This window comes from Pleurodeles waltl, chromosome 2_2 (assembly GCF_031143425.1).
Source record: "Pleurodeles waltl isolate 20211129_DDA chromosome 2_2, aPleWal1.hap1.20221129, whole genome shotgun sequence".
Lineage (NCBI taxonomy): Eukaryota > Metazoa > Chordata > Amphibia > Caudata > Salamandridae > Pleurodeles > Pleurodeles waltl.
The window spans coordinates 539251816-539395994 of record NC_090439.1 but is presented as its reverse complement, the minus strand read 5'-3'; the positions used below and the strand labels follow the sequence as shown (position 1 = coordinate 539395994).

The following is a 144179-nucleotide window of genomic DNA, read 5'->3' as shown; positions in this document are numbered from 1 at the left end:
GGTTCCCTATTCCCATTGGGTCTCCACTGGGTGCTAATAGCCTATAAACAGACTGGGGTGGCAACCCTGTTCTCGGTGCTGAAACTGGAGGAGTGGAGCTCCTATATTCGGGCACAGACGGCCCGATTTTGCCCATATAGTTTTGGCACCTAGTGCAGATGGTAGATCACACACTCCAGTCCTGGTGAGAATACTGGAAAATATGTGCAATCAGAATAGGGTTGTTACAGTCATTATATTGTTTTACTGTGTGCTAATGCTATGAGCCTTTGTGCTGTGTCATGCTATGTGCAGTCATGATAATGCTTTAGCAATGCTGATGCTATGTTTATGGTGACATATGCATTATTTTAGTAATGTTTACCTGACTACTGCTGATGTTGCAGGATAACCAGTAACCTATGTGTTCTAAATGACTCCTGCTGGCTTTGGCAGAGTAATAGAACTGTGTAATGTTCTGTCACCTTCTTGGGTAGCAGGGTATTACTGACATGTTCTGTTTGTCTAATGATGTTGTGTACAATACAGTTTATTTTGATCTAACTTGGTGTTGTGTTTCCTTTGTGGTGAGGATACTGCCTCACGTGTATTGTGTGTATTGTACAATTGCTTTACACATCACCTCTGGGATAGGCCTGACTGCTCGTGCCAAGCTACCAGGGGGGTGAGCAGGGGTTATCTTGGGTGGGTAACTCCCTTGCCCTGACTAGAGTGGGTGGGTTCTGCCTGGCTTAGGTGCATACCCTAGCCAACCAGAAACCCCATTTCTAACATTCAACAACTATCAGAAAAAGGAAGTTATCAACTTCATGGAAACCAAAATGGTGATGATGATACTTCTAAGAGGCCTACTCAACTCTGGACTGGTGAGAGGTACGTTGATTACTTGATTTGGGAAATACAATGCTGCTGTGTTTGTGTGCTGGCTAACTCAAATGTGAAATTATGTGGTTGCTTGGGGGGGCCTGTTGTTATAGGTAACTTGAGACAGACATGTGATGAAGCTAAATGTTATTATGATGATGATGATCATGACAGTTGCAAATTTTATCAGCCCGATACATGCAGCCATTCTGATTGATGGTTACTCTCACTTAATTGATCGCATATCAGTCATAAAATGAATGATTGCAAAGAACTATGGGGGTCATTCCGACCCTGGCTATCATGGACCGCCAGGGCCGGGGTTGGAGGATGCACCGCCAACAGGCTGGCGGTGCATCAAGGGCAATTCTGACCGCAGTCAGAAAAGGGAACCCGGCGGTTTCCCGACGGTTTTCCCCTGCCCCTGTGAATCCTCCACGGCGGCGCTGCAAGCAGCGCCGCCATGGGGATTCCGACCCCCTTCCCGCCAGCCTGGTTCTGGCGGTTTTCACCGCCAGAACCAGGCTGGCGGGAACGGGTGTCGTGGGGCCCCTGGGGGCTCCTGCAGTGCCCATGCCAATGGCATGGGCACTGCAGGGCCCCCCTAACAGGGCCCCACATTGATTTTCAGTGTCTGCTTAGCAGACACTGAAAATCGCGACGGGTGCAACTGCACCCGTCGCACACCAGCAACTCCGCCGGCTCCATTCGGAGCCGGCTTCCTCGTTGCTGGTGCTTTCCCGCTGGGCGGGCGGGCGCCCTTTTGGCTGTCGCCCGCCAGCCCAGCGGGAAAGTCAGAATGACCGCCGCGGTCTTTTGACCGCGGTACGGTCTTCTGGCGGTTCCCGCCAGGCGGACGGCTTCCGCCGCCGGCGGGGGTCAGAATGACCCCCTATGTTCTTGCTCTGCCTCCTCTGAGTCTTCTTGACGAACTACTCCTCATAAAGCTTACCTGCTGGTCTATTTTTCTTCTTGATTCTACAATATCATGACAATGATTTCTGTTTTATATTCTGTAGGCCTTCACTTCTCCTGCACAAAAGGCAAAAGCACCATGAGACACATGCTTACCTTAGCAGACCGCTTCAGCCAGGCAGGCACTTAAGATTAACAGGCACTTAAGAACAATGCAGATGCACCACCCAATATGTGGCAATACCGTATCATTTGTATTTTAATAATCTTTTTTTAGAACTGTGTGTGTTCGCTTCACTCTAAAATTATTTATATATACTATTTTACAAACCTAGGTGACAGAACATTTAGGGTCTCTCTGGGGCTGACGGACTGTTTGCAATGCATTTTGATTAACGGTGTCATACTCATTTCTTTGTTTCCTCCCACAACAGGCTACTGATCATTGAATAGATGGGTATTGTGTTTGTGTAGTGTTTGTCTATTCATCACACCATTCCCTAATTCCCCCTTCCTTTCCATTCATCAAATCCCTAACCCTCTTCCCCCAGGCTGTGGGATTTATTGAGGTGTGACTTAATAATGTACATCAATAATTGATCACACACTTAGTGGGGTGTGGTAAAAGTAACACCAACTCAGTGCAGGATCTTCAGCTCTATATAGCCCACACTTGCCCCATTTACCCAACTCATGCATCAATATTTTCTGAAGAACATCATTTGCAAGCATCATCATTCAGGCAATGTGTTGCTGTTGCATAAATGTTTACACTAGTCCACTTAAGAGTTTGAGTTCACTTCAGAAATCACGATTGAAGTATTTTGTGACTTTAGTTTTAATTAAAATACTAGCTAACCATTGTTCAGAATAAATTAGTTTAGCATTGCTTACTATATATTCTCTATAAGGTATTCTTTGTTGTATAGTAATCTAGTCTCAATTGTTAGTAGAACGTTGATAAATTACTATGTAACCCACTAACTTAGTTTTTATTTCAATTTAGTTGCCTGCATTCAATAGTGCTTCTGATAAATCCTACAGTTAGAGTTCACCTAGGTGGAAGTGGGACCTCGCTTCTGATGCCTTCACTAGGAAACATTGTGAAACCATGCAGCCCTTGCTTCATCTATTCAAGTAAGAGAGCTACAGAGCATTGTTATACTTTTATGTAATATAATAAGCAATGGCAAATCTCTCCTTAGGGGTCAATATTGTTGCGGACTGCAGTGAAGAGACTAGGAGAGTAGTAGGGCAAGGGTACCGCATAATTAAATGTTGTACAATATCAGCAGATATTAAAAACACGCTAAAAGGCAGCAGTGCGAATTAAAACACTCCAAAAACAGATTTGAGGCATGAATAACATAAATATAAATATTTATTAACCCTAACAATAATATAATAAAACCCACCCCGTACACCCACAACTGGCCCACCACTCTCCCTAAATAAATATCCCTGTCCCCAACCAATGTCTACAAAACGTAATGCGGTCCCAACTCCCCCATTCCCACCCTCTCCACCTACAGCAAGTCCCACACACCAAAACAAAGGATAAAAAAGGGGCAGAAAAGGGCACTAACAGCGGGCCAGGAGATTTTTCAGGTGCCCCTCCACATGTACCTGCCTGACTTGTATCCACACCAGACTTTGCAGGACACGGCATTGAAATGTGCAGTCTGGGGAGGGCAACAGTGATAGAAAGGTGGCACGCAGCTGCCAGCGGACTGCAGCACTGGTGTTCAAAGGCTGGAGGCACTGGAGGCTGGCAGGGCCCTGGTCTTTGGCAGCTGTCTCCTCCTCCTCCTCTAGGACCACCAGCTGCTGGTATTCAGCCCTAATAGCATCCTGCTTCTGCTGCCACAGGCAAGCTGCTATTTCCTGTCTGGATGGTAGACCAGCAGGAGTAGCTATATCAAGAAAGAAAAAAGTCAAAGTGTAAACAATGTTCTGTGCAAAACACTTGTTTAAAATTATGTAGTGGCACAGTAGCAGTACATTTGCTGGTTACCTCAGGCCATTCGATTTTGATGTGATTAGAGTCACAGTCAATATGCACTATGGACTACAAGTATTCTACTCTCTCCTGTTGTGCTAAATGAATGGAGGAATGCTACGTCAGCTGGCACCCTAGTCGTACTTGTTTGTTGAACTTTGCTACTATCTGCAGCTGTGGCAGCTGGAATAGAAAATTATCTTATCCCAATGGCCCTTCTTCAAAAAGCCTTTCAATTTTACCATGACTACAAGGCAGATTAATTCTATGAATGATACACATCATGTACTATAAAATCAATCATGCAGACATCCTGTCTGCCATAAGTCAACAGTGGGAAAAGTGATGCACTGCAGTACATGGAAAGGATTAAGGAATGGGATATAGATTCCATTTGGCACAGTCATCACAAACTATCCAATCTGCAAAAGTCAAGGCATTTACCTAGTCTCACTTTACTCCCTGGCCTCCGCCTCCTCCACCACACTTTTTAGTTATTTTTTTCCAACAAAATACATCTGCATGGCAGTGAGTAACTTACTCTACTGCAGGGTAAGTTAGAGGAATTAGGCCGGGTAGGTAGATATTTTACTGATCATCATCATGCGCCTAAGGTTTGGCTAATAGTGAGTCACTATGGTTGGCAAATGTTGAAAGGGAAAAATGTGGAAGTCATAATGAAATATATCACTTGGTCAGAAAAATGTGGCGCAAGCAAAGAATGGATTTTTCACATTTTTTTTAGGAAGGCTGGGACAGGACTTAGGAAAGATTAAAGGTGTGAAGTACAAGAAAGTGACTCAGTGGGCACTGGGAAAGAAGGGAAACACACCCTGTTTACACATTGCCGTGCATTTAAAGCTTTATAAATAAATGGCACATTAACTTTACTTAGGCAGATGCACATTGCACAGCCAACACTGCAGTGTTGAATGGGACCATGCAACAGATAGGTCATTATGTGTGGCACTGGCGAAATGCCATAGGTAGGGAGGGAGGTGATGATTGATGATGGGTGTGATACATAATAGCTGCATTACTTGAAAAATACTGTGAGTCAAAGGAGTAGTCAGAAATACCATTCCAACCCTTTGAATCAAAACTTTGATAAAGCCATTCCAAGCAAATAAAGTAGATGAGAAGAATCTCCCTATCCAGAAAAGCTCCTTTGTTTCTTCATTCCAAGCATTTAGCCATTCATCATTGCATTGTTCTTCTAGTATTCACATTATTCACCCTTGGCTTTGATATACACCAGTAAGCTTTTTTTGTCTTTTATCTAGTCTTATACTATTGAAAACTGTCCATCCATATATCAATCCAAATTCCAAACATGGCTCTCAACAAACCTTTCACCAACATCCATTTATCCACCCATTCATCCTTTCACCCATTCACCCATTCAAACCCTCTGAGGATTCCTTTCACCCACTCAGGCAGGCATTCTTTCACCCATAACCTTTTACACACCCATGCAGACACCCTTTCACCTGTATACCCTTTCATCCATCTTTCACCAACCCATGCATCCCTTCACCAACCTATATGCACCCTTTCGCCAACGCATCCTTTCATGGATATTATATTTTACCCATTCTTTCTCCTTTCAGCCTTCTTTCCCTTTTCCATCAACCCATCATAGTTAATTTTCTTTATGAACATTTGTCTGCTGAGTTGCAGATGGAAAAGGACATTAAATAATCTACTCCCACTGTATCTCCTAAAGCGGGGTGTTAACGAGGGAGTCAACACTAGTACACCCTTGCAGTGAGTATATTACTAGTTATCAATAAGCAAGCAATATGACTTACCACCGCCCACCATTGCTGCCGCTGAGACCCCCCTTCGACCACTGCCACATCTGCTGTGCTGGAGCTGGCACTGGTGGCTGGTGGGGCTAGAAAAAGCATTACAAATTTCCGATGCCTCCCCCTATTGTTTTTCTATAGCAAAATACAACCACAATACATTACTACAATTCATTTACAGTATCTTCTATCAAAATATCAGGTTGGGCATTTTGTTGTTTGGCAATTTTTGAAAAGTCAGGTAGTCAAGTCAAAAGAAAACTTTTTAAGTGGAGGGGCAGAGCTATTGATGAATCTGAGTTTTTGAAGAGAAATAAAAGGGTGCTAGAATTGCTCAATGATGGATAACTGGTCTTCGTTGGCAAATGCAATGGGGCCATCCTCCTCATATGTCCGGCCATGGTGCACAGTCATCAACTGCTGGTATACAATAATAATAATACATACACAACATTGGGAGGTCCAACATGACCATGGCCACTCTCTCGTTTTACTGATTGAGCAGGAGCAAGAAAAAGAAATCCTTCTCATCAAACATGCGTAGATAGAATATCTTATGTGGGCATGCAATCTTCAAAGTAGAGGAGCTGACTTAAAAATGGGTGCTTTGAGTCTTGCAGTGCCACCAGTCCACAAGCTATATAAGGTAAGAGGGAAAGCTTACTGACAAAGCAAAAGAAAGGAAGCTACAGGCAGAAAGTTTGAAGTGAAGTAGATAAACTTGAAATATAGAAAATAAGTAAATAGGATAATGCAGGGATAAGAAGAATTTATGAAACTGATAAATCAAAGAGGAGTTGGAAAACAACTAGGAGACAGGCACAGTAAAAAGCTAAAAAATTATTCTAAATGTGGAGAGGTAAAAGTTAGGGAAATAAATATTAAGATTAACAACAGGAGGTCTTACTGGGGCCAGCAGAGCCATCTGCTGTGTCACGTATGGAGGTGGCATCTCCAGCTCTCTCACCCGCTTGACCAGCTCTCTTCTTGCCCCGGGATGTTGATGTAAGAAATAAAGAAAATAAAATTGCAAAAGATTTGGTGGTACAGTTAATCTCTCCAAATATATTTTTTGGCATGGAAAGGCAAACGCAGTAACATTGAACTTTTCTAAATCAGATCCCCTGTATAATATTTGTATTGTGGACTGTTCTTTTCCAAATTTCCTAAACCTAACCCTAGTCCAAATCTCCTAAATTACATTTTAGAATTTCTATTAAATTGCAATGAATGATCTTTTCGTCTCTTCTCATCCTCAATCTCTCATCCCCCGTTGACGGGCCAACACAGTCTGCCTTTTTAAATGCACTGATGATGCATACATGCATACTACACAACACTGGGAAATTGCTTGGGACTGTACATGATAAATGATGGCACAGAGAAGTGAGAGAACATGCTAACTCACTAATACTAATATCTACCACTATCTTAGTGGCAGGACACAGGAGTCTCTGCATTACTTCTTAAATAATAAGCCTAACCAAGCACCAGCAAGTACAATTAGGTAGCACCAAGCACCTGTCTAAATGACAATCCCATAATATTTGTAACATAAATTTAACTTACCTGCATGTGTGCAGCATGCTTGCTATTTGGGAAAAAACTATTACCATAGAACACATCTAATAAATAATTATTAGTTACTCCCCAAGCCCGCAACCTCCATGCCTAGCAAATAGAGCAAGTCTGTCACTCTATCTAGGATGTCGGCCCACCAGTGTGTCAGCTGTTGTTAGGTACGATGAACACCAGAGCTCTGGCACACAGCCAAGCGCACCTTCTCCCAGCACTGTCGGTGCGCCCAGAGGCTGTACCCACTCCCAGGCCTGTGGACTGCTGCAAGGGTGGAGGGGAGATAGCGCTGCATGAAAGAACTAGTGCTACCACCTCCACCTTGGAAAAAATGGCCAGGGATGTACCCCTTCATGGCGCCATAACCCGCAAGGATGGCAGCTGGTGGTGATGGTTTGGGGGGCCTGGCACTGCCACACCCTTGCTCTGCCATGGTGCTGGGCACTGGGGGGAAGAGAGAAGAAAAGAAAAAGAAGAAAGGAAGAAAAAAAATAAGAAATTAAAAAACTAAAAACTAAAAAGTGCAAAAGTCACACAAAAGACACAAACCAATTAGAAAAAATGAAAAATACTGAAGCACCAAGACAAAAAGTAAGATGATAAATAACAAGCATTTGCAATGCAATGGGTTTCACATTTGCTCAAGTTAGAGCTATTAGCATTGTAAACTCCTAACCGGACTTTTCTTTCCACATATACTGAAAATGAAAAGTAAAACAGTTTCACATAATCAAGCCAAGGGTCACCACGACCATGAAGGAGACACACAAAAGGAAACAGAAGTTAGCTCACAGTCAAATGTATCAGCAAAAGTGCAATTATCCATCTAACAGGGAGGATGTCATGCAAAGCATTTGACAACTGCCCAGCGAGATCGCGCTGCGTTGGAAATAAACAGAAAAAGTAGTTCAGAAGCCATGCGGAAAACACAGAGCCTAGTATGTTTTCAGAAGTTTACCAGTGCTCTCGAGGAGGGCTAAACACCGGAAAAGGCATGATGTATACATGCCTTTCACTAATTAAATCAATAAAATTTTGAAAGGCAAGCCCACGAACCAATCAAACTGATGGGCATGACATGGGAGTGGTTAAAAGCCCTCAGAGAGATTACAACAGAGACCAGGACGCTTGCGCGCTCGGCCATAAAAATGAGGGGAAAATATGTTTTATAGGGGTAGGATTAAAGAGATTATTCAGGGATTCAAAGTAGGCCCGAACCCATGGAGAGCAAAAATGGCTGCCATCATGCGAACCACATTGTGCCATTCGTGCGAGGACGCACTTCATTTTGCCATTGACTTGAAATGACACACGAATGGGAGCAGAAAGAAATTCCACCTGCTCGTGGAAATCTGTGTAGTGAAGCGGAGTTATTTTGGTAATTTGCGGAGCTTCAAGTAGAGTCTAATTTGTTCTCTCTTACATCACAGTCAAACAAAAGCTAAAATAGTCCATTAGTCTGTGTCTATTAGAGTGTTTAGTTAATAAGATCGCACATGGTTGCATCCTGATTGCTTTAAATTGATCTATTGGTATCTTGCTTGCTCTAGAAATGGGACATCTAGTTGGCACTCGTTTGCATGCTGTCCAAGTAGGGACCCTCACTCTAGTGAGGGTAGGGGAGCCACACAGCTAAGATAACCCCTGGTCATTTTCTTGGTAGCTTGGCACATGCAGTCATGCTTATCTCAGAGGCAATGTGCGAAGTATTTGTACATACACACACACACATAATAACACAGTGAAATCACCACAACAGGACTCCACACCAGTTTACCATATATCCAAGATTTATCTGAGTAAAAAAATCCCAAAACAACAGCAATCCGACATATACAAGAAAAGTTATCACTTTTTAAAAGTTTAAATGAGTCTTAATCCATAGGAATCAATGGCTGTATCTTTTTTGCACAAAGTGCCTGGGGTGCGTTGATTCTTTTCTAGCAGGGGAGGCGATGCATTGGTTCCTTATTGGCAGGGGTGGTGATGTGTTGCTTCTTTCCTCAGGGGAAAGGCAATGCGTTGATTTCCATATACCCTGCCTTGGTGCCCTACTGTGGTGCAGAGTTGATAAAATGTTGACACCCAAGGACGATGCATGGAAAATCCAGATGCACCGAGTTAATGGTGCCATGGTGAAACAGGTGCAGTGTCAACTTTAGTCGCGAGACCAGCGCTGATTTGATTCTCCATCCACGGGACAGGCTATGCACCAATTTTTCAGCTGCTGCATCTCGGTGTACAGATTTCTTCATTCAGGTCACTAGCTTACACTTCCAAGGGCTCAGGGCTGGAGTTGGCATCACTTGGCAAGTCAGAACTCTCGACAGAAGAGCCCAGGCACTGGCAGATGAAGTCTTTGATGTCCCTGAGACTTCTTAACAGTTCAAGCGCTTTGAGAACATTAGAAAGCAGAATGTAGAAAGCAACATCCAATCCTTTCACTACAAGGACAGAAGTAGCAGGCCAGCACAACAAAGCAGCAGGCAGAGTGGCAGTCCCTCCTACAGCATCCAGCTCTTCTTCCTCGGAGAGCGTCCTCAGTCTAGAAGTGTTCTAAATATGGAAGGTCAGAGATCAGGTACTTGTACCCATTTCTGTCTTTGAAGTAGGCAAACTTCAGAGACAAGTCTTTGTAGTGCACAAGACCCTACCTTTCCCTGCCCAGTCCCCAGACACACTCCAGGGGGTTGGAAACTGCTTTGTGTGAGGATAGGCAGAGCCCTATTCAGGTACAAGTGTCAGCTCCTCCCAACACTCTAGGTCAGGAAGACCCATTAGCCTGGTGATGGGCCATAAGAATATGCAGGGCACACCTCAGCAACCTGTGTGTGACTATCTAGAGTGAATGCACAAACAGCCCAACTGTCATCCTGACCCAGACTTGTATTCAGTAGACAGGCAGATGCACAGAATGGGTAAGCAAGAAATTGCCCACTTTCTAAAAGTGACAGTTTCAAATTTACAATTTAAACAACAACTTCGCCAATAGATGTATTATTAAACAGTGAGTTCAGAGACCGCAAATCCCATATCTCTATCTGCTCCCATTGGGAAATTAAACTTAAAAGATATTTCAAGGCAATCCACATGTTAACCTATGGGAGAGATAGGTCTTGCATTAGTGAAAAACAAAATTTGCAGTATTCCACTATCTCAACATGTAAAACACAACAGTATATGTCCTACCTTATAAATACACTGCCCCCTGCACATATGGCTGCCTTGGGCCTACTTTAGGGGTAACTCTCATGTAGTAAAAGGGAAGACATGGGCTTGGCAAGTGGTTGTACTTGTCAGGTCAAAATGACCATTTACAACTACACACACAGACACTGAAATGACAAACCTGAGCCATGTTTGCAGGACTACTCATGTGGGAGGCACAATCCGTGCTGCAGGCCCATTAGTAGCATTTGATTTACAGGCCCTAGTCACACCTGGTGCACTAAACTAGGGACTTGGGAGTAAATCAAATATGCCAATCATGGAGAAACCAATCACCAATACATTTTAGACATACACACTTTAGCACTGGTTAGCAGTGGTAAAATACCCAGAGTCCTAAAACCAACAAAAAAGGTCAGAACAAATAGGAGGAAGAAGGCAAATGTTCTGGATAACTCTGCAAAGAGGGCTAGGCCGACACTGCTCATCTGAAACCTTCAAGTTGGAGTAAAAACTGTGAGCACAAGTGACAGAATGGGGAAACATAAAGCACCCGAGGCACCATCTGGCAAGGGGAAACCCCCTAGAATAATGAAAAATGCAGGATATATTTTTATGAGGACTGAGATAGATGATTTAATTGAAGAGGTTGATTCCATACTGGATGAAAATGAGAAATTGGATAGTGCACATACCCCCAAAATAAATTATTTTTACAAAAAGCAAGGAGATATGCATCAAACAAAAATCTCTAGCTGTAAAGGTACTCCAGGAAACCCTAGAGTGGATCAGGGAATACTACCCCCCCCATCAGAGGCCTGTCACTTAATTTCACCAGCCCTTATTCAAGCAACTGGACCTAGTCCGATAGAGAACTCAGGATTAACAGGGCTAAGGAAAAAGGGTGATGAGGAAACGGTTTTGGGGGGGGGTCACTTGTTCTAATAGATATTCACTCTGCGCCCCCAAATAGAGAAATCCTACCCAGGAAGGGAAGCGCCTGAACTTCCCAACATGTCACGTGCAATCATAACAATGCAGTCGTGAGAGAGTTAACTTTGAAAATCGATATCTTAACAAAAAAGGTCATAGAACTGAAAGGATTAGTGAAGTCCTCACTGGCCCAGTTTGTAGGCCATTTGTAGGCCATTGGGAATTTGAATAATAAGGGCAGGGAGGCAAGCCACATGCTAACTGAACATCTTAATTCACAGACGATTAATCCTTACCCATAGGGACTAGTTTAATCTAACTTATCCCACAAACGAATGACCAACCCCACAACGTAATGCTCCAATTATGTTGGATTGCCTAACAGACAAGGAAGGAGTAACATAGAAAGTGGTACTATAACACACAGAAACACCATACCACAAAGAGGATCTGCAGAGCTAGAGGCTAACAGTGCCCCAAGGATATGCCAACAATATCCCCCCCCAAGACTTCGAACACCTAACAATCATAGCAAAAGTCATGCAATAAATACCAACTGAGAAAACACCACTGAGCATAGGCATGTATTGAAGGAGCCTCCACCCCAACTAAATGCAACACTCTAGCAACCAAACAAACAAAGCTGGGGAGTATAGAGTACATATAACAAACATCCCAAAACTAAGACAAGATAGTTGGGAAGATGGGGACTCACTCCAAAACAAGGTCATCCACTGGATCAGGCACAACCAACAATGTTTATCGGTTGTGCGCTCAGACATAGCTAAAGCAGAACGTTTACCCAATGGAAATGTGATTAATGTTAATATTGCCCTTGTCTTTAGAGCCAAAACTATAGTAGGTGGCCTGATCTCCATGGACCTAAGATCTAGCTCATTGTGAAAGTCATCAATAAGGCTTCAATTGTACAGACCAACTATTAGTCCGGAGCAGACACTTGGAAACACAGTGACCTACATTAACTTGCCTTCCCATAGCCACAACACAGTAAACTGTGAGGCAGTAGATTGACTCACTAAATTCTAGCCACCTATCATTTCTATAGTAAAACCATCATACAACCTGTCTCAGTTATTGAATGGAAGCCCAGACATGAGGTTTAGAAGGGTTCAGTGCCAGATATCCCAGGTGGGAGATGATGGGCAGTATCACTCAAACACTGAAAGGGAGAAAGGCCCAGAGTCTGTACCCCACAGCTCGAGAGACCTAAGGTTGGAGACTATGCACCTTGTTTCTGGAATGCAGCAGGATTAAGGCAGAAGCTAATGAATCCAGATTGGCAGAGTATACCAATCAGTTCCATCTCTGCTTGTTCCAGGAAACCTGGCTTTTGTACCCACCATAAAAGCCAGGTTACAAAATCTTTTATATTAATGCAGTTGCCTTGCTGAGTAGCGGACAATCAGGTGGGTTGGCCTCATGGATAAACATTTCCCTAAATGTCATTGTTGATGAGCTTGCCATAGACTCACCAGTTATCTTAGCAGTCAGTTTAAGAACACACATGGGACCGTAGTATACCTATTTAATGTGTATGCAAGGTCAAGGAAGAGTAAGGTGGAGTCTCCATTGGTGGAAACACGTGACAGTGTTCTCAGCACCATAAAATCCAGAGGCACAATCATTGTAGTTGGCAATGTTAATTGTACGTATGAGCCAATAAGTGGATGAAACCGGACTTTAGAGGAAGAAGTTATAGCAAGAGGTATTCCCCTTTTAGAGACCGACCCTTTGATACCATGTAGTGGTCACGCAATTGGCACACCTTGCAATAGGACATGGGCTGAGAGCATGTTACAGTAGGATGGACTCTGACAGCTCCAGTTCATTTACATTAAAAAGATGCAACGCTTGATTGAAGATAGATTTCATACTAATTGAGGTAGAAATCTGGGATAGGTTGATATGTGTTAAAATAAACAGTAGGAAAGATAGTGATCACCTCCTGTTATACCTAGCGATGACAAGGTTTCTCTCTGAGACACAGACATTGGACAGGGGTTAGTTATTAACACAACTGACCTTTTGAAACAGCCACAGGTCAGTTTATTGGCCGTTAATAGTGAATAATCTGGAAACTATGGACAACATTTATAATTATTTTTTTGATGCAATGAGTCTATTTCTTGGCTACTCTTCTCTTGACATTCTTAATATAGAAATCCATTGCTCCTTGCTTGAGAGTTTAAAATTACACTTTCCCAAGTTGCCTCAGCAAAAGGAAAGGCAAAGAATGCTGAAACATTACTCATTCAATACCTGGTAACCAAAGGATTGCTGAGAGCCTACTTAATGTCCTAAAGACTAAAAGTTCAAGGACCAGTTATATGAAAGGACTACCTATAGCTAGAAGCAGGTGTAAAGAGGCTAATTGGAACAATTTCATCTATGCAGCAAAATATAAAGATACCACTACCTTTTAGAAAATAGTTGCACATGATAGTAAGGATGTATCGAGATGCATGAAGCATTACTTAGACCCTGGTATTTGGACCCACCATATTTCTGAGTATTCCCAAGAATCGCAATGACTACTGAATGGCCATTTTAGTAATGTCACAGAATATGTAACTAACTTTAGCCTAGAACAGACAAAAAGGGCTGTTGGCGCCATCAGGCTGGGAAAAACTCCAGGATCAGACAAAATCTCAGGGAATCTATTTAGGCGTGATAAATATGTATGGGCACCCTATGTCAAACTACATTGTAATACAGTGGCCTCTGGAGCACCAGTCCCCTCTACATACAGAGAGGCTGAAATAGTCCCAATTTATAAAAAAAAGTTTGTAGACAGGCACTAGGCAACAACAGACCAATAAGTGTCATGAATACGTTACATAAAATATATGCCAGACAGGTCCTCAGTAAACTGAATGACTGGATGGGTGAAAATAACATCTTGACAGTCTACCAAGCAGGGTTTAGGATGTGTGTCAGACCTATCCATCAGGTCTTCTGGTATCTATGTATTCTATGGAAATATATTAAGCTGAGGGGAGGGCACGTGTGTATTGCATTTGTTGATTTAAATGCATATTTTGACCTTGTCTCAAGTGACCTCTTATGGGCCATGCTAAGAAGCCAAGGTGTACCCAGCAAACGTTTAGTCCAGATAATTAGGCTACATCAGGATAACTATGCCAAAGTCCACTGGGGCTCGTATGGTGAACTCATAGAGCATATTCCTATAAAAAAGGAGTGAGGAAGGGATGCGTGACTGTACCTATCCTGTTCTCCCTCTATATCAATGATGTCGTAAAGCATCTATAGGAGTGTAAACATGACTCCGAAGCTTAGTGGGGCCCCGTTCCTACAGATCTCACTGATTATCTCGATAATGCAGAGGATACTGTTTTAGATCTGTACAAATTAACATTTATGGAACTTGAAGTACATTTTGGTGATAAGATGAATGTGGTGTTAGAGAGACATACTTTTTTAGCAGATCTCAACATGAAGGCGAGAGTGTGCCGAATTATATTGCTGCACTGAGAGGGTTATCAAAGTTGTGTGACTTTGGTCTATTAGCAGATTCCTTGATTAGAGACCAACTGGTCAGATATACCCACAATCCACGTAGTCAAGAAAAGTTGTTGCTACATAATCCTAATTTGAAAGAAGCAATTGAGCTAACTAAATCGGTGGAATATACTCTGCAGTGTATAAAGGAGATGAAAGTTTCTAATTAAACTGTATCATAGGTCAAGGCAGAGGAATTGGAGAGGTTGCATGTAAAGTGAAGGAATTAAAAATTACTAAGAATATACAGTCATTTGAAACATCTAAATTAATCATTTGGCGATCAATCCCTCTTGTCAGGCGAAAAGTATGGTGTGCAGGAAGTGTAAAAGTAGATACCATTTTGCTGGAGTATGTAAAGAAAACAATTAAAACAAGTAAAGTCTGTGACAGATTTTTCACAAGAAGAAAGGAAATTTGCTTTCAAGGTGATGTATAAGGAACCAAAAGAAAACAGTTGTCCTGAATGCAAAGTATAGTTAGATGGTAATGAAATTATGATGTATGCTGATTCATGCTCTCCATACATGTTAAACAACAAAGGAAGTTTGAATAGTTCAAGGATTGTGATAAAATCATGTTAGGCACTCCAGACATTGCCCGTAGAGGATACAATAAGCTAGCTTTACCTGTAGAAGGAATGAGGATAATGAGTATTTTATCTTAGCCATACATTAGTCAAGGAAGAATTTAAACTGAAAATGAGTTTGGTGGGAGCTGCCCAGGAAGCACCATACCTCACCAATAAGCATGGATAAAGGTCATACTTAGGTTTATTGGAGTACGTTCCAGTATATGAAGGGGTTTGAAAGCAAATGTGATGGGTTACTTGCTATTTCTAAAAAGGGGGTGAAATGAAAATGGAATAATTCCCTCAAGGAAATGTTTGACAATCTTAAGAATGAGGTAATCAATGCTCCATTATTAGGGTCATTTGATACAAAGAAGTAAACTGTACTCAAACAGACACAAGCATCAAAGGTTTAGGGGCAACTTTATCACAGAAAATTGATGGCAAGGAGTACATAGTGGCATTGTCCTCAGGATCGTGTCCACTGCAGAACACAACTATTCTATTATAAAAAGAGAGGCCTTAGCTTGTTTTGGGCAAACACTTTCCTTTTTTTCTGTAGGGCATTCCTTTTACCATAAGATCAGACAATAAAGCATTGAATTATGTGTTCCCCACGAAAGGAGCGAAACACAACACCCCTGCTGTTACCAAGTGGGTGCTACATTTAGAAGGATTTACATGTAGCCTGGAATATGTTCCATGAGACTAGAATCAAGCTGCAGACTATTTGTCAAGATCTCCTTTAACAAAGTGAGAATTTCCTATTTTGGAAATCGTAGCAGCTCCTACACAAGAAGAATGGAATGAAAGTACAGTTTTAGACCTCTGTTTAAAGAAGAAGCATATTGTAGGTAGGAGGGATGCCAGACAAATTTAGATGAGGACATTTGAGAATACTGAGAAGCAAGACATGAGCTAAATTTAGAAAGTGAAAATGTTTATCGTAGTGAGAAACACATTGCTCCTAATTTATAGACCAGCCTGACACCTTTTTACTGTACTCAAAGGAAGCAAAACTAAGTTGTGTCCAGGTTGGTTGGGTGATGGTAAGCGTGTGCAAGATGGTGAAAAATGAGTGGGGGGAAAAGTATCCGACAAGCAAATTAAGTACAAACAATGACAAGAAGTATGGTACGAAAAGTCAAGGTTGGAAAGAGTTGTGAATGGATACAAATGAAAAGACCAATAAAAGGTAAAGTACTAGAAGCAAATTCTTGAGGCATTTTAAGGATATTGAGGTAAAAACTATGTATTGAAACTCAATTATGGCAAAATATGCCATATGAATAGACTTGGCAAAACTCCTAACAGTGGATATAGGTAATTGTAAATATTCCAAAATGATGTAGGCAATTTGCCAGACTTGTTCCCAAGGGAGATCCTACCTACTTTTTTTACTGTAAATTATCCCACAATGCTTCTCTGTATCTAGATTCAACATGGCAGAAGCTTTATTTCCATTATCAGAGCTCCCTTTGCTCACCTAGAGATGTGGCAATAATAATAGACAAACCCACCATTGTAGTCAATCTAAACCAGTTCTACGGTAGCATTCCCACCCTGCTGCGTTTGGAGCAAGCTGACTAGGATGACAAAGGGAGACATGATTAGGTGTGAGCTACATCTGCAGGTGACAGGATAGGCACTCTTTGATGCTCAGGAAGGGGATGACACTATCCATTAGTGCATCATGCTATAAGAAGAAGCTCACCTTCTACATCAAACCTTTTGTTCACTCCCTGGGGGCAACGCACACTATAGGAGTGCCATTAGCAGTTAGGTGATTCTGGACACTAGCAGAAAGGTACATTTGACTTAGAGAAATTATACATTTCTTAAAGTGTAATTTCTAAAATAGTAATATAAAAATCAGTTTGTCCATTATGTTGAATTTCGTGTTAGTATTACATTGAGTACTTGAATCATGGTTGCTGCTGCTCTCAAACTATAGTTAAGCATTATAACTTGTTATAATGCAACCTATTTTTTTCTATGGGAGGGCTAGCCTTGCCGCAGTGAAAATGACTTTGAGGTTTTTCACTGCGGGATATGTAAAAGATTAAATATACATGTACTACTTTTTAAATACCATGCACAATGATATATTGGCAATTAAGGCCTACCTTAGGTGAGATTTATAAGTGTTAAAAAGAAAGGTTAAGGCCTGGTAAAGTTTGCCAGCTTAAAGTGGTGCTTTAAAACTGCACACAAAGGCTGAAGGGGCAGGCCTGGAGACAATTTTGAATGTGCTATTTATTAAGTGGCAGAATGAGAGCTGCACCCCACTAATAACATTTTATTTATTGGTCCTAGGTGCATGTAGTATTGTATCATAGAGACCTATAAGTAAATTAAATTTGCCAATTGAGGGGAGGAGCCTTGATGGCCACCTGAGCAAATGCAGTTTTGTGTCGCTCTGATCGATTGCAGCTCTTGGACCCTTCCTTGGTCCCAGATCTACTGCTTGGCTTGAAGGAGAGCTCAGGTTGGAAGAGACCCCCCCACCAGTGCCATTGTGGGGCTTGTGAAGCTGTCCCAAGTGATGAGCCGGGCCGCTGCTGAACAGCTCAGCAAGAGGCCACGGTTTGGAGGAGATCGAAGCTGGAGGCTGCACTTTTGGGCCCTACCATAGACTGGCATATGGTGAGTGGATGAGCTGAGGGACCGAATCCCCAGAGGGGCAGTTGGAGCTACACAGTGCTCACCATGAAGGTTGGGAAGGAGATACAGCTGGGCTGCAACCTGGGGAAATCGTACCAGTTGAGCTCTTGCGGCACTGGAGAGGACCCTGGGAGTGATGAGGTGAGATGCCAAGGCCTGATTGCATGTGCAGTGCACACCACTGTGGCGCAGTGGGAGCCATGTGGATGCTTGATTGAGTGCTGCAGTTGGCAACAGGATAGAGTGAGTAGCCTTAAAGGACCCCCCGTAGATTCACACAGAGAGTGAAGCAATCCAGGGCAACTGACAACAGCCTTATGAAGCCCCATCTCAGGAATTGAGCTGCAACCCCTTGATGGCAGAGAGACTAGGACGGACACCCCCACATGGCAAGACAAGCATTATTATAGGAACATGAGTGCTGAATCAAAGAACAGTTATTGTTTGGGGAGGCTTACCATTTGTACCTAGTGACAATACTGGCTGAGATGCAGATTGAGTGGGACTCTTAGCGAGGCCACAATTTGAGGGGACATTGCGAGTATACCATTGGCCAGCAGGAGCACTCACGCCACTCGGGGTGCCACCCAAACCAAAGAGCTGGTGGGCCAACCTCTAAACAATGTCACATGAATGAGGAAGGGCTTTCAAACATGGTGCAAGGCATAGCACTCATTGGTGCACCCCTTTGTGCAGAGAGACTTCCTCCACCCTGGAATTAAAACAGCTGACTCTAAAGGGTAACAGGGTGATAATGGAAAAGATTAACTGAGTAGTGATTACACTGGTGCTGCTGCCTGTAGAGATCAGATGAAGGAGCTGGGCACCAGGGTGGATGATTTGGAAGAAACTCCGGGGTGCACAATCCTGACAACTGGAAGGCCAGGAGCACTGTTGACAATTGCAGGAGTCCAAACTAGCAGACCTGGAAGACAGATCACAACATAATAACATTCACACACTGGGTCTACCTGAGGGGACAGGGCACACCAATGGAGCAATTCCGAGAGACCTGGCTGCCTACTGTTCTACCATACTTGGAGCAGCTAGAGGTGTGTGCAGGTTGGAGGGTCCACAGGACATCAGGCAAAAAGCCACTGCCAGGGGCACCACAAAGAATGATATTGGACAGAATGGTGAGGTACAAGGACAGAGTCCTAATGATGGCTCGTAATCAAGGAACAGTGGAGTATTATAGGAATAGGATTTCCCTCTATCCTGACTATGATGACACGACTCAAAAGAAAAGGGAAACATTTGTGAAGGTGCATAAAAACTGACAGACTATGGACTGGCTTATGCACTGTTGCCTCCGGCTTGTCTCAGGGTGGATCTGCTGGGAAAGCAACATTTCTCTGACCTTGCAGATGATGCCATGTAGATTGAGGAAAATCACTGAGTGGACTCTACAAAGAGGACATTCGAACATCTATGTAAACTCAAAGAATCTCTGAAGAGGGAGGTGTAAATGATGCATTATAAGAAATCCAAAGGAAGTTGATTACCAGAAGGATTGAGATCTTTTCAGGCATCAGACTTGGTACGAGAGGTGTTCATACACACTTTTGTTCTCTAATTCTCCTGTGTGTAAGTGTTAGCTGCAGAAGTCTCCATGGCACCACTTTTTGGGAGCCTTTTGAACTGCGCTCTATAAGGGACATTATTACAAATATGTTGTTGGGGGATGGATTGACATCTACTGTGTCAGTTGTGGAGGCCATGTTGTGGTTGTCTTGGAAGTTGTACAACCTCCACTAACATTCGTAAGGAGTTTCTTATTCCAGAACAGACCTCAAGGGGAGACAGACAGTGTTTCATTGCTAGTTTAGATGCCAGGCATTCAATATGGTGGACTGGACATTCAAGAGGTGCTTCAGCACTATGATTCAGGAGGAGTACCTGGAATGTCAATGTAAAGATTTTGGGGAAAATCTTAGCTCAATGCTTAGCAAAAGTGGATGAACTCCTTGTGCACTGGTACCAGTCTGGGCTTGTGGGAGGTTGTACAACCTCCACTAACATACGGAATGAGTTTCTTATTTCAGAACAGACCTCGAATGGAGACAAACAGTGTGCCATTGATAGTTTAGACGCCAGGTATTCAATATTGTAGTCTGGACATTCATGAGGTACTATAGCACTATGATTTGGGGGGCGTACCTGAATTGGGTGGGGCTATGGACATAGGCAGCAGAGCGAGTGAAAGTTGGCAATAGGTTATCGAATAGTTGGGCATTGGAAAGAGGAACATGACAGAGATACCCCCTGTCCCCATTGATCTTTGCTCTGATAATAGAGACTCTAGAATAGGTGGTACACACTAGACATGGGGAAGATGGTATACTAGTGGAACATAACAATGAGATTATTTCATTATATGCTGATGACATATTATTGACTCTTAGGAGCCCAGGTGCCATGTGCCCCAGCATTGAAAAGCACAATTAGTGAAGTGGGTTGCAACTCAGGCTTGCCACTGAAAGCTGACAAGTCAGTATTATACCCTACTGATGTCCATCATGGACTAGGAGAGGTCTTACCTAACATAATGGTCCAGACAACCCTGGTTAAATATTTAGGTATATACCCGACTCGGTTAGAACGTAGTGTGCAAAGATGGATGCGATTCCCGATGTCCTCGATGGGGCATACAGAAATCAGTTAAATGATAGTATTGCCCAGGGTGAGCCTATATTGCAGCATATGCCAATATTTCATACTGGAGGCGTGCTTTCACTGATTGGGTGAACTGCTTAGACTACTGCACTGTGGCTCCAGGAGAGCTAGAATTAGCCTGGATGTCTTGAAGCTCCAATGGGATGGGGGGATTGCAGGCACCCAATTTTAGTGTATTATTGGGCAGCCCAACTCCAGAATATAGTCCCGTGGTTTGAGGAGGGGAATACGGATCCAGTTAGTTCGGATTCTTATCTCATCCACTGAAATTTCTGGTGTTACTCCGGGTGCACCAGAAGAAAAAGACAGCCCTGACATTGCAAATACAGACCTTACTTTATGTCTGGGCAGACAGCCAGAGAAGAGGGGAATGATTATATATACTTACAGCAGCTGGGCCCCCGGAACACAAGGATTTGCCCTGCACTACCCACTTTCCTAAGATATAGAGATGAAGGTGATATCCCTCAATGTTTGTGAGAGCTATACGAAGATGGCAGAATGATCATGTTTGCAGCCTTTTCTGATAGGTGCGGTGTGGCCAGCAGCTGTTTTATAGTGTACGCTGGTTTGTAAGTGGCAATAGGGAATCCTTTACTGGATTGTACAACAAAACCACAATGGCTGAGCCACACATGGCTTAAGAACGTGTTTGGAACCACGATTGCATCTTAACCATGCATGCCTTTACCACTCATGCCTTTACAACAAATCTTGTTGCAACAGCATGCTGAGTAAAGGTATAAGTGGTAACACCATGTGTGGTTGTGTGATGCAACCCCCCATCCCCCTTGCCCTAAACCCTAAAACCTTCCCTGCCCTGTCCTAATAACTACCCAAACATCCCACTGCCACCCTAAACTATACATACCCTGTCCTAAAACTCACCCTGCCCTGTCGTAAAAACTACTCTGACCACCTGCCCTCACCCTAAACCCTACCTTGTCCTAAAAACTATCCCACCCTGTTATAAAAACTACCCTGACCCCCCACCCCACCCTAAACCCTGAAACCTACCATGCCCTGTCCTAATAAATAACCACCCCAAAACCTAAAACCTACCCTGTCCTAAAAATTACTCTAATCTGTCCTAGAAATTACCTCGACCCGAAACCCGAAAACCTACCCTGTCCTAAAAAGTACCCAACCCTATCCTAAAAGTTACCCTGACCCTCCACCCTAAACCCTAAAACCTACCTTGCCCTAAAAACTACCCCTCACCCCACCCTAAACCCTAAAACCTATTCTGTCCTGTCCTAAAAACCCGACCCTGACCCCAGTCCCAAACCCGAAAATCTACCCTGTCTTAAAAACGATTCCACCCTATCCTAAAAATGACCCTGACCCCCCATACCACCCTAAACCCTAAAACCTACCCTGTCCTAAAAACTACCCCAACTTCCGCTCCCATCCTGAACCCTAAAAACCACCCTACCATGTCCTAAAAACAACCTCCACCCCGACCCTAAACCCTAAAAAGCTACCATGCCCTGTCCTAAAACCTACCCTGTCCTGTCTTAAAAACAACCCTGACCCCACTCACCCTAAACCCTAAAACCTACCTTGTCCTAAAAACTACCTGACCCTGTCCTAAATAATACCTGACCCCCACCCCACCCTAAACCCTAAAAGCTACCCTGCCCTGTCCTAAAAACTAACTTGGCCCCTCAGCCCCACTCTAAATGCTATTAACAACCCAGCCCTGTCCTCAAACCTACGCCGCCCTGTCCTAAAAACTACCCCGACCCCCTGGCCCAGACCCACCCTAAACTCTAAACCATACTCCAACCATAGTCTATATACGACCCTGCCCTGTCCTAAAAACTACCCAACCCCGCCCCAAACCTTAAAACCTACCCTGTCCAAAAAATTACCCTAAACTGTCCTAAAAACTACCTGACCCCAAACCTAAACCCGAAAACCTACCCTGTCCTAAAAACGAATCCAGCCTTTCCTAAAAACTACCCGAGCCCCCACCGCCACCCTAAATTCTACTGTGCCCTAAAAACCTCTGTTGCCCCACACTAAACCCTAAGACCTACCTTGTCCTAAAAACGACCCCACCCTGTCCTAAAAACTACCCTGACCCTGACCCCCAGCCCCAAACCCTAAAACCTACCCTGTCGTAAAAACGAATCCACCCTGTCCTAAAAATGATCCTCATCCCACCCGCACCACCCTAAACCCTAAAACCTACCCTGTCCTAAAAACTACCCTGAACCCCACCCCCATTCTGAACCCTAAAACCCACCCTGCCATGTCCTAAAAACTACTAGACACCCGCCCTAAATCCTAAAAGCTACCATGCTCTGTCCTAAAACCTACCCTGCCCTGTCTTAAAAACTACCCTGACCCCAATCACCCTAAACCCTAAAACCTACCCTGTCCTAAAAACTACCTGACCCTGTCCTAAACACTACCTGACCCCCCACCCCACCCTAAACCCTGCCCTAAACCCTAAAAGCTACCCTACCCTGTCCTAAAACCTACCCCGCCGTGTCCTAAAATCATTGGCTCCCCAGCCCCACCCTAAACCCTAAAAGTTACTGTGCCCTGTCCTTAAACCTATGCCACCCTGTCCTAAAAACGACCCCAACCCCCTGCCCCAGTCCCACCCTCAACTCTAAAGCCTACCCTATTCCCTACCCCACCCCATCATGTCCTAAAAACTCCCCAACCCCCAGCCTCTGAAAACCTACACCGCCCTATATTCTAAAAGCTTCCCTGCCCTCTCCTAGAACCTATGCTACCCTGTCCAAAAATTAACCCAACTGCCACCCTGCCATTAACCCTAAAACCTACCCTGTCCTAAAAAATATCCCACCCTGTCCTAAAAATGACCTGGACTCCCTGCTCCTGTACTGAACCCTAAAACTTAACTCAGCCTGTCCTAATAACTACCCGACCCCCACCCACCCTAAACCCTAAAACCTACCCTAGCCGGTCCTAAAAATTCCCCTGACCTCCAGCCTTAAACACTAAACCCCACCCTGTTCCAAAACTCCCCTACCATGTCCTTAAAACTACTGAGACCCCTCCTCTCCCACCCTAAACCCTAATAACCTACACTGTACTAAACACTACCCCACACTGTCCTAAAAACTACCCTGACCCCTGCCCTAAACCTGACAACCTACCCTGCCCTAAAAAGTACCCCACCCTGTCTTAAAACCCCCCCCAACTCCCCACCCCATCCTAAACTCTATACTGCCCTGTCCTAAAAACTACCCCGGCCACCCTTAACCCTTAGATCTACCCTGTCCTAAAAACTACCCCAACCCCCGCCCCAAACCCTAAAACCTACTCTGTACTAGAAACTACCCACCCTGCCTTCAAAACTACCCCAACCCCCTGCCCCGCTCTAAACCCTAAACCCTACCCTGTCTTAAAAACAACACCAATCCCCCACCCCAAACCCTAAAACCTACCCTGTCCTAAAAAGTACCCCCACGCCATCCTAAAAACTGCTCTGATCCCCAGCCCCAAACCCTAACACCTACCCTGTCCTAAAAACTATCCCACCCTGTCCTAAAAACTACCCCAACCCACAGCCCCAAACCCTAAAACCTACCCTGTCCTAAAAACTACCCCACCTTGTCCTAAAAATGACCCCGGGCACCTGTCCAGCCCTAGAACATAAAACCTACCCTGTCCTAAAAACTACCCAACCCTGCCCTAAAAAAGACCCCGATCTTCCACCCTAAACCCTAAAACCTGCCCTGTCCTAAAAACTACCTCAGCCTGTCCTAAAAACTACCCCACCCCACCCCTCACCCCACCCTAAACCCTAAAACCTATTCTGCCCTGTCCCAAAAAATATCCTGACCCCCACCCGAAACCCTAAAACTTACCCCAGCCTGTCTTAAAAACTCTCCCACCCTGTCCTAAAAATGACCCTGTCCCTCGCCCCTCCCCCTCCCCTGAACTCTAAACCCTACCCCATCCTGTCCTTCAAAACAATGCCCCCACCCGCCCAGCCCATATCCCAGCCACCACGTTCCCCTTCTGGCTGTTCCTCCTGGGTGCCTGAAATATGCAAATGCATGGTGCCTGGACCATGCATTTGCATGGTTCAGGCACATGGGTGGTTCAGGGCAAGTATGGTAACGCTTGCGTGCTTACGGCCTATGTGGCTCCAGCCATATTGTAAAGACCGTTTCCCACTTTACTCAAGTTGCTGCAGGAACCAGAAACACATATATTGAATGGGATGCTACCAGGCATGTATGGAAGTTTCAAATTGATCTCTACGTCATATATGTTGTTGATCCACGTGCAGCTGACCGCATAGCAAATCTCAAACTGCAATGGGACAGGGATGTGGGAGAGGAAGTGGGGGAGCGCAAGTGAGGAAGTTTTCTTGGTAATAGAGGACAAGTCATATGTAATGCAAAACTGAACCTGTAGGTACAGAGATTATGTAACACCACGGTGGCTACAGAAACTAGATCGATCTAAGCCAGAGAATTGTCCTAAATGTAAAATGTCCTTGAGAACTACATATGTCCATATATATGTATATATATGTTCACTAAAAAACAAAAGTAACAGCATCGTTATAATTAGGAAATATTTTTAAAAAGAAAGGTTACAGTGATGTTATAGTTAGACTCACATTTTAAACGTACAAAACAATGCAAATTCACCTGTTAGAGTTATCTCAAGTAACTATATCTCGTGCCCTAAGGTAACTATAACTTGTGCCCCTATCATGCACAGTTTTTCCATTAAAGTTTTTACTGCAAATGTTACATTCATATTATCAGTGATTTTATAAAAGATGTCATGAGTGCTGTAATTTGTGGGGTAATTAGCAGTGAATGGTAAGGGTGCTAGTTTTTTTGTGAATTCCTCTGTTTTTTTAATGTATAGTAATTTTCACTACTATGCGTTAATTCAACCACCAGCCATGCACGGCTGAGGCTGGCTACAGGCTCTTGCCTGCAGCCAGCCCTGCAGCCAAACCCTATAACCACCTAACAACACATTAAACACGGCCTTCGGCTGTGTGCAGTGGGGGTTGGCTGCAGGGCCTGGCCTGCGACCAGTCCCTTCAACCAACCCTTATAATAACCCAACCTGCATGGCTCCCCCCTCAGGCCGATATTGGCCTCAGGGACCCAATCCCTTGGGACCAACTTAAACATTTAATATTTTTTGGGGGAGGGAGTGGGGTGGCACCCCCAGGCTGATCTCGGCCTCAGGGACCCCATCCACTGGAGCCCAGAATGAATTCTTTTGGGGGGGGCAGAGAGAGCCACGTGGTACCCCTCTCCAGGCCAATCTCGGCCCCATGGACCCCATCCCCTGAGGCCAGGATTCATTATTTTTATAGGATGGGGGCCCTGCTGCCCGCCTCCCTAGACCAATCTGGGCCCTGGGGACCCCATCCCCCAGGGCCTGGCCTAATTATTTATTTTTGGGAGGGAAGGGGGAATTGTGGCCCTCCTCCTCAGGCCAATCTCTGCAGCAGGGACCCTATCCCCGAGGCTTGGCCTAATTTGTTTTTTTGGGAGGGGGACCCATGGCCCCCTCTCTAGGCCGATCTGGGCCCCAGGGACACTGTCCCCCAAGCCCTAGCCTAATTATTTTGTTTTTGTGGGGGAGTGACCCGTGTGGCCTCCCTCCAAGGGCCGATCTCGGCCCTGGGGACCCCATCCCCCAGGCAAGACCATGTGACTTTTGTGCCCCCAAGGGCACCCAGTATCAATGTTGGGGATCGTGGGGGCAGCTTGAAGACCCCCATGGTCCGAGCTGGCTTCCCCCCTCCTGCCGGAGCCAGCATTGCTCTCACTTTGTGAGAGCAGTTTCCTCTGCTCTCGCAAGGCAGACAGAAGAAACTTCCGCTCCAATTAAGGGAGAGCTGTTTGACAGCTCTCACTTCATCCGAGCAGAGTGCTTGCTGTGACTTGGTGTCAGCTGTCAAAGCTGCCCTCAAGCCACAGCAAACAGCTATGTCCTGGGGTGAGCACCCTGGGACATAGCAGGAGCCAGCCGTTGGGGGTGGTGGTCCCCAGGCCATTAGTGGCCCCAGATAGGTGGTGGCTCCTGGGGCTGCAGGGGAGGCTGTGTGGACCCCCACATATAACTACATAAAAGTGCCGGGTAGGTGGTGACCCCCAGGGCTTCAGGGAGGTGCCGAGCTGCCCCCTGCATTCATTTTTAGCAAATCCCTGGGGACATGCCCCCCCCCCCATATATACATCAACGCATCTGGGACCTGGTCCACCTGAGGGCTCTATAGAAAACAAGCACTGCAGTCCGCATGTGGTTTTTATTTTTGAATTTTCACCGGATCTGCTGCACATCACGATGAAAAACCCCAGCACCAGAGCCAGTGGGTCAGGGTGACTTCAACTTGGCCCCTTGGTTTTCTTTTTTTACTTTATTAGTGGGACTCGGATAACGCTGAGTCCCAAGATGGCTGCCAACACTTCCTGATTTGAAGTGTTGGCAGCCAATCAGAGCTGTGCATTTCCCTGCACTGGCTGGACATTATTCGCCACTACATCGCAAAGGATGGGCATCCCTATATATACAAATTGATTTTCCCTTTGATATCTCAAAACCTTATGGAGGGATGTACAAAAAATAAGGAAAAGTGTAAACTGCGTACCAAAAGCTAGCTTCCTGCCAAATTTGGTGTAATTCCGTCCAGTGGTTCGGGCTGTAGTCATGTCTAAAGGTCCTATGGGAATTAAAATAAGAAAAACAACTTTTTTGTCCGACCCCTTTTTCTCAGCCCCTGGTTGATGGATCACCTCGAAACTTTCCGTGTGTAACAAAAACCACTGAGTCATTTGTTTTGGAAAATTTTGGGAACATTCGTCAAACGTACAAAACCACAGAAATTCAGCAGTCATAGTTAGAGTTATTTCAAGTAGATACAACTCACGCCTCTGCTATGCACAGTTTTCTCCCCAATTGTTTTATTGCAAGTATTACATTGATAGTATCAACTATGTTATCAAAGATAATATGTGGGGTAATTAGCAATGCATGGGGAGGGCACGAGTTATAGTGATCCTACAGCCTCACCCCTATAACCACCCAACCCCATGTCACACACAACGTTCGGCCATGCACGGTTGGGGCTAGTCACAGAGACTTTGGCCATCCCCCTGTAACCATCGACCCTGCGTTGGCTCTCAGCAGCAGTTGACAAGAAAGAACTCTCTTGTCACAGTCACTACATTAGCTATAGCAAAGCAAAGATGCAAACACCTCTATCAAGGTTTACAGATAACTTTTCAAGGTTAAAATGCAGATTTAAAAAACTTGCTCTGCCTTGATCATGTGCTAGACATTTGGTTTATTAGTACTTTACAGAAGTGGAGCTTCAACTGAAGCACTTGCTTTGTTTATATCTGTAAGTTCTTCCCGTTGAGGTTTAATTTCTGAAAAATTAGCATCATGCCAATATAAATCCCCTCATTTAGCCAAAAAGAGCCACCGTTTTGTGCACAATGTCTATGCAATTGAAATATTTTTTACTGGCTAATTAGTAACTGCTACCTTGTTGGGTAAATGTATAGTGCATCTCCTACACCACAGCTGTGTAAAGGATGCCAAGGAAATGTCTTCAGTGACATTGTGTGTCTGTAACTTTGCAAATGTGATAGTTCCTTGAGTGTCTTTATCAGATATTTATACAAGGTGGAACTGCAGAGAAAAATACTTGGTTGATTTGTACTTTCCACATGGGGACAGCAGGGGGAGCCTGAAGGACCCAGAGGTCCCACACAGCTCCCTTCTCCTGTGAGAGCCAGCATTGCTCCCACACGCAAGGAGCTGCTGCAAATAGAAGCTCCTGGGTGTGAGAGTAATCATTTCATCTCTTTCCCTGCCTACATGTGTAGTGGGTAGGGAAAGAGATGAAAACTCCACTTTCAGCAAGCGGGAGCATTTGTAAAGCTCCCATTTTCTGAAAGTGGAGTTATGTTTGCTTTTACTTGGCGGGAGCTGTCAGCTCAGGGGTGGCAGTCCCCAGGGCCATATATGGTTCTATGAGGGAGCCTGTGCGGCCCCTCTCCTTCTTTTCAATTCGACCCCAAGTAGGTGGTGGTTCCTGGGGCCAGTGGTCTTTGACGGACTCCTTCTAAAAATATATTTGTAGCCCTGGGGAAGTGGTGGCCCCTGGAACCTAGATGGGGTCCTCATGACCGACCTATTTATTTTTAGGTGTTGCCCCGGAGAAGTTGTGGTGTCTGGGGTGTTGGGGGGCTTTGTGTGCCCCCTGCAAATTTTATAAACAAAGTCCTGTGGACGTGGTGGTCCTGGGATGCGGGGGTCCACAGGGCCCCCCCATTAATTATATTGTATGTTTCCGCAAAGAGGTGGTAGTACCTGGGTTGCAGAGGGAAAGCGCAACTACCCCGCATACATTATATATTTAGCCCCTGGGAGGTGGCAGTCCTGGTGGCCCAAGGGGGTCCACAGGACTCTCCCTTATATTTATTTAGTGTGTTGCCCCAGAGAGGTGGTGGTCCCTGGGTGGCTGCACAGCCACCACATACTTTATTTTCTTAGCCCTGGGGAAGTGGCTGTCCCCAAAAATTTAGTAAGCCCTAGGAGGGGGGGTCCTGTGTTCCCCCTCCTTAATATTATGAAAAAAAAGTATGCCCTCGGGTCCTGGCATACCTGGGGGGAGACTGGGTTTGCTTTATTTTTTTAATTACAGCAAAAATTACAAATATTTATGGATTTTGCCTTGAATTTTTTCCACAAAATGCTTTTTTGCCCTGTTGGGGCACCAAAGGTAGGGATTCAGAGTATCCCTACCCTGGGCACTTTTCTTTTTTTTTTACTTCTTTTTTTTGGGGACTAAAGCTGAAACTGATGCCCAAAATGGCTGCCAACACATTCTTGTGGAAGTGATGATAGCCGATAAAATCTCTGCACAAGATCAGGTATATTCACAAAGTCATTTTAACCCTATGCATGCAAATTTGGATTTCTTTTACTTTTTCTTAAACTACTAAATTAATTTATACCAAATAAGAAAAAGAGTCATCTCTGGACCAAAATCTACCTTTATGACAAATGTGGTGTAATTCCGTCCAGTGGTTCGGGCTGCAGGCATGTCAAAAAAGTCTATGGGAATTAACATGGGAAACACACTTTCTTAGCCCCCCTTTTTCTCGGCTCCCACTTGTCTGATCACCCCAAACCTTTCCATGCACAAGACCCTAGAAGGCACTTTTTGAGGACAGTTTTGTGAAGTCTTGCCAAGCGTTACCAAAGATATAGTCAAATCAAAAAATGATTTTTTTATGCAAACAAGATCCTAACTATAACTACTTACTGGAGACTGTCAGTAGGTCATTTTTTATATATATATATATATATATATATATATATATATATATATATATATATATACATATATATACATATATATAATAAATCCAAATGCTCGAAATAGAACTTAATCAGCCCAAGAGGTGTGGTGCGAGACCCGGCACGAGCAAGCCGGTAATTCATAAATCAAAAATAAGAAGGTGATACTCGCATACTCGCACACTCAGGATTCAAGGGAAAGCAAAAATTATTTTAATACAAACACAACGCGTTTCGGCTGACACAGCAGCCTTGGTCACGTGAAAAATACCACCACTATACCTCCATTAAATACTGTCTCATCATAGACATAGAAATAAGACAACAAACAAGTGATTCAAATACAAACAAGTGATTCAAATACAAACCCACACAATGTACAACTTCCTTGCATATACAGATCTTCAGATCATAAATAAGCAACTCTAGTTTATATTACTACATTTTGGATTAACTCAATATATGTTGCCTTTAGAAAAGGAAGAAAACTAAATATATATGTATATATATATTTTGTATCTTTCTTACTATTAACAATTTTGTAAATATCATGAAGGTTTTGGTGGGTGTTTCAACTTGTTTACCTAGTAGAAAAGGAAAATAACAAATACTATGGTCTTTTTAAGTTTGGAGTGGGCCAGTCTTTCCTCCATGTTTATGAATCTGCCCGATATATTTTTTAAGGGAGATGGGGCATTGTAATATGACATTGGCTATGAGGAAGGCCGTAAGGATTGAAACGTGTTAACCAAGTCTAAATAAATGAAAGGCGACTACATCACCTGGAGTGACGGCTTTTTCCTTCTTGTTAGTAGTAAGAAAGCTATAATAAATATATTGAGTGGTTCCTGCACCCACTGCAGTGCACTGACTCCGGTTGTTGGAGGAAGTCAGATGAACTGCAGGATATATGTAGCATTTCTTCCTTGCCCGACTCCCACCGCCATTTTGAATCTGGAGTGTTGTTTGTTTTTTAAAATGCGGTTAGTGGATTTCACCATGCACCCTTGGATTACAAGTTTTAATAACGGCGATAACTGTGGCACTCCGGACTAGACTGTTGGGCAGGGGTTCTGTTGATACTGAAATTATGTTGGACGGCAGACGTTTGGCCATTTTTTGAAGGGATTTGATAAAAGTATTTGAGCAGAGAGACTTGTATGTACACTGCTGGATATTAGAAGAGATTGTGTCCAATTTCAAAGTGCTGAAGCCCAAATGAGTAGTGTTTTAAGGAAAATATAGTACAGGACATTACCAGCATATGATTACCACTCACTCAATTCCTGCCGTTCTTCGGACTTGGGAAATATGTTATTAAAGATGTGGGGACTGGGTTATAGACGGCGCATGTTTGAATTCTAGCTGCCGTGGCGTCTAAACAAAGACCATTATTTGAATTTTGACTATACCAAAACTCGCATTAATCTCTTTCATTTTATGAGGAAATTGAAATTGTGAACAATATTTACCCAACAAAAGGATAAGCCTAGCTTATACAAACATAACTTGGATGAAGAGGTGGATCCCATGCATTTGTTCAGTGAATTATGCATTGGGGACATTGATGGCTTGACAACTTTGAGAAAATTGGAAATAGGGGGAAGATTGTGTGAAACTGAGAGAGAGTTACTCTGTGATTTGGGACTGGAGGGGGACAGGACGAGTACAAGTGCTTTCAGACCAAAATCTAGATGTAATCCATCTACCCCTCATGACAAAATCGATTCTTTCCATGATGCTGTGATTTCTGATTTATTGAAATTCTGGAAGGGAAGTAAGAACACTTTTGCCAATAATCTTACACCAGGCCAACTTATAGCACTTAATACACTTAGGGAAGCCACATCTTTCATAATCAAGCCAGCAGATAAACGTGGTAATATGGTTCTATGGGATTTAAAGAAATATCAACACGAGGCAAGATGACTACTAGTATCAGCCAGTTATGAGAGGTCCACAGTAATGGCATATAAGCATTCTGTTGTTGGCTACCATCCCTTGCTTTCTGAATGGTGTCACCAGGGTCTTCTTACAGATGATGAATTGCAATATCTTAAAATAAAGAAACCGATGGCACCATGTTTTACATATTACCAAAAATTCATAAAGACAGCATTAATCCACCAGGCACGCCCAACATTTCAGCTATTGGTAGCCTCCTTGAGAATACTTCTATTTACCTTGACCATTTTTTATGTCAATATGTCTTGAGTCTTTCTTCCTATTGTAGGGACAGTACGGATTTTGTTACTAAGATACAAGATATTCCTTGGAAATCCAGCTATATTATGGTCACTATAGACGTTGTATCTTTATACACATGTAGAGAACATTATCTGGGCATAAAGGCATGTGAACACTTTTTAGAGACAAACCATTGTTTTTGTATTATCATTCTAAAATTCTATTGAAGATGTTAAGATTTTGCTTGGAAAATAACTATTTCTTGTATGAAGAACAATGATATAGACAACTCACATGGACAGCCGTGGGAAGTTGTTTTGCTCTTAGCTATGCCTGTCTGTTCTTGGGGTGGTCTGTGGAACATGAACATGAACATGTGTGGTCTGTGGAAAATGAAGGATGGATGAAATATGTAATTTCCTGGACAAGATACATTGATGATTTATTTATCATTTAGGATGGACCAGAGAAGATTCTGCATGATTCTGTGGGATGGTTATCAGATAATGATCTTAATCTGAGTTTTACATATAAAAGTGACAGATTCTCAATGGAGTTTTTGGATATTTTGGTTACAGTAGAAGGGGAGACTCTCCATACTGATTTCTTTAGAAAAAGTACTACGGGCAATAGTATCTTACTTGAAGATAGCCACCATCCACCAAAACTGAAGTGGAGTATTCCTCATGGTGAGTTACTTAGAGCCAAGAGGAACAGCAGTAAGGTCCAGACTTTTCAGAAAGAACAAACAAATATGGTGGGGAGATTCAAGTGAAAGCGAATGCCTGTGAAAAGGCTTCCAAGATGCAGGAGCTGGTTTGCGTCAAAAAATGTACTGCCGGCTAACGCCATTCCTACGCCATTCCTAAGTGCCAGGTGGGTGCCTTATTTAAGGATTGAGGTTAGCTGGCGCTGCGGGCTGGTCAGAGTAAAAAAAAATGACTCTAACCAGGCAGCGCCGACGTGGGGAAAAATAGGGGTTGTGCATCAAAAAATGGTGCAAGTCAGGTTAGAGTAAAAAATCATGGCTCTAATCGGACTTGCGCCATTTTTTGACACACAACCCACATTGAAATGACTCCTGTCTTAGCAAAGACAGGACTCATGGACCCTTGCCCAATGCCCATGCCCAGGGGACACCTGTCCCCTGGGCAGGACACCTGTCCCCTGGGCATGGCCATTGGGCACAGTGGCATGTAGGGGGGCCCAAGTTAGGCCCTCCTATGACACTCTAAAAAAATAAAAAATTATACTTACCTCAACATACCTGTACTTACCTGGGATGGGTCCCCCCATCCATGGGTGTCCTCCAGGGGTGGGTGAGGGTGGCAGGGGGTGTCCCTGGGGGCAGGGAAGGGCACCTCTGGACTGTTTCCATGGTCAGAGACCATGGAAGTGAGCCCACAGGCCCCTTAACACCTGCTCTCACCTAGGCATTAAAAAACAATGCACATCAGGCTGTGCGCCATTTTTTAAGGCCCGCTCCTCCTTTGCGTCAAAATGACGCTGGAGTATAAATAAGGCGCACAGACCTTAAAGTAATTTTTGGGGCGGGAACTCCTATCTTGCATGTCATTAACGCAAGGCGGTTTCCCGCATCCAGAAAATGACGCACACGGAGGAACTTTCACGTTCGCGGGGTCGGGCGTCATAGTATAAATATGGTGCACTGTTTGCGCGGAATGTGCGTCAAAATGTTTGACGCACATGCACATTCGGCGCAAACAGAGTATAAATATGCCCCTAGATGTTTTGGGCTGAAGTTTGAGAAATAAGAGTAGAATGAACTTATGTATATATATTTGTTTTTCTCTCTATTGTATTGTCCTCTTTTTGAACTCATTTTGCCACTGGGCAGTGGCACACATATATATAATAAAAATGACATCCATTAAATGTGATTTGAGAATAAATATATTAGTTAGTTTGCCAAGATGTATCTATATTTAGCAATTAATATTATTTCATGTTAATCCTTGCTTATTTACAATTTTGTAAATATCATTAAGGTTTTGGTGGGTGATTCAATTTGTTTACCTAGTAGAAAATGTATAGAAGAAATACTATTGACTGCTCAATATAATTTTTAATGGCGATGGGGCATTATAATATGTCATTGGCTATGAGGAAGGCTGTAAAGATTAAAATGAGTTAACCAAGTCTTAATAAATGAATTGGTGACTACATTGCTTGCTTTTTCTTTCTTGTTAGTATTAAAAAAAGATACAAAAAATATATTGTGGGAGTCCTGAACCCACTGTTGTGCACCGACCCCGTTTGGTGGAGGAAGTCGGATGAACTTTAGGAAATACATATCTATTTTGTTTTTTAATAACTTTAGCATTGTTTGACATATCTACACAAAATGTTCTAAAAGAACTAAAGTTCACCCACCTCGGCTACTTCCTGGTAAGTTTCTGTATGAGCAGTCAAGTGGGGCAGAGAAAAAGGGGGTCTCAAATACAATTTTACAAGGCAATCTCCATAGCAATATTTGAACAGCACTACAGCCAAAATGGCTGGACAAAATTACATCAAATTTGGCAGAAATCTAGATCTTTACCCAAAGCGTGCTTTCGTGATTTGGTGTAATCTGTTCAGTAGTTTTTTAGACACTATTCTGTTGAATGCAGATGACACTGTCCTGGTGGTATGTACAGGATCTAACCTTCAGTGTCTAATTGAATCTTTTTCTCTTTTTATGGGTACATTCAGCATGTCTGTGATCTGGGGGAAATCATTTACAATGTGTATCAGACTGGGAAAGAAGAAGGCAGGTACTCAGTTCTTGAAGGCTATTAAGATGGCAAATTCAAATAAGTTTTGTTATTTAGGCTTGCTATTTAGCGTTACTTGGAATATCTTAATGTAAAATAGAAGGTGATATTTTGAAAAGCTATTTCTGTAATGTTTAGATTTGATACAAGGCTGGGCACTAAGCAGTATAAGAAATGATTTCCACATATAAAAGCAAATGAGTGGCGGGGTAAGCTATGGAGGTGGCATCTGGAGTACTCCAATGTGGATACGATTTAGCAGGTAGAAAACAGGTAACTTAAAAAGTTGCTTTCAGTTCCCACTAGTTGTCCTATTTAACTTGGTGCACCTTACTGTGGAGAGCAGTATGGCTATTAGTTGGATAAAAGATGCCGCCTCTTTGAATAGGAAGAAATTAATTTTAATTTATGATGCATGAAGTTTTGTGGAGTTGTATGTTTGTTTACATTTACTGTAATATGTATGGTTCACTGCAGGTTGGCTGTACATAGCTTTGGTGAATCGGTAAATAGAAAATCTTTTATGTGATTGTATTGTAGATTTTAAACAGACACATTGGATGATGTCATCAGTGATGCTATGTGAGATGTCATCAGTGATATAATAAATGATGTCATAGAGCATGTAATGATGATGTAACACGTGAGATCATAAGAAGTGGTTGTGGGGAGCTCAAGTTATAGTTAGCTCTGCGGTTTTAGCTCTTTGTATTTTTTTAGCTCATAACATTAATGTTGTCACTGAGATTCACCTAAAGTCCCTTTAACTTTTGTTTTTTTCAGTGAATTTCTAAGGCTGTTTTCTTAAAACAAAAATAGATCAACTTATCACACCTAATTAAAGTGTTAGTGTAGGAATGTGGAGTATTATGTAGTGAGACTGGTTATGGTTCACTATGCAATACCTTCACTTTACCCCAATAGGTCCTTTGGATCCATAATATTAATCCCTAGCTCAGTCCTGGTAGTGTGGCACAGAGCAGTGAGGTTTACTAGAGGAACATGGTTAAGCATATCAGATGACCAACATGGATTATAAGTAATTGACACAACTCGAAAGAAACAGGACTTATGGATTTTCAAAGGAAAAACAAATCTGTGTGTTTCACTCTTGCAAATAGATAATGTTGTAGTCAATGTGAAATTACACTAGTGACACTTGGTCACTTACAGGTCGAGTTCAGTGGAAACTATTGGATATTAAGGTGAGACCATTCCTAGGAGCAAAATTCAACTGTCAGTTGAATTTTACTTGGCTCATACGGCCTGGGTGCAGAGTTGTCCTTACTGTTCCTGCTGTTGAACGAGGGAGAAGATGGTGCTGGTTTTGCCACGTAAAAAGTGCTGATGAGGAACGGGATGCAAAATCTCGACATTAGGGCCACTGGGGCATCAGTTTGAAGATGCTGCAGGATTTCCTTGAGTCAAAGCATTGGATAAAAGTAATGCTAGTCCGACTGGTTACCAATAAGCCTTTGCAACAGCAAGCCCAGCATCTGGTAACTTTGACCTCCTGGAGCCCAGGGGAAAACAGTAGCTGCTTGAAACTTGCTGGATGTCCGGACTACATTCCCCACAATGAACTAGACCATTTACTGTATGGCGATCCCTCAGTAGGCCCTCTGGACAGTGATTCTTTGGTTCCGGGAGTGTGTTTCTTGCCTGTTTCTGCAGGGGACAAGTACCTCTAGTCCAAGGGAGTTCTGAAGTTGCCTTTGGCTTGCAGAGGGGTTTCCCTTTGCTTTGGAATTGGTCTTTGGTCCAGGACAAGTTACAGTTATGTAATTGCAGGATGGTAGCAACAGGTGAGGTTTGGCGCCTTTTTCTTTGGGCAGGTTCTGAAGTTGGGACCTGGTTTTTTTTTGTAATTTGTTGCAAGTAAATCAGATCTGAGGTCCTGGTGCAGTGGAGCCCCTAAATCTTAGATTTAGGGCATTAGGGGTGCTAGTAGTCAATGGGGTATGAGCCCCCGTGACTAATCTGCCCCTGAGGTGACCACTTCTGGGTGAGTGTGGCACATTTCACACCCAAAAGCCTCTATTCTGCTGCTTTTAAAAATGGCAGAAGCCATCTTCAGCTGTACAGACCAGGTAGCCCACTCTAGGGGTCTGGCTCACCTTCTGGGGGTGTACGCCTCCTGACTACCTAATGTTTTCCACCTGCCCAGTTTGCAAATGTGCCTAGGGCAGAGGGGTGGTTTTGTCCTCCTCTGGCAGGCAGCCTACTTGCATATCAGAGGTGGTGTGGGCTTTGAAGCTCACTGCTGTAATATGCCACTACACTAGCCATCCAGTCAGGGAAGGAGGTGAGACCTCCCGCCAGCAGGCCTTCATTTCTGACTCACAGGAGTGGTCACACCTCCTAGCAGGGCATCAGATTATTGTCTTGGTGGCAGCAGGCTGCAGGCTTTCAGCCAGAGCACAAGAAACACTGGGGCAAACAGTTGGGCAAAAGGTTATCGTGATCATTGTTAATCTCTCCATGTTTTGAGGCAAGAGACTGGTCCTTTTCACTGTAACAACTGCACCAGCTGCACCGAACACACATTCAGCAGACACACTGGTACAGGACAAGCCAGATACTTTATTGCCAGCCTGCTGTGCTGTGGCCATTGGTGCATCTTCCCATACCAATACGCCAATGGGTTTAGATCCACAATCACCTCTTTTGGGTCATCCATTTGTTCCTGGACCATCCTTTGAATGGTCATTGGTCGGCCACTTGCTAGAACTCTTTTGACTTTGCCTCTCCACTGGACTTAAAACCTGCCACTTGAAACCAAGCCAATGTAGAGTTTGGGTCTAAATCCTCTGTTGCTGTTGTTGCTGGTTTTCTTGTTGCTGCTGTTGGCTGCCTTGAGACAAGACTGCCATCTCTGGAAGTTGAAGGTGGCGCCCCTGAACAGCAGAGTGGGACTTTACGTTCCAGCCATTCTTCTTCCAGTTTTCCACCTTGCTCAACACTCCACCTCTTGTATTTTGAAACAACTCAACCAGAAAAAGGAATGAAAGTGGGAAGAATTATTTTGTTGCATGGATCAAGTAGGGTGACGCAGATGAACTCTTTGGACAAGATAATATCATTTTGCAGCCTTGCATTACAAGTCAAGCAATAGCTTAGGCTCTCAACCGAGGCCTGGGATTCTGGCTTTTAGTTCACACCTCCAAATGTGATCCTTTCAGACACCTTCTACAGCTGGTACTGTAGCAGATGCAACAACAGGGTAGCTTGGCCTATTGTACTGTCCTCCTTGCTAACTTCCTGGATGAAAACCCCAAAAGGGAGGAGCATCTGTGTCAGGTATTTTACTAGGCCCCATTTATTCGTATCCATGGTCATAGCTTTCCCAATTGCATCCCTTCCTCTTTGAATGACATAGTCATTGATCTGTCTGTACTGCAGAAACAAACATTGTGAAATAAAATACGTTGAGTTCCAACTGTTGACACCTCCTGTATCAGGGCTTTAACTGCTACTGTATTAGCATGCTGAATAAACCACGACTGCTTCTGGACTTTAAAAGAATGGCTGAAATGAGTGCAGATTTGTCTGCCGTTTGTAAATATGTCACTGATTATGGGGGTCATTATGAACACGGCGGTAACAACCGCCGTGTTCATGCTGCCGGTCAAAATACTGACCGCCAACGACCCTGGAACCCCGCCGGCCAAATTATAAACATTTCTGTGGGGCTGCGGGCAGAAACATTGCTTCCGCCCGCCGGCTCACAGAGGGCCTGGCCGGGACATTGACGGCGGCTCCTCTGTGTGGCAGGTGCAGTTGCACTCATCGTGCAGATCACTGCCTGAAAATGCTCTGCAAACTGCATGAGCAGTGCGGGGGCCCCCAGGGGTGCCCCAGGGCACCCCCTCCGCCAGACTTTCCCTGGCAGGATATCTCACCAGGAAAAGGCTTGCAGAAATGGAAACATTATCCGCAGGGTAGCACAGCTACCCTGGTAGATAGTGTTTCAACTCACCACCAGGCTGCCTGACGGTGGGAGTCTGGCGGTGGGTGAGGGCTGCCAATGGCAGCCCTCACCATGTTCAGAATATGGCGGTTTGGCCCGCCATGCCGGCTGGTGGCTTCAGCCGCCAATGCCGGCATGGCGGGCCAAACCACCATTTTCGTAATGAGGGCCTATGGCTTCTTTCTTGAGAAACTCTTGAACAACTAGAGTGATGCAATGCGCCAAACACAGACCCTGAAATAGCCACGATCTGACATAGCCTTGACTATGTTACTGCCATTGTCCGTGGCAACAAATCCAGTTCAGATACCTCTGGGTCACAACTATTCAGACACCTTGCTATTAAATTCGTCCAAGATGTTTACAGCTGTATGTGTTTTCTCCATGGTGAACATGGCTACTGTTGCATGCTGCCAAACACTCTTTAACCGCTTCTGTGCCTTGGACGAGGTGACCTCGTCCAAGGCTACAGTTCCCGTGTGCCTTGGATGAGGTCACCTCGTCCAAGGCAGGGAACTTGGGGGAGCGCTAGCGTGCCCCCGCTGTGCACCCCTCTCCCCCACCAAGGCGGGGATGGAAGGGGAAGACCTTCCCCCCCGAACCCCTCCACACCCCCTGTGACGTCAGCACGCGAGTGCGCGCTGATTTGTCACAGGGGCCTCAGCTTCCAGCGCGATTGAAAGAGAAATGCTCAGCATTTCTCTTTCAATCACGTGGGGGAGGCCCGGAGGGCCTTCAAAGGGAAGGAAATGTATTTCCTTCCCTTTGAAGTCTCTCCCAGGGTTTCAAAAGCCAGATTAATTGCAATCCGGCTTTTGAAACCCCACTAGACACCAGGGATTTTTTTTTGTGTGTGTGCTGAAAGTGACAAAAGGGAGCGACCCCTTGGGCAAGGGTCGCTCCCATGGGGGGGCATTTTTTTGGGAAGGCCTTTTCTGCCACCTCTTTGTTTTTTAGAGATGGGGAGCGACCCATTAGGCAAGGGTCGCTCCCCTGGGGGGCAAATTGTATTTAGACCATTTCTGCCCCCCGTGGGGGCAGATTGGCCGATTTTAGGCAGAAACCACTAGGCACCGGGGATTTTTTTTTTGGCGCCAATGTCACGCAGGGGGAGCGACCCCGTAGGCAAGGGTCGCTCCGGGGGGGGTGGGGGTTGGGGGGGGGGAAATTTATTTTAGGCCATTTCTGTACCTCCTGGGGGCAGAAACCTCTGCGCCAGGGCATTTTTTTTGTGTGTTTTTTTTTTTGTTTGTTTGTTTTTTAAGAGATGGGGAGCGACCCATCAGGCAAGGGTCGCTGCCCTGGGGGGCAAATGGTATTTAGACCATTTCTGCCCTCGTCGGTGCAGATTGTCCGATTTTAGGTCAATCTGCCCCCAAGGGGGCAGAAACCACTAGGCACCGGGGATTTTTTTTTTGGCACCAATGTCACGCAGGGGGAGCGACCCCGTAGGCAAGGGTCGCTCCAGGGGGGTGGGGGTTGGGGGGGGCAAATTTATTTTAGGCCATTTCTGCCCCCCCTGGGGGCAGATCGGCCTATTATCAGGCCGATCTGCACCAGGGGGGTCAGAAACCTCTATGCGCCAGGGCAATTTTTTTTTGTGTTTTTTTCTTGTTTGTTTGTTTTTTAAGAGATGGGGAGCGACCCATCAGGCAAGGGTCGCTGCCCTGGGGGGCAAATTGTATTTAGACCATTTCTGCCCCCCCTTGGGGGCAGATTGGCCGATTTTAGGTCAATCTGCCCCCAAGGCGGCAGAAACCACTAGGCACCGGGTATTTGTTTTTTGGCGCCAATGTCACGCAGGGGCAGCGACCGCGTAGGCAAGGGTCACTCCCAGGGGGGGGGGTTGGGGGGGCAAATTTATTTTAGGCCATTTCTGCCCCCCCTGGGGGCAGATTGGCCGATTTTAGGTCAATCTGTCCCCAACGGGGGCAGAAACCACTAGACACCAGGGAGTTTTTTTTCATTACGTGAATTTCACGCAAGGGGAGCGACCCCTCAGGCAAGGGTCACTCCCTGAGGGGGAAGTTATTTTTGGCCATTTCTACCCCCCCTGGGGGCAGATCGGTCTATTATTAGAAACCTCTAGGCGCCAGGGCAACATTTTATTTTGTGTTTTTTTTTCTTCTTTTTTTTTTTCGAGATGGGGAACGACCCAGGTCAATCTGCCCCCAAGGGGGCAGAAACCACTAGGCACCGGGGATTTTTTTTTGGCGCCAATGTCAAGCAGGGAGAGCGACCCCGTAGGCAAGGGTCGCTCCCGGGCAGGGGGGGTTTGGGGGGGTGTGGGGGGTCAAATTTATTTTAGGGCATTTCTGCCCCCCCCGGGGCCGGCTGAGCTAGAGGCCAAAATCCACAGGTAGGCACTTTGCAAAAAACACCTCTGTTTTCTGTGAAAAAATATGTTGTGTCCACGTTGTGTTTTGGGCCATTTCCTTTCGTGGGTGCTAGGCCTACCCACAGAAGTGAGGTACCATTTTTATCGAGAGACTTAGGGGAACACTGGGTGGAAGGAAATTTGTGACTCCTCTCAGATTCCAGAACTTTCTGTCACCGAAATGAGAGGAAAAAGTGTTTTTTGGTCCAAATTTTGATGTTTGCAAAGGATTCTGGGTAACATAACCTGGTCAGAGCCCCGCAAGTCACCCCATCTTGGATTCCCCTGGGTTTCTAGTTTTCAAAAATGTGCTGGTTTGCTAGGTTTTCCAAGGTGCCGGCTGAGCTACAGGCCAAAATCCACAGGTAGGCACTGTTTTCTATGAAAAAATTTGATGTGTCCACGTTGTGTTTTGGGCCATTTCCTTTCGTGGGCGCTAGTCCTACCCACACAAGTGAGGTATCATTTTTATCGGGAGACTTGGGGGAACGCTGGGTGGAAGGAAATTTGTGGCTCCTCTCTGATTCCAGAACTTTCTGTCACCAAAATGTGAGGAAAATGTGTTTTTTTAGCCAGATTTTGAGGTTTGCAAAGGATTCTGGGTAACAAAACCTGGTCAGAGCCCCACAAGTCACCCCATCTTGGATTCCCCTAGGTCTCTAGTTTTCAAAAATGCATAGGTTTGGTAGGTTTCCCAAGGTGCCGGCTGAGCTACAGGCCAAAATCTACAGGTAGGCACTTTGCAAAAAACACCTCTGTTTTCTTTCAAAAAATGTGATGTGTGCACGTTGCGTTTTGGGGCATTTCCTGTCGCGGGCGCTAGGCCTACCCACACAAGTGAGGTATCATTTTTATCGGGAGACTTGGGGGAACATAGATTAGCAAAACAAGTGTTATTGCCCCTTGTGTAAAAAAACATCTATTTGAGAAATGCCCTGTAATTCACATGCTAGTATGGTCACCCCGGAATTCAGAGATGTGCAAATAACCACTGCTCCTCAACATCTTATCTTGTGCCCTTTTTGGAAATACAAAGGTTTTCTTGATAGCTATTTTTTACTCTTTATATTTCAGCAAATGAATTGCTGTATATCCGGTATAGAATGAAAACGCACTGCAGGGTGCAGCTCATTTATTGGCTCTGGGTACCTAGGGTTCTTGATGAACCTACAAGCCCTATATATCCCTGCAACCAGAGGAGTCTAGCAGACGTAACGGTATATTGCTTTTGAATATCTGACATTGCAGGAAAAAGTTACAGAGTAAAACGTAGAGAAAAATAGATGTTTTTTTCACCTCAATTTCAATATTTTTCTTTTTCAGTTGTTATTTTCGGTAGGAAACCCTTGTAGGATCTACACAAATGACCCCTTGCTGAATTCAGAATTTTGCCTACTTTTCAGAAATGTTTAGGTTTCTAGGATCCAGCATTGGTTTCATGCCCATTTCTGTCACTGACTGGAAGGAGGCTGAAAGCACAACAAATTGTAAAAATGGGTATGTCCCAGTAAAATGCCAAATTTGTGTTGAAAAATTGGGTTTTCTGATTCAAGTCTACCTGTTCCTGAAAGCTGGGAAGCTGGTGAGTTTAGCACCGCAAACCCTTTGTTGATGCCATTTTCAGGGGGAAAACCACAAGCCTTCTTCTGCAGCCACTTTTTCCCATTTTGTTTAAAAAAAACAATTTTTCACTGTATTTTGGCTAATTTCTTGGCCTCCTTCAGGAGAACCCACAAAGTCTGGGTACCTCTAGAATCCCTAGGATGTTGGAAAAAAAGGACGCAAATTTGGCTTGGCTAGCTTATGTGGACAAAAAGTTATGAGGGCCTAAGCGCGAACTGCCCCAAATAGGCAAAAAAAGGCCTGGCACAGGAGGGGGAAAATGCCCATAATAATGTTCTGCTTTCCCACTTAACTCCTATCGGAGCTTACAGAACTTCTCTGGAATGCACTTCTGAATTCAAAGAAGACATTTATTGTTATTAATTCCCCACCCACAAGTTCCTGAGAGAGACGAAATTAGTAGATTGGAAGCACACATTCAAAAAAGCTGCAGCAATTAAAGCAAAATATATCACAGTACTTCTCAGTTGCAATGTACACAGCAAATATATATCATAACTGCAAAGCAAAGCATAAAAGTCAAATTCATCACCGTATGGGCAAGGCGGTAGGGCCTAAAGCTTCATCTTTCTGGGGTCTGCAAGTTGATGACTCCGGTCAACTGCGAGAAAGAGATTTTCTACCCAAACGGGAGACTGGCAACTGACGTCTAGCTCGAGCCTGAAGTCAAGCAGATTCAAATCTAACTCACTGTAGCCCAGAGTCATCCTTAAAAGCAAACTCAGTGTGAGATCCGAACAACCTTGGAGAGTGGCCAGTTCTCCTGAGCAATTCCGCTCTCAGACTGGATTGTGAGGTAAACACAAAATCTACGTGCTCTTATCAGCTAAGGTCTGGTGTGAAGAAAACAGCTTGGTCCATCTTGGGGAAAAACACAGCTTGGAAAAACACAGACATCTGTAATGTCTCAACTGCAATGTCTAACCCTACGTTAAAGCCAATAGGCAGCTAACCTAAATATCAAATGTAATGTCTAATGTCATGTCAAAGCCAATAGGCAGCTAACCTAAATATCAAATGTAATGGCTAATGCCATGTCAAAGCCAATAGGCAGCTAACCTAAATATCAAATGTAATGTCTAATGTCATGTCAAAGCCAATAGGCGGCTAAACTGAATACAGAATATAATGGCTAACTCCATGTTAAAGCCAATAGGCAGCTAAACTGAATACAAAATGTAATGGCTAATGCCATGTCAAAGCCAATAGGCAGCTGAGCTGAATACAAGATGTAATGGCTAACTCCATGTTGAAGCCAATAGGCAGCTAAACTGAACAAAACATATAGGGGGTTATTCTAACTTTGGAGGAGTGTTAATCCGTCCCAAAAGTGACGGTAAAGTGACGGATATACCACCAGCCGTATTACGAGTTCCATAGGATATAATGGACTCGTAATACGGCTGGTGGTAAATCCGTCACTTTTCCGTCACTTTTGGGACGGATTAACACCTCCTCCAAAGTTAGAATAACCCCCATAATGTGCTACTGGTGAACATTGAGCAACTAATATGCGCAGTGGTGAAATGCAAAGTCATTGGTCAAACACAATTAATAGCATCACAAATAATAGCCGGAATTTTCTTCTTTTCTGGGGCCACTGACAGAGGTGACTTTCAAGAAGTAGGTGGTGGTAGACTTAATGTGCGTTGTGTGGCAGTCACTACATGCAGTGGTGTCTCCATCTGACTCTGAGTCTTCCTGTGCCATTGTCTTCTTCCTCACCTTCACTGTGATTTGACCAGTTGTAGCTGATGTTTCCAAGGTCTCCTCACCATCAACACCTCAACAACATTCAGCAATTTTTTAGGGTTCTCCTCCCACTGGATTGAGTGATTGTTTTTCCATCTGGGTTGTTTGGCATCCAGTACCATAATGTGAACCAGGAGTACCTTGACGAACACTTGCATGGCAAATGGAGCATATTGCAATATTTTCCTCCTGTTTGCTAATCATAAAAAATTCCCAAATTGGGGAGAAGTAATTTCTTACTTGGCTACTGCCAATGCCTGAAGAAGAACTGGAGGTTGGTGGGTGTGTCGATTGCCTCTCTGCAGTGCATACTTCTACTGAGGTAGGGGTTGGTGCAGGTCTCAGCTGGGCCTCACAAATAAGGGAGATGCAGTGCTTCCTTTGCCACATCCCTCTGAGCTAGTTAGATAGTAACACTGGATTCCTCTGCCAGCTTCCACCATGATTGGCTTTTTGTTGTCATCATCCTCATCACCCCCTTCCATAATTCTAAGCCTTTCTGGAACTTTTGTTTTCCCGTGCCTCTCCTGGCATCTCCTGGACTCTGCTGGGGTCTATTCCATGTCACTATCCTGGTCATCATAAGTGGTAATTGGGGAAGATGGTGGGGTAGTACCCTTCCTTTTTCTTGCTGGTAAACTGGCAGACATATATGCTAAAAGAGGAGGCCTTTGCTTGTAAGGAAACTTGACCTCCTGCTCTGCTCCAAATCCTACTATTGCTGGCTGCGGCTGCTGTCTACTTTGCTTTGTTTTCTGAAATTATTGGGTACTACTTTGAGAAAAGGACAAATCAAATTCAGTGTCACTGCTCTTTGGGGTCGCCATGATTGAAGTGGCTGCCTCAATGATAGGCATGGTCTTGGGCATAGGTGGGGGTGGTACTGTTGATGCGGGAATTCTGCTCTCAGGCTCCTGTACTAAGCTGCACAAGTGGAACAGATTGGAGGACTAAAAGCACTGTACAGGGCTTCTCTTTGGCAGTACTCCGGGTGATGTGACATCTCTTTTCTTGTGCACCTAAAAGCAACTGAGCAAGAAAAATATTTAGTGAAACATGGCTTTATTGCAAGTTGAATTAGTACAGACAAATGAAATATAAGTGCAGTTGGTTACTTATATCATAAATATTAATTTAGTCAAACATTGTAAAGTCAAACCACACCACCACACCATAAAAGTACATTTCAAATCAGGCAACACAACATGCAGGTATAGCTCTTCGCTTTATCTCCATCTGTTTTAAAGGAGACACCTGTGGTCGTCAGAGAGCGGTGCATGGGTAAATGGAATAATCCTTAAAAATCTTATGGTGGCAAGGTGGTCCAGGGGGAATGGAATAATCATTAAAAAAATAATTATGCTGCTGATGTGTCTGCAGTGCACCACAGCTAGGGTGTCCAGGAGGAAATGGAATTAATATACACCTAAAGAAAATGAATGCTGTAGCGCAGCTGTGCACCTATGGTGGCTAGCTGGATGGATCAAGACAAAATACAGAATTAAATACATTGAAAGAACAAAAAATAAATACATTTAAAAAATCTAAAACAAAAATTTGAAAATAACATTAAAATAAAAAACATTAAATTGAATTTAAAAAACTTAAAATTAAAAATGAAAACAACAAATAAAGATGAAATACTAAAAAAATGAAATACAAAATTAAAATAACATTTTAAAATAAAAACTTAAAATATACACTTAATTTAAACAAATGATCAATAATTGCCAATATTTGTATGGGAGGGCAAGGACAAAATACCAATGCTGAGGAGATGACAAAGGCAGCGCAAAATGAAAAATGCCAAAAAAGGGATGGAAATAATATAAGCAATGTTCCTCAGAATCATATTCTTTATTATACATATACTACAATGATCCCCAAGCATATCAAAATTAATATCACATCAATCCATGTAAGCCCCTGGCAAAGCCACAGTGGCTGGATGCACAAAATGGCAGCCAGCCACATGATCAAACAATCAAAACAAGGAGCAATGAGACATGGGGAACAAAGAACACATGAAAGCCGATGGCAAAAAGACACTGGCTGGATGCACAAAATGGCCACCGGCCACATAGTCAAACAACAACAAGGAGCAAAGAGGCATGGGGAACAATGTCCAAATGCAAACCCATGGCAAAGGCACACTGGCTGTATGCACAGAATGGCCGCCTGGCACATTGTCAAACAACGAGGAGCAAGGAGGCATGGGGAACAAAGAATACATGAAAGCACCAGCCAAATGGTCAAACAACAACAACAAGGAGGGAGGAGAATAAAAAAAAAATGCAAACCTATGTCAAAGGCACACTGACTTGATGCACAAAATACCGCCAGCTACATGGTCAAACAACAACAAGGAGCAAGGAAGCATGGCAAACAAAGAATATATGGAAGCCTATGACTAAGAGAAACTGACTGGATGCACAAAATGGCCACCAGCCACAGTGTCAAACAATAACAACATGGAGCAAGAAGGCTTGGGGGAACAAAGAACACATGCAAGCATATGGCTGAAAGATGCTGGCTAGATGCACAAAATGGACGCCAGCCACATGGTCAAACAACAACAAAGAGCAAAGGGGGATGGCAGATAAAGAACACATGCAAGCCTATGGCAAAGACTCACTGGCTGCATGCACAAAATGGCACTCAGCTACATTTTCAAACAATAACCACAAGGAGTAAGGAGAACAAGGAACACATGTAAGCCTATGGCAAAGACATACTGGCCGGATGCACAAAATGGCCATCAGCCACATGGTCAAACAACAACTGTGAAAAAGGAAGTAAGGAGAACAAAGAGCACAGACAAGACTACACAAAATTGTCCTTGGCCACATGACATGAAGAACACGAAAATTAACGGAGCTATACAAAGTTCACAACAACACACATCCTCCTGCTGTGCCATCAAATATTACCCCACAACATATAAACTTTTTGCACACAAAAAAAATGGAAACAATAGCCAACATTTTTATTTTAATCCAATGCCATCCCTGCCCTAGATGAAGTTTTAAAAACATATACCACTGAAACATTTATTTCCTGCACTGAAGACTTCTAGTACTGGGCCTACTGGCTAGTGGGCCTTTGGAAAACTAGATCGCATAATAAAATAATATTGCAAATGTTACAAACATGTAGAAAAGGAACTGAGCTCTGCAATAATTTTCCTTTACAAAAGATGAAAAATCAATAAAATGCAAAATAAATAATACATAGGCCCATACTTAAATTTAAGGCCAACTACCACTTTAAAATGTTTAAATCAAAGTTCAGAGAAAAACTGCATCGCCAAAAAAACAACACCCTTATATGATATTTTTTAACCTATTTGCATGATTTCACAAAAACAAGGTCCTTAAATCCAAAGGTATATCCAGGAATCGAAGAGAGTGATCCTTCCACTTTGAAATGCAAGAGGAAAGTGACCAGGAGATGAACAAAGGACTGTGAGGAGCCTGCTAGAGAGGAATAGGAAGTTGGAGTCTCTGGGGCACTTCCTTCCTGTTTGAAAAAAGGCTTCTCACACTAATAAACAACTTGAATGGTCCATTGGAGAAAAACAATCCACTCAAAAACCTCTTTTTTGAATAGATTTAGATGCATCTAAAATAGAAAATCTACTTCAGGATTGTGTGCACTCGTGGCACTGCTTTGGCCGCCGTCATGGTCGGAAGCAGTGTAAGTGAATGTGAAGTCTCAAACGCGAGACTGGTAGCAGCGCAAATGAATGCAAAGTCTTGTGCATGCGGCAGGAAGCAGCACAATAAATGCAAAGTTTTGTGCATGCTCGCTAGCAGAGTATCAGGCTGGTCACGAGCGAGCCTCTAAAAATGAATCTCACGTGTGCAAACAAACTCCGCTCAGCACCGGATGGGAGAATTCGGGAACTCCGCCCTACTCCGCATGCCTCAAAGAGCCCAAATTATGAAAACTCAGCCAGTAGAGCAGAGTTCTGTGCCTGAGCCTTATCTTTGGGTCTAGGGAAACCAGCCTAGATGTCACCATAGTGACACGTGAACCTATACCCCTCAGAGCCTCTACCTCCGTCCAATTGATCTTTGGACTATGTCTGTACTTGTCCATGGCTAGAGGTAAGCCTTCCAGGGCTACAATATCACCCCCATCCACTTCAGACCTCTCCAGAATACACTTCTATCCCCACTCCTATGCTAGCCAATCCATTGGACTATCCACCATTAGGGACTTTTGGGGCATGCTGTATCCCCCTTTTTATGCCCACACTGATGAGAGTCATGGCATATCCCAGCAGCCTTTGCAATGTCCCATTTCTTTCCCTAATATCCCTTACCCTTGAACTGGGATGTGTCTCATGACTTACCCTCCTAAGAAGAATTTTGGGGGCCTTTAGAGAACTCCTTCCTGTTATCTTTGTTGTTGCTCACATCTTTCCTCTGCTGTGAAGTTCGAGCACCCCTTTTCTGGTCACTCCTACCACAGGCCTCCCTGGATACCCTGGTTCTTCCCTATTTGTCAGTTACCTTCCTCAGCTCTCTGGGAGAAAACTATTTAGAATCCGCCAAATGCTGATGCAATTTCTTTGTGTTATAAATAGATAGAATGTGCTCTTTCACAAACAAATTATGAAGCCCATCATAAGTATCAGCCTTTTCTTCAGATATTAGTGCTTGGACTGAGGAGTTTACAAAGTCCACCCATATCTAGTTTTGACTTTATAGGTGCCCTTAAACCTCAAACTGTCTTCTTCTGTGGTGAGTTCAAATCCTTCTATGAACGTTTCATTCATGTGCTTGTAGGACTCAGCCCCATCCTCATTAAGGGTCACAAGTTGATCTCTGCCCTTGAGAACAACTCCCACAATAGAGAGCTCAAGTGCTAGTGATCTATCATTCTCCTTTTGTAGGCTGTCTCAAAGGCTGCAACCCATTTGTCAATATCACCACCATCACTAAACATTGGGGCAATCCCTTTGGGTATCGTAGGGTCAAAATGTTCCTCTTTTCCGTATTTATATAGCTGCACCCCTTATTGTTGCCCATCTTGATCCTTCTTCTGTCTGGGGCTAACCTCCTTTCCTCAAGTTGAATCTTCTTCTCCTTTAGTGAGAGGAGGTCAAACTTTTCCTCAAGGGTAACTACCTCCTTACCAGTAGGTGGGTTACTATAGTGACTTCTGTCACTTCCTGCTGGTGAAGGGGTTTTGGGAAAGGGTGGAGAGTTTTGGTCTTCACCTTCTTCCCCATCATCTTCTACTTGGGCAAAGGCAATATTGTCATCCTTTTCAGAATCCTATTCTGAGGAATGGCCTTCCCCCTCTAGCTGTTCCTTCTCATATGAGCTGAGGGCTTTCTCAAGCTCTTCCTTTTTGGCTGTGTTTGGAAAGCCAATGACCCTACTTTTGCACAGGGCTCTCAGCTAGCTGATCTTCAGAACAGGGATGATGGACAGGTTGAGGTGCTTGTCAGGCTCCATTGTGCAGTAGTAACCTTTTATCTGAAAGGTGGGTCCTTTTTTCTTGTATAAAGTCACTTATGGCCAAGTGGTACTGCGAAACACTATTTCAGAATCCTACAGCTGTAACACCAGTATAGGAAAGTGGGGTATTATGTAATGAGGCAGGATAGGCATAACTGTGCACTACCTTCACATTACCCCCAATAGGTCCTTTGGATCCACACTAATAAATGCCTAGCTCAGTCCTGGTAGTGTGGCACAGAGCAATAAGGCCTTACAAGAGGAACCTATGCTAAGCATTTCAGAGTACCAACACAAATGATACATAATTGACGTGACTCAAAAGAAAAAGGACACCGACTTATACAAATAAAGAAGATTTTAATATAAATTTAGACACCCTGGGCCCAAGTGAAGGAAGAGAAGGGGTGAGTGCCACAGCACTCCCCCGCATGACTGGCCCTCGCTGTGCCCATGTCTGGGGGTATAGGAGGCCAGATCCCCAGCACACATCTGCCGCGGGAAATCCAGAAAGTTGCTGCTGGTTCCCACAGCAGCACACAAGTATGCTGGCTGCTCTGGGAGCCGGTGGTGACAGCTGGGTATGGGCTCCCCGAGCTATCCCTGAACAAGGAAAGCGGCTCATGGGGTGCCTGGGTGTGACCGGGCAACATGAGAAACAGGAACGCGGTGCGAGGTCACTGGTTAAAAAAAATGAAAGAGAAAAAGTTGGAGAAATGCTCATTAAATATGCACAGTGCTGCAGAGGAGCGCTCCATAATGCCCTGTGTGGCGTGACCACATTTCTACAAGGAAATAACTTGTTTCTAGCGTGTGGTGGTCCCAGGAGAACAGGGTCACCACCAAATGGTCACAGAAGTGCAAGGAAAGCTGCAAGAACAGCACAGCGTCTCTCCAAAAGAATTACCATGGTCTCCACCCCATGTTGGATGGGACTCTGAAAGATACCCCTCAAGGGTTTCCAAGGATTTTTAAGCACTCCCCAGACTGGAGCATGTGTTCTGCAACTGTGAGTGCTGCACTCTTGAGGGATGAATTCTATGATTGCACTATCTGTGGCCTGAAGTTGGTCAACATAACTTTTCATGTTGCGTAAACACATTCTAATAATGAAATGTTGTAATTACACATGAGTTGTGATTATAAAATGTGATGCCCTTAGAGACTATGGGCCAAATTTAAGAAAAGTGGTGCTACATTACATGTAGAGCCACTTTCTCACAGCGTCTTGTGCCCTACTACCACCTACGTATTTAAAATGTGGCACACCATGGCACAGGGTAGGGGGCAATAGTGTTAGAATTTTTGACATTATTGATGTAATGTTCAGGGTTAGTGACAAAATGTTGGTGCTAACCCTTAACAATACATTGGGGCTTATTGAAAACAAGGGCATGCCCCCCTTTTATGCCTGCTCTGAGCAGGCATTAAAAAAATATTTTAGATTTCTTTGCACCAATTTTTTACCCCCCCTAAAAGGGAAACACCCTGTTTCATACGTTATGCGTGGCACAGGCACAATGTGGCACAAGGGGTTACAAAGTGGTGCAATGCATGCATTATGCCACTTTGTAAAAATGGCTTGGCGATTTCTGCATCATTGAGCCACATTAGCATCAGAAAACGATGCTAATGTGGCAAAAGAAGGTGCTAGGGGCTCTTAAATACGCCACTCTGTTTAAATAGCAGTATTTTATGCTAAAGGTCATTAAAAGTGTATGCTGCAAAACCTTCAAGGGGTGAACAGATATAATTGCACATGCTGTGATTATAAGTGGGATTGCCTTCAGGGGCTATGTTTAAAGTGTAACACCCTCTAGGTGTTAAATTCTAGAATTGCCTAGTGTTGTAATAATAAATGTAATGCATATCAGGGGCTATGTTTTACTTGCATCATTCTTGCTAAAAAGATATGCTGAGTACACAAATCACCCAGACATGCACCAACATTTTCTCTTGCAAATCCTTTAATGAAATAATGATGCTGACAACCACACATTTAAGAGTATACCTGTTTCATTGACACTATTAGGTGTCCTCATGCAGGTATATTCACTTATTGCATTTGACTACAAGGGAATGGCTGTGACACGTGATTTGTTGATCTAGATCTCCCTTTGGGAGGTGTAAAAGTGATAATGCAATGTGATCAAGAAGTATACCCATCTTATTATGTATATTAGTAAATTGCTGCATAGTGTTGAGTAGTGTTGTGTAATAAATGTACATTTTCTTTTTTCAACAGAAAAAGCACAGACTGGACAATCACTTATTAAGTGGTACTATTGTTTATCTGTGAACTGGGAGTAATAGCTCACACCACCTCCCTTGACTAGGCCTTGGACTGCTCCGCTTTGCTACCCTGAGAGTGTCAAGTGCTTCAATAGGAGTTTGGTTCTCAATGGAGCCTAAATGTGGACCGATTAATTGTGCAGGCCAAAAAATAATTATCCATTTTCATACAAATAGAAAAATGTTGAACAACTGCATGAGGAACTCATAGTGTTTTTTTATATCCAAAGAAATCCTTTTTATATTAGTGATAGACTGGGATAAATAGTACTGTTTGCCGATTGACTACCTTAACACCATCTCCTAAGGTTTGTAAAGAAAGTATTGACTGGCTCAAAAGGTAGAAGAACTAGTCTGCCAGAATTTTTCTGAACCTACACGAATGTGACTGCATTGAACCCGCACTGACAACATTTAAAAACACATAGATTCAGGTTAAGGTCCTCTGCAATGTCCATTATGCCTATTATAGGAAGGTCCAAACCATTATACTCTCTAGGTCTGCACTACTCACTAAACAGATATCGTTACTCAAAGACTGCATTTTTTCCTTACCCAGTAATCTTTTAAATGACTTGCACCTTGAGGGAGAACTTTGGGAGCAGGCAATGCTTTGTGGCAGTGGTTGCAGGTGGTGGACAACATTGCTCATTTTTGAAGAGTGACCCTTGTTCTTCATCAACAGAGGTTGTTGATTCGGCTCAAGAGGGAGAAAGACTGAAAAGGAGAAAGAAAGGAAAATAATGACAAAGATAGCAAACTTGGATGAAAACAACCTGAAAGAGTGAAATCAAAATACAGGAAGTGTGAAAGAAGGAGCTGGAATCAAGACTAGGCAGAACTTTGTATTCAACAGCCATGGCATTCAGCAACACTACCAACAGGTTCTTGCAAAAAAACCTATAGTGTAGGCCCCCTCAATAAGTGTTTTAAAGACATTTTAGCACTGCTCGAGCCCCAGACTATGAAACTAACACAAGAGTCGGATCAAAAACTATGTGTTGTTCGGAAATGAGCTGCATACTAAACATTTCAAATGTATCCACAAATGAATTTGCACACGACAAAGGGGTCGAAGTGAAGAACTTCATCAAGGTCCAACCTCAAGGACAAATGTGTTTTGACTGTCTAATACAAACAGAAATAAATTAACATTTGAATAATTAGCCTTTTTACTGGGTCTATCTCACTCAGCACTGCAGTTTGTGACCAGATACAGGTGAAATGAACAATAAAACAGCAATATGCTAATTTGTCATATGACCTTTTCGTCAACATTCACCATCGAAGTAATATCATGGTATTGTGTATTTTCATGGCTCTACTGCCTTTCGAAGGCTAACTCTGAACACGGAAGGGCAGTTTTAAAAGAGGAGATTTAGACTGGAATAGTAAAACACCACCATGTCACTGAGATTATTTTGTTCTGATTGTAGACATCACATACATTAAAAAGGCCAGAGGTTGCTCTTTTCTTGAATTATGTATTTATTATTCATGAGGATGTCTATTTGTCACAAACATATCTTTACATGACTTAGCATTATGGACTTGTTAGCTATCATAGTAATAGTGTGCCATATTTTGATTTTGCTTCCATTTACCTACAATTATGAGCACGGACAGGTTATTTCAACGACACCTTATCTACTTATTCATCTACCCACACAGGACCGGGCTCAAAGAATCTCAACCCCTACTCCCATCACCAGCCCCCTCATCACATCACATCACCCACTCCCACTTGTTCCCCCTCCACCAGCATTCAAAGGAGTAACATTCAGGGCTTCAAGTGGGCTGGCTCCCTTTGGGCCTCAGACCCGTCAGTTATTAAAAATGGACATTGAAATAGGTCCCTATTGTGCTCTATATTCATGTCCTTAACGTTAGTGCCCAAAAACTGATCGATTTCTTAAAAAAGACTGTAAATACTCTTACAGTGCCAGTGTTGGAGCAGATATGCTAAGATGAGAAATTTCTAATGATTTGCGTATAAATACTAATGAGGAAACTCGATAAAGAAACTAATATTTGAAATAACGTGTATGAGCAAAATGTGCCCACGGGGAGAGGTCACCATGTGTGTTAACAAGATGCTAAATAATGAAAATATGAATTTAAAAATATGTTAATATGTCATATTTGGATGTATAACCTATGTTTTATGTTAATTCATACTCTTAACCATAATGAAGGCCTATTTTTCGCTGGGCCTTGGAACTGGAGAAAAGGACCTTCAACTGTACAGAGTTCAGAAGGCTCTGCTAGAAAATTCTGCAAATGTACCAGTAGACAAGAGATGATGAGGACAAATTGATACAATTAAGTGTAGTGTAGGCTAAACGTACTTTCCCGGGACTTGAACAATGGAAGCACTGACTAAAAGACTGTGAGCAACAATTTTGTTACCTGATCAAACTAAATGAACTCAAATCCTGAATAGGCATGTACATGTGGTAAACAAAAACTATAGGTTAGAGTCATAAATTCTGATAAGGTTGACCAATTAGCAATTAGTGGGATGTACTGCGGGACCCTAACAAAAAGTCATAACAAGGGGAGAGATTTTTAGAGTGGCGAGGCAAAAGTTGATGACGTCAGGAGACGCTGTCCGAAGTGCTGATAATTTGGCTTACCCTCTGTGAGCCTGATACTTTGATGATGACTCATGATCTGGAGACGAAGACTGACTCGTTGCTGATCCATCTTTGATAGGTAGCTATAACAATGTGACTGACTAATGCAAGCTTTTTCTTTTAGGTACCAACTGTGCTGTTTTAATTATTTTTCTCTCATAGATAGATTTTTCCAAATTAATGTTTTTGTCTAAATTGTTTTCGCATGAAGACTCACATGCTGATGCTAATCTGGGTTAGGTAGGATGACAAGGGTGACTTTGAAGGTGACAATTGACTGACAAAATTGCATTGCTGAATTACTCCATTAATGTTGAAATCTTGCTGACTTATGTTGTACTTGATTGCTCGAGATTCTTTTGATGACCATTGCCTTGTGATGATTAATAAAGCTTGGTTAACAATAAAGTTGAATATAGATTTTGATTAGAATTGTAACTAATAGAGAATAAAAGCAATTAACAACAAGTTGAGAATAATGGTGTTTCTTACAGTGATGTTAATGGTTCATTGGTCTACCACTTAACTAGGATACTCCATGCGATCCAAAAGGTTCATTGACCTATACGCGTCCCCTTGTAAGTTTACTTACTAAGGACCAGGCGCGCTATCAGTTTTTGGTAGCAGTTTGATGGTTAGTTCCTTGGGGAACTAGTTAAGTGGTGACTAGTTGTTATGGTACTAGTTTAAGTTAGGTTCAGTTGTTTGTATTTCATGAGGTTTGAATTTTGTTTTTCTGAAATGGCAATGGTAGCAAAGATGATGTCCCCTTAAACCTAGAAATTACTTTTGCAGATCCTGGATCCCGTTGGTAATGTTGGGTATGTTCTTGGTGTATTTTTGAGATAGTATGAGAGTAGTAGGTTGCGCTTGCACAGGCTTAAGCAAATCGCAGGTGAATTGTGATGTATGTGAGGTAAAAGTAGGGAGTCTGCATACTCCAGTTCAGGGTTAGTAGGAGTGTGCGTACTCCACAGTGTGAGAGTAGGGAAGTCGTCGAACTTCATATGTGTGTGGCGCTTTGTGCTCAAAGATTATCCATGTGGTTGTTGGTGATGTACGGACCCTGCGTGGTCTAAGACTCCAGAGTATATTGACAAGTGTAGGAGACACTTGGTCATATGTTGTAATCTGTCTGGTTTAGTAGGTTGATTGGGCATGGTCAACAAGTCAGAGTGAGTGGTAGTTGAGTAAGAGAAACTTCGACTCAGATTTGGAGAGTCCTATGTGCACCAGGACAGACCCATTGATCAGTTGAGAGTGAAATTCGCAGGTCGAATTTTGCTTGTGAATGTGGGGGACTGAGAAAGAGGAATAGCTAAAGAGCCATAAAGATCTATTAGTGAAAATCGGTAAGGTCCCTGAAGCGATTGTGTCCCTCCCTGTAGTAAACCAGCAGGTTTGTTTTAGTTATTGTTTGGTAAAGGTGCTCGCAATAAAATAGCATTAGTTGAATGAATCGATTTGAGGAAGACAAGCCGCAAGACTTTGTCAGCCGCTGTGTGTCAGTGTGACGTTAGAGTGTGCCGCGCTGGGATAGGTTGGTTGGTAAGAAGAGTCGTAACCGGATTGGCAGCTGTCCATGAGAGGCAATTGGTCAAGTAAACGGGTGAAGGGAATCTCGGGAGTAAAAGTCATTTCATTTATTGAATTAATAGTACATAAAAACAGGCAAAATGAAGTTTTTCAAGGCATTTAAGAGTGCGATGAGGGGTTATTCTTACATGAAGGCATCAGTAGGAGAGCCGACCCCCCGGAGGATTCTCTGGTGTATCTTGTAATGGCAGACAAAGGTGTAGCTCCGTGTCTTTGGTTAAAGCAATGGAGTAAATTGACAAAGAATCAAGGGACTTTAGCTTTTCTGGAACAGAGAACGTTTAATTTGAGAATTTTGGATCAGTTGCGATTATCATTATATGATATGAAGCCATTACTGAGACCAGCACAGTTTGAGGCTTTAGCAGTCTGGGAGCTAGTGGCCAGACAGCAGCAAGAGCTGAAATTCAATAGAAGGATGAAGAAAGTAGAATAGTCACTAGCGGAAGCTAGATGGGATTGGGAGAAAAAGTGATGGAGGATGGCGACAATACAAGAGATTAAAATGTTCCCAGCAATTACAGAGAGGGATAAGTCTGAAAAGGGGGATAGTGCCAAGGAAGAAGAGAGTGAGGGAAAGAAGAAAAGGAAAAAGTCTAATGTACACAATGATGACTCTGGTGTTGAGGATCTCATTATGCAGTTGTTAAGAGACAGACCTCCACTTATGACAACCTATGCAGGGGGTCCGGGAACTAATGCTACCACCCCTCCTGCTACTCCTGGAACATCCCAGGGAGTTGTGGGAGCTGTACAAGCAGAAGGAGGACAGTTACCAGGGGTAGTACAGAGTACACCTGTTGCAGGAACTATTACTGTAGCTCAGGTGCAAATGCATCCACCTTCAGTACAGAGAATGTATCCAGATGTACCAGTTCTTGAGACTGTTTCAAACATTATGGTGCCAAGGGAGCAGGTGCTTCCGAAGCCAATGTTGATTCAGACAGACCTGACACCAATGTTGCTACCCCCAGCACAGGTGCAGGGTGTGTCGAAGTTTACCCCCTTGACAGGAACCTCGACTGATTTCACACTAGTTATGAATCTAGCAATGGGAGTACCACTCGCACAAGGTGCAGGTGCTAGGGCAGCTCCAGATGCAATATCGCTGCCAATTACTGTTGGTCCAGCAGTACCTTTATATGCACAGAAGAAAACGGAGACAGGAGAGCAGAATGACATGTCACAGAGTCTTGTGAGAAGGGGAGCGGGAGATTCAACACAATTGACATCGTCCATTGGAGAGGTTTTTAATGAACCTAGACCTTCTATGGGTTTTAGTCCTCTTGTGGCATTGCTAGATGAGGTAAATGTCTCCAATGCAAGTCAGAGCCTGAGACTTCTGACACTGCAAGGTTCGGGTAAAGTGGCATGGCAGCTGCCAGTCCCGAATGCAAGTAATATTTCATTGCAAGGGTTAACAGCTCAACAGTTGAATAATTGGCTGGATAGTCTAAATACTCCTCAGAGTGCATCAAAAGGGGAATTAAATATTGAGGCAAATGAGATAGTTGAGGGAACAATGGGACTGAATAGGTTAGAATCCTATACTGAAGAAGAGCTGAGGTATTTATGCCCAAGAATTACAAAAGAGGTGGGGAAAATACAACAGAGGTTAGCGGAATTGGCAGAAAAACATGACATTGATCTTAAAACGACAAAGCATTTAAGACAAAGTTACAGGTTAGATTTTGAGGCAAAGGATTTCAAACACATGAGATCAGCTGGAATGAAGGCACACTTAAAGGATTTACTGCAGAGTGCACAGATTTGGGGAGCGTTAGAGAAGTGGTTTGTTAAGCTCTCTAAATGTTTGTGTGAAGACCTGAACACACTACTGGAGATAGTTGTTCCAGCTGACTTATGGGTCGAGTGTAAGAGGGCAGTAGACTGGCCAACGAGTGAACCCGAGAGAGACAAGGTCACAGGTTCACCATCACCCAAGTTAATGAAGAATTATTATAAGGTAATTGAGTTCCTGAAGACTAGGATTTCTCCTAACAACATTGATTGGCAGTGGATTGATAGAATGGTCCAGGAGTCTAAAGTGTCAATACATACTTACTATGAGAGGTTACTGAAGGCTTTTAAGGAGTACAGTGGTAAAGAAGCAGTTGAACCAAAATATATGTTGCATTTTGTGTTCAGGTTTGTTGAAGGGTTGAGACCAGAAGTAGGGCAGATGATTAAGAATCATTTGATTTGCTGGCAGGCAAAACCGATTGATGAGGTGTTGCAGTATGCTAAGTATTGTAGTGATGAGATTGAATTTAAACAAAAGAAATTGAAAGAAAAAGCAATGGTGATGCAGATTAAGGCAGCCCAATCAGGAGTACAAGGAGCTTTAGTGCCACCGATGCCGCCGCAACAGAGGGCTGTCATGTTTCAACCTCAAGTGAGGGGTGGAGAGCGCGGAAAGGATATGATGCGTGGTCCGGATTTAGGCACTGTGGGTGTTCAGAATGACATGCAGGGAATGAAAAAGATGTTGCCATGCCATCTGTGCGGAAACGTGGGACACTGGAAGCGGGAGTGCCCATTGATGGTGCAGGAAGGAGTGGTTCATTAAGGTGATGTCAGTGCAGTTCAAACTGAAAGGATCCTGAAAATGAGGGGCACAGTTCCGAATGCTCAGAATCGAGGACAGAATTTCTTGCCTGTACAACAGTTGCAGGTGCCTCAAGCACAATTTACTCCTTTATCACCAGTACAGCAGCAGGTTTCTATGGTACCTAGACAGCAAATGCACATACCCCAAGCACCGATGGAACAGCAACAGGTTATGCTTACTCAACAGGTCACAGGGCAAAGACAGGACAATAGTAACAATACAGTACAGCAATTCCCATTTCACAGTGAGGATGAAATAAACGATGGATGGATGAGTGACAGTTCAGATGAGGGAGCCTGTATTCTTGCTGCATCCCTAGAGGTAGATCAGAGAGGGCCTTTTGTGAAAGGAAAAGTAATGGGTCACAAGGTCTCATTCTTAGTTGATACTGGAGCTACGCACTCCACAGTGAGGAGTGTGGAAGTACCAAATTTACCTCTTTGCGGCAGGACAGTTCATGTTGTAGGAGTGGAAAATAGACAATTTACGAACCCCATCACAGAACCAGTGCAAGTTGATATTGGAAATTATTTGGGACCGCATAGATTTGTGGTGTGTGATTCAAGTCCCTTGTCCTTGCTAGGTAGAGATTTATTGTGCACGACCAAATGTTCTATAAATTGTACGGATGCAGGGATAGAAGTCCAAACAAATAGTGATGATGAGGAGGCACAGGTGTCAGCTATGGTATTCAATTATGCTTATGAAGAATACCCATTGATTGAATTTCTCCCGATGTTCACTAGTGTAGTTGCAGTATTGTCTGAAATCTGTTAAATATTTGGGACATCAGATTGAAAAAGGATTGAGAAGAATTTCCAGAGAAAGGATAACAATGGTTTTGCAGAGAAGTCCCTCGACTTCCCAGAAGGATGTACGCATGTTTCTGGGGATGGTAGGGTACTGTAGACAGTGGAGCCCAAATTTTGCTGAGATAGCCAAACCCCTACAGCAGTTAACTCACAAAGGGGTCACAGATCCCATTATTTTAGATGAGGACCAGATGAGGGCATTCACTGAATTGAGAGAGAGTTTGTGCAGAGCTCCAGTGTTGGGAATTCCTGATTACACAAAGCCTTTCACATTGTTTTGTCATGAACGTGATGCTTGTTCTTTGTCTGTTTTGACACAGGTCCGTGGAGGTGATTATCGCCCAGTAGCTTATTTTTCAGCTACCTTGGACATGGTTGCAGCAGCTTTACCAGGTTGTCTGCTAGCAGTAGCCGCAGTTAGTCAAAGTCTTTCCCAATGTGAAGGGGTGGTCATGGGATACCCAGTGACGGTAATGTTACCACATTCTGTTGAGATTTTACTGACAAGGACGACAACACAACATTTACCGGGGTCCAGAATGACAAGGTGTGAGAGGAGCATCTTGGGAGCGCCAAATGTAACTCTGAAAAGATGTACAGTGTTGAATCCAGCAACATTATTGCCAATTGATAAGGTTGAGGTTGAAAAGGAGGAGGATATGGAGCATGATTGTCTTGAAGTGACCGAACTATGTACAAAGCCGAGGCCTGACATTAGAGATACTCGGATAGAAGAAAATGATAAAATTGTCTTTGTCCATGGTTCACATCTCAGAGATGGGACAGGAACCTTGAGAGCAGGATATGCTGTATGTACAATTACAGGAACTTTAGAAGCATCATGGCTTCCAGGAGTATATTCTGCGCAAGTAGCAGAACTGGTGGCTCTTACTAGAGCTTGTTATATTTCTACCAGGTTGCAAGTGACAATATACACTGATAGTCAATACGGATTTAGAATTGTTCATGATTTTGGTAAATTGTGGTCGCAGCGAGGTTTTATGACCTCCAGTGGGACACCAATAAGAAATGGCAACCGGATAAAAGAATTACTGTATGCAATTCAGTTACCTGAAGAAATTGTTGTAGTAAAATACAGTGCACATCAAAAGACGCAAGATTATATTTCCCTGGGAAATGAGTATGCAGACCAAGTTGCAAGGTTTTGCGCCTTGAACTGTATATCATTCAAAGATAAGTGGGAATTGATGCCAGAAGAAGAGACAAATTGTGGACGTTTTGCATTGAAAATAATTGACACTTTAGAAGAGTTGAAAACATTACAAGAAAATGCAGACAAGGAAGAGAAAAAGCTGTGGTCGAAGTTGAAGTGTGTATAGAGACCCAATGAAATTTAGGTATCTAAGGAGGGTCAGATGGTATTGCCGAATAGTCTGTTGACTCAGATGGCTCGGTATTACCATGGTGAGGTACACATTGGAAGAGATGCCATGGTTAGGTTGTTTAAGGTTGATTGGTTCAATCCAAAGTTCAGGCAGCAGCTGAGGCCGTAAGTCACAGATGTGTGATCTGTCAGCAGTTAAATGTGGGAAAAGGGACAGTTGTGAATTTAAGCCACATTGGAAGAGCTGGTGGACCATTCAGCAGAATGCAATTGGATTTCATTGAGATGCCTGCATGTGGTGGATTGAAGTACGTGTTGGTGATTGTGTGCGTGTTTAGCCATTGGATTGAAGCATATCCCACACATAGAAATGATAGCCTCACAGTTGCTAAGCTGTTGCTTAGATAGTTAATACCACGGTTCGGATTCCTGATCCCTTTAGAATCAGATAGGGGAACACACTTCAATAACAAAGTTTTTAAGATCTTATTTGCAGCATTGAACATTGAACAGAAGCTTCACTCCAGCTATCGCCCAGAAGCATCAGGACTTGTAGAGCAGATGAATGGTACCTTGAAATCAAGAATTTCCAAAATGTGTGCTGCCACAAATCTGAAATGGCCAGATGCATTGCCTTTGGTGTTAATGTCAATGCGAAATATACCTGACAGGAAAACAGGACTGTCCTCACACGAGATTCTCATGGGTAGAGCAATGAGGTTACCAGCAATACCAGCCAATGCTCTTGTCAATATTACAGATGATATGGTATTGGACTACTGCAAAGGTCTAGCTGACGTAGTGCGATCTTTCTCTCAGCAGGTACAAGCCGTTATCCTTCCACCTATTGATGACCCAGGTCACAACTGAGAGCCGGAGACTGGGTCGTGATCAAAAAGCATGTGCAAAAGACTTGCCTAGAGCTACATTAGAGAGGTCCAAACCCAGTGGTGTTGACAGCTGCAACAGCTGTGAAATGCACAGGTTTGTCTAACTGGATACATGCGAGTCATACCAAGAGAGTGGTGAGTCCTCAGGACCATGAAGAAGTGTTGTTGAGAGCACCAACAGCAGCAAAGCAAATAGTTCTTCCTGAACCAGAACCAGAGCAGGTCGAGCCTGAAGTAGATCCAGAACTGGCGGAAGATGGATCGATTACCCCAGTGAGAGACGAGGGTGCAGAAGCTCAGGAGACAGAGCAAGAAACTAACCCGACGGAAGTGACTGGAGAACCAAGCACAGGGGAGGTCTCTCAGAAGCAGATGGTAACAAAGCACAAGGAGAACGAGTGCCAGAGCCTGAGGGGGAAAGAGTTGAGACAGATCGAAGCCAAGGTGATCTGACTCCTCCTGTACCTGTTGCAGGTCCATCAAGAGAAGGCACTACAGACAAGGCTAAGGAGAAGAATCCAGTCTGAAAGAGATTGCTGACGGAAGGAACAAGAAAAGGAGACAATTGGCCTGAATCCCAAATAGGCAAGAAAAAAGACTTAGTTATAAATAAGACAATAGAGGAAGAAATAGACGCTACAAGGAAAGACGAGCTAAGTGATGGAGAGCTAGCAGGAGAACGAAGGTTGAAAAGAAAGAGAGTAGCAAGTCGAAGAAATGCCGGACCTGACTGGGCATTTGCCGCAACAAGTGATTGGCAAAACAAGTTTATGTTTTTTGCTTTGACAGAGAAGTTCCAAATCAGTATTTTGATGCAACCTGAAGAGAATCAATGGACTGAGTTGTTGAGTTAAGAGAAAGAGAAATTGGAAAAATTGTCAAATTTAACCAGAAGAGACACTGATAACCTGATATGACATCTGAAAAACCGAATGTGACCAGCTGCTAACCGATTGGACAAAGGAAGAAAAAGGGTCTTTTTGTGTGGATCTGAAGTGTGAGGAAGAAGCATATTTTTGATTTTTTGATTTTTCTTGTTGTACTTTACTTAAGAGCTAATTCTGCTCTCTGATTCTTTACAGATCATGGCTAAATTAGATAATAGCACTAAAAACATGAGGTATTGTAGGTATTTGAGTGTAGGAATGGTGATTGTGTGTGGTATATTGTTTAGAACAATGATTGTGGGAATGTTCATTCATGAAATGAGAGAAGTTGATATTACATCTGTATCCGAAACTACTACACTAACGGCTTTGGAAAGGTTTAAATTAGATGAGCAATATTTGCTTGATTATACTAACGCAAAAAGAGAGCTGTCTTCTAACGTCTTTTATCGGTTGTTGAGTGAATATGTGGAGACAATGGATGCAAAAAAATGTCTAGTGTGTACGCAGATCCCTTCCTCTGTGGAAGAGGGGGTCACTTATCATAGTCTACCTCTGACTTATGGTATAATTTGTAGTTTGCTACTAACCCGATTTTATAACCAGGAGTATATACAGTATTTTTACTCAAATCACGATGTCGTGTTTTCCTTTGTGCCGATAATGAGATATTTGAGTAAGATAGCTAAGGGTCATGATATAGTATTAGTTAGAGGATTCTTTGAGCCAACATTAACTTTTGGCACGGCTTATGCGCATCGTAACAATTTAACCTGCTTATTAACACCTGTGGAGAAGAGCTTTATTGGGCATACTGATGATAGGAGAAAAGCACTAAAAGAAAAACTAGAAAAGGGGTTGGAGAAAAGGACTTACAAAAATGATTATGCTTACACTGCTATTAAAACACAAGGGAGATTAGCTTTAGACGCATTACATGTAGGGAAGCTTTGTGTATATAGGCCAAAATCACGAACACTGACACTTTATTTGTGGGAACGAGTGAATGTAGGGTTGTGTTTTTGTTTCAGAATAAATGGACATTTATGCTGAATGGTGCGGACCCTGTGATTCCTGGAATTTATTAAATTTGTGGGCTTAATGCTTATTACCATAATCCTAGAGGATGGTATAGGACATGTTACTTGGGAATAGTTTTTCCTAAGATTTATCAAATAGATGATCTGAAAAAGATACCGAAAATGACTGAATTACACCAGATGAGACAAAAGAGACAAACAACCTCTGCAATCGTAGGGGATATTTTAGGAGCAATAATTCCTTCTGTGGGAGTTATATTGAATGCAAATAAGATACAAAATGTGTCTACTATTGTGGATAATATGCTAACTAATTTTACAGGAGCCATACTTTTACTAAATACTGAACTAGATGGCTCTGCTAGAAAATTCTGCAAATGTACCAGTAGACAGGAGATGATGAGGACAAATTGATAAAATTGTGTGTAGTGTAGGCTAAACATACTTTCCTGGGACTTGAACAATGGAAGCACTGACTAAAAGACTGTGAGCAACAATTTTGTCACCTGAAGAGCCAGATGATGTTCTCATCGACAGAAGAACCAATCAAACTAATGGAACTTGAATCCTGACTAGACGTGTACATGTGGTAAACAAAAACTATAGGTTAGAGTCAAAACCTCTGATAAGTTTGAACAATTAGCAATTAGTGGGATGGACTGAGGGACCCTAATAAAAAGTCATGACAAGGGGAGAGATTTTTCGAGTGGAGAGGCGAAAGTTGATGACGTCAGGAGACGCTGTCCGAAGTGCTGATAATTGGGCTTACCCTCTGTGAGCCTGATACTTTGCTGATGACTCATGACCTGGAGACGAAGACTGACTCGTTGCTGATCCATCTTGGATAGGTAGCTATAACAATGTGACTGACTAATGTGTGCTTTTTCTTTAAGGTACCAACTGCGCTGTTTTAATTATTTTTCTCTCTTAGATAGATTTTTCCAAATTAATGTTTTTGTCTAAATTGTTTTTGCATGAAGACCCACATGCTGATGCTAATCTGGGTTAGGTAAGCTGACAAGGGTGGCTTTGAAGGTGACAATCGAATGACAAAATTGCATTGCTGAATTACTCCATTAATGTTGAAATCTTTCTGACTTATGTTGTACTGGATTGCTCGAGATTCTTTTGATGACCATTGCCTTGTGATGATTAATAAAGCTTGGTTAACAATAAAGTTGAATAAAGATTTTGATTAGAATTGTAACTAATAGGGAATAAAAGCAATAAACAACAAGTTGAGAATAATGGTGTTTCTTTTTAGAAAGGGGTTTCCATAATGTTCGTTATTTGATTACAGTGATGTTAATGGTTCATTGGTCTACCGCTTAACTAGGATACTCCATGCGATCCAAAAGGTCCATCGACCTATGTGCGTCCCCTTGTAAGTTTTCTTACTAAGGACCAGGTGCGCTATCACCAGCAATGCAATTCCAGTTTACATTACACATGATTTACTTTGTCTTACATTTTCTACAAGCATTGGCTTTTGAACATATTTAGCTTGTGTGTTTTTTTTTCATGCGACTTATTCCTCTTGTTCAGTGCAGTCTTTCAATTGGTTGTATGATGGAACCACGCATGCTGGAACAACGCATGCCTTAACAATGCTGTCAAAACCACGACTGTGTCATTTCCATGCATGCCATTCCAATGCATGCCTTTCCAACGGATGCCTTTCCAATGAATTCCATTATAAAAGCATTCATAGTAAAGGCATGTATGGAAACGCATGTGAAATGGCCTATGTGGTTCTGTCATGCAAAGACTCAAAACTACTCCGACTCCTAATACCTAAACTACCTCGACCGACCCCCCGCCCCTATATTATCCTAACCCCACTCCTAAAAACTGAAGTACACCGACCCCCACCTGCCTTGAACCCTAAACAAATGCCTCAACAGCGCCACCCTGCCCCATAAAATGAAACTACCCCAAACCCCCTACCCACTCTGAGCCCTAAAAAAAAACTATCACACCCCTAAAAACGAAAGCACCTGGACACCCCTACCTGCCCTAAAACCTTCCCCCAATAAGTAAACTACCCCGGCCCCCCACCCACTCTAAGCCCTTAAAAAAACCTATCCTGACCCCCTGCCCCTAAAAACTAAATTACCCCGACACCCCCACTCATGCTGAGCCCTTCAAAAAAATACCTCCACACCCACCCATGCCCCTAAAAACTAAGGCCCATATTTATACTCTGTTTGCACCAAATTTGCGTCATTTTTTTTTACGCAAATCCGGTGCAAACTTAACTCCATATTTGTATTTTGACACTAGACATGTCTAGCTCCAAAATATTGAAGACTACCTTGCGACAATGAGATGCAAGGTAGATGTTCCCGGGCAAAAAATGCCTCAAATGCCCTAGCGCCTTATTTATCCTTAAATAAGCCTGCTTAGCGCCATTATTTAATGCCTGGGTATGGGCACACGTAAGGGGACCTGGAGGCAGATTTCCATGCCCACAGGTGCCCTTCCCTGTCCCCAGGGACACCCACACCCACACCAGGAGGTCACTCACAGATGGGGGACCCATCCGAAGGGAAGTCTGGGTAGTTCTTTTTTTATCCAACGCCACTCGGGCCGTGACTTGGGGCACCCTGCACGGCGCTGGCCCAATGGCCATGCCCAGGGGACATTCGATCCTTGGGCATGGCCATTGGGGTGGTGGGCATGGCTCCTGTCTTACAAAGACAGAAGCCATGTTCATGGGGCTTGTGCACCAATAAATGGCGCTACACTGCTTAGAGGCAATTTTTTTGCCTCTAAACAGTGTAGCGCCATTATTTTACACACAAGCCCTGGTTCACCCTACGCCTCCCAGGATGAATGCTAACAGGGCCTTAGCGCCAACGAGCGCTATTCCTTAAATATGGTGCCCGGCCGGCGACTAGGAATGGCACTAGCCGGCACTTTACTTTTTGCTGCAAACCTGCGCTAACGCTGGTTTGCGGCAAAAAGTGTAAATCTGCCCCTAAGGGACCCCAACACCACCCACACACCGTTAGCCCTAAATCTACCCACACCACTAAAAACTACCTTCCAGCCCTGCCCCAACCCCACTTACCTCACCACACTCTTCCTCCTCTTCTCTCCTCCCTCCCGTCCTTAAACTTTCCTCCACCCCTTTAAAAATACACTACCCAACCCTAAGCCCTAAATAAAGAAATACCCAAGCCCCCACTCCTGCCCCTAAAAGGAAAAGCCCATCCTCCACCCTAAAGCCGTGAAAAATACCCAACCCCCACCCTTTAAAAAAAAAATGTAGCCCGTTTATATTTTTGATGGTTCGCACTTGAAAGCTCTGAAGTTGAGGCAGAAAGCAGTGTTTGTTTCTCACATTGGGATAAAGGTGTGTAGACTACATGCACATCCAATCGCTGACCTCTCTGCAGAGAGTACAGAGTAATGGTCACACATGTGCTCATTGGGGGAAAATCTGAGCTATGCAGTTGAAGGAATTCAGAATGATTTGAGGTGCTGCAGATTAAAGTGGTGTGACATGGAGAATGAGGGTATCTAAGGCATTCTAAAGTCCACTACCCCTTTCACAGATGATAGTAATGTTCAATTCATAGGCTCATGTTTTAAGAATGGAAACATTTTTAATTTTAACAGTTAGACGTTGGCATCCTTTTGTGGTTTACCCCTAACATTTTGCCTTTAGACCTCCTGCTTTTTGCAGACTTTGTTTTTGCTGGTCATAGGATTTTTTTCACTTTACGACTGCTAACTGGTGCTAACATGTTTGTGATCTTTCCCTAAAACATGGTGAAATTGGCCTATATCCAATTGACATATTTAATGTACTTATAAGTCCCTAGTAAAGTGTATTGCATGTGCCTGGGACAGTAAATTGAATGCTACTAGTGGACCTGCAGGACTGATTGTGCCACCTATTTAAGAAGCCCTCTAAACATGTCTCAGGCCTGTCATTGCAGAGCCTGTGTGTACAGTTTTAGACTGCTATTTTGACCTGGCAAAGTCAATTTTTTGGCAGCACCACACTTTCCTTTTTAATATAAAAGTAATTCCTAAGGGAGACCCTATACAGCCCCAAGGACTGGGTGCAGTGTATTCAAAAAAGTTGGACATGTACTTTTGAGATTTACATGCCCTGGTTGTGAAACACACTTACATTCATGTTTCACTACTACAAGGCCTATCTCACCCATAGGATAACATTGTAGTTGCCTTATTACATTTTATAAGTGTAATTTCCAAATGGGAAGAGATACCTCCATTAAGTTTGATGTCTCTGGAATCCTAATATAAAATCCTAACGTTTGGAGATGCCATATTTTAGGTTACAATTCTGAAAATGCCCATTTTAGAAAGTTGCCATTTTCTTGCTTAGCCATTTGGTGCCTGCAGCCTGCCTTGGCTACATGCCTGGATGTAGTTGGCAGTTGATGTTTGTGTATTTGTTGGACTTTTTGCCTTACGCAGGGTCATCCCCAGTCTTTTTGCCTCCTTCCTCCTGGTTTTTCAGACCTCTCGCTGTTGGCTCAAGGACTCTGAGCTCTTCATCACTGCTGACCAGTGCTAAAGTGCAGGTGCTCTCCCATCTAAAGTTGGTATGATTGGCTTATACCTAATTGGCATATTTAATTTACCTATAAGTCCCTTGTACAGTGGTATCTCTATCACCAGGGCCTGTAAATTAAATACTACTAGTGGGACTGCAGCGCTGCTTGCGCCACCCACTGAAGTAGACTTTTAAACCTGTCTCAGGACTGCTAGCGCAGGGCCTGTGTGCACAATTTTCTGCCACAGGGACCTGGCATCTAAACTTACTTGCCAGGCCCAGAACTCCCCTTTTACTACCTGTAAGTCACCCATAAGGTACGCCCTAGCTAGCCTTATGGGCAGGGTGCCAAGTATGTAGAAAGGCAGGACATGTGCCATATTGCATGGCCTGTACTGGTAGTGACAAACAGCCTAACTTGGTGTCTCACTGCTGTGAGTGCTGCCTTCTCATAGGATTGCATTAGAAATGCCCTGCCTTATGTGTAAGGGGTATTGTCTGATTTATGAGGGGTAGCGTAGGCGTGTTTGGTATGGTTGTGATGGTGATAATAAATACTGCTTACTGGTGTGGGTGTATTTTTTATTACCTTCACAGAAATGCCACTTCTAGAAAGTGCACATTTATCTGTACTTATGACTCTGGTGTTTTGCAGCTTGACTCCAATCCACGTCTGGGCAGAGTGACAGTTGGGGCTTTGTGCATACTTTTCAGACAGCCTGTACACAGGAAGGGTGGAGGTGTCACAGAGGTGCATCTGCATACTGAATAGTCTTCATGGGCTGAGAGAAGGGAGAGGTGGGGCACAACTACATTTGTAAAGGGTGTGCCCTGGCCTCACACAATAGGGTTGTTAACCCCCCACTGATGTTTGGAGTCTGTGCTGAAAGGAGAGAGGGGGCACTCCCAGAACTAGTTGTAACTGGCTGGTTCCTCCTCTCCCTACCATTGTAAAACACTGTAAGAACTGACTATAAGTACAGGGGAATTTTCCCCACAATTTGGAGACTCTTTGAACTTACCTGGAACTGGACACACAGACTGCTGGAAGGACTCCACAGGAACCACCATGGACTGCTGCTGCTGTGCTGACCTGTGACCTGCCTGGTCACTGTAAAGGACTACCATTTGCTGGCATCTTCCTTGCGCTGGCCTGTTGTTGGACCCTGTCCCCCTGTGGGCCTTTTCCTTGAACTCTGCTCCCCAGGGGCAGGGTGCTGTGGCCCCTGACCCCGGCATCCATGCTTAAAGCACGGGAGGTGCTTTTCTTCACTGAATTAGGTGCTGTGGAAAGTGCCTCTTTGGGGATGTCCTTAGTGCTTGCTTAGCGCTCTGCTGCTGTGAAGATCACCGCCGCGACCCGGGCTTCATTGGGAGTCCGAGCGCTTTTCAAAAAGCGTGCTGTAGTGCTGGGAATCACCGCCGCAGCCCGGGGAAGCTGTTTTGTTCAAGCGCGAGTGGAGCGCGCTTACTGGTGCCCCCGGGGCACGAAAAAACCCTTCTTGTTGTTTCCTGGAGCAAGCGTGCTCCTATTTTTGCCCTCGGGGTGAGGAATGCTCTGTGGAGCACCCCCGGGGCACCGGCAGGCCCTGCCTCGGGCCAGGAGTCATCAGGAGTAGAAGGGAGAGGACGACGCCTCGCCTGCGGGAGTCCCGGAGGACTCTCCCTTGAATCGCGGGCCAGGCGGTAGCCTCACCGGAGGCTCGCCCGTGCCGCCGGCTCCCTTGTTGGCCCCCTCGTGGGCCAGTGGCATTTCTTGGGTGGTCTCCCCCTGGTGAAGGCCGGTGGAGGCCCGGGGAGACCCCAGGAGTTTGCGGGTCCCTGAAGGGGCCCGTCCTCAATCCGGAGGGGGTGCGTGGTGCCCCCCCTCCTCCCTCGAGGATTTCCATAACTTGGGCCCCCCTCGTGAGGGCCGGTGGAGGCCTAGGGGGGGCCCCCAGTAATCACGGTCCCCGGAGGGGCCCGTCAATGGTCTAGAGGAGGTGCGTGCCGCCCTCTTCTCCTCAAAAGGATGTCAGAGGCCCCCATTTGGCGCATAGGAGCGCCGGGGGCCCCATCGTTCATCTTCTAGGCACTGGAGGTGCCCTCATCAAGCCAGGTATTGTTAAAGGAACAATATATAGAACATAAGTTCTTACTAGAGACTTCTTCTGATTTATATGTTGCCTACCTGTTTTGGATGGTGTTTCATAGGCATATGCAAATGTTCCTTTTATGGGTATGACTTGCTAATATGTTTCCCTAACTTGCCATATGTTTTCAAATGTTCCTACTATGGGCGTTTTATGATATTCTTATGACAAGTGTTCTAATGTGATAAAGTGTTTCCTGACTACTGCTTACGTTGCAGAATACTGAGTAACCTGTGTGTTATGTGTCACTACTGCTAATTTGCAGAGTAACTAATGTGTATAATGTGTAACGTTCTAACAACTGCTAAGGTAGCAGGATAGTACTGATATGTGATGTTTGGTCTGATAATTGCGTTGTGTACAATACAGTATATTTTCATATAATCTGGTGTTGTGTTTCCTTTGTGGTGGGGATATTGCGTCACATGTGTTGTGTGTGTTGTGCAGACGCTTCACACATTGCCTCCAGGTTAAGCCTGACTGCTCGTGCCAAGCTACCAAGGGGGTGAGCACGGGTTACCTTGGACGTGTAACTCCCTTGCCCTGACTAGAGTGGGTAAGTTCTGCCTGGCTGAGGTGCATACCCTAGCCAACCAGAAACCCCATTTCTAACAGTATTCATCCTGGACAGCCACACAATGGGAGTTTAGCAGTGACTGAATTGGCCCTCACTGGCAGGATGGGAGGGAGGAGCTGGGCTCAGCCCCATACCTGAATAGGCTGTGTCTTGTCTCCACACAAAGGGCATAATTACCTTGCATTGTCACTTCAGCCAGCTTGGAGCCAGGGCAGGTGAGACAGTGCCTATGTGCACTTCAAAGCATGCCTCTAGAAGCATTTCTGCACTTCAACTGCACAACTGTGTATAAAAGAAGGACCTCAGACACCACCACTTCAGTACACTTCTGGACCTGTGTACTCTGCCAGGTAGAAGGGCAGCTATGATGCTACAAGGACTGCCACTCTGCTGGACTGCTACTCTCGAAGAGCTGCAGCCCTGACATGCTGCCTATTGCCTTCTTGCTTGGGGAAGAAGAATTGGACCAGTCACCTTCACCTTGAATGCAAGACACCAGAGTGACCCCAAGGGCTACCATGCTGGCCTCCAGATCTGAGCCTCAGGGACATAACAGGCTCCCTACACCTCCTGGACCAGTTTTCAGTGAGTTCCTGACCCCCAAGAAGCCCCTTTCAGGTCCTGGGCCCTTGGTGTGGTTCTTGAGCTCTTGAAGTCAAGCTTTTAGGCTCTTTGTTACTGCGAACGGGCCCGCTCACACAGAAAATCAATGTGAGCTACCACAAGTCTGTCTCTTCACACAGCAAGCATCGTCTGCATGCATGGATCACCAATGTGAGGCTCCAGCCCGCCCGTCTGCAATGCCGGCCTGCTCCTTGCGCCACACTGACCATCACCAGTGACACTTTCCTTGCTCCTGGCAACCTTCTTCAACATGAAGGGGTCTCTTGGCACAAAACCAGAGAAAGTAATCTTCAGCTAATCAAATTGGGTATCCAGCCTGTGCCCCATTGCATTTGGCAGGAACTTTTGACTTTGACCTGATCAAGCACAACCAGGTATCCCTGGTTGACACTATGGCCATCATTACAAACTTTGGTGGGCGGCAAGTTGTAACCGCTGCACGGCCGCCAATGCGGCCACACTGCCACAGTGGCCATCACAACATCCCCGCTGGGCCGGCGGGTGGAAACCGAGTTTCTGCCCCGCCGGCCCAGCGGGGATGTCGGCCGCAACACAGGAGCCGGCTCCAAATGGAGCCTGGGGTGTGGCGGCGGTGCGACAGGTGCAGTTGCACCCATCGCGCTTTTCACTGTCTGCTATGCAGACAGTGAAAAGCTCCATGGGGCTGTGGCAGGGGGCCCGCGACTCCCCTTTCCGCCAGCCTTTTCATGGCGGTTCCTACCGCCATGAAAAGGCTGGCGGGGGGGACTCGTAATCCCATGGGAAGCGCTGCAGGCAGCACTGCCCTGGAGGATTAAATCCTCTGGGACCAACGTGGCGGTAAACCGCCGGTCCTGGGGGTGCGACCGCGGAATACGCGAGTTTGCACCGCCAGCCTGTTGGCGGTGCAAACTCCAAAACAGCCCTGGCGGTCTTTGACCGCCAGGGTTGTAATGAGGGCCTATATGCTTTTACGTTTTATTTTATAGTATATTCTTTAAAAATTCATAACTACGGGTCTAATTATTGTATTTTTGTTGTTCTGATCTTGTTTAATTTATTAAATTAAGCTATACTTTTCTAACCAGGTGTGGGACCTTTTTGTGTGATATCAGTGTTTTATTGTTTGAAGTGTTGCACAAATACTTTACACATTGCCTCTAAGTTAGGCCTGACTGCTATGTACCAAGCTACCACAGGGTTGAGCACAGATTAATTTGGGGTTTGCTTGAGAACCTTACCCTGACTGCCGTTGTGGTTGTTCCTTGACCAGGGCTTACACCCCAGTCAACCAGTAAACTAATTTTCAACCCTAACTATTCACTGCAATATCATTGTTATTATTCATTATGATACATCTAAGAAGCACTGAAAACGCCAATATGTCTTGCTTGTTTTCCATGCACGTCTGGATGCGTAACATAAAGAGAGGCGCCCGATACTGGTCAGGTGACACACCCTGTGAAGAGTAGCATTTAGTTCATGTTTCATGCTGTACCTTTGTTTACACAGGCCACGCCTCTTGGACCGGTATTTGGCTGCACCACTTTTGAGTCCCTTCCTAAGCCTACTTAAAGAACTGGTGTTGTACTGTTACTCCTCGGAATGCTGTTCTAGTGAAATAAGGAGGCATGACAACTTGTATTGACTTAGTCTGACACCGTATACCGTCCCCACATGTACGCATGAAGGCCTAGGCTGTTGTCAAACGTGCGTTTTTCCATGGCAGCATAATTACGTAACTACAAAATCAATAACTACATATATGAGAACATGCAACCCGGAACGGAGTAATTGATGGGTGTGTGGCTGACGTGATAATTGGGGTCAAGCCCCTTTGCAGGAGCTCTCTGAGTCGACGATCTTGTTTACAGCAGAGGGGGACTCCCGCTGGGTTCCAGGCGCCTTTTCCTCATGATCCGCAACTGAGTCACTAACTGTCAGGTGTTTAAAAGGGTTTAGGGTGATAGGTAGAGATGGCAGCTTATTTTTGGATCACTGATGTAGATTGAAACATGGTGGTATCTGAGAATATATCTTAGAGAATGTCACATATTGTGTCAGATGACTGAATGATGGGTGAACAATATACACAATAGGTTGAAGAAAATTATAAATAAGCACAATGACTTTATCTTGTTTGCTTGTTGATTTTAGCGTGTAACTTAACCCATTCGTGAGCGTTTCTTTCGCCTTTCTGTACTTTTTTCTCAACCAAGTCATTGTCTACGGTCATTAGTTTATCTGTTGGATTTGTGGATTGCCTTACCACAGACAGGTGCGTTCGTCAGCCGCGTCGGATTTCCGACTTGTCCAATGGAATTTCAGTGTAGTGCTGGTGATCAACCTCACTGTCTAGACAGACTGTTCGTGAGAGAAAATGAAAGAAGAGACTTTTATACACAAATATACATGGGTAATATAAATATGCATAAATATAAATAAGCATAAATACCACAGCTCTCAAGAAAGATTTCTGCAAGAATTGGAGACACTGGAGCGTAAGTGAGAAAGCAGTGCACTATCGGATATTAACGCTTAACACGAGGAAGTGACACAAGTCAGGATTTAGTGGCATTGATAGACCATTACGTGAATTACACAGAAATCATGATTATGATGTCGGTGTGTGATATGCTATGAACTTTGTGGGTAGAAAGCTTGCTTTCAGTTGGTGTGTCCAAAAGTTATGCAAAAAAGTTTCATCCCCAGGTTGGTCAAACTCTTATACTAAATATTTTTTACGGAATTATTTCTGTACAGGTTGCTCTGTCCTTTTCGTTGTATAGCTACTTTTAAATACTTCTGATGTTCAAGACTGTTACTGAAAAAAGTTTATTGGTTTAATTTTTTGCTGTTAAGTGGAGGGCAGCATGAAAATTTGGTGTAATTAACAAATCTTGAAAGCAATTGTGTGCTTTTTGCCATTTTGTGAAGAGAAAGAAAGGCAGCTAAAGGAGAAATAAGGACAAGGAAAGCAATGGATATGAATATTTTTGATAATAACAGTATTTATAAACCTTAAGTTGATTTGCCTGTGTTTGTTAGTGACATTGGCTTATTATTATTGTGGCAATATCACTTGTATCACTTAGATATCACTAAACTAAACTGTAATCTTAAGCTTCTCATTGTACACTCTTGACACAAAAGGAGGAAGACTGGAGAATATTCTAATGTCTGTCTAACAATGGTACGCAGAAGGTCAGCGTAGGGACATTTTTTCAATAGTTAGACAACCAGCAGAAATCATTTTTTGGTGACCGTGCTTCTTCCAGGAGACATGCTCGAGGTGTCTTCAATTAAGTAGTCACGTGGAACAACAGTATGAATCATGTTTCGCAAGAACAGTTATTCAGTTGCTTACCATCTTTTGCAGGATTTTGAAACGAGCAGGGTAGTCGAGGGATCTGTCGGTAGTTCTCTATGACACGGCGATTGTGGATGGTTTCTGCAACAGGAATTTAAGATATTAAGGATTAAGGAATATAAGCACTAAGCTATCTGGACCACACCGAAGATGAGGGAGCATCAGATAATGCTGCTTCAGAGTTTCACGTGGATAGAAGCACAGTTGTTGACCTGAATGTTTGGAATAGCATCATCTGGAGCTTTCGAGTACATGCAGATACAGATGAGGCCCTGTGCTGCTATTGAGCAGTTGTGAGAGAGATTAAATTGAGACTGTGGCTTTTTGCTGGCAGAGACATGAGCTAAAATGTTATTATCTAGATATTCTTGTCTTTGCTCATGGGTGAATTGTTATTGCTGCCTTTGGCATTGGAGATTGGATGTGGCTGCCATGGTCAGGTTTGACAACATTTTGAAACAGGCATAAGACTTCTGTATGCTTGTAAGGGGTAATAATAATTATGTTGGTAGGGAATGTTTTATTGGACATGAAGCGAACCTTGAGCTAAACAGTTTGAGCTTGGCTTAAACTGACTGTGTAGATGATACTAGAATATAGTCATGCGATTCTGCAGCAGTGACACAACTTGGGTGCAGAGATAATATTTATCAGGCATGGGGTGGGTGGGGTCCTAGGCCAACAGAATATTTCATTAAACTTTGTGAGTTGGTTGTGAGGCTGATACCAACAAGAAGCCAGACTGATAAGTGTCTTAGTCATGGCAGAAGGGGGATTTGGAGGACATCCGACAATTGGGAGGCCTGCCCCCCCGGGCAGATTGGGAAACAGGCATAGCCCATGAGCTGCCATTTTGTAGTTGGGCTATTTTTATAGCCCAAGATATCCCAGTATATATATATTTATATATATATATATGTATATATATATGGGAGTCCTTAGCACCCTTTTGCCATCATTTTGTGTTCAGGCGACCTGGTGGTTATTTGAGCTGGCAGTCTTTGCTTTTGGTAGTATTAGATTGTACTTTGTGAGTTGCTAGTTGAGCATTAGGCAGTACTTATGGGTAAATGATGATGGCAGCTGATAGCAGGGTGATTGAAGTGATGCTTCTGGAGACCGAGCGTCTCGACCTCCTGAGCGGTGACGTGGTGGAAAGCGCAGCCCACAGTGCACAACAAGTGTCAGCACGGGTGGACGCAGTGGTGTTGGCCTGCTCCCCACCATGAAAATAGAGGGCGGCGTCATCCCCGGTATGGGTAATTGTACAGGGCCGCTCTGTGGCCAGGAGAGAGGCCCCTTGGGGTATGGGGAGGAGTAGAATGCCAGCATCCGGAGCAGGCCAAGCGGCCTTGCCTGAGTATGTGCACTTGGTGTTGGCGGTGGGCCCAGGGAGGGGCATGGCATGACAGGGAGGCAGTAAAGGCTGCGTGAGTTCTGGCTCATGAGCAGAGATAAGAACAGGCAATGATGGCTGCAGGTTCACAGCACCCACAACATGTGTACAGGGCTGGGAGGAGGTCCCATGTGACGAGACGTGCAGCGTCTGAGGAGCCACGTGCAAGCGCTAATGTGACAGGAGAACGCTCCAGAACTAAGAAGCGGGCAGCGTCTCCTGTGCTACTTAAAGCTACTGTGACAAGCTATGAGGAGAAAAGGCAAGGGGAGGGGCAGGAGGAAGGCTTATAATGAGATGTGGTGGAAGGGTTGATTAGGGGCATTTTTGGACTGCCACAAAAAGAGGGGCAGGGAGTTGTCACCAACAAACAACACATGATGAACAAGGAGGGGGATATGGATGGAACTTTCCTTGACCATTATGAGGCCAATGGGAGGGCCGTGTGGAAGGACTGACTGAGGTGGGTAGGCAGAGAGTCTTTCAATTTGGCAGACACGGGATGATCTAAGAAATGGTTTCACAGCTGGACAATTATTTGGGCAGGAAGGGAAGGCCACAGCAAAGTGTTTAGAAAAGAGTTAGATTCTGTGTGGGTATGGGAGGGGAGGGAGGGACCATAATTTAGGAGATGACTTGGAACAAGTTGAAAGATACAGTGCAGTGGGGGTCAGGACACAGACAAGTCAGGGCCGAACGTATGCATTAGAGGTGGCCATGTTCGAATGGAGTCGGGAGGAGCACATGCGGGAGGACTGGGGAAAGAGGACAGTGGACAAGGGGGTCACACATGAGAATGAGGTATGGAGGAATATAGAGTGGGGTTCATGGAAGCAGGTTAAAAGAGGGCAGAAGCCTATATGTGGCAGGGACAGGGGCACAGCACACCAGTCCTGTCTTCTTTATTACAGACAAAGAAGTAGCTCAGAGTTCCTGACTCGGCAGAGTTGGGAGCAGCTCATGAGCACGAGAGGAAGAGAGAGTGAAACCTCATGCAGTTCACCAGAGGTCATCGTGGGATCTCGCTGAGGCAGACAGAAGAAGGTCCGGAATTACCTCATCTGCCCCAATGACTTGTAGGTATCTGATGGCCTTGAGTACCTTCAGTTTAGTGAACGAACAGGTTTGGGTGGTCAGAGCGGCATGGTGGGGTCATTTTGGGCCCGGGGCACTGCACGTTGGACTAGCACTTACAACTAAAAAGCTTTTGGCATGCAGGATGCAGGTGCGAGTCCCAGTTGGGCAGTGTAGTGGGCCCTCTAGGGGTCATGGTGGTGGACTATGATGAGGCAAGCCTGGAGGAAGGTGAGGTGCAGGATGAAGAGCTAGGAAAAGGCGGGGGTACAACTAATGTTCTGTCCAGTGTATTGCAGGCAAAAGTGGAGCAGCCACATTGCACAATGGAAGCACACATGCCACTGTAGAGGCGGCAAGCAATGGCACAGACCGTACTTGGAGCCAGGTAAAGCTGAGGCCGTGCTGGGGGGCTAGCTATGCTGTCCACAGGTGTGCGTCCAAGGGGGTTGTTGAGAGAGAAAGAGGTGCGGATGCGAAGAGGGAAATATGTCACATATGTGGTGGTGGGTACGGAAGGAACACACTAAAGAGACTGGGGAGACCAGGGTGGAGCAGGGGAAGAAAGGGTAGGCAGCAGTGAAGGGACAGGAAGTGGAGGGGGATCACAAGAGAAAGGGGGGAAAAAGAAGCATTGGAGAGCAAGGAGCTCAAGATAAAGATGTTACCTTACATGGGGGTCACAAAACTGTTGAGGGCACACTTAAGGCTAGCCAAAAAGGAGTAGATATGTAAGGGAGAGTACAGTGAAATGCTCAAGCTATTGCATTGGTAACTGCGTTCAAAAGAAGGTTCAAGGGAAGAAGAGTACAAAGCAGCCAAAAGTACGCTTAATAGTAGAAAATTGGACTGCAGCATTCTTAATCGACACCAGCTTTTATTGTGAAAAATATCCATAGTGCTGCATGGCCATGTTTAAATACATGGATGTTATTCAGAAAGCACATCTTAGTAGGAGGGGGTTACGCATTGGAACAATATGATGAGGAATTTTGTGCATGATTGACCTGGGATCCTGAGGCAAAGTTGGGGGAGTTAGACTCAGACCTTTGGCAGCACACTACGGGGGGGCACCAAAAGTGGGAAAAAATATATTCACTGCAAATGGTTTACCAATCATCTATCACAATTTTCAGGGGGGACCCACCTAGCAAGGGGTGGGTTTCACAGAAAAAAGCCAGACAGAAAGAGGGGGAGCTAGCTAGGATTTTAATAAGGGGATGTGCACATAGGAGCACCGTAAATTCTGCCACGAGTTCTCCAACTGCACAGGCAGGCATCCCCTCACCAAATGTTATGAGGCAAGCGGGGGACATGCGCGACAAGGGACAAGTCAATGGCAGCAGTATGGGGGCAGACAAGGGCCACGCCAGCAACACCAGTTTACCGGCAATCGGGTGAAGGGGAAACCAGAGATCTGCTGCAAAAGGCTCAAACTTCGGTTAAGCTTGACAGGTTGGAGTACTGGCTGGGTTTCTATGGTCATCAGGAAGAGGCAAAGCTTCTCTGGGAGGGGGTTCCAACAGGGTTTACATTTGTGTTACAATGGCCCAGGGGTGCAAAGATGGGCAGATAACTTGAGGTCTGCAAGAGAACACAAGCGGGTGATCCAGGGCAAATTGGGAAAGGAAATTGATGAGGATAGGATGGTGGGTCCCTTTCACCATTGGCTAACGAAGGCTTTGATTGTTTTACCAATCGGGGTGGTGCCCAGAAAGGGGTAGGGCCAATTTCACTTAATTCAGCACTTGTCATGGCCCGAAGGAGGGTCTACGACTGATTTTATCACAGAAGAAGTTGGCTCAGTATCATATTCTTCTGTTGATGTGGCTATGTCAATGGTAATGATGGCAGACCCAGAGGCTTTAACGGCAAAATGTGACATGATGCAGCTTTTTGGCTGCTTCCGGTGCATCCTAATGGTTTCCAGCTTTTGGGTATGCAATTTGGAGGATGCTTGTATGTTGATAAAGCATTGCCAATGGGATGCTTGATATCATGTGCTCTGTTTGAAGATTTCAGCTCGTTTCTACAATGACTTTACATGGCATGAGGCCATAACTTAGTAACTCATTACTTGAACGATTTATTTTTCGTGGGGGCATCTGGCTCGGCAAACTGCCATGTAGCACTGACAATGTTCCCAGAACTCATGGGCAACATGAGTTCTTTGGGGTGTCTTTGGTGCAGGAGAACTCAGTGGGTCCACAATCAAAATTGTCCTTCCTGGGCAACAAAGTTGACTCTGATCACTTGGAAGTGAGGTTGCCACAGGAGAAACAAGAAAGGATCCTAGGGATGGTAGAATGCATGCTTGCGTGAGAAAAGGTGAAAGTCAGGGAGGTTCAAGACTTGCTAGGTCACCTGAACTTTGCATGTAGGGTAGTAATGAGCAGGCAGGACCTTTAGCAGAAGGCTGGGGCTGGCCTTATCTGGCCTCTCATTGCCTCATCATCATGTACAGCTCTCGGTAGGAGTGAAGGAGGACCTGCAGAAGCAGTGTTTTTTTTGCATTTCTTTCATGGGATCCCAATAGCACACAGAGATGACTTACAGTGGGATGTACAAATATTTTCTGATATGGCAGAGGGTATTGGGTTTGGGCTTTTTTGGCAAGGTAGGTGGTGCGAGGAGCCATGACCAAAGCACTGGGTCAATGGGGACAGGAGCATTGCCTTTTTGGAGTTGTTTCCCCTGGTTATAGCACTGACTTTGTGGGGTGCAGAGTTGTCACACAAAAAAGTGCTATTCAGAATTGATAACATGTAAATTGTGGAGGTGGTGAACAGGCAGTCAGCTAGCTTTGCTCAAGACTTAAAGTTGCTGTGCGTATTTGTTCTGGGTTGGTTGCAAGATGATATTTCCTTTCGAGCACAGCACGTTCCGAGCATGGACAAGACATTGTGGATGCTTTGTCTCATTCACAATGGGGGAGATTCTGTGTTTTGGCCAAGGATGCCGAAAGATTCCAGTCGCACCTGCCAGAGAAGTTATGGTTAGAAGGCAACACAGAATGGTACAACTGGTTGTAAGGTCTCTTTCAGAATCCACAAGGAGAGCATAGGGTCAGTCATGGTTGGAGTTCTTGGCTCTGGGAGTACAGCACAGGGGAGAAGGTTGGTTGTGGGTGGAGGATGTGATTTAGTTTATACTGGACTCAATTGATAAGGGCCTATGCTGGGTTACTATCACAGAAAAAATGGCAGGAGTGGCGTTCATGGGAAAATTGTTTTGTGGACATGCCCCCTCCATGGAGGAGTTGGGAAGCAGGATGCTAGAAGGGTAAGAAGGGGAACCTGGGAGCGGAGAGCAGTCTAGAAAACCTATAATGTGGCAGCTAGTGTGCAGCATTCTAGGGCAGTTGCCGACATTCTGTAGCGAGAAGTTAGAATGTCACTTTTTCTCAGCCCTGATGTTGTGGATGTTCTTCGGTTCTGGGTCTCAGAACTGTTGGGAAGCAGGAATCAAGAAGGTTGCTGTGGGAGGAAGTTTCTCAGTGGACAGACAGCTGAGAGGTATGGCTTCAGAGCTCCAAGACAGACCAAAGAGTGCAGGGCAAGCATGTAGTTTTGAACAGAATTGGTTACCCGGGACAATGCCCAGAAGCTTGGGGAGTATGTTGGACGTCATGCAGTGAATCTCCCGCTGGTTTGGTTTTCAAACACACTTCAAGGAAGAGGGTATCCGTGTTTCAACTGCTAGCTGTATTGCAAAAAGCTCTTGTCAGTTTGGGTTTGCCCCTGCAGATTTTGGCACAGCATCAGAAGCAGAAGGGTTATGATGGTCGCAGGAGGATATTATGTGTGGAGGGCGTTGGTCTTCTGATTGCTACAGGACCTATGTGAGGGTACTGGAGGAGGATCTGAAGGTGGGAAGTCAGTCTTGTTGAAGCCCTTATTGCTGTTTTGTTTCTTTTCAGGTTCTGTGGCTGTTTAGGTGGTGGGCCATTCTTTCATAAAGTGGGTGGAAGACCAGGCTCATCAGAGAGAATTTGAGAACAACTTGGGTCTGAGTAGAAATTTGTTTCACATCACCTGGAAAGGAAAAGGGGGCATGCTTTGGAAGGAGGAGGGCGTTGTTTTAATGAGGTCCCAGAAGAATGATTTGATGCAAATTAAAGCGAGCTTGTCCGGCTGCTTTGTCCCATGAGCGGAGTTCATCCCGAGGAGGTCTTGGAGGGTGGCATTCAAGCCTACTGCCATTGATAGAGCTTATAGGAAGATCAATCAGGAGATGGCATGTTTTTACGGAGAGGTTGGCTCCGGGAGAATATTTCAATCTAATATTAAATAGGAAGAGAGAGAGAGAGTTTTTCGACAGTGATAGGGTGCATTTGTCATGTGTTGACATGGACTGGTATTTTTTGGTAACTGAGAGAGGTACTGTCTTGAACATCAGGAAATGAGATAGTTCACAATAGGGCCTGCCAAGGAGAGGGGCAGGGAAAGATAGCAGGCTCCCTTTTTCAGGATGGGGGGATTCTGCAAAGTTTTGCAGGACTTGCCAAAAGTTTGGTTGGCATGGCCAGTTGGTAATCAGGTCCAAAGGGAGAGTAGGCAGGTAGTTCAAAGTTCATTTTATGATGTTTTGGTTGCTTAGGGGTTCATACATGTAGTCATAGGCTGTAGGGGAAATGTAAACTTTTCATTGTTGAAATGCACTACAGTTAAATGAGATAGCTGAGGGCAGATTTGTGGGGTGGCTGTGGGGGGGTGGCGGACATGGGTTAGTTACACTTGATGTATAGCGTGGTTTCGTTTTGCAAGGCAGTTTGCTAGGAAAATGTTTGTGATGTGCACCTGTTTCAATAATGCGGCCTTTTTCACACAAAAGATGGTCTGTGTTATGTACTGCCCCCTCTCTCATTGGTATTGATGTCATTAGAAGAAAACCTGTATCTTTGTCTGATGTACAGGGGAGGGTGTTTGCAGTTCTACTTTTCGTGGTGCGGGCATTTATCTCACATGAAGAGAATGTCATATTAGGCTGCATTAGATGACGCATCTCAAGCTGTATATCCTATAGTTATGTACAAGCCATTGTGTTAACTTTGCCACGATCTTCATAAGCACTTCAGGAACGTATGCCTGACTTAGGAGCAACTCTCACCCACAAGTTCAGCAGCTACAAATTCTCTTAAGTACGCTCATAATTCTGATAGCTTGTAATGGTGAAACGATGTAGCCTGGTAACTCTGAGTTGAATTGGTGTCATTTTGACACCCTTCTGTTGTTTACGGTGCAAGTCCTTCCTGCAGTCTAGTACTACCACACTGTCAGTTTTGAAGCTATCACAAAAGCACTAGTATGTACTGTAGCAAGTTGGCTCTATATATATACTATTTCAAAGTAAGAAATAGTGTGCACAGAGTCCAAGGGTTCCCCTTAGAGGTAAGATAGTGGCAAAAAGAGATAATTCTAATGCTCTATTTTGTGGTAGTGTGGTCGAGCTGTAGGCTTATCAGAGGGTTGTGTTAAGCATTTGTTGTACACACACAGGCAATAAATGAGGAACGCACACTCAAAGACAAATTCCAGGCCAATAGGTTTTTATATAGAAAAATATATTTTCTTAGTTTATTTTAAGAACCACAAGTTCAAGATTTACAAACAATACTTTAAATCAAAGGTATTTCACTCAGGTGTTCTAGGAACTTTGAATTATCACAATAGCATGTACAGTTTTGACAAAAAAGGCAATAAGCTATTTTAAAAGTGGACACTGCAAAAATCAACAGTTCCTGGGGGAGGTAAGTACATGTTAAGTTCACAGGTAAGTAAAACACTTACAGGGTTCAAAGTTGGGTCCAAGGTAGCCCACCGTTGGGGGTTCAAGGCAATACCAAAGTTACCACACCAGCAGCTCAGGGCCGGTCAGGTGCAGAGGTCAAAGTGTTGCCCAAAACACATAGGCTTCAATGGAAATAGGGGTGCCCCGATTCCAGCCTGTAAGCAGGTAAGTACCCACGACTTCGGAGGGCAGACCAGGGGGGTTTTGTAGGGCACCGGGGGGGGACCCAAGCAGGCACAGAAAGTACACCCTCAGCGGCACAGGGGCGGCCGGGTGCAGAGTGCAAACAGGCGTTGGGTTTTCATTAGGAATCAATGGGGAGACCCGGGGGTCTCTTCAACGATGCAGGCAGGCACAGGGGGGGCTCCTCGGGGTAGCCACCACCTGGGCTAGACAGAGGGTCGCCTGGGGGTCGCTCCTGCACTGGAGTTTGGTTCCTTCAGGTCCTGGGGGCTGCGGGTGCACACTGGAGTCGGGTATGTTTTCAGGGGGCATCTCTAAGATGCCCTCTGGGTGTATTTTTACAATAAAGTGCACACTGGCATCAGTGTGCATTTATTGTGCTCAGAAGTTTGATACCAAACTTCACAGTTTTCAGTGTAGCCATTATGGTGCTGTGGAGTTTGTATTTGACAGACTCCCAGACCATATACTCTTATGGCTACCCTGCACTTACAATGTCTAAGGTTTTGCTTAGACACTGTAGGGGCATAGTGCTCATGCACCTATGCCCTCACCTGTGGTATAGTGCACCCGGCCTTAGGGCTGTAAGGCCTGCTAGAGGGGTGACTTATCTATGCCATAGGCAGTGTGAGATTGGCACGGCACTCTGAGGGGAGTGCCATGTCGACTTAGTCATTTTCTCCCCACCAGCACACACAAGCTGGCAAGCAGTGTGTATGTGCTGAGTGAGGGGTCCCCAGGGTGGCATAAGACATGCTGCAGCCCTTAGAGACCTTCCCTGGCATCAGGGCCCTTGGTACCAGGGGTACCAGTTACAAGGGACTTACCTGGGTGCCAGGGTTGTGCCAATTGTGGAGACAAAGGTACAGTTTAGGGAAAGAACACTGGTGCTGGGGCCTGGTTAGCAGGGTCCCAGCACACTTTCAAATCATAACTTGGCATCAGCAAAGACAAAATTTCAGGGGGTAACCATGCCAAGGAGGCATTTCCTTACACAACCCCCCCTAAACGAAAGAGGATGAGACTAACCTTTCTCAAGAAAGTCTTCATTTTCTAAGTGTAAGAACTTGGAAAGGCCATCTGCATTGGCATGGGCAGTCCCAGGTCTGTGTTCCACTATAAAGTCCATTCCCTGTAGGGAGATGGACCACCTCAACAGTTTTGGATTTTCACCTTTCATTTGCATTAGCCATCGGAGAGGTCTGTGGTCAGTTTGAACTACAAAGTGAGTACCAAAGAGGTATGGTCTAAGCTTCTTCAGGGACCAAACCACAGCAAAGCCCCCCCTCTCAATGGCACTCCAACGCTGCTCCCTGGGGAGTATCCTCCTGCTAATGAAAGCAACAGGCTGGTCAAGGCCATCATCATTTGTTTGGGACAGAACTGCCCCTATCCCATGTTCAGAGGCATCAGGCTGCACAATGAACTGCTTGGAGTAATCTGGAGCTTTGAGAACTGGTGCTGTGCATATAGCTTGTTTCAGGGTGTCAAAGGCCTGTTGGCATTCTATAGTCCAGTTTACCTTCTTGGCCAATTTCTTAGAGGTAAGTTCTGTGAGGGGTGTCACTATGGATCCATATCCCTTCACAAACCTCCTGTAGTAACCAGTCAAGCCAAGGAAAGCCCTGACTTGAGTCTGGGTTTTTGGAGCTACCCAGTCCAGAAAAGTCTGGATCTTGGGTTGGAGTGGCTGAACTTGGCCTCCACCTACAAGGTGTCCCAAGTAAACCACAGTACCCTGCCCTATCTGACATTAGGATGCCTTGCTAGAGAGGCCTGCTGCTTGCAGGGCCTGCAAAACCTTCTTCAGGTGGACCAGGTGATCCTGCTAGCTGGAGCTAAAGACAGCAATATCATCAAGATAAGCTGCACTAAAGGACTCCAAGCCAGCAAGGGCTTAATTCACCAACCTTTGGAAGGTGGCAGGGGCATTATTTAAGCCAAAGGGCATCACAGTAAACTGATAGTGCCCATCAGGTGTAGAGAATGCTGTCCTTTCTTTTGCTCCTGGTGCCATTTTTATTTGCCAGTACCCTGATGTCAAGTCAAAGGTACTCAAGTATTTGGCAGCACCTAATTTATCAATTAACTCATCTGCCCTTGGAATGGGATGGGCATCTGTCTTGGTGACAGAATGAAGTCCTCTGTAGTCCACACAAAACCTCATCTCTCTCTTGCCGTCTTTGGTGTGAGGCTTGGGGACTAAGACCACTGGGCTAGCCCAGGGGCTGTCAGAGTGCTCAATGACTCCCAATTCCAGCATCTTGTGGACTTCCACTTTGATGCTTTCCTTAACTTGGTCAGACTGTCTAAAAAATTTGTTTTTGACAGGCATGCTGTCTTCTGTTTCCACATCATGGGTACACAGGTGTGTCTGACCAGGGGTTAGGGAAAAGAGCTCAGCAAACTGTTGTAGAACTTTCCTACAGTCAGCTTGTTGTTGGCTAGAGAGGGTGTCTGAATAGATCACTCCATCTACTGAGCCATCTTTAGGGTCAGTGGAGAGGAGATCATGGAGAGGTTCACTCTCAGCTTCCTGGTCCTCATCTGTAACCATTAACATGTTTACATCTGCCCTGTCATGAAAGAGTTTGAGGCGGTTCACATGGATCAACCTTTTGGGGGTCCTGCTAGTGCCTAGGTCTACCAGGTAGGTGACCTGACTCTTTCTCTCTAGCACTGGGTAAGGGCCACTCCATCTGTCCTGAAGTGCCCTGGGAGCCACAGGCTCCAGAACCCAGACTTTCTGCCCTGGCTGAAACTCAACCATAGCAGCCTTTTGGTCATACCACATCTTCTGGAGTTGTTGGCTGGCCTCAAGGTTTTTACTTGCCTTTTCCATGTACTCTGCCATCCTGGAACGTAGGCCTAGTACATAGTCCACTATATCTTGCTTAGGCTCATGAAGAGGTCTTTCCCAGCCTTCTTTCACAAGAGCTAGTGGTCCCCTTACAGGATGGCCAAACAGAAGTTCAAAGGGGGAAAACCCTACTCCCTTCTGAGGCACCTCTCTCTAGGCAAAAAGCAGACATGGCAAGAGGACATCCCATCTCCTTTTGAGCTTTTCAGGGAGCCCCATGATCATGCCCTTCAATGTCTTGTTGAATCTTTCCACAAGACCATTGGTTTGTGGATGGTATGGTGTGGTGAATTTGTAAGTCACCCCACACTCATTCCACATGTGTTTCAGGTATGCTGACATGAAGTTGGTACCTCTGTCAGACACCACCTCCTTAGGAAATCCCACTCTGGTAAAGATACCAATGAGTGCTTTGACTACTGCAGGGGCAGTAGTGGACCTAAGGGGAATTGCTTCTGGGTACCTAGTAGCATGATCCACTACTACTAGGATATACTGATTCCCTGAGGCTGTAGGAGGTTCAAGTGGACCCACTATTTCCACTCCCACTCTTTCAAAGGGGACCCCCACCACTGGAAGTGGAATGAGGGGGGCCTTTGGATGGCCACCTGTCTTACCACTGGCTTGACAGGTGGCACAGGAGGCACAAAACTCCTTTACTTTCTGGGACATGTTGGGCCAATAGAAATGGTTGACTAACCTCTCCCAAGTCTTGGTTTGTCCCAAATGCCCAGCAAGTGGAATATCATGGGCTAAGGTCAGGATGAACTCTCTAAACTCCTGAGACACTACCACTCTCCTAGTGGCACCAGGTTTGGAAAATCTTGCCTCAATGTAAATGAGTCCATCTTCCCAATAGACCCTATGTGTTCCACTGATTTTTCCTTTGGTCTCTTCAGCAGCTTGCTGCCTAAGGCCTTCAAGAGAGGGACAAGTGTCTTGCCCCTTACACAGCTGTTCCCTTGTGGGTCCCCCTGGGCCTAAGAGTTCAACCTGATAAGGTTCCAACTCCATGGGCTCAGTTCTCTCAGAGGGCAGAACTTCTTCCTGGGAAGAAAGGTTCTTTTTCTTTTGCTGTGTTGAAGCTGGTTCCCCAGTCTTCTTTCCTTTTCTCTTGGAGGGTTGGGCAATTATTCCAGGCTCCAACACCTCTTTTTCACCCTGAGCCTTGCACTGTGCCCTTGTTTTGACACACACCAGTTCAGGGATACCCAGCATGGCTGCTTGGGTTTTGAGTTCTACCTCAACCCATGCTGAGGACTCCAGGTCATTTCAAAGCAAACAGTCTACTGGGATAGCAGAGGAGACTACCACCTGTTTCAGGCCAGTGACCCCTCCTCATTCTAAAGTTACCATAGCCATGGGAAGTACTTTAGTCTGATTGTCAGCGTTGGTGACTGGATAAGTTTGTCCAGTCAGGTATTGTCCCGGGGAAACCAGTTTGTCTGTCACCATTGTGACACTGACACCTGTATCCCTTAGGGCTTCTATACTAGTCCCATTAATTAAGAGTTGCTGCCTGTATTTTTGCATATTAGGGGGCCAGTGTGGCTAAGTCCACCCTACCCTCAGAAACTAATGTAGCTTCAGTGTGAACCCTGATTTGCTCTGGGCACACTGTTGATCCCACCTGGAGACTGGCTATTCCAGTGCTAACTGGTGTAGTAGTGGAAGTGGAACCTTTCTTGGGACAGGCCTTGTCTCCAGTTTGGTGTCCCTGCTGATTACAGCTACGACACCAGGCCTTTTTGGGATCAAAGGTTTTACCCTTGTACCCAAAATTGGATTGTGAAGAGGCTTTGGACCTTCCCTTCTGAGCAGGTTTTTGGGGCCCTGTAGAAGACTCTTTACTTTTACCCTTGTGTGTCTCAACACTCTTCCCCTGGGGAGTCTTTGTGACCCCTTTCTTTTGGTCACCCCCTGTAGAAGTCTTGGTCACCCTAGTCTTGACCCAATGGTCTGCCTTCTTTCCCAATTCTTGGGGAGAAATTGGACCTAGGTCTACCAGATGCTGATGCACTTTAACATTGAAACAATTACTTAAAAGGTGTTCTTTCATAAACAGATTATACAGCCCATCATAATCATTTACACCACTGCCATTAATCCAACCATCCAGTGTTTTGACTGAGAAGTCAACAAAATCAACCCAGGTCTGGCTCAAGGATTTTTGAGCCCCCTTGAACCTAATCCTGTACTCCTCAGTTGAGAATCCAAAGCCCTCAATCAGGGTAGCCTTCATGAGGTCATAGGATTCTGCATCTTTTCCAGAGAGTGTGAGGAGTCTATTCCTACACTTTCCAGTAAACATTTCCCAAAGGAGAGCACCCCAGTGAGATTTGTTTACTTTTCTGGTTGCACAAGCCCTCTCAAAAGCTGTGAACCATTTGGTGATGTCATCACCATCTTCATATTTTGTTACAATCCCTTTGGGGAGTTTTAGCATGTCAGGAGTATCTCTGACCCTATTTCAGTTGCTTCCACCATTGATGGGAGCTAAGCCCATCTCTTGTCTTTCCCTTTCTATGGCTAGGAGCTGTCTCTCCAAAGCCAATCTTTTGGCCATCCTGGCTAACAGGAGGTCATCTTCATTGAGGCTGCCCTCAATATTTCCAGAGTTGCGGGACTCCCCTGTGGGAGAAGCTGCATCTCTGACTATCACTTGTGGAGTCAGGGTTGGAGGAACCCTGTTCTCCCTAACTAGGAGTGGGGGGGGGAATTGTCCTCCACTTCACTAGCATCATCCTCTGTAAGGATATCTTCAGAGGGGTTGTCTCTAGCAAACTCTGCCAAGAGCTCCTGGAGCTGTACTTTGGTAGGGTTTGATCCAGTTTTTAGTTTCTTGATTCTGCAGAGAGTCCTAAACTCTGACATCCTAAGATGCAGGTAAGGTGTGAGGTTGAGCTCCACCACTGTCTCTTCTGCAGCAGACATTATTTCTCTAAAAGTTGGGATACTTTTTAAGAATCTATAGCTATTTCTAGAACTTAATCCAAACTTTTACAAAACTTTTAAACTCTAAAAGAAATGCTAACAGGGACTGACACAAGGCCCTAGCAGGACTTTTACAAATTTAGAAAAATAGCTCAAATTTCAAAAATCAGTTTCTAATGACAATTTTTTGAATTTTAGTCGTGTGATCAGGTATTGGCTGAGTAGTCCAGCAAATGCAAAGTCTTGTATCCCACCGCTGATCCACCAATGTAGGAAGTTGGCTCTGTATATACTATTTCAAAGTATGAAATAGTGTGCACAGAGTCCAAGGGTTCCCCTTAGAGATAAGATAGTGGCAAAAAGAGATAATTCAAATGCTCTATTTTGTGGTAGTGTGGTCGAGCAGTAGGCTTATCAGAGGGTTGTGTTAAGCATTTGTTGTACACACACAGGCAATAAATGAGGAACACACAAAGACAAATTCCAGGCCAATAAGTTTTTATATAGAAAATAGATTTTCTTAGTTTATTTTAAGAACCACAGGTTCAAGATTTACAAACAATACTTTAAATGAAAGGTATTTCATTCAGGTATTCTAGGAACTTTGAATTATCACAATAGCATGTACAGTTTTGACAAAAATGGCAATAAGCTATGTTAAAAGTGGACACTGCAAAAATCAACAGTTCCTGGGGGAGGTAAGTAAATGTTAAGTTCACAGGTAAGTAAAACACCTACAGGGTTCAAAGTTGGGTCCAAGGTAGCCCACCATTGGGGGTTCAAGGCAACCCCAAAGTTACCAAACCAGCAGCTCAGGGCGGGTCAGGTGCAGAGGTCAAAGTGGTGCCCAAAACACAGAGGCTTCAATGGAAATAGGGGTGCCCCGGTTCCAGTCTGCCAGCAGGTAAGTACCCGCGACTTCGGAGGGCAGACCTGGGGGTTTTGTAGGGCACTGGGGGGGACACAAGCAGGCACAGAAAGTACACCCTCAGCAGCACAGGGGCGGCCGGGTGCAGATTGCAAACAGGCATCGGGTATTCAATAGGAATCAATGGGGAGATCCGGGGGTCCCTTCAACGATGCAGGCAGGCACAGGGGGGGCTCCTCGGGGTAGCCACCACCTGGGCTAGGCAGAGGGTCGCCTGGGGGTCACTCCTGCACTGGAGTTTGGTTCCTTCAGGTCCTGGGGTCTGCGGGTACAGTGTGGTTTCCAGGCGTCGGGTTCCTTGAAGCAGGCAGTCGCGGTCAGGGGGAGCCTCTGGATTTCCTCTGCAGTCGTCGCTATGGGGGCTCAAGGGGGTCAACTCTGGCTACTCACGGGCTCGCAGTCGCCGGGGAGTCCTCCCTGTAGTGTTAGTTTTCCGCAGGTCAAGCCGGGGGCGTCGGGTGCAGAGCGAAAAGTCTCACGCTTCCGGCGGGAAACGTGTGGTCTTTAAAAGTTGCTTCTTTGTTTCAAAATGTTGCAGTTTCTTGAACAGGCCTGCTGTTCTCAGGAGCTTCTTGGTCCTTCAGATGCAGGGTAGTCCTCTGAGGCTTCAGAGTTCGCTGGATCCTGTTGGATGCGTCGCTGTTGCAGTTTTCTTCAAAGTAGGGAAACAGGCCGGTGGGGCTGGGGCCAAATCATTTGTCATCTCCGTCTTCACTGCAGGGCTTCAGGTCAGAAGTCCTTCTTCTTCTTTAGGTTGCAGGAATCTATCTTCCTCAGTTCTGGGAGCCCCTAAATACTCAATTTAGGGGTGTGTTTAGGTCTGGGAGGGCAGTAGCCAATGGCTACTGGCCCTGAGGGTGGCTACACCCTCTTTGTGCCTCCTCCCTGTGGGGAGGAGGGCACATCCCTAATCCTATTGGGGGAATCCTCCATCTGCAAGATGGAGGATTTCTAAAAGTAAGAGTCACCTCAGCTCAGGACACCTTAGGCGCTGTCCTGACTGGAGAGTGACTCCTCCTTGTTTTTCTCATTATCTCCTCCAGCCTTGCCGCCAAAAGTGGGGGCAGTGGCCAGAGGGGCGGGCATCTCCACTAGCTGGGATGCCCTGTGGCGCTGTAACAAAGGGGGTGAGCCTTTGAGGCTCACTGCCAGGTGTTACAGTTCCTGCAGGGGGAGGTGAGAAGCACCTCCACCCAGTACAGGCTTTGTTCCTGGCCACAGAGTGACAAAGGCACTCTCCCCATGTGGCCAGCAACAAGTCTGGTGTGTGCGCAGGCTGTCAGAACCTAGTCAGCCCACACTGGAGTCGAGTATGTTTTCAGGGGGCACCTCTAAGATGCCCTCTGGTTGTATTTTTACAATAAAGTGCACACTGGCATCAGTGCATTGGTTGTGCTGAGAAGTTTGATACCAAACTGCACAGTTTTCAGTGTAGCCATTATGGTGCTGTGGAGTTTGTGTATGACAGACTCCCAGACCATATACTCTTATGGCTACCCTGCACTTACAATGTCTAAGGTTTTGCTTAGACACTGTAGGGGCATAGTGCTCATGCACCTATGCCCTCACCTGTGGTATAGTGCACCCTGCCTTAGGGCTGTAAGGCCTGCTAGAGGGGTGACTTATCTATGCCACAGGCAGTGTGAGGTTGGCATGGCACTCTGAGGGGAGTGCCATGTCGACTTTGTCATTTTCTCCCCACCAGCACACACAAGCTGGCAAGCAGTGTGTATGTGCTGAGTGAGGGGTCCCCAGGGTGGCATAAGACATGCTGCAGCCCTTAGAGACCTTCCCTGGCATCAGGGCCCTTGGTACCAGGGGTACCAGTTACAAGGGACTTACCTGGGTGCCAGGATTGTGCCAATTGTGGAGACAAAGGTACAGTTTAGGGAAAGAACACTGGTGCTGGGGCCTGGTAAGCAGGGTCCCAGCACACTTTCAAATCATAACTTGGCATCAGCAAAGGCAAAAAGTCAGGGGGTAACCATGCCAAGGAGGCATTTCCTTACATGTACATATTGTTGTATAGAAATTTTGTGAAATTACTTGTACACTTTTATTGACACATGTTCTTTTTGTTGTCCCACTTAAGTGCTTTTCCCAATTTTCCAGTTGTCCTTATGTTTTTGGTGCAGCAGAGCCTTTTCGCTCCCTGTTATCATGACATCTTTGTTAACAGTTTTTTGTCACCTTTCTCACTAGATAGGATGTGTGCAAAAGGTTTAATTGGGCCTCAGACATATGAAAAAAGAGGGAATTCACAAGAGCAGTGATGAACACATTTAGTATGACCTAATTAATACCTTGTAAATTTCCGTAGACCTTTTTGTAGGGCTATGCGATGTAACTACTGAAGTTATTGGTGTACCCTCTTTCATGTCTACCATTTTCACTCCAAATCATCACCTGATTTACGCACCCTGTGTTGTGATCAGTGCAGATACTCATAAAACATTGTACATCTGTTGGTTCACATCTTAGGAAGTTGCTCCTTACCGTGAGTCATGAAAAATGGTTGCTTGAGACGCATGCCCACAGTACTGTGCTGCAGTGGAAACTTACTGTTACCATGCAGAGTCTGTTTTTCCTATTTTATGTTTTTCCACGCTTTGCGAAGGTGAGAACGTTTATTCAAAATACGTGAAGCTTTGTTACTTAGCCAACCCCTCTGCTGAACATTAATACACAGTTTCCATGTATGTATCCTCTGTTTCTACAGAGACAGATAGATGTTATAAAGCCAGAATAGTTCAGTAGTGTCACTATAGATAAGGTGAGGGCACAGTTTCCAATGGAAATTGAAACATCAGTTTTTAGGTTAACATTTGAAACTTTTAGCTAAAGTATACCAAATTCAAAATAGTGTCCTTTGATTCACATCAATTTATACATTTCATGTTGTAAAACAGTTATCAAGGACTTCATACTTTAACAGAGTATTTTCTATGGTCAAAGATCATATTACACACATTTTTACCGATAGTGTTAGCAAGCTGAAGCATGCTAATATCAGCAGGAAGTAGGAGTGAGGCAGGCTGCCTCTTTAGGTAAAGACAACATAGAATCCGCAGAAATCAGATTAATAAATACAGTAGCCATGAACTGGATGAACTGTTAGTGAACAGAAATTAGGTTGGTAGCTTGATCATAACGGAAATGCCTTCCAATAGGTAAAGCACCTGTACCAGAAGGGTTCATAGTAGAATTCTACTTTCTAAATTACCCTTCCCTAACATATTTAAATTATTTACCAATTTCCTCTTGTTGAACAAATTCTCAGACTTTTTACTGATGCTATGAGTTGCCTCATTCCTAAGAAAGACAGAGACCTCTCCTGTGTCACAATTATCATCCCATATCACTCACAAATACTGACTGTAAAATTCTCACTAAAGCACTAGGCCTATGCCTTAATGACTTCATGCCAGCTCTAGTAGCTGTTGAGCAGTCTGGTTTTGTTAAAAATAAGAATACTGTGGACAGTTTTCATGTGTTTTTTAAACATTCCTTGCAAAGCAACCAAACTTAAAGACTTCCTGGTGGCAGTGGCTTTGGATGCTGGAAAGGCATTTGATCGGGTGAATTGGCAATATCTAATGGCACAGGTTCGCCCCTCGATTTTTTCAATTCATTTATTTCCTTTATTACTCCCCATACTCTTCTGGTCAATGGTGTCCCATCTCCCTACATTCCTCTACACAGAGGTACAAGTCAGGAATGTTCTTTACTGCCCCTGCCCTTAATTCTCGCACTTGAGCCTTTTTGATTTAGGCTGAAACATTCATATGCTTCTTCTGGTTTTCAGTTACATAAGATGCTCATCAAATTTATGGCTTATGAGGATAACATCCTTCTTTACATCTCTAAACCCGAAATATCTCTTCCTCACTTTTTGGAGGAGCTAAGTGCATACTAGAAGGTGTCGGGCTATAAACGTAACAGAAAAGTCCACAGCTATGCCTTTGAATAAGTTCTGTTTTAAAACACCTTTTGCTGTAATGGGTCTCTCTTACAACTCAGACAAGATCAAATGTCCAGGGATCTTTTCCCATAAAAATCTCAGAGACACACTACATTCTAATATGGATGTCCTTGCAAAAATCACGAAACTAACACAAGGATGGCCCCCCCTTATTTTTGTCATGGTGGAGTCACACCAACACTCTTAAAATAATGCTTCTTCCAATTATGAATTTCTATCTCATGACCTATTAAAACTACGAGTAAATAACGTATAGCTATTGATAAACTCTTATCTGAATGTTTATGGAGCAGGAAACCCTCCTGTATTTCGGTGCCTAAATTACCTACATTCAAAAAGCTTTTGTGATTAGACAATGCCAAAGTTGTTTTTGTGAACTTTCAGACTCTTCTTCCTAGCTGTGGCTCCAGCTGGAATTAGTACTTATCTTTCCATTCTCTCATACCCATAATATACATATGTCTCATCTCCCTAAACATTGGGCTCCTGCAGTTATAGCACACTCTTGTTCCTTTTTCAAGTCTTACTTAGTAGCTCATCTCTCTTCAGAGGAACAATTCCTCCAAAGTACTATTTGGTATAATAAAAAGCTAGTTGCAAATGGCATACCAATACTGTGGCGGAATCGGCTAAATAAGGGTATATTCACTGTCTCTCAATTGCTTCTCCACAAGAATACAATTATTCTATTTACACCCCTTACCTCTTCTTATATCCTCTCTCCGAAATTTGTCAAACAATAGCAGCTCTTAGAATCATTGTTATTCCATCTTCATTCAGGATGTAGTCCACAATCCTCCCCAAGTCGTATCATTTGTACTTCCAAGGCAGCATTAATATAAAGAACACTGATATTTCCCTTTCCAGGTACACCAAAATCCAAATTGGAACTGTTATGGGAATCTGATATGGCAGAAAATATTGAAGAAAATTAATTCCACGGCATGTCCTGCCAACCTCACCCACATGTTCTACTATTTCTGGAGTAGGCTCTATCACACACCAGAACATCTGTTTAAATTCAAATTGCTCACAAAGGGTACATACTGGCGATGTAACTCCAATCCCAGTACCTATCTTCATATGTTTTTCCTATGCTCTAGGCTGTGTTTCGTCTGGGAGCAGGTATGAACTAGAATAGGGGACATCACTCAAGTTCATACTCCATTTTCCATTGTTTCATTTCAAGGTGGGATAAGTAATATTTGGCCTCAAATAATACAGTCTCCAAACTTTTGGATATGTTGATTGCTATTGGCCTCCATGTAATTACCTCAATTTGGAAGTCTACTGACAATATCACATTACAACAGTGGTGGAACTTGCTTCGTTATAACCATCATCTGGATCACTATAATCTACACTCTTATCTTTGTTAAACCAAAACGTGTTCACCTTTTGGAACCACTGTCCAGTTATCTGTCTTTTCATGTGCATGCTATAACTTAATTACATTTGACTGGCTGAACTTAATCACCCAATGGATTTTAATATACTGATTGTAGGTTGTTTGTTTATTTTTACTATTGCTTAAAATATTATTTTTATCATAGAATAATAATGTATAACACATGGCGTTTTGGAAGTTTCTCTTAATACCTTTATAGGATTTGCAGTTTTCTTCTTGCTTCTCTCTTTCTTCTCTTTCCCTCTACTTTACTATTTCCCCTTTACATTTTCCTTTGATAATACTGTATTTAATCCAGTTACAAGCTCAATGTGGTTATCCATACTCCTGATGGTAGCATGAGTCTCAGTATTTACGTTTTTATTGTATCTCACTTTTCTTTGTGTAGTGGTTGTTGAAAGTCATGTATAGCTTCCATTAGTTCTAGAAAAATACTTAACTAAAAAAAGAAAGGAACTGGAAGAGACAACAGCCACTAGGAGTGAACAGAGACAAGAAGGTTTTTTAGTTTTCAGCCACAATTGACCTCAGTACACTGGAAGTGTAGACATGACCCAGTCCTCAGCTCACCTCTGCTGACATACCCTGAATGCATCAGTGATGAGTTGCCCAGGTAATTTGGAAAGATATCGACGACCTAAGCATCAGCAGTTATATTTGCTGACAATTTCTTGCTCAAAATCCTGCAATGGCCATCCTGAGTAGATGCCATCAGGCTAGCTGCAGACTTGCATACTAAAGCCTTACGCAAATAGCCAGATTCAATAGAACCCCGGAAATACAAATACAAAAATATTGAATAAGACATCCCTTCAAGGCCTACCAAAGACATGCTAAGTAGCTCTGACAAACTTAAGTTCATGTGACGTTGATGAATTAAGTCATGAGAAGTAGTGATCAGCCTGACCCATCACCAAGGTAGACGTGTATAAATTGACTATGTACTACCCTTTGAGAATCCAGGAAACATGACATACATAATAAAAACTGTTCCTGCGAAGCTAACATATGACGCTGCTCTTGTCAAGCATCATGTAAACCTGGGACTTTACAAAAACACTTTAAACTTTACAAGGACATTTCAATGGCGATGAAGATGTCTTTTTGTGTTTCATGGCTAAACAAGAAAGTGTGCTCTTTGACTCGGATGGCATTTAAACTACAGTGACTACAGTGATGTACAGTGATGTTGCGCACAGCATGACGTTTTATGGTTTTCCCTAACAGCGATCAATGGTAATAACAGTAACAAGATGTGTATAGAATGGTAGAGGCTATGGTCTCTGTGACAGTGGCATTCAAGGGGGTTAGGAGTGTTGCATGTGAAATCAGAAGAAAGGCAAGAAGCAGTGCAACTAAGGACACATACTAAACGTAGGCCAGTGGCCCTCTGCACTTGCACTCTACAAAGCTGATGTGTGGCATATAGACTTGAATAGTCAGATGAATTGCACTCAGCAAAGGAAACATGCAGGGAAGGTGAAAGGAAAATAAATGTGGGTAATGGGAGATGCAGGAGTAAGTGGAGGCTAGTAAGACTAATCTAGGGAAGAAACAAGGACATGAGTGAAGGTAGAGAAGGAAATAGTAATGCAATGAATGACTGAATACATGAAGAAGAAAATAATGGGGAAAACTCAAAAGGGATGGGGAAGAAATATTTTGGTGCAGTAATGAGTGAACGATTGAAAGAAAGGTGGAATTAAGTCAGGAACAACGAGGCTAAAGGGCAATTTAAGAAGACAGCAAGGGAGGCAGTAGGCGTTGGACTGAAGTGACTGTGAGTCAGTGTGACACATACGCAGATCTTCAAGTGAAACATTCAGTATGACTGCCAACATAGATGTGTTCTGAAAAAAATAAAAATACAACTGTTGGAAATTGCCCTTTTTGCAGGGTCATCCCTAAACCTTCCTCCTAGTTTTTCAGACCTGTTTTTGTCGGCTTTAGGACTCTGGGTACTTGGCCACTGCTAACCAGTGCTAAAGTGCACATGCCCTCTGTGTAAATTGTGTTGGTGATTGATTCATCCATGATTGGCATATTTGATTTACTGGTACGTCACTAGTAGATTCAACTGGAGGTGCCCAGCACCTGTAAATCAAATGCTGCTAGTGGGCCTGCAGCAATGGTTGTGCCACTCACACGAGTAGCCCTATAAACATGTCTCAGACCTGCCATTGCAATGTCTGTGTGTGCAGCCTTGTACTGCCATTTCAACCTGGCAAGTGTCCCTACTTGCCAGGCCTAAACCTTCCCTTTTTATACATGTAAGGCACCCCTAAGGTAGGTCCTAGGTAGCTCCATGGGCAGCGTTCAGTGTATGTTAAAGGTGGGACAAGTATTGATGTGTTTTACATGCCCTAACAGTGAAATACTGCTAAATTCGTTTTTCACTGTTGCAAGGCCTATCTCTCTCAAAGGTTAACATGGCGGCTGCCTTTAAATAACTTAAAGTACAGATTCCCTTTGATAGCAAATAGAAATATGGATTTTGGTGTCGACGAACTCACAATCTGAAAATACACCTTTTGGTAAAATAGTTTTTTAGATTGTTAGTTTGAAAATGCCACTTTTAGAAAGTAGGCATTTTCTTGCTTTAGCCATTCTGTGACTCTGCCTGTGTCTGGGTCAGATTGACAGTTGGGCTGTTCTGCATTCCCTCTAGACAGTGACACAAAGGGAGCTGGGGTGTAGGCTGCATCTCCTGATGAGCCATCTGTTCTAGAGTGGAGGGAGGGGTGGTCACTTACATCTGAATGGGCTGTGCCTACCCTCTCACAATGCAGTCTCCAAACCCTGGGGTGTCTGGGGCCTGGCCTGGGCAAGGCAGGATCCTGTAAACAACAAAGACTTTCCTTTGGAGTTTGCCTACTTCACAGGCAGAAAGGGGTACAAGTAGTGGACCCAAACCCCCAGACTTTAGATTTCTTCAAGATCACTTCTGGAACCAAGAGTAACCTCTGCCAAAGAGAAGAGCTGAAGGGCTAAGGAGAAGTGCTGCCCCTGCCTGTGCTTTGTTGGGCTATCCTGCAGTTGCTGCTTCTGCCTGTGAAAGGGGACAAAGAATGGACATTGTTGTGCATTCCTGCTTGAGAAGAATGTCCAAGGGCTTGAATTGAGCCATCAAAGACATCCTCTGCCAGCACCTGGACTCTCTGCTGAGACTCCTGCCCTACCAAGTGGTGGCCTATCCAATCCTTGGGCCCTTGAAAGGTGAAGCTGGCAGAACAAGAGCTAAAGATCCATGCACAGAACGGCGTGTGGGGACATTTTTGATGCACCATCTGCAACATGGCTGATAAACGATGCGCCACCAGCTTCGTGGCTAAAATCAACACTCCACCTGCATTGTAACTGGAGAAATGATGCACAACACCCTCTTGCAGCTGCTGATAATGCCATAAACCCTACACAGCTAGGTTTTCTAACACCATGTGACCGGATTTTCCACACATTGTCCCTGGGTGTCAAAGTCAAGCCGATTCTGTGCAGATTCGAGGTGCCACGTCTAGAAATCAACACATCGCTCTCTTGCGAGGGAGAAAAATGACGCATCACTGACCCGATTGGAGAAGAAGCTACGCATCGCTGCCTTTTCAGATGTATGCTGCTTTATTTTTTATGCTAAAAGGGTACTTTGAGCAAAAACATCATTTCCATTGTTTTCAATAGAATAAGACTATAATCCTTTTAAAAGTTCATACTTTAAACTTATGTTGGAATTTTGTTATTTTGGTCTTGTTTGATTTAGATAAATATTGCCTATTTTTCTAAACTGGTTTTGTGTCCACTTTATAGTGTTTTCACTGTATTACTGTATTTGTTGCTACAAATACTTTATACATTGCTTCTGAGTTAGGCCTGCCTGCTCGTGCCAAGCTACCAAGGGGGTGAATGGGGATTATGCAGGTGTGCTTCTCTTTTGTCCTGACTAAAGTGAGGGTCCTTGTTTGGATAGGGGGTAACCTGACTGCCAACCAAAGACCCCATTTCTAACAGCAACTAAGGAGAGAATGTTGCATAGTTCATGCATTCACCATGTTAAAATCATGGGTACACACCTGTTATTGATGATAGACTACTGAGGGTAATTGAGTGTGTGAGGAACCCAGAATCTTATACATGGTGACCACTACATTTTGACTGAAACAGTGTGGACATTGATTGACTGCTTACGTCTTAAATTTACATCCTATTGACAGGTGGAAATTAGGCATTCAGTGCCAATGATGCTGGAAATGATGCTGCCAATCTAGGGAAAAGTCTACCTGAGTTTTAATTGTCCAAAATATTTAGTGACTGAAAACAAGGACTGTGAAAATCAGAGCAAAGAGAGAGACTTCAATTATACATTTTTGAGCCACCACCAACAATCATCACATGAGTATGCAAGTGGACACTTCATAAACCACTCTTGATATTAGTAAATCATAGCAAAGGAACGATTAGCCAACACGCAGAGGTAAGATTATGGTTGAGATTATTCATTTTTCACTTTCAGTCAGAATGGAAAATTGGATTATCTTTTGCAGGTTGTGCAATTTCCTGCAATGACCCTAACCAAACACAGTTTAAACTATGGTTTCCTTAAAGCTACCAAGCCTTATAAAGTTAAAAAGTGGAAGTGCAATAAAATAGATACATACAAAAATCAAGAAGAATGCACTGCATTCACTAAATATCAAAAAAGAAAAACAGCACTGCTATTTCTTATAGTGAGCTAACAGTTCTTAGAAATAAAGTAATGGGATCTAATAGGACCTCCCAAAACTTTCCACAATAGCTCTTTAGACAACTTTAAAAAGAATCCACTCAAACCAGTCTTCTTATGATGAAGAAGAATTACGTGAAAAAGTAAAAATATGTGAAAATATGTCAGATAACTAAAACCATATAACTGGAATTACTCAAGACTTCTTTCCTTACAAAAAAATAAAATCCAAATGTATACAGAAAATGTTCACCCATTTTAGGGATACATTGTAAGTACCCATACGTCAAATCTCTACATGCCAGGGGTGTTTCCCAGAATGTTTTAGAGGCCACAGAGATGTTTCCTTTCCCATATGCCACCACTTAAGTGCTGGATTTTGACAGACATGTACAGTGGTAGAAAAATCACTCTGGTTTCTATAGATAGCTGTCACACCCCAATAAATTTAATAGTGGATCGTGAGACTGTTCCTCTAATGGCATATTGAACTATAAGAATGAAGGGATTCAACCTGCTTGCTTGTAATAAGACAAGAGGCATAAAAGCAAATGTCCACTATGTACAAGAAGAAATAACATAGCAGGATTTTGAATGTAGAGTCTCAATCTGTGAGTGAGCGCTGAGTACTGTGAAATATTATTAAAAGGTACACATTTTGACAGGTTCTTTTTATGATTAACATGGACCCAAAGAACGGACGCCCTCAACAACACCCAGCCTGACCTCACAACCAACTTGAAACAAGCAGTCCAGAACTTCACCACCTGGATCACCACACTGCCGACCAAGTCACCCCATCAAACACGCTAGGCCCGGCAGAGCCACAAAACAAGGCAGTGGTACACACCAGAACTCAGGACAATGAACCAGAACTGCAGACAATTCGAGAGAATATGGCGCTCCAGCAGAGACACCACAGAACGAGGCACTTCGAAGTCTGCCCCAAACAAATACAACCAGCGAGTCAAAGATGCAAAAAAAGACGGCCTGACAAACCGGATTGAAGCAAGAGCCAAACACCCCAAGGAACTCCTCAGCAATATTAGTTTTGATGCAGGATACTGCTTTGCTAGCCTAATGGTGCTTTTTTTAAATGAATAATGTTGTATGACGGAACCACAGAAGCAATTATCATGCAAGTCTTTACCACGACTATGCATTTAGCACGCATGCCTGTACAATTAAATTGTGAGATTTTTACAGGTAAGTACAAACCCTTTATATTATTATACATAAATATATATAATGACAATTGTAAGGTACACGGTTCCAAAAATAAAGTGATGAAAGAACACAGGGCCACTGATAGTCAGGAGCAAGAGAGCCCTCACACACCCAATAGGATGTCAAGCTTCATCACTGGGCAAGCTCCTCATCAGACCGGCGCTGCAATGTAAAGGTGGTGGTTCTTATCCGAAGATCTTATACCAAGAATGGTCAGACCTATGATGAACACAAACTATAGGTGTATGCAGGAGAGGAAAAAAGAAAGAAAGTAAAATTGGCTCAAAACCACAACCATCACATTTAATAATTCAGACGTAGGTTAAGGCCAAGATTAAAAAATGAAGAAGGGGAGTGCTTATGGAGATAATGCTCAGCTGCACTCCGGTAAAGGATAATGGGACATACCCCAAATCCTATGGTGCTAGGTCAACATTTTTGCGTCTAGATGGTCACATGGGATCCAGTGACGCTTCTTCAGGACAATTAATAATACTTCTCCTATAATAATACTAAAGCCCAATTAGGATATGTGAAAGTAAGTACTGGTCGGTCACTTACTCATATAGGCTGCACGTCATGGTCAGTCTAGTCAGCAAGTCACCCTCTGAAGTATAAAAACAGTTATACATAATTTATGAAAACATTGTGCACAAAAGATTAAAACCCAGAGTGATAAATACAAAAAAAAACTACAGTGCTTGTGACTGGTCCCAGGTGAAGCAAACAGGCAATCAATTGGCTTACCATCCCATCACAAGGTACGGGCTTCTTAGGAGTACGCAGGCCACAAAACCAAGAGCGCGGTACTGGTCATCACAATGAAGAGGAAACAGAAAAATCATGTCTTCCGGTTGAACATTAAAACCAGGAAAAACATAATAAATTGGTGAATGAAATGCCACAGTTTTTTCTAAAGTACAAGACGACCGTTCAAAATTCATGCGGAATTGGGTATGGAAATGTAAAGAATGGTCCATATCAAGAGGTAATACTTATAATATAGAAACACAAGGAATCAAACCAAAATAAACCAAGTGACCGTCAATGTGAAAAGAATGTCGGCCAAGTCGGCTAATCAAAAAATACAGAAAAAGTAGCCAAATTGAGTCCTATAATGAAAGGGTGCTAATCGGCCCCTAAAGCCTGGTGCAGCCGGAATCAGTGATTATGTACTCACAAATTCGCGTCCTGAGATGAGCCAGGCACCTACCCAGGGCCGCGCTCCTGCAGATGGTCACGGAGTGCGGTCACATTGTATTTACAGGGAATCAAGGCGTTTGGACGTGCAGAACCCGGAAATGGTTCCCGTGCTCATATGGGTTGTATGTAGTCGTGTTACCGTGAGAGAAAAAGAGAAAAAGGACTGTATATGCCGGAAAAAACTGCCGGCTGGTGTTGGTGGCCATCTTGGAAAGTCCACCAAGAAGGGTCAAGGCAAAAGGGTGGGACACGAAGTCTCCTAATAAGAAACTAAATCCAAACAAATAATCAGTAAGAAAAATACAGGGAAAAAAAGATTTGTATAATCGTATGTACATAGTATGTGATTATTAACATTCCTGAAAAGGAGTCAAAAATAGTAGCTAAATCGGTAGAGTGCTCTCTCTACAAAAAGATGCTCTCAAGCGAAATGTGATACAACATCCATGTTATATCGTCTGGAACCTTATCATCTAAACCAATTAGTAGGGGCCAGAGAAAAGAGAGAGACTGGCTGGGCATTTTGAAGGTGAAAAATGTGTTATTAATTCATATGGATGCTCCAGGCAAGGGCCAAAATCAACTCAGCACAAAATATAGTGTGGGCCCTGAATGTGAAAACCTACAGTAAAGGTAAGTCCAAGTTCGAATAGAGTAAAGTACCAGTGGTATGTAAAGATGCAGTCAAAGCGTAAGATTACACCAAGGAATGTCATCATTTAGACCAATGATCTAAAAACCCATCGTTGTTCAATCCTAAACAAAGTTCTAGGGTCATGATTAGCACATCTTGGTGCTTGCAAGACAACCCACCATAAATCATCCGGACCGTGTTGTACTTCTAGGAAATGGGCACTCAATTTTGTGGTTATCTGGGCACATCTAATGTTACTTCCATGTTCTTTAATCCTGTTTTTTACCGGTCTGGCGGTCATACCAATGTATCATAGACCACACGTGCAAGTGATCATATAGATACAGCTTCGTGTATTGCAATTGGTGTGCCTATTGAGGTGCCATGTCCCAATAGGTTCAAGGTCCAGTTTGCTTAGATGTTTGGTAAGAGGGCAGACGTTGCATGTACCACAAGGATAGTGGCCGGTGACCGGGGGGAGGTTCCATAGGGTAGTCTGCTGGGATAGGTCTTGTTTTGGGCGAGGGTGGGTCTGACCACCAGGTCCCTAATGTTGGTAGTTCTTTTGAATGCGAACAGGTGCTTTTGTATCTGTGCGCTGCCACTCCGTAGAATGGTCCATCGTTTATTGATCAGTTTTTTCACGGTATTGGACAGAGGAGTATACGTTGATACACATGTCAAGCGGGTATCAGGTTCTTTGACTGTAGGTAGCAGTAGTGCGTTTCTATGGTTGTTACGGGCCCTCTTATAGGCAGAATTAATGACACCTTGAGGGTAATGTCTCTTGTAAAGTTTGAAGTTAAGGTCACTCACCTGAGTCTTAAAAGATTGTATTGAGCTGCAATTGCGACATAATCTAAGGAACTAACCAAAAGGAAGGTTGTTGCATAAGGCGTTGGGGTGGTGACTGTCGTAAAGTAAAAGGCTGTTGCGGTCGGTGATCTTCTGATAAGTATCAGAGGTTAGTTTACCATTGTCAATCTTAATCAAAAGGTCCAGGTCAATCAGGCAAAGTGTTTACCAGTGTCTCCCTTGACAGATATGTCAAGGTCGTCGGTAGGCACTAGGGACAGCTGGAGAAGTTTTCGCGGCTCCTGGTTTCGGCGGGAGCAGCTGCAGAAAGTCATTGGAGCTGGTGCCAGGCCACTGCGGGGAACCACTTGGAAAAGTACTGCGTAGGTAGACTTAATGGTAAGTCCGGTAGGTCCCCTTGGAGTGTTGCGGTTGCAAGTGTTGTGGGATCTTTAGGGCACAGCTGGATCTTCAGTGCAGGGCACAGGGCTGCTGGGTGCAGAGGGAGTCAGGAGATGTGGGCAAAGGTTCCCTTGGAAGCAGGAGATAGGTCACTTTGAGGGTCACTGACAGGTCAGCAGGGGCACTCAGGTGGGAGAACTGGGGATTCCTCCTGATCCTTTTTCAGTTCAGAGTGGACTGTGTTTCTGGGTGTCTGACGTTATGTGATCACTACCTGGGGCAATGGTGCAGATTGGCTGCTGGAGAGTACAGTGCCACCAAACAGGGTAAACTTGCAGGGTTTGTCCATATAGTCCATCAGGTGGAGTTTGGTCTGGCTGCAGCGTTGGTTCCTTCAGTCAGTGAAGTGGCCTTCACTGGGTCTTTGGTCTTTGTTGCAGGAGAGTAATGCCTTTCCTCTGAGGGAGATCTTTGGTGATTTTCAAAGTGTGGAGGTCCTCTGGGAGTTTGTAGAGTCTTTTCAACATCCATGCAACCACTCAGCGACAATTTTCGAGTCCTGGGCGCAGCAGGCTGGGCTTAGTACCTTCTTCTTGGTGCAGCTTGGTGTACCAGGACTTCAGTCCTCGAGCCTTGGGTCTTCTTTGTTGCTGGTCTTCTTTTGTCATTGCAATATGAATCTCTAGTCTAGGGCTGCCCACTAAATACTGTAATTTAGTGGGCTTTTAATGGAGTACCTTAGGGTGGCTACACCCACTAAGTGACCATTTCATGTGGGCAGAGGTCACTTCCCTACACCTGATTGGCTATTTTCCTTCCACTCATGATGGAGGAAAATGAAATGTAGGGGTCACCTCGCATGCAACTCCTTAGGGTAGGTGCAAGCTGGGGCTGACAACTCCTCTTGTCCTTTGCATGTTTTTCTCACTGTTGCTCCTTCCAAAAGTGGAGATTTGCAATGGAGGTGGCCATCTGCTGCTAGTGGAGTTATAGTTACAGTAGGGCATGAGTCATGTATACATATATATAGATAGAAAAAAAATGTATTCAGCCTGTTTATTATGAAGTAGAAAAATTAGAAATCATTGGTAAATGTGTATAGTATGATAAGGTAGTTGAGGTATTAATTATAATAATTATTTGACCATGTCTCATGGTATGCAATTATGTAGAAATGGGTACTTTACCTGCTTTTAGAAATGTTTAAAGTTGGAGATGGGGACATGGACAAGAATAGATAAGACATTATAAATTGCCATATTATATAAATAATTTAACCTCATTATAATAAAAGAAAGGCCAGAAATTAAATTACAAGAAGTAGAATGAATGAAAGATAATGATATAATGAAAGAATTAGTGAACAAAAGTAAAAAACTGATTTTGATTGGAGCATGCTGGGTGGTCACATGATTTAAATACACTTGTGCTGCACATAACTCTATGGCCAGTTGAAGGCTAAGGCCGAAAAGCGTTACCATTGTTTCTGGAATTAGCACTTAACACTTTATGCTTTATATAATGGAATAAAGAGTATCTTTGGATTTGGATTGGTGGTGCCGGTGTCATTCATGTGACGAGAATCCGAGGAAACCTGGTTCCCGTTTGTTGTGGAGTGACTCTATGTTAAATAAATAGACCCATATTTATACTTTTTTAGTGTCGCATTTGCACCGCTTTTTGATGCAAAAGCGGCGCAAACTTACAAAATACAATTGTATTTTGTAAGTTTGCGCCGCTTTCGCGTAAAAAAATGACGCCAATGCGGTGCTAAAAAAGTATAAATATGGGTCATAGTGCGGCGACCGAACTGCATTTGCTGAGCACTCGAGGGTGAGCGGGAGTTTCCCTTGCCTGTAACTTTAAGAATGGAGATGAAGAAAACGCTGCTCCGCTTTGTTCTAGACACACTGAGTTCATAAGTAACAAGAAAAGGATCGTACCTGAAGTTACGAATGGGAAGCGATCATTGTTGTTGTAGGAAGGTTCCGTCTTGTGAAAAGTTGAAAGAAGCGCGGGAGACGAGATCAGTTTCATGGTAATTGGCCCGATGTCAGTGGTGCATTGTGGGAAGTGGAGTACCATGACACCGCGAATAATAAAGACTTTTGGGGTAGTGACTTCCCCAAACGGCCAATTAATGTGAGAATATACGACTAAAGGACATCGCAGTTTCAAACGAAACAACGTGGAGGTAAATAAACATATCAAGGAAAGAAAAGAACATTCTCCGAAGACGGGCAATGTGAGCTCTTCCTCCAGCGCCATTGACGGTAAGCGTTTGCCTAATAAATCACTTTGGGGAACGTTGCCGATAGAAAATGAAAGTGATTGCTCTGTCGCTTTCTCGTAGGACGATATGATGATTATGACTCGAATAAACCAATAAGAGAATATTCACAAAACAGAATTGGAGAGAGAGAAACAATTGTGATGCACTCATTCATAAACCATTTATAAGTCAATCACATTTATCCTCCCTAATATCATCTCATGGGTAATAAGAAAATAGATCTAAAAACATCACAAATTTAGTTCATAAATAGTATCCAGTCCTTTTAGAGTTTATTCATGAAAACTCCCAATTCACTGGGCAATACGTATTTGCTCCGTGGTACGTAGAAGAACAACTGAAGATATTTTCCAGTACTCCGTTGTTTCTGGTTAGTCGATATAAACTGATGATATGATCCAAATTGAATACAGCCAACACGTGTTTTGTCCTAGGGTATTACCCCAAACGACTTCTTCAGGGCTTAAATTTAATCAAATAGAGCACTTAAAACAAGTCAAAAAATTTGCCAAATTGTAAAGATTTTACCACCCTACCTTATTAGAGAGAGTCACACTTCAAAGCCTGCATGTTTAAAAACAGATGAATGAACACTGCTCTCAAACAAATGAAAATATCCAGGAGGATTTTTGAAAATATGGGGAGTGTACCTGTTAATAATTAATTGAGAGAGCCAATTCCAAACCGGGAAAAGAAACAGAAACAGATAATGTTAATTACAAGTGTGGAGTGCATCCAGTTTTGAGTCACTTATATATGGAATTACGATTAGATCGTTAATAATGGCTGAAAGAATTTCAAAACGGGAACAAATTATGAAAACTTTATTCGAGGAAGGAGGAGAGACAAATGAACAAGAACTAACTATTTCAAGAAATTGTGAATTACCTCTTAACATACTGATGAAAGAGTTGGAGCAAGCAAAAATAATGGAGATCAATAAATGGTGGGAGAAAGCCACATTGCACAAATATATTGAAAATGGAAGAGTTCCAAGGGGACTAAGAACTGTTGTGCTACCTACTTTAAATGATATGGACCTCGGTCTAATTAGACAGTGGCAAACAGATACAACAGAATGCTCTATGAAATTGATGTAGACCCTCATAATACAAGCAGAGCATAAATTGGAGAATACTCTGCTGAAAATTAAGGGTATTGAAGATCAAGTACAGCCCATACAGGCCACGGACGATGTAAGAAAGATGACAGAAGAAATGGAGAAAAGATTGGAGAAACATGAAAAGGAGATACAATTGAAAAAAGCAAATACATTTTATGGGGACAAGATAGACTACTCTACGGGTAGAATATTCACATTTGCAAAACGTTTTGATTCTTTCTATTGCAAACAAAATATGGATAGAACAATTGGAAAAGATAAAGCCCCTTCAAGTGTTGAAAGCTCTGATGTGAGCTCGGGAGATCAGTCACCAACAGTGGGAGGAACAAAATTGGACTTCTGGGGAGAATGTATCATATGGAAACAAGAAGACGTGGAAGAGGAACACAAAACAATATGGGGCTAAGAAGACAAAGAGATCCTATGAGGAAGAGGAAGGGGCAAAAATGAGGAGTAGCTCAAGAGTGGAAGAAGCGACAGTAGAAGAGAAAGTGGTGATTAATCTCTTCTCCAAATGTCTTGAAAATAAACATCTGAAATTATTGAATAAGGGATTACGTTTTTGCCCGGTTACATCTATGGACCTAGCAACTGCTAGGATTGATTTATATACATTCTACCAAAAAATTTAATTGAAAAAATTCTATGCATCAAAAACTAAGAGACAGGAGACAACTAAATCCCAATGGATATCTCCACTGGAAGCATCTGATTTGGGACCATTAAGAACTCTGTTGGCCTTAGAACAAGAATCAGAAGCAAATTAAATGAAAATAAATTATAAAGACTTATCTGATCATGAACTGTGTCTTTCCCTGGGTTTACCAACAAATGAAACTATTTCCAGTCAATGTAAACCTAAGTCACAATTTTGCCCCCAACTCCCAGCCGAGAATAAGATAGACATTTTTCAAGAAATAATTACAGATGGATTAACAAAGAAGCCTGTAGGATTTTCAAAGAAATCTAAGAAATGTGGGTATATGAATATGACACAGGAAGATTGGAGTGCATTGAAAGACTTACGTGTAGACAACACAATTGTCATTAAACCATCAGATAAAGGAGGAAACATTATACTGATTAATAGTATTGATTATATCAAAGAAGCTAAAAGACAATTGGGAAAAAATGAAAACTACAGTGAATTGAAAAGCAACCCCATGGAGACGTATATTGCAGAGTATCTTCAGTAACTACAGACATGGCTGGATAAAGGACTATTGGAGGAAGAAGAATATATCTATCTTAAAACAGAACATCCAATTATTCCAATGATATATTTTTTGCCAAAAGTCCATAAAAATAGATTTAATCCACCTGGAAATCCAATTGTAAGCTCAATTGGATCATTACTTGAGAATACTTCCAGATTCATAGACATGTTTCTGTTTCCATATGTTTCAAGCCTCCCGTCATATTTAATGGACTCTATCATTTTTTTTAATAGAATTAATAATATACCTTGGAAAGACAACTATATAATTGCTATGATTGATGTTGTTTCACTTTACACTTCAATCAAACATAAAGATTGCTTGGATGCCTGTCAATGCCTTTTAAGATCTAGATCTAGCAGCCTCCGGGAACATACAGAAATGTTAATAGAAATGTTACAGTACAGTTTGACCCACAATGTCTTTATTTTTATGGTAAATATTATTTGCAAGAACAAAGAACGGCTATGGGGACTTCCTTTGTACCAACATATGCAAATCTTATGATGGGCATGTGGGAGTCAGAAACAGTGTGGCAGGAGAATAATCAAGAAAAACTAGATCACATTAGTCTGTGGGTACGCTATATTGATGATCTCTTCCTCATATGGGAAGGAGGACAAGAGACTCTAATGCAATTCATAACTTTCTTTAATGATAACCCTCAACAGCTGAAATTTACTTATGAAATGAGTAATTTGGAGATCAATTATTTAGACATTGGGGTCTACATTAAAAATGAAAAGGTTTGCACAAAAATGCATAGGAAACCAACAAGTGCAAACAGTCTGTTACATGCCAGTAGTGGATTCCCAAAGGCTTTAAAATGGAGTGTGCCATATGGTGAATTTTTGAGAGTAAAGCGTAACTGCACAGAGGAAATGGAATTGAAAGCTCAAATCACTGATATGTATGAGAGATTCCATAATAGAGGATATCCAAGATCAGTTTTGACTGATGCTTTATGGAGAGCAATGCAGTGCAAAAGCGATGAATTATTGATACCAAAAATGAAAAGTAGTTATGATGACTCAAAAATGAATGATGTGAGATATATCATGCGCTTTGATGCAGGCAGTCAAATGACCAAGCAATTGCTGGAAGACAACTGGAAACTGTTATTATTGGATAAGACATTACATAAATCCTTGCCCAATTATCCATCACTCACCTACAGGAGAGCCCCAACATTGGGTGACCACTTAACAAGCAGTTATATGATCCCTCAGAAGAAAAATCAAATTGGCTGATGCAAAATCATCATGTTTTTTGGAAATGTACAAAGTGTGAAGCATGTACCTTTGGGAAGCACATGACGCAGTTTAAAACAATTGATGGTAGAGTAATAAAAATCATGGAAAGGATAAATTGTGAAACTCCTTATGTGATATATGTGTTGGAGTGTGTCACTGGTAAAAGAAAAAATATGTGGGCAGTACAGAGAATACATTGAAACTAAGTACTTTACAACACCTCAGGGCAATAAACAATTAGGACCCAACATACTCAATGGCAAAACATATTTGGGAACAACACCAAGGTGAACAAAAGGGATCAAAATACTATGGTATTCAACATTTCAAACCTAGTGCTAGGGGAGGAGATCGTGAACAAACACTAAGGAGGGTTGAATCTAAATGGATCATCCTGGTTGGAAATGAAATGCCCTGGGGTTTAAACACAAACGCAGAATTGCACAGGTATTTATAAAAAAAACATGCAATTGGGTTAGTTTCAATATATGAAACAAATGAATACTTGCCACTGATAAATATAAAAGGGATTGAAGACTGATCCATGAACACAACATTTAAAAAATAGGATGTGACTATAAAAACAAAAAAACATATGATGTAGATGCACTTTATTGAGAAAAATATGAAATAGATAGATCATTTGGAGAAAAAAACATGTTACGTACACAGCTTTGGATTATTCTTAATATATGAAGAGCACATGAGAAAACAAAACTGTACATCTGGTAGATATAATATATGTGTCTTGAGCACTTAGATGTAGTTAGACTCTTGATAAGGACCTCATGTCCATGGAATTATTTATGGCTCCCATGGATGCTTGTAAAACTTCTTGGGATGGTGACATGTAATTTGTAAAAAGAAAAAAAATCTGACAAACATTTGTTAATGAGATCTTTGGATCATGACCTCTAGATTTAAAGACAATAATCTGTTACCTAGAAAATATAACAACATTGAACTTGGGTCAAAAATAAGGAAAATAGGAATAGGTACTTTACCGATATAATTTTTTTTTATTCAGCCTGTTTATTATGTAGGTAGAAAAATGAGAAATCATTGGTAAATTTGTATAGTATGATAAGGTAGTTGTGGTATTAATTATAATAATTCTTTTACCATGTCTCATGGTATGCAATTATGTAGAAATGGGTACTTTACCTGCGTTTAGAAATGGTTAAAATTGGAGACGGGGACCTGGACAAGAATAATTATGAATTATTATAAATTGCCATATTATATTAAATAACTCAACCTCATTTTAATTAAGGAAAGGCAAGAAATGACAAGAAGTAGAATGAATGAAACATAATGATAAAATGAAAGAATTAGTGATCAAAAGTAAAAAATGTATTTTAATTGGTGCATGGTGGGTGGTTACATGATTTAAATACACTTGTGCTGCACATAACTCTGTGGCCAGTTGAAGGCTGAGGCCGAAATGCATTGCCATTGTTTCTGGAATTAGCACATAGCACTTTATACTTTATATAATGGAATAAAGTGTATCTTTGGATTCATTCATGGAACGAGAATCTGAGGAAGCCTGGTTCCCATTTGTTGTGGAGTGACTGTATATTAAATATATATATAAATATACATATATATATATATATATATATATATACAAACTGTGCAAACACTCCAAGAATTCATAGCTGTGAAAGTTTAATAAAAAGGCTGATGTGTTTGTTTTGACGAGAACGTTTTTTTTCAAAACCATAATTGTGATAGGTGCCTTCATTCCGCAATGTCACCATAAACAGAGAAAACAAAATCTACAATACATCATGTGTGATTATTGGAGCAACAAAGGCACCTTGACATGTCAGGAAAGCATATGGTAACAGTAGAAATAATAATGATCAAGACTCTCAAAATCTCAATTTTGCCTCAGCATATCAATAAAATAACTTATGCACAACATTTTGTTTGTTGTTGCCTAGCAGCCGATCAACTTGATCATAAATCGTTACATAAGAATACAACTATCATGCAAGGGGAACAAAACAAATATATGAAAAGTTAAGAGGCTAAATACATCTAACAGAAAACAGTAGAATCGTAGTTCAGTTCGACTGTGGGTCGATATTATTATCATAGAATCTCCCTTTTGCATGTGGTCATTTTATACTACTGTATAATAAAAGCATTGTTTATGTTGGGTTTAAGTTTGTGTCTATATACAAATATTCAAGTTTTATGTCTACACAAAGTGTGATAGGTTTGAAGACCACTAATTTTCAATTGTTTTAGGTACAGAACATTTTGCATGGAACTGATCCATGGTTCTTTTCTTTTAGGTGCTTCCTATTTTATCATTTCGTCCTGATGATGACCCACATTTAATTAATCTTGTGTTTGGGTTGAAACGTCAATAAAAGTTAAATGTGGACTGTCTTTTAATTAATTATGGGACTTCTGTCACTTTATGGGTGCTATCAGTCACATTTGGGTATATTATTTTGTAAATTTCACTGGTGCACTTTTACGCTCACGTCATTCACTTACACTACGCTGTCACTAATTAGGAACACCTTAACCCCTTAATCGCCATGGACGTAATAGTTACGTCCGTGGCTGCGCCTCTCAGGTGCCACGGATGTAACCATTATGTCCGTGTACCAGCCCTCGGGGGAAGCGCAAGTGCTCTCCCCGAGGGCCGCCCCCCAAACCCCCAGGTCAGGGCTGGAAGGGGAATCGCTTCCCCTTCCACCCCCGATCCCCCCGACCCTCCCAGTGACGTCTGATGACATCAGCATGCGAAAGCGTGCTGACCTCATCAGAGGTCACCTCCCGTTGCATTGTGGAAGTGAAATGCACAGCATTTCTCTACCGCTCGGGAGGAGGGGGCCAGCAGAGACATAAAAGGAAAGGAAAGGCCTTTTCTTTCCTTTCATGTCTCTGCAAGCATTTCTATCGCAATCGGGCAGCAGAAATGCCCACTAGATACCAGGGAATTCTTTTTTTTTAAAATGAACATAAGGTGAGCGGCCCCTTGGCCAAGGGCCGCTCCCCAGGGGGGCAAATACGTTTTAGGCCATTTCTGCCCCCGCGGGGCAGAAAACACCCTAGACACCAGGGATTTTTTATTTTTTATTTTATGTTTAGGAAGTGACCCCTTCAGCAAGGGTCGCTCCCTGGGGTGCCAAATTGTTTCTAGGCCATTTCTGCTCCCCCCCTCCAGGGGCAGATCAGCCTAACATAATTAGGCCTATCTGCCCCCGGGGGGGGGGCAGAAACCACTAGACACCAGGGATTTCTTCTTTTTAAATGAACATAAGGGGAGGGGCCCCATGGTCAAGGGCTGCTCCCCAGGGGGGCAAATAATTTTGGGGCCATTTCTGCCCCCCTGGGGGCAGATCAGCCCAATTTAATTAGGCCTATCTTCCCCAATGGGGGGTAGAAAACCCCCTAGACACAAGGGATTTTTTTATTTTATGTTTAAGGAGCAACCCCTTCAACAAGGGTTGCTCCCTGGTGGGCCAAATATTTTCTAGGCCATTTCTGCCCCCCCAGGGGCAGATCAGCCTAATATAATTAGGCCATTCTACCCCCAGGGGGGGCAGAAACCACTAGACACCGGGGATTTTTTTTTGTTTTTAAAATGAACATAAGGGGAGTGGCCCCTTGGGCAAGGGCCACTCCCCAGGGGGGTAAATAATGTTTAGGCCATATTTGCCCCCCCTGGGGGCAGATCAGCCTAATATAATTAGGCCTATCTGCCCCAAAGGGGGGGCAGAAAACCCTGTAGACACCAGGGATTTGTTTTCTATGTTTATGGAGCGACCCCTTCAGCAAGGGTCGCTCCCTCGGGGGCCAAATTGTTTCTAGGCCATTTCTGCCCCCACTTGGACATCAGGGAACTTTTTTGTATCTTATGCTTACGTATAAGGGGAACGGACCCTTGGGTAAGGGCCGCTCCCAAGGGGGACACATAATTTTTAGGCCATTTTTGTCCCCATGTTGGTAGATCGGCCTAATATAATTTGGCCGATCTGCCTCTGGGGGGGGCAGAAACCTCTAGACACCAGGAATATATATATATTTTTATTTACTTTATGTTTTTATGTATGGGGAGTGAATGCCTAGGCAAGGGTCGCTCCTCTGGTGGGCAAATTGTATTTGGGTGCAAATCAGCCTATTTTTGTTAGGCCAATCTGCCCCCAAGAGGTGCAGAAATCACTAGATACCAGGGATTGGTGTGTGTGTATGTGTGTGTTTTGTTTGGGGGGGCTGCCCCTTGGCCACGGGTCACTCTCCATGTGGGCACATTACTGTTGGCCATATATGCCCCCAGACACCAGGGAAGATTTCTTTACAAAATAAGAGGGTGGGGGTATGCCCATACCCCCACCCAAATAAATGGGGCCAAAGTTGTTCTGCCCACCAGTGGGCAGATGGGGCAATTACCCCTGATCCACACCCGGGGGGGGGCAGAATGTCTACTAGATGGCATGAAATTGAAAGAAACAAAAAATAGTGGGGTGGTGGCTACCAACCAGTATGGGCCTGGTTATGCCCCCACCCCAACTGAAGGGGGTAACAGTCTTTCAGCATTCCCCCTCACACTAAAACATTTTATGCCACAGCAAGCAAAAAGATGTTTGATTATTTTGGGTTTTGGTTTTACGTTTGGGCCATGAGAGCTTGGTAACTCTCAAAATGTTCCCAGTTGGAATGGTGAGTGCTGCATTTTTTTTACTTTGGGACGCTGCCATGGAGAAAAATCCACAAGACCCAGACACATCTGAAAACTAAACATCTGGTTGATTCCAGGGTGGTGTGCTTCACATGCACCCGCACCATTTTCTTACCCACAATGCCCTGCAAACCTGCAACTTTGCTGAAAATCACACATTTTTCCCACATTTTTGTGATGGAACCTTCCAGAATCTGCAGGAAACCACAAAATTCCTACCACCCAACATTGTCCCATCTATACCGATAAAAATTCTGCTGCACTTGTCAGCCTAAAAATGTTTTTTTTTCAAACTGACCTTTTGGACCCGCTTTGGATCCCCCTCAATTTCAACATGTTTTTTGCTCTTCCCTGTCATAGGCGCTTGGCCCACCTATACAAGTGAGGTATCATTTTTACCGGGAGACTTAGGGGAACGCTGTGGCTCCTCTCAGATTCCAGAACTTTCTGTCACCGAAATGTGAGGAGAAAGTATTTATTTAGCCAAATTTTGAGGTTTGCAAAGGATTCTGGGTAACAAAACCTGGTGAGAACCCCACAAGTCACCCCATCTTGGATTCCTCTAGGTGTCTAGTTTTAAAAAATGCACAGGTTTGGTAGGTTTCCCTATGTGCCAGCTATGTTAGAGGCCAAAATCCACCAGTAGGCACTTTGCAAAAAACACCTCTGTTTTCTTTGGGAAAATGTGATGTGTCAACGTTGTGTTTTGGGGCATTTCCTGTCGTGGGCGCTAGGCCTACCCACACAAGTGAGATATTGTTTTTATCAGGAGACTTGGGGAAATGCTGGGTGGAAGGAAATTTGTGGCTTCTCTCCGATTCCAGAACTTTCTGTCACCGAAATGTGAGGAAAAAGTGTTTTTTTGGCCAAATATTGAGGTTTGCAAAGGATTCTGGGTAACAGAACCTGGTCAGAGTCCCAAAAGTCACCCCATGGTGGATTCCCCTAGGTGTCTAGTTTTCATAAATGTGCAGTTTTGGTAGGTTTCCCTAAGTGCCGGCTGAGCTAGAGGCCAAAATCCAGAGGTAGGCACTTTGTAAAAAACACTTCTGTTTTCTTTGGGAAAATTTGATGTGTCCATGTTGTGTTTTGGGGCATTTCCTGTTGCGGGAACTAGGCCTACCCACACAAGTGAGGTATAATTTTTATCGAGAGACTGGGGGAATGCTGGAAGGAAGGAAATTTGTGGCTCCTCTCAGATTCCAAAACTTTCTGTTACCCAAATGTGAGCAGAAAGTATTTTTTTAGCCAAATTTTGAGGTTTGCAAAGGATTCTGGGTAACAAAACCTGGTGAGATCCCCACAAGTCACCCCATCTTGGAGTCCCCTAGGTATCTAGTTTTCAAAAATGCACAGGTTTGCTAGGTTTCTCTAGGTCCTGGCTGTGCTAGAGGCCAAAATCTACAGCTAGGCACTTTGCAAAAAACACATCAGATTTCAATGTAAAACTGTGATGTGTCCATGTTGTGTTTCCTATCGCGAGCATCAGGCCTACCCATGCAAGTGAGGTACCATTTTTATCGGGAGACTTGGGGGAATACAGAATAGCAAAACAAGTGTTATTGCCCCTTGTCTTTCTCTTCATTTTTTCCTTCCAAATGTAAGACAGTGTGTAAAAAAGATGTGTAATTGAGAACCCCGGAATTCAGAAATGTGCAAATAACCACTGCTTCTCAACACCTTATCTTGTGCCCATTTTGGAAATACAAAGGTTTTCTTGATACCTATTTTTCACTCTTTATATTTCAGCAAATGAATTGCTGTATACCTGGTACAGAATGAAAACCCATTGCAAGGTGCAGCTCATTTATTGGCTCTGGGTACCTACGTTTCATGATGAACCTACAAGCCCTATATATCCCTGCAAGCAGAAGAGTCCAGCAGACGTAGCGGTATATTGCTTCAAAAAATCTGACATCACAGGAAAAAGTTACAGAGTAAAACATTGAGAAAGGTGGTTGTTTTTTTCACCTCAATTTCAATACTCCTTTTATTTCAGCTGTTATTTTCTGTAGGAAACCCTTGTAGGATATACACAAATGACCCCTTGCTGAATTCAGAATTTTGTCTACTTTTCAGAAAGCTCTCTGGGATCCAGCATTGGTTTCACACCCATTTCTGTCACTAAGTGGAAGGAAGCTGAAAGCACAAAAAATAGTAAAAATGGGGTATGTCCCAGTAAAATGCCAACATTGTGTTGACAAATGGGTTTTTCTTATTCAAGTCTATCTGTTCCTGAAAGCTGGGAAGATGGTGATTTTAGCACCGTAAACCCTTTGTTGATGCCATTTTCAGGGGAAAAAAACTAGCTTTTTTCTGCAGCCCTTTATTCTCATTTGTTTTAAAAAAATATATATATTTGCTGTATTTTGGCTAATTTCTTGGTCTCCTTCAGGGGAACCCACAAAGCCTGGGTACCTCTCGAATCCCTAGGATGTTGGAAAAAAAGGACGCAAATTTGGTGTGGGTTGCTTATGTGGACAAAAAGTTATGAGGGCCTAAGCGCGAACTGCCCCAAATACCCAAAAAAGGCTTGGCACCTGAGGCGGCAGCGAAGGGGTTAAGAACAATAGTACACAAGTATTTTTGAAGTTTTTAAAGTTTTGTGTTTAATAGTTAGAAATAAAATGTATGAATTATTGAACACATTTCATTGTTGGGGATAATGTATGTGATTGACCCCCTTCATGGGATTTCTCCAGGTAATCAAAGGAATCATACTGATTTATGTTAATCTGACAGACATTCAGAACTTTACTGACATGGGTACTTTACCTTTAAATGTATATTATTAGTCTTTCATTGAGACTAGGGTACCCTCTGGCTCTAAATCTGTTGCACATCTCTTTTTCTTCACAAATGAATTCTGTTTCCTGTGAACAATTCCTTCTTGAATGTAGCAATGGTCCATATTGAATGCTCCACCTAGGGGCCTGTGGGTGTCCACTATTCACATGCAGTAAGTTATTGCAGCTAGTAGGTTTCCTGTGTATGCACGTGCACACCTTTTCCCCTTTGATGTACACTGTGATGTCAAAATATGTTATGCTCATAACACTAATTCTATGTGTGAATTTCAATTTTTAGGAGTTATTTTCCCAGTGTTTAATGAAGTTAACTAGATCTTGTTCATCACCATCCATATGAGGAACAGGTCATCTATAAATCGTACCTATAGTATAATACATTCCAGGACTTCATTTTTCTTATCTACCAATCTCACTTCCGCCTCCCAGGGACCCATCATCAGATTTGCATACATGGGCACAAATGATGTTCCTATGGCTGCTCCACAAAGCTGCAAATAATGTTCCTGATCAAACACAAAGTTGTTATGGGTCAGCCAAAAGAACAGTATCTCTAATAGTGTCTCTGTATGTTCAAGGGCACTCAATGACCGCGATCTTAGATAGTACTTGCATGCTTCCATTCCATGTGCATGCTCAATTGATGTATATAGTGAAAGAACATCCACTGTAGTCATGAGATATCCCTTCTTCCAGTCTCATTGCTTCCTCAACATATTTGGTATGATCAATCATTATGATGTTACCTCCTTTATCTGATGGTTTGATAATTATACTTTGATCTTCTTGAATTCTTTTAAGGCTCTCCAATCTTCCTTACTCATGTTAGTTTTGTACCTTCTCTTTGTTGGTTCATGTGCATCTCCTTCATTTATAACTATTTTAGTCAGCTCTTCCACCATTATCTCCTGGAAAGTGTCTATCATAGATAATTGAGGGCAAAATAATGATTTTGGTTTCCAGTCACTCTTTGAGGCACAGTCCGTATTCAGTCCAGACAAGACACAGAGATCTTTTACTGATAAGGTGCCCACTTCTAGAGTGGTAAGACTCATGGGTCATTCCTGTTCCAGGATTACTAGTGTTCTCAAATCCTCTATTTCAGCTTTATTTCAGCTGCAGTAATTACTGATGTCTGTAATTGAATCACAGATATGTCTCTCTTTCTGTTTGGATTTAAAATATCTTTTTCAATTTAAGTTTTCTGCAAAATGTATGCAGATTGATCCTTGCATTTGGTAAGTTCATCCAATTCATGGGAACAAATGTCAAGCCTTTATTCAATGAGTCTAAATGATATTTATCTAAACTCTTAGTTGATAGGTTTATAACCAGACTCTTAACTGTTGAAGTCACTCCTTTATGTTTTACCATTTTCTTCCTCCTCCTTTCCCTTTTAAACTGTCTTGTATATTTGTATTTGGAACCACCTCGTACTGTTCCCTTCTGTTCATGTTTCTGGTCTGCATCTGGACGAGTCAAAGTTCTCCTGGGAAGTTCAGTTTTCACCCTCCCCTCATCAGACAATTCTCGTCCCCCGAATTTGCCCCTGAATTGTCCAGGCTGGACTCTGATATCCCTTTCTCCAACACCTTATCCATCACATGTATTTTATAAATAGCATCACATTTCTGTGCTAAAGTATTAATTGTCATTTGGTGTACATCCCATCAATAATTTTGGAGAAGTTAGAGTTGAAATAATATAGATATATGGAGATGCATATTTAGGGACGTAGCTACAACTACCCCCATGCTGATATCCATTGGCTGTCAACACATCAAGCAGGAAGTGTTAACAGGCATCTTGGAACTCGTGTTCAGCCCAATCCCAGAACAAAAATTAAAAGAAAAAAGAAAAAGGGCCACTGTAGGGACACCCTGACCCCTTACCTCTGGTGGGAGAGGGACCTCAACAGGGCTAAATAAGCATTTTTTTTTAAAAAGTTGGAAAAATCATGCAATTTGTTTTATCAAACATTTTACTGCAAATATTACAAAGATGTTATCAAAGATGCTATGAGGGCATTATTTGTGGGGTAATTAGCAGTGCATGGTGAGGGCAGTCACCAGTAGGTAGTTAAATTTAGGACCTAGTTTCTATAGGAAAAGCGTTTTTTGTTTTGCCAATAAATTTGATGCCTTTAGATGAATCTTCATTTTTTTTAAACTAGTGTGACAATCAGTTCAGCTACTGCGTTGAAAGGTTTGTGGTGATTCATCAAGCAGGGGGGAAGAAAAAAGGGGTTCTAAAACACATTTTTCCCATGTATTTTTTCATAGGGTCTTTAGACACAAATACTGTGTGAACTGCTGAACGGAATTATACCAAATTTGGCAGGAAGCTAAATCTTGGTGTTCAGATCATGATTTTTGGTGTGAATCCGTTTAATAGTTTTGGAGTTATTAAAGGAAAAAAATATAGATATCTGGTTAGAGCCTAAGCACAGAGTTCATGGTGAGATCTGATTGGCTGACAACACTTCAACCAGGAAGTGCTGACAACCATTTTGAGACCAACATACATAATAGCATGACATTGAAATGCATTGTAGTAAATGGCAGGTTTTGAGGATCACAAAAAGGAGAATGTATAAAGGGTGATAACAGAATTTAGTTACACTTTTAATCATTTGTTGATTTTACCCTGTGAAAAAGCCTTCTCATGGCATTTTATGGATCATTTTTTATAGAAAACTCTTTTCTCATGATTTTCCCATAGAGGTTATGAAAGATCCTCCAGAAGCTTAAATGAAAGCATATTTTCTGTAAATTCACATTCTCTTTCTCACTTATATGAAAATGAAGTCTGACATTCTCAGTAAAACATGTACTTCCAACAGGAGCAGCCTGTCATTTGATTCCCTTGTGTTCTACTGCAGCCTCCCAGAGTGTTCTAAAGAAAAACTAGAGCACTAAGGCCCAGATATATGAAAACTGACACACAACTGTACTAGCGCAGTTGAGCGTCCAAAATTTTAACATGAGCTAACGTCATTCCCTAGCGCCATGGCGCACGATGGGGCTCAGGAGTGGTTAGCACCCCAAAAAATTACTCTAACCATTGCAACATGCCATGAGAAAAAATGAGGCTCATGCTGCAAATGTGGCACTAGACCATTTTGCAGCACTTTTTTGATTAAAAAACGGATTAGCACCATATTTAACTGCATTAGCGTGAAAAACACTTGAGCAAGAAAAAACATATAGGAAGACAAGATGGAGAATGCAGGCCAGGAGAGACCCTAGGGCAGTGGTCTCCAAACTTTTTAATGCTGCGCCGCCCCAGTTGAAAAATAAAAATCATTTTGCCCCCCTCAGAATTTTCACAATTATTTTATAAAGATGGCAATGTTTAAATATGTCTAAACCTATTTAAACATTGCAGTTAAGTACTGTTACTTTTTCTTAAACTGCAATGACATGCTTCTTCTTAAAACAAAGGCCTGTTATCTGTATATTATTTATTTTGGCCAGAGTCTGCCCCCCCCCCCGGGATCGCTTGAGGCCCCCCTAGGGGGGCCCGTCCCCCAGTTTGAAGACCTCTGCCCTAGGGAGATCCCAATCAGCAAAGTACCAGCCAGGAGGGACCAGCAGAGTCCCAGGAGAAGGAAAAGAGGAAGTAGAATTGTCGCTTTAGTGAGGAGGAGCAAGACATCTTGGTCAGAGAGGTGATGGAGCACCAACACCAGCTCTTCCTCACCTCCAAATCACCAATAGGTAGGAGAGAGGCCATATGGCAGGCAATAGTAGGCAAAGTCAACAGCATGGCAGAGGTGAGGAGGACTGTCACCGAGTGTAAGAAGCGCTGGCACAACTACAAGTGCAGAACCAAGGAGAAACTAGCCAGGAACCGAAAGGCAGCACTGCAGACTGGAGGTGGAAGTCCCACACCACACGAAGACCTGGATGAGCTGGAGGAGATGGTCACAGCGGTCATCCCAGAGAAGCTGGTCACTGGAATCACAGGACAGCACAGTCTACCAAGAACTACCACAAATGCAGGGTAAGTTGTAGGGGGGTTCTATCTGTAATATCATCATTGGCAGAAGGGGGAGACACAAAGGACACTCAATGCATGCTTAGGGGTTGTATCGGAACACATAGGCCCTGAATCAAAATGCCCCATTGCCACCCAAGCCACACATTGAAATGCCACCTTGCCATAATTGCTTGGACAAGTCCAGGGTGGGACACGTCACTCCATATAAACAATCTATCCCCTCAACGCAGGCACCCCTTCATCATGGTGCAACAATGCCTGCGTTGGTCCAGGGAGAACAAATCTGCACAGGTGCTGGGTGAATTTCACGGGTGTGCCATATTCCAGTAAACATGGTGCATCCCTGTGTTTCAAAACTGGTGCAGCGTGGTGCAGCATACATTGCTGCTGCACTGAGCTGTACCACTTGAGAAAAACTCGGGCCATAAGTGTGCAAACTGTGAAACACAAACTGCACAAGGTGGACCAACAACAACTCTCACACACTTCCATGCAGCATTTGGAAATGGCCACAAAAGTGGACTCAAACAATACATGGGGCATGTCTGTGACCATAATTTGTGCAGCAGTACAAGTAGCTGCAATCTCACAATCTAACAAGATTGAGTGTGTTGTGTGAATAACTGGTGTACTGCTTAAAGGACATTCAACATGCGTAAGAACTGGCACAATTAACATCAAAGTTGCTGACCCAATGTCACTAGCCAATAATGTAACTGTACCTTCATACAAATAGTTGGCCATGTGGATCCAAGCTGCACATTTCATCTGTGCCACATCAACAAAGTCTCAAAATGCATGCATTGATTCACATTCTACATCCTTACACCAACATATGCCTGTGGCAGACATGCTGTATGAAAGGAAATGTCACAAATATAGCGAGGGACAAACTAATAGGGCAGACAATCCATAGTGTTTGGACTGTCCCTTCCAATTGGCACATGTGTGGGGCCTTCTAGAGGCAGATGAGAATGTAACACAAGCATTGTATGCAATGGACCTACCTGTGTTATGCTGCACTAGTGCCAACATTCATGGTACCAATGCATTATAGCACAAAAAGAATGCCAGCACACATTATATTACTGTGGGAATGTTCACCATGGTGAATAGGAAGACAAATTACGTGCCACCATGGTGTCAGTGGCAGGGACAAGGAGCCTGCAAGGAAGTAGGTGGTGTGGGATCAAAGCACAAAATACCTTGTAAGGTTGCCCCTTGTGTGATGCACAATGCTACACATAATATACAACTACAGTCTCAGGTCTGTAACATGCCACTGAGCCCCCATTAGCAAACAAATGATGTGCCATGTCAACAGCCACCACAGTCAAAGATTGACATATGACTATCTCATTTCAGAGGATGATGCCTTACCTCTTGCCAACCTACCTCTTCTGAATTTTACAGATGACATGGAGGACCAGCTGCCGACCATCCATGAAGTGACTCCAGGATGACCCAGGTTCCCTCTAAACATCACCTCCAGTTGCAGGGAGGACACATATTGTTGCAAGGTCTCCACATGAACAACTAAGCTACCAACACACAGCACTAGCCAGTCCTAAGACTGCCCGGGACTCCGAGGACCCTGTCATGAGGCAGAGGCTTCAACAATTGCCCTCCCAAGTTGGCAGCAGCATGACAGACAACAGGCTGATGGGCTATACAGAATACCCTGGAGTCCATACTGTAGTGGAAGTGGCCTCCCTCAGGGAAAACATGGCTGCCTACCACCATGATGCTGCTGCGGTATTGAGAAATCAGTAGTTCCTTGCTGCAGAGATGCCTTATGTGTTCACACAAATGGCAGCTGCCTGGACCTTTGACTCCACCTCTGTATCCCCTGATGCGTGTGGGACCTCCTCAACCTCAACAATAGCACCACCCATGGCACGGGAAGCACCACACACATCAGAGGATGAAGATGTGGAAGGAATAACATTCACAAGGGAAACCACCCGGTATCACCAGCCTGTACCACATGGACAGTATCTCCTTAGTTCTGTGCCTAAGATCATGCCAGTTTTGTGACAGCTGGCAATGTGCCCTCTTCACTCAACCACTGTTGACTTGTCTTCTATGTACTGTCATTGTCTCAAATCTTACCTATTGGCAATGTGGCCACCTCCTCACAAATGCATACTTCTCCTAACCATGTCTCATGATATGTACCTCATCCCTGTATTCTGATTGTACAACAAATGGCTCAGGATCTCTCATGGGGTCTGTGAATTAAACATTGTAAAGCAGTGGAATATACACTTGCACCTGTAAGTAAACCACCCCGTTCACATGAAAATTGCAACGTTTACTGTGATTTATCAACTCAGCTAAATGTATGCATTGTGTAAAGCTATGTCAATGAGAACATAACCTAATTACATGTGTGCATTACTGTCAGACAGAATGCCACACACTAGGATCCTAACATGATAAAGGTGAATGATGGTGTTGTGGGATACAACCAACTTACAGAGTCTTGAATACATGTACTGAACAGATATCAATGGAGGTTGACTATGGCATGTATGGGTCAGGACCAAGTGTATGGTAATTTACCCAGATGAGAGCACCAGTACAACTAATATGAGTGGTTCAGAAGAGGCGAATCTCATCAGTGACGGGCAGTTGTCAGTGTGGCAGGATACAGACCTTAAAATGGCTGATGTCATATGTGCCACACTTTCCACCAATAATAACACCAGACCCCAGCAATGACAGTTGAAGTTCTATACTTACCTGTCCAAGATTCCATGTACATGCACAATATGAATAGCTGGAACTGTGGATGACAAATGTTTTGAGTAGCTGATGTAATTTAGAAGCCAATCTGACAGCTACTTGGTCATAGGGGATGCACATGCTCATCCATGGAAATAAAGACAGAAAGCATACCCTGAGCCATTCCTCCTACTTGGCCAGTGCACACATGAGAACACCCAGACAATCAAGCAACATAGAGAGATAATTGTTTGATACTAACAGGATTTATTAAAACATATAAAAAGCATCATATAAATACCTAACCTATACACTACCCTACACTAAACTAACCTAAACCAACTTATCTTAATTTACACCTACATCTATCCTATTCTAAACTTAGAAGAGACAAGACACGAGTAGGACAACTGAAACTAAGGCTACACATGTGCTAACCTAACCTGTTTCCTAAACCAATATATATACATTTGTACATTTTTTTCAGATTTAAAAAAAAATTAACATAGAAACCTCAATCTAACCCCACACCGAACCCCCCAAAATATACTAAAAGCCACCCCCAACTATACTTACACTAACCTACACCTAAACTGCACTATTTTACTATCCTAACACTGGTCATCTAAAACCGACTAAAAAATTAACATTAGTAAGAGGAAGAACTGGGAGGCTGTGGCACACACAGTTTACAACTTCTTCAGTTTATTCTTGCATTACTTAAGAAATTTGTAAATTCAGGCATTTTCTCTTTCCAACTTATCTAGCCTTGCCATCATGGCTGCCATGTCCCCTCTCATGTCTGATTCGAAGTTTGAGCTTGTGATTGGAACAGGTGGAGTTGAGGTTCCTGGCTGTGGATTGGTGCAGTAGATGTAGATGGGGTTGGACCAGTAGAGGCCCCATGACCCCAGATTTGTTTCCAGATGTGGCCTGCACAGTTGTGGGCTGTAGCTGGGGTCCCCCATTAGAAAAAGCACCCCAAGACCCAGTGGATATCTCCCTCCTATATTTCTTCTCCATCCTTTGGTACCCGGCCCGTACCGCCATTATGTGCCTGTACCAGTCAGTTCTCTTCTCAAAGGTGCGTTTGTATGCTGGGGTCATATTGGCAGCTGAAACATGAGGAGAACATGGCATTAAATACAGCATTGGGTGGCGGTAGAACAGACATGCAATGTACACAGCATCCTCAAATTACACATGCTGTCTACCACACACTTTACAACACTGACAAACTCCAAATCTATACTAACTTCCTACAAGCCATCTATGGTATCATGTACATGTCACTGGGGTAATGGCTATCAATTGTTGTCCATCAGGGCCCAGAGGTAAGTGGACTAATGCATACTTGCTCAATATTTGTGTCATCAGACTAGTGAGGATCAAGTGGCCAGTCCCCCTGTGCCATTATCACTATGTGGCACAATGTAGGCAGTCTACCACTTTGACACCCCTGGTGCTACAATAAGCCTTGGCCAGGCATCAAGGGTGCAAGGCGGGGGCCATCTGATAGGGGGACAGGAAACTTCCTACAGGCAATTCTAAGGTTTGGCAAAGCACCATTCATGTGGCCTTAGGTTAGCACCTGGTCAGAGCACTCATTACAAAGGAAACACCATTGCTCACAATGGGTCCACATGTACAGTTCAGGCTTAGTGCCCATATAGTTTGGCCAAAGCATGGACATTACATCTATGTTGCCTACAGATTTGGTACCTGTTGCCCCCTACCATGTGCTATGTTGTGCAAATTGGGTGATGCAGCACACACATGGTGGCTGTATGGGTGCCCTAAGGGGCACAGTAGGATTGGCACTCCATTGGGTGCAGCTACAGCATTCCTATTTATTGTACAACATGTGCACATGCATGTCAGACATCTCCTAAGTACCAGGTACACACTCTGCATTCACATTCTATGCACACGTAATGTGACCACGATCCCTCCCAAATATCATGATGAGTAGACCATGTTGGTAAATCGACACACATCTATCTTGCTACATACAGTAGACATGTCCCACAACCTATTTCAGCAGAGTTGTATTCTCATTGTGTACTCAACTGGTTGTTGGCCAGCACAATAAGGCTTCTTGTACGACCGCTGCCTCACTTAAAATCTGAAGAGTAGTGAGGGACCAGTGGTGCAAGTGTCTCCTACATAGGCCCCCTAGAGACCTCAAAACATGTACATCATCTATACCATTTCCTGAGTAACTGACACTACGTCTGGCATACAGTGCTGTCAAAAGTGCTGTGACATATATATTGGCAACAGGCATGCTAATCAGATAAACAGCAGCTCAGACACATATCATAATTGACATCAATGTACATTTGGGCATGCTTTCCTTTTCCTAACACCCCCTATTCTATGGCAGCACATGTTGCCACTTGAGCAAAAATCAACTCATACTCCGTCCTCAGCATACATCAGACATGATGTCCATTTGCTAACTCTGGTGATGTCATCTCATTGGTCACACATTACATTTCATCAGTGCATTGCACACATCAGACCCTCTCACACAAAACCCGGGAATGATCCATGACTTGTGTAATTTGAAGATGTAGACATCTTCTACTACTGGCTACATGATAGATTCCCTCCCATTTCCAGGCTTGGCAGGATTACATGACTTCCACACACACATGACAGTACACCTGCCACAACACTTGTGTAGTCTCCAAGTGACCTCCCCATGTTGTATGTCCAAGTATCTGTGGAATTCTCCTAGCTGTCCTTCCACATCCTTTGGTGTGCATGGGTTTGCACTAAATTCTACATTCCACAACCTATGTCACTGTCACCATGAGTGTTTCTTGATAGAGAGCGAAATCATCTCAGCGCTGTGTTTTTTTGCCACATGCAACATATCTGTCTCCTTCTTCAGCTATACATTTTAGCACCTGCCTGTCACAGGATTGGGCATTGCTAGACCTACTTGCACACCCCACACCTGAGTGACATGTTGGAGGCCTAGACATTTTAGGGAATTTTGTCACTGCTGGTAACCTCCTCTTAGTCAGGCATGTGAGTGTCAATGAGAGGTGTGTTTTCATATGTGGTGTGTGATGGTATCATACAGACTATACTGGGTGACCTTGCTGACACACGTCAACCATTGTAGGTCATTGCAAACCCTTTTCTACCTAGGCCATACACCTGAACATCAGTCTTCACATGTATATCCGGATTAGCTGCAGTCATCTGTCAAGACAGCAGATTTGTGTGACAAGTGTGTTAGAATGTACATAGGGAGTGGGACAGACTTGGCTTGCATTCCACTCAGACATTCACTTGGTGGTGCATTCTCCCATTTCATAGTTCAATCCTGGTTATGGGCCACACGTATAGAGAGTGGGTCAGCACCCATTGCTGTTTCACTTGTCTAGCAGCTCTTAATGCACTCCTCAGCCAACATGTATGTGTTATATTTGAGGTACAGCACACCATGTGGCAGGGTTGGGCCCAGTGGCCGTGCTGGAATGTAACACCATTGATATATGGTGCAGGCTTAGGCTCAGACTTTGGATCCTAACCCTGAGCAGTCAATGAAGGCCCATTGAAACAAATGGTCTCCACTTTGTCACACCTACTCAGTGCTGGCATAGCACCTATCCACCTGAGATGTGACACAGTTCAGTTCCTATTTTTCTAATGCAACATTTGAAAACAGACCCTACCATATGTACGCCCCCTTGCATGCATCTTGCCAGGCGTGGGGATGATGTGTGGAAAGGGGTAAGAATTTTCACAATGCCCACTTAACACCGCATATTTTTTGTGGTGTGTGAATCTAGGCCTCCGAGAGCCACATGGTCGTGAGTTATGTGACACTGATGTGTGACATGGAGGCGCTAGACCCTCTTACATCACAACCTATGTTCCAACCATATTTGTTACTGTTGTGTTTCTATCTTGCTCTCTGAGGTATGAGCAACATTCCAATGGTATATGTGGTGGAGAATGAGTAAATCATGGACATTCTGGTGCAAACTGATTTATTGGTGATATTCGTAAAGTGCTATTTGCACAGTGTCAAGTTGTAGATGTTCTTTACAGTTTGTTTTCTCTTGAGAACTCCAGCAGCAATGTTTTGTAGTTCCCCCTCCAACTGTGTTGCACAATTGTCATCCTCCTCCTCATTGAGGACATATACCATTACATCCCAGGGAACATTGGTCCATATGCATATGTTATGCAAGATTGCACATACAAGTATCATCTTGAATACCATGGGTGTTCAATACCATAAGCTTCCTCCTGTCAGGGCCTGGCACCTGAACCTTGACTTCAGGAGCCCAAATGTCCTCTCCTCCACAGTTTGTGTCCTTCTGTTCCCTTCACTGTGTGCACCCTCTTCCACCGTTGTCGGGTTGCCAAACGGAGTCATCACCCATAGCTGTATGTTGTAACCTTGGTCATCTGCAAAGGAATGAGAGAACATGCATTGGTAATGCATAATTGTGGTTTTGTATGTTCCATGGCAGATGTTAGTTTTAGGTGGAGTGGTGACTCCGACTTGCTTCTGGTATTGTGTGTGTTCCAGTTTTGTAGTATGGTTCTAATGGTTTGTGTTGATGGACATTACTAACATGGGTTGTAGCTCATGGACATGGTGATTGTCAAATTAATCCAAACTGACAGTTTAATCATGCCGAACATGTGTTGTGTTGTCCATATTTGAGGCTGTGTTCTATTGTTAGTGGAACCTACCACCTCCTTGCACCACAATGGTGTCCTTGTATTGACACCAAGGTAGCCCCACAAAGCCAAACTCAGGCTTCTGTGTTACCATGTGGTACTACGCATGCAGTTCGACACTTTGGGACCCTTTCTGGCAGTTGTAGTTGTGCCCTAAGGTAACTATTCCCATGCCCTCACCTAGCACTGCTAATTACCCCGATATTACATCACTCATGAAATCTTCTATTACATAATTGATACCTTAAGGTACAAGTTATAATTAAGTGAAATAACTCTAACTGTAACAGCTTAATTTCTCTGATTTTGTGCATGTAAAATATGTACCCAACTATAACTTCCCTACAACCTTTGTTTGTTTAGCAAATATATATATATATATATGTGTGTGTGTGTTTTCAGTATAAAAAAAATAAAAAAACTAAGTTTACAGGGACATTATAGTTAGGAAATTTAATTTTGATAAAACTTACAAATTCACTTAAAAAAACCAAGGTTACAGGGACATTATAGGTAGATCCTGAATTTACATGCACAAAACCGTAGAAATTCAACTGTTATAGTTAGGGTTAAGTCAAGTAACTATAATTTGTGCCCTAAAGAAACTATAACTTGCACCCCTGCCATGCATAGTTTTCTCATTAATAATTAAAATGCAAATATTGCAGTGATAATATAAATGATGCCATAGAAGATGCCATGAATGATAATATATATATATATATATATATATATATATATATATATATATATATCACACTTACCTGCAAAGTACTTATCCTTATCCTCCTTGACAGAATGTCCAAAGCTGCTATTAGGAATGATCCTGATGCATTTTGGGTGCCTTTTTACTGTTCTCACCTGGTTACCATCAGAACCAAGTCGATGGTAATAGAATTTCCTAAATACCCTTTTCGCGATTAGGAAATGCTATGTACATGAGGTTAGGAAATCGCAAAAAGGAAATCCTTATTTGCGATTTCCTATTTTGCAAATCGCAAAATGTGATTTCGACTGGGTAGAAATTGCAATTTGCAATGCCGCATAGGCCTTTGTACGTTAGGAAAGGCAGTTTTTGCATTTTCGAACAGCCCGAAATAGTGATTAGGACCGTTAAGAAATGCAAAATCCTTTCATACATATAGGCCTGTGTGACTCCAACTAGTGGCCAGCCAAACTCAGACCCACATTCTCACTCTGCACCCATGCCAAGAACCTCTCAGTAATCATCACATCACATCGGGCATGGTCACACAAGTCAACGCCTTCATGGCATCCTGCTTCCATGGCCTGGAAATGCTCTGGAGAATATCTTCACATGGCTCCAAAGCAACACTTAAAAACTGTCACTCACGCCCTAGTCACTAGCAAGTTAAACTACGGTAACACTCTCTTGGCTGGATCACCAAGCAACTCAGTAGTAAACTACAAACCAGTCAGAACTCACCATCCAGACATATCCTCAACCACAACTTCCCACAATGACTTCACATCACACCTCACCTCAGGGAGCTACTGTGGCTCCCAATACGCAAACACGCTCATATTAAACTCCTCACAAACATTTAAGGAACTAAGCAACTTAGGCCCCACCTACCTGAACAGTTACATCTCCTTCTGCTAACCACCAAGACTCTTAGGCCCAGATTTAAGAGGGCCTAGCTCCATCCTAACGAGAAATTAGCATCATTTTTTTTACCCTAATGTGGCGTTAGATGGCCAAAAATGCTGTGCCACATTTATTTATATTTTCTCCACGCCATGCGCCACTTTGTAACCCCTTGCACCACAATATGCCTGCGTCAGGTATAATGTATGCCAGGGGGCCGTTCCTCCATTGGGGGGGGGGCAAAAAAAATGATGCAAAGAAAGAAAGAGATTTCTTTCCATCATTTTTAATGGCGTTTTTATCACCTGCTCAGGGCAGGCTCCCAATGGGCCTCTGGGTGCTTTGCAGGATTAGTGTCAACATTTGTGATGCTAATCCTGCAAAGCGCCGAACTAATATCTTAAATTATGACACTAGTTCCCTAACTACCACCATGGTGCTCTGTATATTAAATACATCGCACACATGGTGGCGTTAGGCGGTGCTAAGAGGCACAAGAAAAGTGGCACTGCACCACGTGCAGCACCACATTTCATAAATCCGCCCCTTACACTCCACAGGACTCCTACTCGTAGACATCTCACACATACACAGAACTAGATCGGGAGGACATTTGTTCTCCTACATACGTTTTCGTACATTGCTTCTAAGGCATAGAACAGCCTCACTCCACATCAGAGTACACTGCTCACTTCTTGAATTCAGCAAGAAGCTGAAGACCTGGCCTTTCAATTAATCAACCTGCCATTGGCAGGGCTAGGGACACACACCTACTCAGCACCAGGGAACCCTCATGGGTGATAGAGAGCTTTACTAATGTACATAAAATAACATAGGACAACACATCAACACCCTCAATGCACATCACACTGCATCACACCATATTACCATACTAGATTACAACCATGCACATTACCAGACCCTCATACATCATGGCATCACCAAATCACACAACACAAGACACCCTACCAAACCACACTGTACCCACTGTGATCTGACTTACAACTGCAAACCACATCCTATAACACGGTGCACAGAATGCACTACAACATGTCACAAAAAAACCCATAAAACAGCATCAAGAGCTCTCACCGTGACCTCAGCAGGAAGCAGACCTGCATGTGTTTATCATAAATCCATAATGTCTTACTCAGTTGGAGGATTCAACACTGATGGAGAATCCAGGGGCAGAATTACCTTTTCCTTAGGATATACTCCAAACTAACTATAATCAGGCTAAACACTAACGTTCAGGCAGCAGATAACACAAACAAAGCACCCAAGGATTGTACACAGGACATTGCTAATACTGACAAACAGATAAATATCTTATGAAACTCATCTGATGTAAAAAGTACAGGCTCATCATTTGTTTGCGTGTTGCAGCCTAAATATAACATCAGCTGTCAGACATCATTTGGAAGCTTCCCTCCTAATGAGAGAAATGTAGCCGCAAAAGGTTCCCTTCTGCTCTTCTCATCCAATTATTTTCTTTTCGAAGTTTTGGTCTGAAATAGGGTGATGCACATTTTTGATAAAGCTGTAAAATATTGATACTTATATTCACGAATTTTACTGAGGTGGACAGAATGGCCATCTCAACAATTAAGAGCAGCGCACATTATAATTGCACTTGTGCTGCTTAGTTTGAAATATTTATAAAAGTTTAAAACTGTGCACTACACAAGTGATAGCCAAACACGAAATCGTGTTTCTAATAACGTCACCGCTGTCGCATACGTCTCCGTGGAGACATCCGAGAATTAAATCACACTTAACATGCTAATTTAAACACAGCAAAAAGTAAATAATGTGCGAAAAACATTAAAGACCATCTTCACCATCGAAAACATGAGCATTCAAAGAAGTTACTCTTATACAGATGAAGGTGTAAATGATAATGGACGTGGGCCTGATTCTGTAAAATCAGCGCATTTGCTTCGGCAGGTTTACTTCTTCATTAGGAGTAAATTTACTATGTTTCCGGGAATTCAAGAAATTCATGGAATTCTTCCCGGATGCTGCTAAATAGCAGCTTTTCTCACAAAGGTGAAATGTAGATTGATATAGCGAGGTTTATCAGCCATGAGGCTCTCAAGGCGCTATTGGTGGGCAATGGGATACTCCGGGGCAGATTTATACTTTTTGCCGCAAATCTGCGTTAGCGCAGGTTTTGTGGCAAAAAGTATAGCGCCAGCTAGTGCCATTCCTAGACGCTGGTCAGGCGCTAAGGCCCTGTTAGCGTCCTTTGAAAGGACGCAAACAGGGCATGGGAGGCATGGAGGGAACCGGGGCTTGTGCACCAAATTATAGCACTACACTGTTTAGAGGCAATAAAATTGCCTCTAAGCAGTGTAGCACCATTTTCTGGCACACAAGCCCCATGGACATGGCTTCCGTCTTAGTAAAGACAGGAGCCATGCCCACCACCCCAATGGTCATGCCCAGGGGATGAATGTCCCCTGGGCATGGATATTGGGGCCAGCGCCATGCAGGGGGCCCCAAGTCAGGGCTCCCGAGCAACGTTGGATAGAAGAAAAAAACATGCCTACCTGGACATACCTTCGGGTGGTCCACAATCAGCGGGTGACGTCCGGGTGTGGGTAGGGCTGGGTGGGGGTGCCCCTGGGAACAGGGAAGGGCACCTGTGGGCCATTTGCATGGTCTCCGACCATATAAATCTGCCTACAGGTCCCCTAACGCCTCCCATACCCAGGCATGAAATAATGGCGCTAAGCAGGCTTAACGCCATTATTTAAGGCCCTCATCCTCCCGTGTGTGATTTTTGAACGGGAGGATAAATAAGGCACCAGGGCCTTTGAGGCATTTTTTTCCCAGGAATGCCTACCTGGCATCTCATTGACGCAAGGTAGTTTTCTGCAGGTAAATTTTTTTCGTTAACTCCAATATTTAATATAAATATGGAGTTAAGTTTGCGCCGGATTTGCGTCACAAAAATTACGCAAATCAGGCACAAAAAGAGTATAAACATGGGCTTAACTGATATGCCCAGAATCATAGGACGTTGTGCCAACATCCGAATACAGGTTTCCAGCTCCCAAGGAGGTCGCTCTGACCGCTGGCCTACATCGTCTTCCCAAAGGTGAGCTTTCATGAGACCATAAATGTTGCCCTGTGCCCATTTATGTGTGTAAATGTTTACCAAAACATTTTTGTCTTCTTCTCCAACATGTCCAAAATATTAGGGGTTGCTCCCCACACCTTTCCAACCTTAAATAGATACTTATTCCAACCCTTCAAAAGGTAAAATAACCCAACGTATCCAAGGCAGGAATGTGCTTTACAAAATGTTGTGAGTGCGCATAAATTAACAAAAGTTTGGCTCTTCGCCATCTTTTAAATGTTTTCTTGCCCTGTAACAGCCACTTACTGCCTATGTGAAGAGATTCCTCGCCTTGAACATTATACCATTTAGATAGAATTCACGTGTGAGTAAATCCACTTGTGAGTATAAATCCATGTTTTGGGAATACAAGAGATTAATTAATGCATAAAACAGGACATCAACACACATTAATTAAGCTTAGATGCACAAAATGAGCAATAGTGCCTGGAAACTATGAAATATATAAACGTGTGGTAGGTTGGTTTAAATTCGACTGCAATGTTATGTGTTTTATTTACAGTATATCAAGGTGTGTCTTAGAATGAGAAAACTCGTTACATATTCAATACGCATGGCAGAAACATGGAAAGATAGAAAACTGTATTGACATGAGCAAAGCGAAACCTCAGTTTGAGCAATCTATCTAGTTATCGATGCCACCTGTACCTAAGTTAAAGTTGATATTACAGACAGGGCAAAGAAGTGCTACAGACATGGGGGTCATTACAACATTGGCGGTAAAAGCCGCTTACCGCAGTGCAGAAGACCGCCAATACACCGCCGCAGCCGTGGAATTCCGCCACAGCTATTATGACCCACATCTCGGAATCCGCCGAAATTCAGACACCCACACAAGTCCGCCACACCAAAGGTCAGTGATAAACTGGCGAAAACAAAACCTCCACCATCACGCCAACAGAAACACGCCCATGCTATTACGACCCACGAATCCACGCGGCGGTCTTTCAACCGCGGTATTCCATTGGCTCAAAATACACACACATCTCCAAAACACCGCCACATTGGACAATTTAAAATACACACACCTGATACACATACAAACACCACTCCCACACACCCAACACAATATAAAACACACACCCACATCATCCACAAACCCCTACGACCCAAAATTAGAGACAAAGGCGACAGAGAGAGAGCACAGCAATAGACAACCCCACCACACAAAGGCACACAACACCATCACCCACACAACATCCACGCACAAAACACCACACACCACTACACATCACCACACTCATCACCACATACTCCCCACACATCACCTACACCACCCCATGGCACGCCAAAGACACCCCAGGTTTTCGGAGGAGGAGCTCAGGGTTATGGTGGAGGAAATCGTACGGGTAGAGCCACAGCTATTTGGATCACAGGTGCAGCACACCTCTATAGCTAGGAAGATGGAGCTATGGCGAAGAATAGTCGACAGGGTCAACGCATTGGGACAGCACCCAAGAAATCGGGAGGACATCAGGAAGAGGTGGAATGACCTACGGGGGAAGGTGCGTTCAGTGGTCTCCAGGCACAACATTGCGATTCAATGGACTGGCGGTGGACTCCCACCTCCTCCCCACAACTAACAACATGGGAGGAGCAGGTCTTGACCATTATGCATCCAGAGGGCCTCGGAGGAGTCGGTGGAGGAATGGACACTGGTAAGTCAAATCTTAACTATCATATCCCCCACCCTACCTGCATGCTATCACACACCCCCACCCTCACCCCCTTCCCTATCACTCCAACTCCTCACTAATGTACTAATAACACAAACCACCCATCCCAACACCAAGCCCTGCATGACACAACAAAGCATGGACACACATCACTAAAGCATGCCCACTGCACATATCCATAACAACCCCTAACCATCATCACACAAGCCACCACACAGGAATGCTAGCACTGGGGTACACGCTCACCCACCCATTGCATACCATGACACACACAGATGGAATAATCATGCTTTTATACCCCTGCAGGACCACTACCCAATGTCACCAGACAGGAGGGTCCAGACATCTCTACCCCACCCACAGAAGAGGCCCACAGTGATGACAGCAGCTCTGGCCAACTGGATCCAGATGACCAGCCCGGACCCTCGTGGGCCTCGGGACAGTCGGTTCCCCTCGCACAGGCACACCCCAACACTGACCATCCACCCTCTGGTAACACCAGCACAGCACCCACCCAGCGGGCCCATACCTCCGTACCCAGGACACGTCAATCAGATGTGTGTCCACCACTACAGGGATCCCAGGATAACCCACCACCCCAACAACAACAGGGACCTGGGGGCAGTGGTAGTGGGCACACGGTCCAAGGGACGGAGGCACAGGAACACAGGGGAACTGGGAGGGCTGCTGTGCGACAGGGGGCGGACAGGCCAAGGGAACCCACTCTCCACTAGGCCCTCTCCTCCATCATGGGAGCATACCACCACTCCCAGGATACGATAGCTACGGTCCTGGCCAAGTTTCAGGAGACCCAGCGCTTGCAGGACGAACAGTATTTGGGGTTCAGGGAGGAGCTCAGAACCATCAGCTCCGCCCTGGGCACCATCGTAGGGGTGCTGAAGGACATACAGAAGACCATGAGGGACACCGTGGCACTCCAAGGGGCCCCTGACAGTAGCCTGGACGATGAACTGCCCACCATCTCCGCCGGCGCTAGTGGACAGGACGCCCCGCCACAGGACCACCACACCAGCACCCCACCCCCTGCAGATGGAGAACCACCCCACAAGCGGTCCCTGAGATCGAGGAACAGAACAGAGCACGATGGCAAGAACCCCGCCAAGAAATGAGACCACCCTGATTGTCATCCCACTGTCCCACTTTGTAACCCTGTCCATATTGGAACTGCCCCAGCTCCACTTCCAATGCCCATATGGGAAGTGCACCTGTGAGAGTAATAGACTGGACTCTGACATGGACATTCCTCCACCATCACCATTTTACCAACCCCTCCAATATTTAGCACTTCAATAAACACCCTTGAACCACAAAACAATCTTGAGTCAGTCTGTGATTTAGAAAATGTGTATTAGCAATTACAGTGACAAAATCCGTTCGAAAATGTAATGTCAACATACCTATGTCACACATCACAAACCCATGAAGGATGCAAGCAGATGACACACGTTGGTAACCACACCTGTGAAACCGTAATGGAAATGTACCACTCAGTTAGCAAATACTGCTTCAAATTGACAGACAGGATAGATGTAGAAGTGTGAAAGTAAATGTAATAGTAAAAAAATTGTTCTCACCTGTGTGTCACTGGAAATATTGCTGTATGACAGAGTCCCTGTTATCAATGTCTTCTTCCTCTGCTTCCTCCTCATCACTGTCCACAGGCTCCACAGCTGGCACAACACCATCATCTGGACCATCCTCCTGCAGAAAAGGCACCTGGCTTCGCAAAGCAAGATTGTGAAGCATAGAACAGGCGATGATGATCTGGCACACCTTCCTTGGTGAGTAGAATAGGGAACCACCTGTCACATGGAGGCACCTGAACCTGGCCTTCAGGAGGCCGAAGGTGCGTTCGATCACCCTCCTAGTCCGCCCATGGGCCTCATTGTAGCGTTCCTCTGCCCTGGTCCTGGGATTCCTCACTGGGGTCAATAGCCATGACAGGTTGGGGTAACCAGAGTCCCCTAATAGCCACAAACGGTGCCTCTGGAGTTGACCCATCATATAATGGATGCTGTTATTCTGCAGGATGTAGGCGTCATGCACTGAGCCAGGGAACATAGCATTTACCTGGGAGATGTACTGGTCTGCCAAACATACCATCTGTACATTCATCGAATGATGACTCTTCCGGTTCCTGTACACCTGTTCACTCCTGTGGGGGGGGGACCAAAGCCACATGGGTCCCATCAATGGCACCTATGATGTTAGGGATATGTCCCAGGGCATAGAAGTCACCTTTAACTGTAGCCAAATCCTCCACCTGAGGGAAAACGATGTAGCTCCTCACGTGTTTCAGCAGGGCAGACAACACTCTGGACAACACGTTGGAAAACATAGGCTGGGACATCCCTGATGCCATGGCCACTGTTGTTTGAAATAACCCACTTGCTAGGAAATGGAGCACTGATAGCACCTGCACTTGAGGGGGGATTCCTGTGGGATGGTGGATTGGTGACATCAAGTCTGGCTCCAACTGGGTACACAGTTCCTGGATTGTGGCACAGTCAAACCTGTAGGTGATGATTAAATGTCGCTCCTCCATTGTCAACAGGTCCACCAGCGGTCGGTACACCGGAGGATTCCGCCATCTCCTCACATGTCCCAGCTGACGGTGCCTAGGAAGGACAACAGCGACCACAGAGTCAACCAATTCTGAGGTATGTACCCACAGCTACACAGACCACGACACAAAATACAAAAATCTTCCTGTATGTGTGTTGAGTCCAGGCCTAGGTATGTGTGACGCAGTTGTAAATGAAGCCATGTGGGCCCCTGAAATGGCGGCTGCCTGACCTCTAAAGTGGGACAATGGGATGTGAGGTAACTGCGCTGGCATTGCATACCGTTGCAGTAGGCGGTCGTAGACCGTGGCGCAATGCTGCATTGGTTAACATTGGACCCTATGGGTCCCAGAAGCCAATGAAGAAGTGCGCCGGCAGTGATGATACGCACCGCCGCGGACGTGACCGCCGCGGACGTGACCGCCATTTTCTATCTGTTCAATCACTCGATACCTGATCTTTGACAGGAGAGGACCTACACTGCAAGTGCTGCTGTGACCTCGGTCTGGAAGAGACAATGGCACTTGCGTCTGGGGAAAGGGCCCCTGCCTTCACTGCACAGGACTTGGAGAAGCTCGTGGACGGGGACCTCCCCCAGTACACGCTACTCTACGGTCCTCCAGACCAATAGGTGAGTACATAGGGTGCAAGTTGTATGGGCTATGCCTGGGTGGAGAGGGCTGGATGTAAGTAGGAAGGGGGCAGAGTTATGCGAGCATGAAGGAGTGTGAATGCATGTGCCACATGGCAAAGGCAGGGATGTGGGCCACTCACTACGACGGTGCAGTTGGTAATGACTTCTCTTCTTCCCCTGTACATGTCATGTAGGTCAGCGCCCACCAGAAGTAGGATATTTGGCGTGACATCGCCAAGGACGTCCGGACCCTGAGGGTCCACCAGAGACGGAGCACCCTCTACCGGAAGAGATGGGAGGACATTCGTCGCTGGAGCAAGAAGACGGCGGAGGCTCAGCTGGGGATGGCCTCCCAACGTGGGAGGGGTGCCTGTCGCACCATGACCCCCCTGATGTTCCGGATCCTGGCGGTGGCCTACCCTGAGTTTGATGGGCGCATGAGGGCATCACAGCAGACACAAGGGGGGTGAGTACACTCACATTCTCATGACTTTGCGCGCAGTGGAGGGGTCTGGGTGGGGGAAGAGGGCTGTGGGTTTCCCTAGGCCAGGGCGAGTTCCGTACGATAGGCCCCTCTGTAATGCAGGCCATGTGCCACTCCACCCCACCTCTGTAGAGTGCCAAGTACAGGTATACATGCCCCTGTGTCATCTATTTTGGCAGATGACACTCATAGCCATGTAGGCCATATCCCAGGAACTGCATCTGTAGAGGCCAAGAGCACGGCGTAGTGCAGGGGGCTGCTGTGTCTGTATTGTCCGCCAACGGTAACGGTAAGCCATGCACTCAACCTGTCTTTCTTCTGTTTCCCCACCCCTTTTTGTGCTCTCCCTGTTCTTTTGTGCATCAGCATCATCAGGCGGAGGTACAGGGGCACTGGAGCACGAGGGGGCTGCGTCCCACATGGTCATGGAGGGCCACACCACGGACTCGGAATACACCAGTGGGACGGAGGGCGAGGGGATCTTCACGGCGGTCACCGGATCAGCAAACAGCGACACGGACTCGTCCTCCGATGGGAGCTCCCTTGTGGTGGCGGCACCATCTGTGCCCCCCACTTCTACAGGTACAGCCGCCACCCCCCCTATCAGCACCGCCCTCCCAGCAGCCCCTCAGCCTTCGCTCCGTGCCCGCTAATCCAGGAGGGTGGAATCACCTTCGCCCCAGGCACCTCAGCCCCTGCCCCTGTCACCCCTGCTGCCCTCAGTGAGGAGGCCATTGACCTCCTCAGGTCACTCACTGTTGGGCAGTCTACCATTGTGAATGCCATCCAGGGTGTCGAAAGGGAGTTGCAACACACAAATGCATTGCTGGAGGGCATTCATTCTGGTCAGGCTGCCCATCATCGAACCCTGCAATCTCTGGCCTCAGCACTGATGGCAGCCATTGTCCCTGTGTCTAGCCTCCCCCCTCCAACTTCCTCCACCCAGGCCCAATCCCCTGTACCTCTGCCTATCCCAAGCACACCATCAGACCAGCCTTCACACACGTCAACACACAAGGGCAGCTCAGGCAAACATATGCACCACACATCCCACAGGCACTCACACAAGCATCACCCACATACAGACACAGCAACATCCACTGCCTCCACTGTGTCCCCCTCCTCGTCGTCTCCCTCCTCCCTCCCAGTGTCGTCTACACTCTCACCTGCATGCACTACCACTACAGCCACTAGGACTCGCACCAGAACACCCAGCACCACACCCTGCTCACCTGCACTCGCCACCCCCACTACCATTTACACGTCCCCTGTGTCCTCTCCCAGTGTGTCTGTGACGCCCCCTCCCAAAGTACACAAACGCGGGCACACACACACCCAACATCCATCCACCTCACGACAGCCTCCAGAACATGCACCTTCGCCCAAATCATCAAAAGTTACACCTCCTACAACCACCTCCTCTTCCTCCACTCCCAGACCCCCTCCAGCTACCCGTCCCAGTGTTCGTCAGAAACTTTTCCTGAGCAACCTTGACCTCTGTCCCATCACCCCTCCCTCCAATTCATAGGTCCCGTAGTAGCACCTCAGCCAAAAAGATTCCGGTACCAGTGGTGCCTGTTAGAGGTATGTGGAGTGCACTGGGCACCAGGGCAGCCAGTGTGACACGGAGCCAAAGCACTGCCAGTCCACCCCCTGTGAAGCACCAGAAGTTGGACAGTGCCCGACGGGAGAGGGGGAAGACACCTGCCGGCAAAGCCGCCCACAAGGGTTCCAGGGGGAGTGTCGAGTCAGCTGTGACTCCTCCCAAGGTGGTGAAGGGGCAGAAGAAGTCTCCAAAGACTGGGAAGAGCAGCACTGCGGAGAAGGCCGCCATCCTCCCCGCTGCCCAAGACGCCACCGCCAGCCCCATCGTCACTGGTCCGGAGACCACCGCCAGAGTCAGTGCCCAGGAGAGCAGCACAATTGTCACTGGTCAGGAGACCACCACCAGAGTCAGTGCCCAGGAGGGCAGAACAATCGTCACTGGTCAGGAGACCACTGCCAGAGTCAGTGCCCAGGAGGGCAGCACAATCGTCACTGGTCCGGAGACCACCGCCAGAGTCAGTGCCCAGGAGGGCAGCACTAACGTCACTGGTCAGGAGACCACCGCCAGAGTCAGTGCCCAGGAGGGCAGAACAATCGTCACTGGTCAGGAGACCACCGCCAGAGTCAGTGCCCAGGAGGGCAGCACAATCGTCACTGGTTAGGAGACCACCGCCAGAGTCAGTGCCTGCTTTACAGGCCATTCACACACCATAAATATGTGACACACACAAGACCACTCATTCCGCCAGCAGTGGGCCAAACACATTACAACACTCACGTCAACAGATAGTGTCATTCACGAGCCCATAACTATCATAATCCCACATGCCTGACAAAGCAATCAAACCAGCTGGCAGCTGACAGAGTGTGTGAATTGGTCTTTGGCTAGCAGTGTGTGTAGTGCCCAGCAGCAAGCCACTACTCACACACCGCCAGCCAAGCACCAGTCTATGCACACCACCAGCCAAGTGCCAGCTCACACATACTGCCAGTCAAGCCCCAGTCCACACACACTGCCAGCCAAGTGCCAGTCCACGCACAGCATCAACCCATTTTTTTAACAAAAAATCAAACACAAATCAGTTGGAAGTAAATACTAAACTTTAACTACAAACACAACCACTTCATCTAAATACATCACACTAATGCCAACTGTGAAATCTGAGCAAAAAATATAAAATGATAAAGACCAGTCAGTTCACATTTATGCTCATTGTTGCTCCCAATAACCCTGTTGCATGTGGTACAATTTAAAATATGTGGGCACACACAGCCCAGGTTTAGAATGACTTTAGGGGCAGTACATATGACTCTCTTCCACATGCTTCTTCAGATGCAAACTCTACGTCCTCTACAGGGATTGTTTATCTTCGACTTGAGAAGAATGTTTTCAGGAAAGTGGGTATCTTTCAATCTAATCACATCCTTCACTACTCCACTCTAGGAACACTTTCCTGTTCCACTACAACAAGGCCGCCTATCCCAGACTGTTGAAACTGAACAAATGCCATCTTTGACTCTGGAGAACAATCTTTGGATATACCAAAAGTATTGAAGGTTGCTAGATTAAACAAATGGATAGCCAACTTCTTATACCAAATGTACGACTTAAGAACAGCAGTGTATGGTTCCAACCTCTGATCTATTCTATTTACACCACCAATGTGCTTATTGTAGTTTAAAATGCACACAGGCTTGCTCACTTCAGCAACCTGACTGCAAACAGCACAGGCAAAGTACTTTTATCATGGATGGTAGTCAGCATGTAGACATCTCTCCTTTTAGCAAATTTCACAGCTAGCAGTTCATCACTACGCAAGGCACTCCACTGTCAACTCTAAAGTTTTTCTTACAAACAAGCTCTTTTGGGTATCTTTATCATTACTGTAGAGTGGACTGTGCCACAAGCAACAGTATCCACTTTGAAAAATTCCCTGAATAATTCCACAATCCTGTAGAAGTTATCTACGTATAAATGAGGATCTTTGGCAAAATGTCCTCTTTCAAGTTCCCACAGACTTTTTTCACTAACTCCGAAATCAGATGGACAACCTGGTGGATCAACAGTGGAATCCCTACCACTGTACACCCTAAAATTATGGACATATCCTCTACTTCTGTCAGACAGTATATACATTTTAATTCTAGATCGTGCCTTCTTGCTAGGAATCTACTGCCTAAAAACCAAAAGGCCCTTTAACAGGACCAAAGACTCATCCACAGCTATTTCTTTCCCTGAAACATAGATATCTGAAAATGATGAAGTACAGGCTGAATCTTAAAAAGGCGGTCACAATCAGGATGATCTCATGGCAATGATGAGGCATTTTCAACAAAAGGCAGCATCCAAAGCAGAAGCGACTACCGATCACGACTCATGATTGCAGGAAACATGGCCATTGCCATCAAGGGACTGGTGGACCAATTTGAAGACAGTGATGGCTTCTTTATCAAGCCCATCAAAAAAGTTAAACCCAAAAACCTCTTCAACTCATCCATATTTAAGGGAGTTCACTGGGTAGCTCTATGGCAGAGCTCAAGTCTCGCACTGTTGTCACTTAAACACTGTTCAGCATACAAATTAGCCTGGTCAACAA

General features: G+C 44.1%; 1 long non-coding RNA gene across 1 annotated transcript; it reads right to left on the bottom strand.

The window, feature by feature from the left end:
- Nucleotides 1-44400: 44400 nt before the first annotated feature.
- Nucleotides 44401-107089, bottom strand: LOC138273547 (uncharacterized). Its single transcript, XR_011200287.1, has 5 exons — nucleotides 107008-107089; nucleotides 75532-75615; nucleotides 74434-74528; nucleotides 53057-53218; nucleotides 44401-45767 (listed from the first exon to the last, which is right to left on the bottom strand). It is a non-coding gene; the product is annotated as an uncharacterized lncRNA (long non-coding RNA).
- Between the last annotated feature and the right edge of the window lie 37090 nt (nucleotides 107090-144179).